This window comes from Felis catus, chromosome C2 (assembly GCF_018350175.1).
Source record: "Felis catus isolate Fca126 chromosome C2, F.catus_Fca126_mat1.0, whole genome shotgun sequence".
In the NCBI taxonomy this organism is placed as follows: Eukaryota; Metazoa; Chordata; class Mammalia; order Carnivora; family Felidae; genus Felis; species Felis catus.
In genome coordinates this window covers 22,121,429-22,265,607 of record NC_058376.1, presented here as the reverse complement: position 1 = coordinate 22,265,607, position 144,179 = coordinate 22,121,429, and the positions used below count along the sequence as shown (strand labels likewise).

General features: G+C 34.6%; 1 long non-coding RNA gene across 2 annotated transcripts; it reads right to left on the bottom strand.

The window, feature by feature from the left end:
• Positions 1-45,932: 45,932 nt before the first annotated feature.
• On the bottom strand, positions 45,933-110,113 carry LOC109491691. 2 transcript variants are annotated; one of them, XR_006584912.1, is made up of 4 exons: positions 109,815-110,113; positions 106,184-106,365; positions 46,445-46,499; positions 45,933-46,332 (listed from the first exon to the last, which is right to left on the bottom strand). It is a non-coding gene; the product is annotated as an uncharacterized LOC109491691 (long non-coding RNA). The 2 variants fall into 2 exon arrangements; XR_002745556.2 differs by lacking the exon at positions 45,933-46,332 and having other exon boundaries at positions 46,375-46,499; positions 109,815-110,106.
• Between the last annotated feature and the right edge of the window lie 34,066 nt (positions 110,114-144,179).

The window sequence follows — 144,179 nt, the reverse complement described above, 5'->3', positions numbered from 1 at the left end:
GTGTGTTATAAAAAAAATGTTACTTTTATTGTCCTGAAATGTATTTTTGGCAAACTTTATTTAATCTGTTTTCTGTTCTTTTCACTTACACAGGACAGAAAATATAATGCTTAGAACATAATTAAAATAAAATAAAACAAAAATCTCTTGACCATTATTTTTTTTACAGGAGAAATGCTACTATCAGGTCTATTAGTTATATTTTTTCTGTGCATTTATATCTGAATATACACAAACTAATATAACCTACTTAAGAAAAACATTTTCATCTATTTTAGTCACTGCTGGATTCCTAATTCCTGGAGTCATGTTTGGCAGCAAATACGTCCAACAAATGAATGGATATGTAGAAACAAGTGGGGAGAGGGCCCATTGGTGATTGGACATAGAAATCTGTTCAAGTATAGAGCATGCAACCAAGAGGGCGAGGTGCTAAGAGCACGTTCATAATCCAATAAACCAGTGCACTTCATGTTTTAAAGAAACGGACTTGAAAATGTAAGGGGCAAGCGATAGCATTATCAGGAGGGTTCAGCTTCTCAACAAAAAGAAATCCAGCTGGAAATAGAAGGATTTTTTTTTTATAGATATTGTACCAAAGGGAAAGAAGGAAGCAGGTAAGGGAAATTAAGGAATGTGAACCAGGATAAAAAGTGGAAGCACACCATCAACCAAACACTATCAGTTAAGGACATTGAACTTCAACCTAGGGAAAGACAAATATTTTATATAATCAAAATACAAATAAAAATAATTAAAAAATTAAGGAGTAAGGACCATTGGAGCGCCCAGGTGGCTCAATCAGTTAAGTGTCCGACTCTTCATCTCTGTTCAGGTCATCTCCTGGTTTGTGAGATTGAGCTTCATACTATACACTGACAGTGTGGAGCCTGCTTGGGATTCTTTCTCTCTCTGCCCTTCCCTTGTGCACGCTCTCTCTCTCTCTCTCTCTCTGTGTCTCTCTCAAAATACATAAGTAAACTTAAAAGAAAACAAGCATGGAGGTGAGCTTGGGTGGCTCAGCTGGTTAAGCGTCCGACTTGAGCTCGGGTCATGATCTCGCAGTTGATGAGTTTGAGCCCCGCATCAGGCTCTGTGCTGACAGCTCAGAGTCTGGAACTTGCCCCTCCCCTGTTTATGCTCTGTCTCTCTCTGGCAAAAATAAACATTATTTTTTTTTAAAGAAGCAAGGACTATAATTGAATGCAAAACTGCTAGCAATGTACATAGTTTTCAAACTGATAATAGAGCCTATGCAGAAGAATTGAGTCGAGTAACTTTTGACACAGTACTGACTTGATTGCCTTAGTAGGATGTAATTGAGGCAAAATAAACTGATAAGAATATGTTATTGGAAGCCATCAATGCTTAGAAAAACAACACAGGAAAATTAAAGAAATGGAAAAAGGAGGTTTAATAATTATTATCTCCAAACTCTGATTTTCCCAACATAATACTGAGACGTTGGGATTCTATGTAACTGGATTCCATTCATACATCTAGTTAGTGACTGAACTGAGGTCTCCTTTCATGTTGTACAACCTTTTTGGCTACTTCACAATCATGAGTCAAAATAAAACTGAAAAGCTAAGAGAAATTTTAAAGTCTTATGGGAAAAAAAGTCCCAAAACTTTCTTTTCAGAATTCAGTCATGTCTTTGAGCATCTCTGGGGCCATGGTGTTACATAATTCTTAATAAATTCTATCCTACCCACACTGATTGAGGTTTCCTTCATTTTAAGATGCAGGGATAGAATATTCCCTCTCCAATACAACACAGTGAAATCCATTCCTAAGAAAAAGGCAGAAAGAATTGACAATAGAAGGGAAACATTACTTTACGACACAAAACATACTGGTCTGAAACAAGTATTTTGATGAGATGCTTTGGATAGCAAGTCACATTATTCTCTTTTAAGAATGTCTATTCATGTTTCCATGGAGGAACATTTCCTTCAGGATCGTTAATTCGGCATTGTGATAAGACAAGCTGTGAGATTCAACACATTTAAAATTAAACGATAGAAACCAGAATGATTGTGAAGAGAGTTTGAAAGTGAGGAACAAGGGAGTCAAATACAAGATGCTGGAAACTTTATTGACCATTTTGTTATGCATGTTGTCTTTCCTGGCTACAGGAACTATAGAAACTCATTTTTGCTCTGATTTAACCAATTTGACAATAAATTATATATTAATAAAATAAGATAAGATAAATAAAATAATATTAATATAACCTTATTATTTTAGTTGATTTTAAATGTAAACATGTTGTCAATATTAAGTGGTTTTAAAGCACGTACGATTATTAAGGTAGGTGGATATGTCTTCAAAAGTATATTATGAATGGGGCATTTGTATCCCAATAACATAATTTACATGTGAATAACAGAAAAAAACTTGCAACCCAAATATACTTCTGGTAACTTTACACAGTTTCATATTAAACTGACAGAATTTTAACATTTTCCGAGGGACATAGGAAGACAGAAGGGAAATCTGTCTTTGTAAATAAATGATGTTTATTAATTCCAATTAGAAAGAGAAGCAAATATATTTGCATGATGGAGCAAACAATGCTAATGTGAGTGTTAGAGAACTGTGATAATGTTCTTTAAATGAGACTGTCCTTGATATCAGTTTAGTTGAACTTGAAGCTCATCCCTGCCCCTCTGTTCTCAGTATAATTACACACAGGTTCAATCAGTACTTAATAAATGCCTGATAGTTAATTTCAGTTTATGGTTACTGCATGTTCTGCTGGAAGACTGACTACAGTCCAGGCTTTTGGACTAGATTACCAAAGCACAGAAATGCACTTAAAAACACTGCTGGCTTCCAAAAGAAAATGGTGAAGTCAAGTGCCACAGTCATGGCACATTATAAATTTCCATGTCATTTAGATGACGAAAAGAGAGCCAACATTCTTCTCTTTCTTACCCATGTTCCACAGCATACAAAAGCCATGAATCAGGGTAAGGAAAGAAAATTGAGCTGGGTGCCAGAAATAAGAGATTCCACTACATCTTTTGCATATTACCATTCTCGCTTTGCTTCGTTTATATCATACTTTTTTTATTTTCCTCTGAACTCTTGGCAGATAATACTCTTATGTTGGTGCTTCCTTCCATATGTTATATCTTAGTGTTGGAAATTCTTTTGCGTCTTCTACCCCTTTGCTTTCTTCCTTTAGTGATTAATATATTCTCATGTCTTTAAATACTGAATATTCACATAATTATATATGCACAGTTTACAACTATCTCAAATTTGGCATCCTCACGCTACACTCTTACTCCAGCCCCCACATTGATCCTGCCTAGGTCTCCAAAATTGGTACTACACTCTTCCAGTTAGAGCATCAAGTAGCATTTTTACATATCTTCTTGATTTCACCCCTGGGCCCCTCATATGTGTTTTCCACATGTGATTCACAGATATTCTTAAAAAACTTACTAATTGGGCTACATCATCCTGTGAAAGCTTTCTACTGACTTCAAATAAAATTCAACATCTTTACTGTGATCTAGAAGCTGTGTTTGAGCAGAGCCTTTCATATCTCGCCAAACACATGGTGTTCCTGTCTCCCCTGTTTCCTCTACACATAAGCCCATTTGCTTCCTTTTATTTTCTAAAACACACTGAGCATTTTCTTCATCCAAACTTTTTACCTGTGCCCTTTCCTCCACCATGAACACTTGCCACATGGCTCTACTATGCTGCCATGGTTATCCTTCACTGTTAAATATTGCCTGTCAGAAAAATTTTTTTTTTTTTTTTAATTTATTGATTGATTGGCTTTGTCAGAAATGTCCTTTTAAATCATGCCTATTCAGGGGCACCTGGGTGGCTCAGTAGGTTAGGTGTTCGACTTCGGTTCAGGTCATGATCTCACAGCTCGTGAGTTTGAGCTCTGTGTCTGACTCTGTGCTGACAGCTCAGAGCCTGGAGCCTGCTTTGGATTCTGTGCCCCCCTTTCTTTAAGCTTAAAAAAATTAAATCATGCTTATTCAAGAACCATCATTACTGCCTGCCTCTGTACTCTATTCATGTTTTTATGAAACTTATTGCAATGCATTGTCTACCTTCCTGACCATAAATTCCATGAGGGTTTGGACTAGAGCTGGTGACTTCCTAGTACTTACAGTTCCAGTGCTTACTTCAGTTTCTCACCAGGTGGAAGAACTCAGAAAAAAAAAATTAATCTTGGTTTCACATTACCTGTCCCACCATCTTTAATAGTATTCGCTTTCAAAAAATATCTGTTCTATTAGATATATTCTTGTGGGACTGCTAATCAGATGATTTTTTAAGTTTATTTTAAGAGAGAGTGAGAAAAAAAAAATATGTGTGAGTTGGGGGAAGGGTAGAGAGAGAAGGAGAGAGAGAATCCCAAGCAGGATCCATGCTGTCAACATGAAGCCCGACACAGGGCCTGATCCCATGAACCGTGAGATCATGACCTGAGCCAACATCAAGAGTTGGAGGCTTAACAGACTGGGCCAGCCAGGTGCCCAAATTTTATTCCTGTAACCAAAAACTAAACACATAGCAGAAGCTACAATAATCAAATATTCCCTTTCTGGAATTTATATCATTAGCAAAATGACAAGTAGAAATAAATGCAGTCCTTTTCATTGATAACATCTTTACAAAATTGTTTAGTACTTCCTTCTTCTTAGGTACTACAGTTACTCTGCTTTCTCTGCATGTTCTAGTGTTTTTTGTTTTTTGTTTTTTTTTTTATTCAGTGATCATTGTAGTGTCCTACATACTTTCCATTTTAGGTTTTATTAGCCATGGTCAGTTGAGATTAAACGCAACTGAAGTGGCTTTCTCAGAAAGAAGCATTGATTTTTTCATTTCATTTATTTTTTCGTGTTTATTCACTTTTGAAAGGGAGTGCTTGAATGGGGCAGGGGCAGAAAGAGAGGGGGACAGAGAATCCAAAGCGGGCTCTGTGCTGACAGCAGCAAACCCAATGCGGCACTTAACTCAGGAAACATGAGATCTGACCTGAGCTGAAGGTGACACTCAACTGACTGAGCCACCCAGGCACCCCTAATTTTCTCACTTTAAATCAGGTTCTGAGATCATGAAGACCCCGATTAGGTTACTTTAGTGGCTCAGTGTCACCATCAAAGACAAAGGTATTTTCTGTATTTCTTTTCTGCCACCCTCATTCTGTTTTCCTCAAGGTTACAAGATGTCTGCAGAAGCAACAATTAGAGCTGTCCCTTGAACAACATGATGGGTAGGGGCCCAGACCCTGCATGATTGAAAATCCATATAACTTTTAATTCCCTGAAAACTTAGCTACTAATAGCCTACTGTAGACCAGACCTTACCAATAATATAAATAGTTGACTAACATATTTTGTATATTATATATACTATACACTATATTCTTATAAGAAAATAAGCTAGATAAAAATATATTATGGAAATAATTTAAAAAAGGAAAACGCATTTATAGTACTATATGTATATTGATTGGAAAAAATCTACACACAGGAGAGGAGGGCCAGGCCCATACAGTGGTGACTGCAGTGGCGGGCTTGGTCCTGGTGGGGGCGGTGTTCCATAGCCAGGTGGCCTTGGCTTAGCAGAAACAGTTGCTGAGCAGGCCCACCAGCAGCAACAGCAGCCTGGAGGAATACTATAGCTGCCCAATTTGCCTAAATGTGTACCACCAGCTCTTGGCCATGACCTGCAGACACACATGAGCACAGTGGGGCACCTTGCCTCAAGGAAGGATCCCCATACAATCCCTGTTCATGACTAGACCACTCCCTCTGCAGGAAGGGTGGCCTGCAGCCCTGCCCAGTCCCCAGGGCTGCTAATACCCTCAGTGAGCCTCCCTGGGTACTCAGAGGCAGCAGGTGTGACCTCCGTGCCAGTCAACTTCCATTTGGTCCCATGGAGACTGGGGTGGGCTGTTGCAAATAAATGCGTGTGGCTTTTCAAAAAATAATAATTAAAAAAAAAAAAAACTGCATAGAAGTACACCCATGCAGTTCAAACCCATGTTGCTCAAGGGTCATTGGCATATCTTCACACACAAAATTCTAAAACCAGGAAAAGACCAGACCTTTTTAAGAGCAGGGAAAATTTTCCCCAAATTTCATAGTGGCAGACTTTCCCTCACATTTCATTGGCCAGCGTTGGATAGATAACACATTCTTTTCTAAGACAGTCATTTCGAGACAAATTATATGGTTTGACTGACTTATAATAATCAAACTTTGATGGTGCTGTAAGCTTCTTCATTAAGCTTATAGAAAAATGTAAAGAGATGAAAAGAATACTTTTTAAAAGGATATCTCTCCATAGATTTCAAAACACATCTCCTTTCAAGTGCTTTCTATCAAAACAAAAGTAAACTGTACCTCTCAGCTTCCTGGGTTGGGAGCATTGCTTTGTGTTACATGATATTAAAACCCCGGTGGTATAATTTCAGGCTCTTTTTTATTTTCTATTACTTGAATGCATGGTATTTGATGAATTATTGAATTCTTTGGTGGTCTCAGTGTTTTGATTTGGAAAACAAGGGGATGGCAGTAGCAATGGTGTAGGTATCCTTTCTGAGCAGCATTGTCTAAGTCTGGAGTTCAGTCTTCACACTGGACTACAAGGCCCATTCATGACTTCTGTATTCATCTTCTTAATCCTTCCACCTTGGCTTGCAACATGAGAGCAAACTAATATTTAAAATTCTTGTGTTTGTTCAGAGCCATAGGTTATATGGTAACTTATTTCACCTTGCTTTTTTTTTTTAATAAAGTAACTGTATACAGAGAAAGAAGAGAAATTTCTTGAGCAACATACACGTGCTACTAATACTGTTTACAAATTAGGAAATATAAAAACAACTTACATGCTGCATCTGAGAAAAGTCCTTTATTCTTGGAGGCAGAAGATGCTCCTCTTGTTTACTCTTTACCATAAATTGTTTCTCCAATCTTGGAAAATGAATCAGCAGAAACACTTATTGCTTATTTACAAGGATACACTTCAATTAATTGACTCTCAGGAAGTCTTCCCTAATCATTCAAACAGAATTCATTCTCTGTCTTAGGTCTGATTTGAAGTCTCGAAATTGAAGACTGAAGTTTATCCCTCTTTTGATTAATAAGATCGTGTTAAGTATTTTTTTTACTATGTTCCACAACCCCTTGGGTTAAGACATAAGTAGATATTAAGTAGTATTCTTTAAATTACTTTGGTACTTTCCAGATTTAATCATTTTTGCTCTGTTTTGTTTTGAGGTAAAAACCCTTTGAAGCTGTGTCTAGATGTACTGTGAGGTTCAATTTTCAATCAATATAATTGCCATTGATGTTTTGATTTGTTGTTAAAATGCATAAAAACAAAGTAACCATACTGTCACAGATTTTCAATCAGCCAAAGAAAGAAATCGAAAATATAACAAGAAAAGGCATCAGCTAATTAAGCAGCCAACTATCCTGGGCATAAAGAGAAGATGGTACAGTACAGATTCCAAGGAAAACTTTCAGGATACTTGTCGTTGTTAGAGGTAGAGACTTACGCAAGCAGATTATGGAAATGCAATTAGAGATTCAATGAAAAATGGATGAGTTGAGAGTTGAATTTATGAAAGTCACTAATCCATTCACATTATCAGCATTATTTGGCTTATATCCCATAACAGCTTTATGAGTTAATATCAAAGGAATAAGAAGATTTGTCCAGTTAATACATTATGAAACAGAAATTTGCACCTAGCTCTACCTGATTCTAATGCCTAAGCAACCTGTAATTGATCCAATAACTTATTGCATGGTAGCATTGAGAAGGAAACGGAGCAGACCTCTAGAAATAGGAAGACATTTCCAAAATATTGGTGTAGTTTGGCACAGTGAACTCTTTTTGGCTTCCAAGTCATCATGTAATTTCAAATTGTCACAGTTATTAGGGAAATAATCATATTGTCAAAACTATACTGGAGAAATAAAGATTAAGAAGATTGTTCCTTCAGATCAGAGAACAGGTAAAGTGTAATATCTTAAAAGCCAATTAAAAAGTGGGTTTACACAAATTTCACTCAGAGTTGAGACAACTAAGATTGGACACAGCGCTCACAAAAAAACAGAACAAAACAAAAATAAAACAAAAAAAACCAAAAAACTATTTGTTGAATGATTATAAGATCATGGATCATTTCCAATATAGCTCTTTGAGAAAATGGTAGTTGAGATAGAAATTTAACTTAAAATTTCATGAAATAACTGGAGAGAAAGACCAGAGAGGCAACATAATATAGTTTGAATTACAGCATGTATAAAAATTAAATTTTTGAATTAATAATTTTGATCTGCCAAACAAAAAAGATGAATTGCAAATTGAGTGACTCAAGATGCGTGAAAGAAGAAAGAGGATTAAAGAAGACGTAAGAATAGAGTGTAGGTAGGAAGAGATACTTGACGAGCAGGGATGAACTGACTTCCTGTAAATGTGGAAGAAAATGAAAAATAACTCATGAGAATTCAGAACATTTTAAAAGGAAGAAGATTAGAAAAAAATATACATCTGTCACATGAAATCAGTCCTCATAGTCGACAGTACAGTCAGCAAACAAAATGAAAGCATCAGGGGCTGAGCATGTGTTCTGAGTAGACTAAAGAAGGTCTGAAGGAGTTATGATGAAGCAGTCAGGAGTGAATCAATTCAAGGTGAGAAAAGCATGACTAAGCAGTTTTAGCAAGCTGCTTGATATTTAAACTAGTCAAGTTCCCCAAAAAGTAATACTAAAATTTCTCTTGATGTCATTATAAACTGTTGAAATTTAACTCAACAATGGAGTGAAAGAGCGTGCTCAGTATGCTTCAGCATTGGACAGGCAACCCTCCAAAGAACTTAATGCAGGGATAGTTCCAGACGACAAACAAAGCCTTTGTTCCTTATCTCCTATGGATTAAAAAATGTGTAATTCAGTGCTACTGTCCAAGGCAATCCACAGTTTACCTTGATAAACCTGGCCTGCCTTCGTTCACATTACACTTTTCCAGGTGCCCTAAGCTCCAGTCAGCGTAAACTACATAAGGTCATTTAATTTGCCTCAAGGGGGCTTATATTTGCTCCTGCTACCCACCTCATCCAGAAGCCTTTTCATTTACAACGTAATCCATTTAGCAGCACAATAATTTACAAAGAACCAACTCAGACAACTCTCTTTTATTGATGCTTTATTGATTTCTTATCCAGATATAAACTTTCATTTGAATAAACATACCACTTTTTCATTTATAATGGTCATTCTAAACCCTCAAGTTTAGTGACCTGTGACACTATCTTTTCCTCTCCACCTCTAACCTCTCCCATGCTGCTCAACACCTAAAGTGTCTTGATTATTTCTGAATCTTCAGTAAATACTTTCTGAATTGTTATTACATGAATCAATATTCCTCACTAATTGCACTAATATTAATTCCCTCCTCATTTGTTTTCTGTGTCCCTAAATATTTCATTCTATTTACTCACCTGGCATCCTAATAAATATATTGAACATGAAAGAAAAATATCTATAGTTTCTAATGTCTTTTTCCAAATGCTGAAATTGAATTTGTTGAAACGCTCTTACTAGCTTTTTAATGGTTTCGCAAAAGCTTTCAGTTTAGATTACCAAGTTTCGATCAAGAATAGCAAAAGCTTAACTTATTAATACGTTCTTGAGACAAATATATGCTTTCTATAAATAAGGTCCTGTTAGATGACTATCTTATATTTAAGAAATATTTGGAGGAGCCAAGATGGCAGAAGAGATGGAAGCTTTTTGTGTGTCTCGTGTCCATGAAATACAGCCAGACCAACAATAAACCATCCTACACACCTAGAACACTGATTGGAGGGTTAACACAACAATCTGCACAATCTGAACCACAGAATTCAGCAGATACACAGCACAGAGAGCTGAACTTGGGGAGTGAGAAGCTGTGAAAGGTAGGGAACCACTTTTGCGAGCAGAGAGAGGACAGAGACTGGGGAGGGGGTAGAATACAGGAAAAGCACCCCCCCCAAAAGCAGCTGGAGAGAAAGTGGAAAATTGGAAACAGCTGCAGGGACTAAACTAAAAAGGGAGAAAGGAGAAAGGACCGGGTTTAAATACCATTCCATTAAACAAGGGGAGTGCAGTCTGCAACTCCACAGCTCCATACCTGGTGGTGCTCTGGTGGGAAGGGCAAATCCCCAGGAGCAGAGTGGGGTCCAGGAAGTCCTCAGGCCACAGGGGAAAAGCGGTTCCACTGCTGGAAGGACATTTGGTAGAGACTGTTGAAGCCACCTGGTCCCAGCAGACCCCGGAAGGCAGCCACATTCGCTGGTGCTGGGGCAAGGTCGTTGAGGGTGAAGCCTGGTGCCAGATGTGTGCTGCGATTTTCCATGGTCCCTGAAACGCTGATGCTACACTGTCTGGTGATCTTCTTTTGGGGCGGGCTGGCACCTGGCTGCAGTCTCAGGGCACCAGCAGCAACAGGGTCCAGTGGGCGTTCCTGGGTGCAGCCAACATTCGGCCATTGCTCATTAGGCCACTGCCCAGTGAGACCCTCCCACAGAGGGGCAGAACGGCTCAAAGCTGCAGTCCTCCCGAAATAAGGGGCAGGGGAAACCAGCAGCATCTGAGACAAAACTTGGGAGAGAGGTACTGCCTGGGGTCTGATCACGGAGAGTGAAAAAGCGGGGAGTGGACGAGAGCTGAAGACAGAGGACAGGTGCGCAGTTGCTGATTCAGGATAACAGACTGGGTAGCTGGGTGGTGCCATTTTCACTGCTCCCGCACATGCGCATAGACACCTACCAGTGTCCCAGCAATCCACCCCAGTAGGCTAGCAGCACCATCTAGTGGACAGCAGAGCTGTTACACTGAGCCCTGCCCAACTGGGTCAACTTTGCTCTTCAAGAACACAAGTCTCACTTCTGGCTTAATTTATGGACTATAAAGAGCTACATAGACTGACTTCTAGGGAAAAACGAACGAATTTCAGTCCTACTTCAATCTGTTAGCAGGGTCATCTATTCAATTTTCTTCTTTCTTTTTTCTTTTCCTTTTTCTCTTTTGCAATTCTTTTCTTGAAAACAGAAAGAGAAAAAATTCATTTTTATTTTCAATTTTATTAAAAATATATTTCTTTAATTTTTATTACTACACTTTTTACTTTTGTGTACTTTTTTTTCAGTGTCTACTTTACTTACAACATTTTATTTTGGTCTACTTTGGTTTACTCACCTTTTCAAATTTTCAAACAATTTCTTTTTCTTCTTCCTTTTTCTTTTCTTCACTTTTTCATTTCTTTTCTTTTTCTTGAATGCAGAAAGAGAAAAACTTCATTTTTACTTTCAATTTCAGTTAAAAATATTTTTATTTAATTTTTTATTACATTTTTGCTTTTATGTAATTTTTTTTCAAATTCTATTTTGATTCCATCATTTTAGTTTAGTCTACTACAGTGTATTCACTTTTCAAATTTTCAAATGATTTCTTTTCTTTCTTTTTTTTCTTTTTTAAATCTTTTTTCCTTTTTAGTTTTTTTCTTTTTTCTTAAATACAGAAAACAAAAAAATCATTTATTTTTAACTTTTATTAAAAAATATTTTTCTTTAATTTTTTTCTGCTATATTCTTTACTTTTGTGTATATATTCTCAAATTCTATTTTACCTCCATCATCTCATTTTAGTCTACTTCAGTGTACTCATTTTTCAAATTCTCAAATGATTTCTTTTTTTTTCCTCCCCCCTTCTTTCTCTAATCTGTGAAACCACTTTCAACACCCAGACCAAAAACACCTAGGATCTAGCATTATCTATTCTATTTTTGTGTGTATGTATTTTTAATTTTTAATTTTAATATTTTTTAATTTTTTTAATTTCAATTTTTCTACCTCATTAATTCCTTTTTTCCCTTCAAAATGACAAAACAAAGCAATTCACCCCAAAAGAAAGAGCACAAAGAAACGACAGCCAGGGATTTAACCAACACAGATACAAGCAAGATGTCGGAACCAGAATTTAGAATCACGATAATAAGAATACTAGCTAGAGTCAAAAATAGATTAGAATCCCTTTCTTCAGAGATAAAAGAAGTAAAAATAGCCAGAATGAAATTAAAAATGTTAGAACTGAGCTGCAGTCATGGATGGATGCAGTGGCGGCAAGGATGGACAAGGCAGAACAGAGAATCAGCGATATAGAGGACAAACTTATACAGAATAACAAAGCAGAAAAAAAGAGGGAGATTAAGGCAAGAGAGCATTATTTAAGAATTAGAGAAATCAGTGACTCATTAAAAAGGAACAACATCAGAATCATAGGGGTCCCAGAAGAGGAAGAGAGAGAAATAGGGGTAGAAGGGTTATGTGAGCAAATCATAGTGGAAAACTTTCCTAACCTGGGGAAAGACACAGACATCAAAATCCAGGAAGCACAGAGGACTCCCATTAGATTCAACAAAAACTGACCATCAACAAGGCATATCATAGTATATTCACAAAATACTCAGGCAAGGAGAGAATCATGAAAGCCTCAAGGGAAAAAAAGTCCCTAACCTACAAGGGAAGAGATATCAGGTTTGCAGCAGATCTATCAACAGAAAATTGGCAGGGCAGAAAGGAGTGGCAGGATATATTCAGTGTGCTGAATCAGAAAAATATGCAGCCAAGAATTCTTTATCCAGCAAGGCTGTCATTCAAAATAGAAGGAGAGATAAAAAGTTTCCTAGACAAACAAAAATTAAAGGAGTTTGTGACCACTAAACCAGCTCTGCAAGAAATTTTAAGGGGGAATTTCTGAGGGGAGAAAAGATGAGAATATATAAATAAAAATAAATAAATACCAAAAGCAACAACAGATTAGAAAGGACCAGAGAACATCACCAGAAACTCCAACTCTACAAGCATCATAAGGGCAATAAATTCATATCTTTCAGTACTCACTCTAAATGTCAATGGACTCAATGCTCTAATCAAAAGACATAGGGTAACAGAATGGATAAGAAAACAAGATCCATCTATATGCTGTTTACAAGAGACCCACGTTAGACCTAAAGACACCTACAGAATGAAAATAAGGGGATGGAGAACCATCTATCATGGTAATGGTCAACAAAAGAAAGCTGGAGGAGCCATAGTAATATCAGATAATTTAGACTTTAAAATAAAGACTGTCTCAAGAGATGAAGAAGGGCCTTGTAAATAATTAAGGGGTCCATCCACCAAGAAGACCTAACAATTGTAAAGATTTATGTGCCAAATGTGAGAGCACCCAAATATGTAAGTCAATTAATCACAAACATAAAGAAACTCATCAATAGTAATACCATAATAGTAGGAGACTTCAACACCCCCACTAACAACAATGGACAGATCATCTAATCAAAAATTCAACAAGGAAACAATGGCTTTGAATGACACACTGGACCAGATGGACTTAACAGATATATTCAGAACATTTCATCCTAAAGCAGTAGAATATGCATTCTTCTCCAGGGCACATGGAACATTCTCCAAAATAGACCATATACTGGGACACAAATCAGCTCTAAGTAAGTACAAAAAGATCGAGATCATACCGTGCATATTTTCAGACCACAACACTATGAAACTTAAAATCAACCACAAGAAAAAAATTGAAAAATAACAAATACTTGGAGACTGAAGAACATCCTACTAAAGAATGAATGTGCTAACCAAGAAGTTAAAGAGGAAATTAAAAAGGATATGGAAGTCAATGAAAATGATAACACCACAACCCAAATCCTCTGGGACACAGCAAAGGTGGTCATAAGAGGAAAGTATATAGCAATCCAAGCTTTCCTAAAGAAGGAAGAAAGATCTCAGATACACAACCTAACCTTATGTCTTAAGGAGCTGGAAAAGAACAGCAAATAAAACCCCAAGCCAGCAGAAGACAGGAAATAATAAAGATCAGAGCAGAAATTAATGCTATCAAAACCAAAAAAAAAAAAAAAACAACCAAACAAACAGTAGAACAGATTAATGAAACCAGAAGCTGGTTTTCTGAAAGAATTAACAAAATTGATAAATCACTAGCCAGTTGGATCAAAAAGAAAAAGGAAAGGACCCAAATAAATAAAATCAAGAATGAAAGAGGAGAGATCACAACCAACAAGTAGAAATAAAAACAATAATGAGAGAATATTATGAGAAATTATATGCCAATAAAATGGGTAATCTGGAAGAAATGGAAAAATTCCTAGAAACATATACACTACCAAAACTGAAACAGGAAGAAATAGAAAATTTGAACACACCCATAACCAGTAAGGAAATCCAATTAGAAATCAAAAATCTGCCAAAACCCAAGAGTCCATGGCCGGAAGCTTTCCAGGGGAATTCTACCAAACATTTAAGGAAGAGTTAACACATATTCTCTTGAAACTGTTCCAAAAAATAGAAATGGAAGGAATACTTCCAAACTCTTTCTATGAAGCCAGCATTGCCTTGATTCCAAAGCCAGGCAGAGACCCCACTAAAAAGGAGAACTATAGACCAATTTCCCTGATGAACATGGATGCAAAAATCCTTAAGAAGATATTAGTCAACCAGATCCAACAATACATTAAAAAAATTATTCACCATGACCAAGGGGGATTTATACCTGGGATGCAGGGCTGGTTCAATATCCACAAAACAATTAATGTGATTCATCACATCAATAAAAGAAAGGACAAGAACCATATGGTCCTCTCAATAGATGCAGAGAAAACATTTGACAAAATATAGCATCTTTCTTGATAAAAACCCTGAAGAAAGTAGGGATAGAAGGAGCATACCTCAAGATCATAAAAGCTATATATGAACGACCCAACGCTAATATAATCCTCAATGAGGAAAAACTGAAAACTTTACCCCTAAGGTCAGGAACAAGACAGGGATGTCCACTCTCACCACTGTTATTGAACATAGTATTGGAAGTCTTAGACTCTGCAATCAGACAACATGAAGAAATAAAAGGCATCCAAATTGGCCACGGCAAGGTCAAACTTTCACTCTTTGCAGATGACATGATACTCTATGTGGAAAACCCAAAAGATTCCACCAAAAAACTGCTAGAATTGATTCATGAATTCATCAAAGTTGCAGGTATAAAATCAATGCACAGAAATTGGTTGCATTACTATACACCAACAATGAAACGACAGAAAGAGAAATCAAGAAATGGATCCCATTTACAGTTGCACCAAAAACCATAAAGTACTTAGGAATAAATCTAATCAAAGAGGTGAAAAATCTATACACTGAAAACTATGGAAAGCTTATGAAAGAAATTGAAAAAGACACAAAAAAAAATGGAAAAAGATTCCATGCTCCTGGAAAGGAAGAACAAATATTGTTAAAATGTCGATACTACCCAAAGCAATCTACATATTCAATGCAATCCCTATCAAAGTAACACCAGCATTCTTCACAGAGCTAGAGAAAATAATCCTAAAATTTGTGTGAAACCACAAAAGGCCCTGAATAGCCACAGCAATCTTGAAAAAGAAAACCAAAGCAGGAGGCATCACAATCCCAGACTTCAAGCTATACCACAAAGCTGTAATCATCAAGACAGTATGGTACTGGCACAAGAACAGACACTAAGATCAATGGAACAGAATAGAGAACCCAGAAAGGGACCCACAAACGTATGGCCAACTAATCGTTAACAAAGCAGGAAAGAATATCCAATGGAATAAAGACAGTCTCTTCAGCATGTGGTGCTGGGAAAACTGGACAGCGATATGCAGAAGAATGAACCTGGACCTCTTTCTTACACCACACACAGGAATATAGTCAAAATGGATGAAAGACCTGAATGTAAGACAGGAAGCCATCAAAATCCTTGAGGAGAAAGCAGGCAAAAACCTCTTTGATCTTGCCCGCAGCAACTTCTTACTCAACACATCTCTGGAGGCAAGGGAAACAAAAGCAAAAATGAACTACTGGGACCTCATCAAAATAAAATCTTCTGCACAGCAAAGAAACAATCAGCAAAACTAAAAGGCAACCGACAGAATGGAAGAAGATATTTTCAAATGACATATCAGATAAAGGCTTGGTATCCAAAATCTATAAAGAACTTATCAAACTCAACACCCAAAAAAACAAATAATCCAGTGAAGAAATGGGCAAAGACAGGAATAGACACTTCTCCAAGGAAGACATCCAGACGGCCAACAGACACATGAAAAAATGCTCAACATCGCTCATCATCAGGGAAATACAAATCAAAACCACAATGAGATAGCACCTTACACCTGTCAGAATGGCTAACACTAACAACTCGGGCAACAACAGATGTTGGCGAGGATGCAGAGAAAGAGGATCTCTTTTGCATTGTTGGTGGGAATGTAAGCTGGGCAGCCACTCTGGAAAACAGAATGGAGTTTCCTCAAAAAACTAAAAATAGAAGTACCCTACGACCCAGCAATTGCACTATTAGGCATTTATTCATGGGATACAGGTGTGATGTTTTGAACGGACACAGGCACCCCCATGTTTATAGCAGCACTATCAACAATAGCCAAAGTATGGAAAGAGCCCAAATGTCCATCAATGGGTGAATAGATATATAAGATGTGATACATATATATATCCAATGGAGTATTACTCAGCAATCAAAAAGAATGAAATCTTGCCATTTGCAACTATGTGGATGGAACTGGAGGGTATTATGCTAAGCAAAATTGTCAGAGAAAAACAAAAATCATACGACTTCGCTCATATGAGGACTTTAAGAGACAAAACAGGTGAACATAAGGGAAGAGAAACAAAAATCATATAAAAACAGGGAGAGAGACAAAACAGAAGAGACTGATAAATATGAAGAACAAACTGAAGGTTGCTGGAGGGGTTGTGGCAAGGGGGATAGGCTAAGTGAGTAAGGGGCATTAAGGAATCTACTCCTGTAATAATTGTTTCACTATATGCCAACTAATTGGGATGTAAATTTTAAAAAATAAAGTTGAAAAAAAGAAATATTTAAGTAAATGCATGAAAAGAGTTTATAAATGGAAATCTTGGAAATTTTATTTTGTTAACTTCATTGCCAGTTTTTTAGATTAAAGATGTTCTACTTTATGTGGAAATACTATAATCTAAAAATTAATTATATCTTGCAGCAAGATTTTCAATGAACGATCTATAGCTCCCATGGTGCCAATTGGATTTTTTAATGAGTACATGAGTCCAGGAGAAAAAATACTTTACAAATTCTCAAAACAAAATGTATAATTATATTTTCATGTCTGTTTTTATAAGAATCAAGAGGAACAAATTACAGCTTTTTTTTTGTATTTTTAAAAAGGTTTTGTATTAAGTCTAGGTAGTTAACATGCAATGTAATATTAGTTTCAGGTGTACAATATAATGATTCAACACTTCCATGCATCACCCAGTGCTCATCACAAGTGCACTCCTTACTTCTCATCACCTATTTAACTCATCCTCCCTCTGGTACCTGCAGTTTGTTCTCTAACGTTAAGAGTCTGTTTCTTGGTTTGCCTCTGTCTTTGTTTTCCTTAGCTCATTTTTTTTGTTTCTTAAATTCCATGTGTGAGTGAAATCATATGTTTTCTCTTCCTCTGACTTATTTCATTTAGCATAATACTCTCTAGCTCCAATCATGTCATTGCAAATGTCAAGATTTCATTCCTTTTTATGGTTGAGTAGTATTCAATTCTCCCTCCCTCTCTCTTTCTCTCTCTCTCCACACACACACACACACACACACACACACACACACACACACACCTCACATCTTTATTTATTCATCGAGCAATGAACACTGATTGTTTGCATAATTTGGCTCTTGTAGTTAATTCTGCTATAAACATCGGGGTGCATGTAGCCCTCTGAATTAGTAGCTTTGTATTCTTTTTGTAAATCTTAGTAGTGTAATTGCTTGATTATAGGTAGTTCTAATTTTAACTTTTTAGGGAACCTTCATACTGTTTTCCTGAGTGGCTGCACCAGTTTGCATTCCCACCAACACAAGAGAGTTCCCCTTTCTCCACATCCTCTCCAACACTTGTTGTTTCTATTGTTGAAGATTTTAGCCATTCTGACAGGTGTGAGGTGATATCTCTTTGTAATTTTGATTCGTATTTCCCTGATGATGAGTAATGTTGAGCATCTTTTCACGGGTCTGTTGGAAGTAATTTTTCACTATTCGCAGATAGCATGATACTATATATACAAAACCCAAAATACTCCACCAAAAAACTGCTAGATCTGAGAAATAAATTCAGTAAAATCATAGGATACAAAATCAATGTACACAAACGTGTTGCATTTCTATAGACCAGTAATGAAGCAGCAGAGAGAATTTAAGGAATCGATCTCATTTACAATGCACTTAAAAACATACATAAGATATCTAGAAATAAGCCTAACCAAAGGGGTAAAAGACTGCTACTCTGAAAACTATAAAATTCTGATGAAATAAACTGAAGATGACATTACAAAATGGAAAAACATGCCGCGTTTATGGATTAGAACAAATATTGTTAAAATGTCTGTACTACCCAAAGCAATCTACATTTTAACTATCAAAATACCAAAAGCATTTTTCACAGAGCTAGAACAAACAATCCTAAAATTTTTGGATGGAACCACAAAAGACCCCAAGTAGCCAAAAAAATCTTGAAAAAAAAAAAAAGCAAAGCTGGAGGCATCACAATTCTGGACTTCAAGTTATATTTCAAAGCTATAGTGATCAAAGCAATATGGTACTGGCATCAAATAGACACATAGCTCAATAGAACAGAATAAAAAAACACGAAGTTAACCCACAACTATATGGTCAATAAATCTTTGACAAAGCAGGAAAGAATGTCCAGTGGGAAACGTAATGTCTCTTCAACAAAATCTGCTACAGCAACATACAAAAGAATGAAACTGGTCCACCATTTTTTTTAAGGCCAAAAAGTATAAAACTCGCAGACATGTTTTCTGGTTTGGAAAATGTAATAAATATTATATAAATATTACATATACATGTTATATATTCATGGTTAGGATTGTGTTATTATATTATATATCTTTCACTTCTATTTGGATAAGAGATACTACTAATTATATGTGCTTATGACAATATTTTTGATGTTTTATATTTGTCCTATTTTTTTTAACACTGACTTGTTTGTACAGAAAGCACAATAAAAGAACAGAACATCTATGAGATAAACTGCATTCCATAATTACCTTATATCTTTTGTCCTAAAGAGTCTAAAATATTTGGAAGAGTATGCTATATTTTATGGAACAGTTAAATTTTTGATTACTGGAAGTCTCTAGCATCTCCATGGGGTTCTATGGGATTTCAGATTCACACTTCACCATTTTCTATCCTATAAGGTTACCTTATTAAAAATGTTCAGATCTTCAGTTTGGCCTCATTCTTCTTTAGTTATTGATATGAAGATGTGAAATTTTCTGGACCAACCTGTATGGCAGGAAGGATTTAACATTTTCCGTTTAGTCTTCTGGTCAAAGAAGAAACAATAGACAAAAAAAATCAAAATTACGAATTAAATGTATACATCATATATGTTGAGGCTCCATTAGAAAGTGGAAGATAAATCATAGTTTTATATAAATGTGGTATAGGTGAAATATAATGGGTTGAAGCTGAAGGTTTGAGTTTGGGTTTCATTTTGTCTCTTTTTCCCTTTAAAATGTACTGTCATCATTCACCTCTAGACTTTTAAAAATCAGTTTTTTTTCATGCTGTAATTATATGCCCCAGCACTTATTTCTTTTATAACTGTCAGTTTATATCACTTAATCAATTTTATTCATTTTAACCAAATACGAGTTTTTAATGAGGAAAAAAATAGTAAAATAGTGCTTTGTAAATATCAAAATAATATACGATGGTATTTGTCATTATACCACATGTGGAATTAACAGGGGATGTGCTTCATTTTATTTAATTGAATTATTAAATGTTTGAGAATACCTGGAAGTCTTGTATTTATAAGAATGTCTGGGAAGGCTGCTAATTCAAAGTTCCACTGAATGACATTACCTAGAAAGGTACCCAATTCTTTCTAACTTGTGCTCCTTTGGGAACTCCTTTCCCTGTACATAATTATTGTAGGATTTTACTGTCTGCTCACCAAATGAACAAGCTGATGCTCAGACAACTTTGATCACTCATTTCAGAACAATGATAGAATAATACTTTTTCATATCAGTATTTATTGAATCATTCATTCATTCATTCACTCATTCATTCATTTCTTTGTTTGATAAATGCTCACCCTGGACTAGGCACTGAAACAAACCCTAGGAAATATATAGCAATGAACAAAGCTCCTAAAGGTCCACAGGGTGCTTTTAACACACCAACATTCCTTCCATTGTGATAAAGGAGGAGTTGTGAATTAAGACTCAGAAGAAAGGAGTCAGGTCTAGTTCCTTTCATGATGTAACTTTGAATAGCCTTTCTGCCATCATTACTGTGACTTGTAAGTCATTTAACTTTTAAGGAAAACTTAAAACTTAAGTTGGGATCCTTGGCACATATCAGAATCATTTTGGAATGTGTAGTCACTCCCTAGTATGGGTAAATGTTACAAGACATTATCTATATTAATATTCCATAGCGAGATTATCTATCAGTCTTGTGACTATCAATCAGAAAGTCAGGTGTACAATAATTGCTCATTGCTTTATTTGTTTTACTAATGTAGAATTTAATCCCATTTCCAGGAGCCTATGGGGGGAAAAAAAGCTAACCATTTGAGTATCACCACCACATCACAGTTATCTTAAAATTTCCTAAATTCCCTGTGAATTGCCAAAGCTTCAGAGTGTTTGGAAATGTCTACCACTCCTGCAGGTGAATATAGGGGTGGGATGAGGGAATTTGGGTGGATTGTCAATGGGATTTATTACACTGGAGTAAGTTTGGTCTGAATTAAAAAAATTAAAAACTACAGGCTGTGTGACCCTTATAATTTGGTCAATATTAATATACATTTTATATGGTAAAATGGCTACACATAAGAATAATATTGTGACATTTATTCTTCAATGAAAAATATATAAAAGTTTCTATTGAAAACAAAGAAATAATCTACCTCACAGTAAAGGATTAAGAAGACCTTACAATCCTCAATATCAAAATGAGGAATTTCAGAACATTATAATACTGGATACCATCACTGGCTCTTGCTTCCGTGTAAAAATGTTCATGCTGATTTGTTATATGTTTAGCACACCAATTAACTGACATTTAGTATTTATAGGGGAATATTTTACAAATCAAAAGTAAAAAGAAGTTAAATTTATTTAAGAACATGCCTTAAATATAGTGAAGGATAATTAATATATATATATTTTTATTTTTTTAATGTTTATTATTTATTTTTGAGAGAGAGACAGAGAGACAGAGTGAGCGGGGAGGGTTAGAGAGAGAGGGAGACACGGAACCCAAAGTAGGCTCTGGGCTCTGAGCTGTCAGCACAGAGCACAACACAAGGCTGGAAGTCAGAAAGTGTGAGATCAAAACCTGAGCCAAAGTCGGATGTTTAACAGACTGAGCCACCCAGGTGCCCCAAGGATATTTAATATTTTAAGTATGATTAAAATCATAGAGCAAGAAGATGTGAAGTTTTTTATAATTGAAATTTTATTGCTTCTTATTTGTTTGGAAACTATTTTGGTCATATCATGGTTTCCTCTCCATTTTGAACTTTTAAAATCTCTAAATATATGTAAATAATGTATCCATTTATAGTTGTAAAGGTATTTCTAGGTATCAGCAATTAAAAAACTATATTTGTATATATATATATATATATATATATATATATATATATATATATTAAACGATTATGTAAAATTAAACTTTTTTTCTTTTTTTATGTCCTTGCAGTTTCTAAAATTTTTTAATTTGAGTAGAGTTGACACAAAATGTTATATTAGTTTCAGGTGAAAACACAGTAATTCAACTTCTCTGTACCTTATGTTATGCTCACCGCAAGTGTAGGTACCATCTGTCACCAAACAACACTGTCACAGTATTATTGACTCTGTTCACTGTGCTGAACCTTTTATTCCCATGACTTAGTCATCGTGTAACTGGAAGGTCACTCCCCTTCATTGATTTTGACTATTCCCCGACCCCCCTCCTTTCTGACAACCATCAGTTTGTTCTCTGTATTTACAGATCTGATTCTTACTGTTTCTTTGTTTTTTATTGTTGTTAGATTCCACATATAAGTGAAATCATATGGTATTTGTCTTTCTCAGTCTGACTTATTTCACTTAGCATGATACCTCAAGGTCCATCCATGCTTTAAGAATACAAGTACATGGTGTAAAAGATACTCATATAAATTTACTGATTGATTTTCATCCAATTGGTAATCTGAGAGAACACACATGGCTTCAGTAGGCAATTTCAATTTAGTAATTTCTGGCATACTTCAAAAGCTAATAAATGATTCATAACCTATTTTGGTAGGAAAAAGCTTTTTAAATCTAATTTTTACTTATAAAACAGTTATAGATAATGATAAAATAGATGACTTTTCCGACCTCCCAGCCAAGACTAAACACACAGTAGTGAAGGTTGATTTTTATCTGAAAACTAATTAGAAGAAATCTCATCAAAATCATCCTTACTTTTTTTTATTTTTTAACTCTCTGAGCTGGTAATTACCCTTTAATCAAGTTGACAATACTAGATGCTATAATAAATATCAAAGTGACACATTTTTCTTTATTTTTAATGTTACTTTTTTCCTTTTAATTTTTTAATTAGACAAGCCTTATCTTTAAAAGTGATGAATTTACTCTATATTTGAGGGGCTAATAAAGACTATAGAGGGGCGCCTGGGTGGCTCAGTCCGTTGAGCGTCTGACTTCAGCTCAGGTCACGATCTCGCGGTCCGTGAGTTTGAGCCCCACATCGGGCTCTGGGCTGATGGCTCAGAGCCTGGAGCCTGCTTCCGATTCTGTGTCTCCCTCTCTCTCTGCCCCTCCCCCGCTCATGCTCTGTCTCTCTCTGTCTCAAAAATAAATAAATGTTAAAAAATAAAAATAAAAAAAAAGACTATAGAGAAAAATGTTATCTTGATTTATAAACGTTGTTAGTAGATTACATGAATAGAAAATATTTATATTGAAGTAGAATTAAATTTAAAAGTGATATATATATGCATGTCAAATAATAAAAGTAAAAATTAAATAAATATTAATTTAATAGCATATGTACAACCTCTTTTTATTCATTCTCTTTCACTGAGCATCTATTATGTCTCATGCATCTTTTTAAAAAATATTTTTCTTATAATAGTAAATGAGACAAGGTCATAACTCTTTTAGATGTACATTCTAGTGGGTTTAGAAAAATACTAAGGAAATGAATAAACCTTAAGAGAATTAAAACAATGTGAAGTGTTTGATAATTCAGTATTAAACAAGATCTCATGGGCATCTTAAGGATGAAAAGAAAATGTTAAGGTCATAGGGCCATGCATTCCAGGGACCAAACCAGAAACTAGATTGGGACTTTGTAAGATGCTGTCACAGAGGAGGTGGGGCAGAGCATTTAGTTTTAATTCCAGTTTACATTTTATTCCAGGTATAATGGGAAGCCATCTGAGAGTTTTGGATAATGAAATGGCATAATCAGAAATATCATTCTGATTGCTGTTCAAAGAATGGATTTTAGAAAAACAAAATTAAAATTTGGAAGGAAAAAAGTAAGATTATTTTAACAGTTTGGTTGATTGATAATACAGGCTTAGTTTGCAATCTTAGTAGTGAAGATAGAAAGAAGTGGATGGATTTACCATGTGTTTTGTTTTGTTAGCGACATCATTTAAGACATTGATAGACTAGCTTTAGGAATATTGGTAAAAAATAATAATAAATCAACGATAATAACAATTAAAAAACAAATATAGGAAAAATGGTCTCTCTTTTTGCCTTTGCAAAAAAAATATTTTTAATGTTTTGCTTTATTTTGTTTTGAATGCATGTTTGAAATGTCCCTTAGATTGCCTAAAGGTGATAACAATTAGGAGCATAACAAGAATAGGTTATAGCAGAATCTATTATTTTAAGATGACTGGTAGGTCAATGGTTTTCAGAGAGAACGTTTTTACAACCTGTAAGCTTTCTAAGTATTTTGATTAAGAATCTTATAAATGTTTATTGATGGAATAGGATGTATTAGCATTCTCCTGAGGAACAGGAGCAATAGAATATATATATATATATATATATATATATATATATATAGAGAGAGAGAGAGAGAGAGAGAGAGAGAGAGAGAGACTGACAGTAAAGTCAGTGGTGTAATTCAGATCACATCCTACAACCTGAGAACCAGGGGAGTTCACAGTGCAGTCTGGGTGTGAAGGCCTGACAACCACGAGTGCCAAGGGCAGAAGACCAATGTTGCACCTCAAGCAATCAGGCAGAACGAAAAGAATTCTTCCTTCCTCTGCCTTTTTGTTTATTCAGGCCTTCAACCTGGATTGCGTGATTTTCTCCCATATTCAAAAGATAAACTGCTGTATGAATCCACTGATACAATATTAATTTCACCCAGAAACACCCTCACAGACAGACCCAGAAATAATGTTCAGTCAAATATCTGGGCATCCCATGATCCACTCAAGTTGACATACAAAATTTCACAACATGTAACCTACATTCAGGAAAGTTCATATATTATTAGGCACTGTTTTCCAGTATACAAATTCATAAACAGAACATTACCAGGGCCCCAAATGCTCTTCTCCTGTTCTCTTTCACCATTTATCTACTTCCTACTTCTCAGCTAAGGCAAAACATTACCTTGACTTCTAACAGCATAGAATAATTTTGCCTGTTTTCGAACTTTCTACAACAGGAGTCATACTTTGTGTATACTTTTGTGCCCTGTTATTTACTCAACATAATGTTTAAGATATGTATCTACATTGTGATGCAACTGACCTACTTGGAGTTTGAAGTTAAAGTTAAAATGGTTTGTAATGTCATAATTCTAATTTAATTTCTAAAAGGGTTTTAAATCAATCAAAGAAAATATGACTATCGAGTTGAAGAAATCATTATTTTTAAGCAGTTTATGAAGTCCGTACAAATTTCTCTCTTTTAACATGTGTACATTTATCCCAAAGAAACCTTAACCCTAATAACTAATATGAATATTATTCAGTAGATATACTTAACACAAAAAATTCAAAGAAATACATTTATAAATGCATACAAGATAATCGTAACATATTGTTTGCGGCAGTTTCTTTATATTAAACTTACCCTAGACTATAACTCAAAGATCAAACCAATCTAGGAAGTCTTTTGCGAAGACTGAGTTACTTTCAGCATCAGTTATCACTTATGGGAAACTCTACATCTATCTTTATATTAGCATACAAGGAATCATTTGAAAGTCCACTTGTTTTTCTCTTTTATCCTTAGGCAAAATTTTGGATGGAACTAACATATCATCCTAATATTCATAAATATAAAAAGTGATTTATTACTACATATAAAGTTAATTATTATCGTTATCAAATTCAGTTTTAAGCTACTTATGTGTCTAGTTCTTAACATACCCTATTTTATTTAGTTAGCTCAGAGTTCTTCTGAAATCATGTGTCCCATTCTGATTATATGCAATAAACTGTAACTCCATTACTCTCAAGGTAATAAATTCAGTCATAACCTGTTCCTGCTACATGACTAATTGGCTTATCTGTGAAGCATCTCAAAATAAACGTGGGAAGAACACAGCTTTTTACTTATGGTAATATGGGTCTAAGGAATATAGAACACTGGAAATGATAATTAGATGGTTATATATGGATGAATGATTATGTAGATTATATATTAAAATATAGAATGTTTTAAATATTTAAAAAATATAATTAGTTGTTTGAATAAAAATAAGAACAATAACAATATATGTATATGCATAAGTAAAATATGAGACAATAGTAGCACAGGGCATAAAGAAGAAAAATTGAAGTATTTATGTTATATGTGAAGTGGCATAATACCAATTAAAGGTACTTAATTCAAGGTAAAGACTGTGACAGATTAAAATGTATACACTGTAAATGCTTAACAATCACTGACATAACAATCTAAAGAGTTATGGCTAATAAGGCAGGAGAGGAGACAAAAATGAATTATAAAAACACACTGTATTGATTCAAAAAGGAGGAAAAAAATAACATAAAAACTAGGGGGAAAGGGAATAAAGACCAGATAGGACTAATATAAAAAGAGTAAGATGATAGACTGAAACCTAATCATATCAATAATTGAATTAATTATAAATAGTCTAAATAACCTATCTAAAAGACAGATTATCCTAGTGAAAAAATGGCAAGACCAAATCACATGGTGTTACCAGAAAAATACTGAAGTATAAATAAATAGGTTAAAAATGAAATAAGAAGTAAAAATACACATTGTAACACAAGTTACATACAATTAAACATAAAATAATTATATAAGAATTGCTATTTTTTGAAATTCACCTTTAATCAGATATCCTATTTTTATTTATTTATTGTTTCATAACTCTGGGGACACAAATTTTTGGCATCAATAGTTTTCCATAAGGATAAAGAAAGAAAAACAATTAGAATTATAACTGTATAATTTGAAAGTGTTCATAAGGTATTTATTGATATGCTATACTTTATACTACTGAAATATCTGATCTTTGGTTACATAAGACCTTCAGGAAAAAGAAAAAAAGTAAGTCAATAAAGTATCTTTATACTTAACTTTTAAGTTCTTGATAGCCAAAATAGTGTCCAAATTAAGACAATCATGTTAATACGCTTAAGTTCCTTTTTAATTTTCACTCTGTCATTGTGATGAAGCAATGGGTTAGTAAAAGAGCAAAGTAGGACTAGGAAACCCATTTAAAAAAAAAAAACTCTTTAAATACAGTTCTTGCTACCAAATTGTTAGCAGGCTAGTGAGGGGCTCAGTCAAGTTTATAAGATTTACAATAGAGTGTGACTTTTGCTTGGCAGTAAGATCAAGACACGCTCAAGTTGCTATAAGAAAACAGAACAAGGGCAAGGATACCAGACTGGGAAAGACAATGATGAACTTCCAGACTGAGTGACATGTGAGGTAATCTTAAAGGATGAAAATGATTTAGAAAAACTTAAACCAGGAAAAGTATATATCAGAGAGCAGGAAAGTCGTTTGCCAAAAATTGGATGTGAGAAAGAACACAGTTTGTGTATCTGGAGAGTTGGAACTGTTTCGGTACAGGTGGAAAAGAATCTGATAAAGAAGTTTCAGAATTCACTAACCAGGTCATGAAGCCCTTTGACTGCCATGTGACTTTTTATGTCTCCTCTTTATTTATTTATCTTTCCTACTCTGCATTTTATTTAACGTTGTCAAACACCGCTCTTTACTTTATAGGTGTTAATGGAGAAGATAAAGTCTGTGATTCTGAGTATTTTGCTCCGGCATTGCCTCCTGCTCACAGGGAAATCCTGGCAAAGCCGCTTAACCTATCTGTGGTTCTGAAACTTCATCTGCTAAATGAACTTAATTAAGTATGTCAATCTGTCATTAATACAGAAAAATCATCCATTGTGGTGTGAGAAATAACTCTAGAGAAACCAACATGCTGCATAGGAACCATTGCTAGTTTGCTTATTAAATAATTACATATATTTGACAAACCAGGAATGTTATCAATTGGAATTAATGAGATAAAGAGCATGGAGAAAGTTTTCAAATCTCTTAAAATAGTTTCTAATATAGTATTTGTGTTTCCCAAACAACCACAACCAAATTTTTGTGAAAGTAAAAGAGCATTTTAGGGTGGCTGATATGTTATTTTAAATTGTCTGTTGTCAAGGTAACCTGTTCTTTGGGATTTGTGGTAGAAAAGATTTCCAAATCACAGCTAGAACTCTCCATGGGTGTTAGTCAGACAACCACCTGCCACATTATAGATTTGTTTCTTGATTCTGTTCTCCAAGGAAATAGTTACTGTTAAAATACTATATACAGGATATCTCCAAGTTATGAGAGAGCTTTATAATGCCTTCATTTTATATATGGGAATGCAAATGAATTTAGAATGATATGATAAGGGCATGGATTTAATTACAAACTAAATACCTTTGAACTGAAATTTGTCTTTGCTACAAAATAGATATAGTACAAAACAAAGAAAGGCTGGAAATTAGTTATGATAGTTAATAGTTACATACTATACATAACCAGATTGGAATGATTATAAATTCAACTAATCCAGTAGTGAACTGCCAGGGCCTATATACGTGGAACTTTGAGTTGCCAATAATTGGAGGTAAACTCTATATTTTTTGAGGTGTTAGAAGGAATTGCTTTCTCTATCAGAATTTCACACAATTTATAATTAAATAACCATCTTGTTGGCAAAATTTTAAAACATGCTTGTAAATTATTGGCAAAGCACTAAGAGGTGTGTTCTTTTTAAAAGGTGAATTCCGCTTCTGGACCTCCCAAATCTCAGATGGCTTGCAAATGTCTCTACCAAGAGAGTATGACAGAAATGATGCAGTGTGATTCCTGAGGTCATATCATACAGCTTCCATCTGGTTCTCTTTGGTAACTAACTTGTGGAAACTTGAACTGTCATATAATAAGTCTGATCTCTGGGCTGTGAGGAAGCACAGTCCCATGGGCTTTTTCAAATTCACTCTTCGTATAATGATGTAGAATATATAACCATTTGTAAGGGTTTGTATATTATCAGTGAAGATTTTTCCCACAAGAATAATTAAAACACCAGGAGAATTATCAATTTTTTAGTGCAAGAATATGTATTTTAAAGTTATAGGTGGTTTTTCTCCCTCCTACATGGTGGCCTGGGGAATAGTAGGTAAGAAAACTTGAGATTGAGTTTATGTGTAAAATTTAGTGATAGATTTGGGAAATGTTGTGTGCCAAATTCGCAGTGTATCTGGAAAGTGAGAGACAGCATCCTCAGAAAAAGAAGTGGTAAGTCGTTGAGAAATAATATGAAATATCAGAGGCAACCTTAGCCTTTGTATTGTTCCATCCATAGCTGACATTGACTGTTGGCAGACTGTACCATATATCAACAGCACAATATCAATCAGGTTAGCACCACAGAGGTGGATTCTCAGAAATTACCTGGAAAAGGGGAAAGGAGTGAAATGCCTGCTATTGTTAGAAGTGGTGTCTGAACATTAAAATATGGTGGTTATAAATGTCAGTTTCTTAGCTTAAACTCCTAGAACTAATAAGTGAGTTTAGAAAATGAATAGGTGAGTTTGACAAATAAATCATGGAAGTGTAAGATGTTAACAATGATAGGGCGCCTGGGTGGCGCAGTCGGTTAAGCGTCCGACTTCAGCCAGGTCACGATCTCGCGGTCCGTGAGTTCGAGCCCCGCGTCGCGCTCTGGACTGATGGCTCGGAGCCTGGAGCCTGTTTCCGATTCTGTGTCTCCCTCTCTCTCTGCCCCTCCCCCGTTCATGCTCTGTCTCTCTCTGTCCCAAAAATAAATAAACGTTGAAAAAAAAAATTAAAAAAAAAAGATGTTAACAATGATAGAAACTAAGTGAGGGGTACATGAGATTTCTCTGTACTATCTTTGTAACTTTGCTGTAAATCAACATTATTCTGAAGTAGAAGAGTTTATTAAAAATGTAGTGAAAATATGGTGATGTAAACTGAATTTTCTTTCTTTTCCATTCCTCTAGTAAAGAGAGAAATTAGGCAATAACAGAGAATTTGGACATGATACCACAGTGTCATTTTTTTTTTTTTCAACGTTTATTTATTTTTGGGACAGAGAGAGACAGAGCATGAACGGGGGAGGGGCAGAGAGAGAGGGAGACACAGAATCAGAAACAGGCTCCAGGCTCTGAGCCTGTCAGCCCAGAGCCTGACGGGGGCTTGAACTCCCGGACCGCGAGATCGTGACCTGGCTGAAGTCGGATGCTTAACCGACTGCGCCACCCAGGCGCCCCCACAGTGTCATTTTTTGAGAAGCTTCATGATTATATCCAAATCAGGAAGAGTTCAGTCACGCTTAGTATCTAAGGGCAAGACTATTTATTTGCAAACTGTGTTATTTAATGAAATATACATGCATTAGGTATATAAGAAAGGTTTTCTTCCATAGATGCAGCAAAATCATGTGACACATTTCAATATCCATATATGATTAAAACTCTGAGCAAGTTAAGAATTAAAGCAATTTTCCCAAACTATTAAGAACAACTATAAAAACTTACTGCTAACATCATAATTTATGGTTTGTAACATTTTCAAGGTGACTTCTGAAAATGATCTTCATTTATTTTTTTTTAATTTTTTTAACATTTATTTATTTTTGAGACAGAGAGAGACAGAGCATGAGCAGGGGAGGAGCAGCATGAGAGGGAGACACAGAATCCAAAACAGGCTCCAGGCTCTGAGCTGTCAGCCCAGAGCCCGATGCGGGGCTTGAACTCACGGACCACGATATCATGACCTGAGCCAAAGTCGGACACCCAACTGACTGAGCCACGCAGGTGCCCCTGAAACTTATCTTTAAAAAAAAAAAGTTCAGCAATCTTAAATGCATTGATTTGTTTTTGATTGCATCATTCTTAGGTAAGATGCTTCTCTTATAAAAGTAATCTATTCCAAGTAATTATTTTTTTTTAAATTTTGCATTAAAAAATCACTGCAGAATTGGGAGCTTTATGCAAGCAATTCTTACTGATTTCCTTTTTTAAAGAATTTGAGGTTCTGGTTTTTCAAGTTCTTCAATAACAAGAATTATTTAAAACAATCATCAGAATATGTATTAAGCAGTTTTGATTGAAGATTGTAGTTGATGAATGTAACTTTATTAGTTGCATTTGGGATGGTGACAATTTCTTCATAATCCCATGTTCATTGTATATATTGTCATATTCAACATTGTTTTTTAAATAACTTTCAGTGTTTTCAGGATGTTTGGATGTTCATGATTTTAAAATTTATTTTCATACTTTTCTCTATTGTATTTCAGGTATCTGATTTTCAATCTCTAATTCATTTTTCAACTTTAAAAGGTAAATTTGGGGCACCTGTGTGGCTTATTTGGTTGAGTATCTGACTCCTGATTTCAGCTCAGGTCGTGATTCCAGAATTGTGGGATCAAGCCCTGTGTTGGGCTCCATGTTGAGCATAGAGTCTGCTTGAGATTCTCTCTCTCTCTCTCTCTCTCTCTCTCTCTCCTTCTGCCCCTCTCTCCTGTCCATGCTCTCTTTCTCCCTAAAATAAATAAATTTTTAAAAAGGTAAATTTAATATAATGTATATTTTATATAGACAGATTATATATAAATTTATATATATACATATATATGTATATATATATATATATATATATATATATGAATTACAGTAAAGTTTTCAAAGTGGCTTTGTAGTCTTATAAGGAATATCACTGTGGTGCAAGTGAAACTATCCCCAGTCCAGAGTTACAAATGAGACCTTTCTTTGTTCAAAAGCAATTGTCAGTAGGAAGTTAACGGAGTATAACAGTTTTTGTGTGGTCAATGGAGATATTTACCACAATATTAATGATGTCACAAACTCTTAAAAAAATAGTCAAAGTACTGATTAGGATGCTTACTTCCCCCTTCACTATGCACCTGTGTTGTTGGATAGTAATTAAGTTTAGATTTAAAGCAAACCAACAGTGTCACAAAATCACAATGTATTAATAACTGGTAAAGGAAAATTATAGGAAGGATGATTACATTGGGAAAGTACTAAACTAGGATTTGGCTATCATAACTGATGAGACTTTGGGCTTCCTTTGGGAGTATATGTGTTTTGGTTAAACAAGGGTCAGTTTTAACAGATTTGCAAGGCAGGAGTATGTACATCAACCAATATTTCCTTTGATACTAGGTCTCCAAAAGAATAGACTAAAGTAAATATTTCCCTAGCATTTGAACTCTTTGTATTTTTGAGGAATCCTCATTAACAGAAAAAGAATGAGCAAGTCAGTCCTCCACAGATTCTGGGAACTAGATCAAGCACAGAAGACATAATGTCAGCCAATCAGAACTCCTGCATAGGTCTTTGAATCTACAGGTGTGATTACAAACACAGTAAGACTGTTTTCTGTTCTAGACTTGCTCTAGGCTTTTGCCTATTTTTCAAGTTTTCTTGTTAACCTTTCCATATATTCAAAGACCTATCATCTAGCCTTCTAACATTTTCTCGTCTAATTAATTTATCCAGAATAATTGTCTATTTTTGCAACAAGAAACTCAAAATCAGGGGTGCCTGGGTTCTCAATCAGTTAAGCATTGGATTTGGGCTCAAGTCATGATCTCATGGTTCATGAGTTCGAGTCCCACATCGGGCTCTGTGAGTACAGCTCAGTCTGGAGCCTACTTCAGATTCTGTGTCTCCCTCTCTCTCTCTACTCTCCTCCACTCATGCTGTGTCTCCCTTCAAAAAATAAAGAAACATTAAAAATATTTTTAAAACAAAACTCAAAATCAAAACAAACACTGAAAATGAAAAAGGATGAGTCTCACATAGGAGGAAATGTTCTCCTTCTCTCTTAACTGATGAAAATCAGCATGTGGAGCTACAAGTTTCCACAATTCTAAACCATTTTCAAAAAGTAAAATTATTGGGGCGCCTGGGTGGCGCAGTCGGTTAAGCGTCCGACTTCAACCAGGTCACGATCTCGCGGTCCATGAGTTCGAGCCCCGCGTCAGGCTCTGGGCTGATGGCTCAGAGCCTGGAGCCTGTTTCAGATTCTGTGTCTCCCTCTCTCTCTGCCCCTCCCCCATTCATGCTCTGTCTCTCTCTGTCCCAAAAATAAATAAACGTTGAAAAAAAAATTAAAAAAAAAAAGTAAAATTATTTATTAAGAAATATGTTTTCAGTTGGAGAAAATGATCACAAATTTACCAACCAAATATATATTTTCAAACATATTCTTCATGAACCAATGAAATAAATAAAATGCAATTAGAAAATATAATAGATCCAACAGACTATTTTGTTCATTTGTTTGTTTTTGCTTGATAGAAAAGAAACATTGTGGCAGGAAGTTTCCTCTGAAGGTTGCAGAATATGCTGGTTTAAGCAACATTTTTACAAATATTTTCTCAGTGTTAGACACCTACCATGAACATTTGAACAAATTATTCTCTGCCAATTTTTATCCTCCTTGTAAAAATAGAAAAAACCCATTAGGGACACTTGAAAAGAGACCTTGGCTCTGAGATCAGACTAAATTCACAATGACAAAATAATATGAGAATAGGCAGTCACATGGCAAAGAATTGACTTCTGTATCAATGAGTTGAAGAGGAAATCCAATTTTATGCTAATTTGTATCTTGGCTACCTTTATTGAATAGCGAAGCAAAATAACAGGCTTGTTAATTATAATTTGGAAGATGTTTTATAAAAATGTTGATTTCTTTTGGTTTAAATAACACCAATGAATATATAGCTTCAGTGCTGATTCTAATAAATTTTCTTTGACATGGGTTTTAGTAAGTTTATCAATAATTAATTTATTATCATTGAGAGACTCATTAACATCTTCAGAAAATCACATGGTAGAAATCTTTGGCATTTAACCTTAAAAATCAGTCAGTTTGAGTTTTAGTTCTATATCTGTATTGATAAAATAATGGAGTTAGTGTGAATTATCTTGTAAAATTCTTTCCAGATTAAAATAAAAAGAAATCCCTTAAGATTGAATTCTCCTTTAATGTCCTTTTTTAAAAATAAAAAAATATATATATTTATTTTATTTATATTTATTTACTTAGAGAGAGAGTATGAGTGGGGTAGAGAAGCAGAGTGTCAGAGAGAGAGAAAATCTTAAGCAGGCTCCATGCTCAGTGCAGAGCCCAACATGGGACTCAGTCCCACAACCTTGGGATCATGAACTGAGCAGAAATCAAGAGTCAGCCTTTCAACAGACTGAACCACCCAGGTGCCCCTCCTTTGATCTCCTTTGATCAAAAACATTTTCAGGAGGGACGCCTGGGTGGCTCAGTTGGTTAAGTGTCTTACTCTTGATTTCGGACCAGGTCAAGGTCATGATCTTGTGGTTCATGAGATGGAGCCCCTTGAGGGACTCTTGCTGTCAGCATAGAGCCTGCTTGAGATTCTCCTACCTCTGCCTCTGCCCATCCCCCACTCACACTCTTTTTCTCTCAAAAATAAACAAACATTGAAAAAAATTTCAGGAGAATATCCAATTGAAAATATTGTTATCATAGTTGTAGTGCACTAACATATTTTCTTCCTTTTGAAAATATATTAATGCACTACAAGTATCATAACAATAGTTATGGGTATCTTTTTGGGTATCCTGCATTTTTGTATTAGACATCACACAATGTACATTTTATGTATTATTACGATAACTAAAACAAAAATGATGAACAGTCAACATTAAGGAAATAAAGCTGTGCAAAGAAATGTTTTTTTTTTTGGGGGGGGGGGGGTCAAAGTATCCAGCCACCCAAAGCAAGCACATGGACATACATCAGTGAATTTCAGCATTTTCTCCATTTTAACTGAGCCAAACAAATGTTCTTATCAGGGTAGCAGAATGATTAGAGCTTCTGTTCTTCTGTGTGGTTAAAATAAATAATGATATATTCATTTTTCACTTAGAGTGAGATCTTATTAAAAGTAAGTTTTGACTCTGAGTCTCTTTATGTTATGAAAAATGTAAGTGAACAGTAGTCCTCACTCAAGACAAAACACAACTGGGTTTAACAGCAGACTGGATGAAGTAGTACAAATAAATAAATATTGCTACCATGTGATACAGTAATTCCACTACTGGATATCGATTCAAAGAATAAAAACACTAATTCAGAAAGATATATACACCCCTATGATCACTGCAACATTATTTAGAGTAACCAAGATATGGAGACAATTGCAGTGTCTGTCAAAGAATGAATGGATAAAGAAGATGTGATATGTACCTACAATGGAATATTACTCACCTATAAAAAAGAATGAAATCTTGCCATTTATGACAACATGAATACACCTAGAGGATATTATGCTAAGTGAAATAAGTCTTAAAGAGAAAGATAAATATTTCATGATTATGTGTGGAATCTAAAAACAAAACAGGCAAAACAAAACTCAGACTTATAGATACAGAGGAGAGACTGATGTTTGCTGGAGGGGAGGGTGTTTAGGGGCACTAAATGGGTGAAGGGGATTAAGAAGTACAAACTTCCAGTTATAAAATAAATAAGTCATGAGAATGTAACATACAGAGTGGGGAATATGGTCAATAATATTGCATTAACTTTACCAAGTGACAGATGGTAATTAGATTTATTGTGGTGACCATTTTGCAATGTACACAAATGCCAAATCACTATGTTGTGCACCTGAAAATAATATAGTATTGTGTATCAATTATACCTCAACTCAAAAAAGACAAATTACAACTTACTATTTAAGGAGATTATTCAACAGATATACTTATTCTGGGTTTTGTTGTTGTTTTAGAGAGAGAGAGAGTGCAAGTGGGGGAAAGGTGCAGAGGGAGAGAGAGAAAGAATCATAATCAGGGTCCATACACAGTGTGAAGCCTGATGCAGGGTTCCACACGGGGCTTGACATGGAACTTGACATGGGGCTCTATCCCACGACTCTGGGATCATGACCTGAGCTGAAATCAAGAGTGGGATACTTAACCACCTGAGCCACCCAGGTGCCCCAGAAATATATTTTTTGCACAAAATGGTAATTTTATTAAAGCATAGAGACAGGACTTGTGAGCAGAAAGAGCTTCCCCCAGATACAGTTATTCTTAATGGCTATAAGATTCACTACATCTCATTGAAAGCTGATTTACTCATATTCATGTGCCTACTTTAAAAAGGTGCAGTCAATAAATTAGCATTCCATATATGGCATTATTCCCAGAGAAGAAAAGAATAGAAGGAATGTAAATAAAATAATTGAGGAAAATGAGATATGATCTTCATGGCCTACATTATTTGCCACAGTGATCATTGCTGAATTTATAATTTTATACTCATTTTTATATTCATTGAGGAATAAAATAATTTGAAATAAAAATGGGGTCTGTGACTTCATGTAACTAATGCCTGATTAGTTGAGTGTAATCTCATCTCCACAATCATCTTCACTTTGAGTATTTTCCTTTACCAAATTTCACATAAGATAAAGGAACTTGGCAGGCATTAAAAAGGCATTTACAAGCTTTTTGTTTTAATTCTTTCAACATGATTACTTTTCATGGCTGCATATTTTTATGCCCACCCTTCCCTGTGTTCATTAATGAAAATGAGGGAAATAGACTGTTCTTAACAATAAAGGGCAGCTATGGAGAGTTTTCTTAATGTAGAGCAGTGGAGGAAGATACTGAATACAATACACATTGCTGTGAGTTGCCACCAGCCCATACCCCACGTGTTTGATTATAAGTTCTAAATGGTGACCCTGTGAGCAGATCATGGGGATCATGGTTGGATGTGAAGACCATAATCTGGAGTTTGGTCACAAAACACTCTCTTGTTGTGTCCTTTATTCCATGAATAACTGGTATAAATTACAGAATATACATAAGAAGAGTAATAGCCCAGCAATCCTCATAGAATAGATTCAAAAGCCAGTTCTACTCTTTCCTTGTTTTGTGACGTGGCCTCTGAAACTCTATAAAGAACTGTAAATTTTCACAATTCCAATACAACTCAGACAGTGTAAATATTAAGGATGAGAAAAATTCTAAATGAATTACTAAATATAATTACTATTATTATTCATGAAATGTGATTACTATAGTAACATACACTGTAAAACATGAGCTAAGAAACAAGCAAAAATAATAAAAGAAAAACAAGCTGATAAGCAGCAGAACCAAAACTGAAAACAAATAGAAACACCTAAAATCTTGTCAGAATAAACTTTCAAAAACATATTTTGTTAAAGTTCTGTAAGAGTACTATAAGCAGCTTGATTTAGTTTTATATCTCTCCCTAAAAGAATAGAACTGCCAAATTATACATAATACTTCACTCCCCAGCTAAGGCATAAGCTTTTGTCCTTATTAATTCAGTCACTAAAATTTGAACATCACCACAAAATGTAAGTAATTACAATGATCTAAACTTTTACTAAAGAAAATTTTAAGGATGGATGTAACAACACTGTATATGGCTATAAAACCTTTACAACAAGATATGATTATTTCTATATTTAAATTATTTCAACATTTTAAGATTACAATAAAATAAGTTAACATTAATTTAGTATGTAGAGTTTTGACAATGTGAGAGGCTAGTTTTCATGATCTAAAAAATACCTTGCGTAAAGTGTGTGTGTGTGTGTGTGTGTGTGTGTGTGTGTAAAATATGAAGACTAAGCGAGAAGAATAAAAGGGGAGGATCTTCCCTGTGGGCAAGTGCAAATATTAGTCAATTTTAAACCAGGAGCAAACAAAAAGGATCTTTCTTCTGGATTAAGTAGAAGGAAAGGGTCCAAGATGGTCCTAGATCTAGAATTTTCCCCTTGCTCCGGTAAAGGGAAACATAAATCTTCTGTGGAAGAAACGTCATTGATTTGTGCTCTGAGATTTTTCACAGACTAAGATATATAAAACATGAACTAGGAAACAAACAAACAGAAAATAAATAACAGAAAATAAATAAACAGCAAAGCAAACCAAACAAAAAGCCAGTAAGCAGCAGAACCAAGACTGAAACCCAGGTAGAAGGCCTCCAGAATATGCTCTTAACCAGCAACCATCCAAAGGTCTTAGCTCAGGCTGCCATAACAAAATACCATACAATGTCCGGCTTAAACAGAAACTTACTTCTCAGAGTTCTGCAAGCTAAGAAGTCCAAGTTCAGGATTCCAGAATGATAAGCTTCTGGTGAAAGTCCTCTTCCTGGCTTTGAGATTATTTGCCTTCTTGCTGTATAGTCAGATGGCGGTTGGAAAGAGAAAGAGAGAGACTCTCTCCCATGTCTCTTACAAGGGCACTAATCTCTTTCATTAGGGCTCCATCCTCATGATCTGATTTTTATATTTATACAATTATATAAGTTTTTATTTTTATATATTATTCCCAAGTCATGAAGAGTTTACTTTAAATATATTTTCTTAATTTTCCTCTTAAAAACACAAATTTATTTTTTAAAAATCATGTGTTTCAATAGCTTAATCTATTTTCACATTCTTTCTCTCTCTGCTTCTAATATATTTAAAAAAATATATACTATTTCTTCCAAGTATCTTTTTAATGATATTGAATTGATTGTGAGATTGGATATTTTAATAATGAATATTCTTGTTTACATACTGCAGTTTTGATATCTATGTCTTTGTGTGTAATAGAGTAACGAAAATGTTATAGATGGTTGATTTTTTAGTTTAATTACTCTTTAAATTTTTAATTTGTCTAAGATGTTGTAGAATTAGTATTTTAATCCAGAGTCAAACTCCAGAGACCATCTGCTCAACTATTATGTCACATTGCTTGTGGATATCATTTAATTGTGCTTAACTGAACTTCCCTGGGTTTCATTATATCTAAAATGTGATGATCTAAGGAAAAAGTTTCACTATCTCTGTCTTGTTATGAAATATCAGGCTAAACAAAAATATCAGTTTCTCTTTACTTAAAATATTTTATTTAATACAAATGCCAGTAGTTCCATCTTTCCCATAATTGTATAAAACATTTTAAGAATTTGATGTAGTTCAGTGTCATTCAGAAATATATATTTTTTTTGAAATTCACTAAAGTAGCTTGCCACAGAGAAAAATGAGACTTTATTGCTTCTTTAATGAGTAGACCTAATTTATAATTGGCCTAACCCTATAGGAATTCTAAACAAAAACAAGAAAATGGGGCTCTCAGTAGGAGCTCATTTAAGTTCTCTGTACACAAAAAGAACAGTCAATTGTTTTCCAGTTTCTGAAAATTAAGCTGTTACTTTGCTAACAAAGCCCAGACTTGCCCAGCTTGACAGTTCAGCAAACATTATGAAGATTTCTTATCTCTGCAGGTTAAAACTTGAGAACCTGAAATCATAGTTACTGCTCATCCTGACAGCCCCACCCTTCTCAGTTGTCAAGGGAGAAAAGGCGGATCCAGAGTGGGGATGAGGATAAGGGGAGGTGTCAAAGATACGTTCTTAAAACAATTTTGAAAAGTATCAGCAGACAAAGAGGATATGATGGCCCAGGGGAAACAAACACTTGGAAAGATGCAGACATTTCTCCAATTTTGTTACCTCTTGAAACAAGTATCTTGCTAAGCCAGTCTTGGTGTCATGGTTTCTAATGTTCTGGTGGACATCTATCGAAGGTTCATGCATCTAATACAAGCTGTTCTGTACAGGAGCCAGGAATTTCATAGGGTAGGACTGAAGCAGTTTTAAGAACCTCTCCTTGCCCTCTGTTTTGTTCCTGTCTTGAGTTTAATAGATGTGGTGCTTTTTCTGATTTTTCGCTCTGAGGTATAACAGCAGCTTGTTGAATTGGCAAGAAAACCAAAAAGTTCATCTTTGTATCAATGTCTAAATCTTTAGCTGCATGAAAACATGAAATAATTTCTTAAAAATAACAGCATCATATGACAAGATGTACATTCAATTTGAGAAAAGCAATAAAGTTGCAGCTGCAGTTTTTAAATTTTTTTTTTCAACGTTTATTTATTTTTGGGACAGAGAGAGACAGAGCATGAACGGGGGAGGGGCAGAGAGAGAGACACAGAATCGGAAACAGGCTCCAGGCTCTGAGCCACCAGCCCAGAGCCCGACGCGGGGCTCGAACTCCCAGACCGTGAGATCGTGACCTGGCTGAAGTCGGACGCTCAACCGACTGTGCCACCCAGGCGCCCCACAGCTGCAGTTTTTAAAGGAAAACATTTTAAGCCATTGTTGTTTGTATTTACACAAATGGAGATGAGCTGAGGAATCAGGTAATTTTTCTCTACTCTTCCCACCTCTTCTGTTGAATTCTGAAAAGCACGTGGATGAGATGGAATTTTATTATGATTATTATTATTATTATTATTAATTTTTTTCCTGCTTACTAATGAAATAGATTCATACTAGTTTATGCAGCAAATATATTTTAAAAATGCAATTGTTACTTTAAAAATTATTACTGAGAAGCATTGCATGACTTAAAAACCAGTAATATAGGCAATCATGACTGAGATTTTCCTGGTATTTGTTAAAGAAGACATAATTTAAACATTTAAGCAGAGACACCAACCAAAACACAACGCAACATTTAAAAATCATAGTGTAGAAAATAATAGGAATGATATCTTTCCTAATAAGAGTTGTTCTTTCTTACAATGACAAGGAAAGTATATGGAATAAAAAAGATTATGGGATTTGAAGCAACTTAGGGTTTGGTTGAAATTAAAACTGATTATTAAATCCCTATAACATAGAAAACACAAATGGTAGATGATATAGAAACTGTTTAAAAACATTGAACAGTATAGGAAGGAAATACCAAAACATGTTTAATATTTATGTAGTTCTTGGGACTTAAGTTCTGTGAACTAACTTCCTTGCATAAAAATGGGTAATGTTAGTGACATATTTATGCCCATTAAATTATCATTTATAAAGCACATATAACATTCCCTGGCACATGGTGGGCACCATATATAGGTTCATTTTAGTAGTAGAGTAAAACCTTGGTTTGGGAACATAATTCATTCCAGAAACATGCTTGTAATCAAAACAGTCATATCTAAGTGAATTTCAAGAACCAATGGCTCAGTTGTGATCATGTGACATTCAACATCTTGCAAAACATCACTCGTTTATCAAGTTAAAATTTGTTAGAAATGTTTGCTTGTCTTGTGGAACACTCACAGAACAAGTTACTCTCAATCTGAGGTTTTACTGTATTTTTAATTTTTAAATGCATGTTAAATAGTCAACCTAAAAAAAATCACTGTAATTATATTAGAAAAAGTTTGTGTTTATATGCAAAAAAGTGAGGGCAGTTTCTAAACATAAGAAGATTAAATAGCATGCACCTGAAGTTGGAAAACATTTTCATACTATTTTTCCTTACATATAATCAAGTTCTTACACAGTATCAACATTTTTTGCAGCATAGACCAAACCGGAAAGAAAAGAGTATAGTCACCCAATCATCCCCCAAAGTTGGAATTATAGCAAGGTTCCCAGGAATTTAGATGAACTCAGCATAGAATAAAAGGAAATGGAGAAACACTGACAGACTTGGTCCAGATTCACAACTCTGTGCCTATGGTTCCAATATGCAAATGGCCCTCAAAATAATTTGATGACAGTGAAATTATTTCAAGTTGTTACTGATTTAACTACATATGAATTTTCACAGATTTTATGGAAGAATTATGAATGTGTTTGATTATGGTCCATTGCCTGAGAGCTTAATGGACATTTCAGAAAATATATGGACTACTTTACTTCTCTAAAATCCAACAAAATTATCATTTCATATTCACATTTGGCACAAAAGTTATAAAATGAGGGATATAAACCAATGCTTATTTCTGAGTGATTGTTTTAAATGAGAAATATTTGGGTTACTATTTATAGCAATACTTTCTCCCACCTCTAAAAGAAAATGGGAGCTTGTGAACAGTTATAAGAATTGAATGAAAATTCCATTTCTTTTCCGCTGAATGATGCTTTAAATTTTGTTTTTAAATTTTATTTTGGTAAGAATACCTAACAACGGATCTGCCTCTTATCAAGTTTAAGTGTACCATACCCAATTGTTAACACAATTGTTAATCAATAAATGTACAGTTTTGTCCAGCAGCTCTCTAGAATTTATTCACCTTGGTTAATTAAAGCTTCATGCCTATTGTTTAGTAATTGTCCCATGCTTCTTTCCCAAAACTTCTAGCAACCACCATTCTACCCTAAGATTCTAAGAATTTGACTATTTTAAGTACCTCATTTAAGTGACGTCGTGCAGTATTTATCTTTGTCTGACTGTGTTATTTCATTTAGCATCATGTACTCAAGATTCATCTGTGTTGCATACGACAGGATTTCCTTCATTTGTAGTGTTGAATATTATTCCATTGTATGTATATACACCACATTTTCTTTACCCGTTCATGTGTCAATTGACATTTAGGTTGTTTCCACATCTTGACTTTTGTGAATAATGGTGAACATGGAAGTGCTAATATCTCTTTGAGATCCTGATTTCAATTATTTTGAATAAAAACCTAAAAGGAGGATGCTGGATCACACGGTGGTTCTATTACTCATGTTTTGAGGATCCTTTATATTGTTTTCCATAGTAGTTGCACAATTTTGCATTTCCTCCAATAGCATACAAGTGTTCCGAGCTTGCCAATATTTGCCTTTTGTTTTTCTGGTAATAGCCATTCTGACAGATGAGAGGTGATATCACATTGTGGTTTTGACTTGCGTTTCCTTGATGATTAGTGACATAGAGATTGCATGAATATGATACCAAAGTAAGGGCAACAAAAGGGAAAATAGACAAGTGGGACTACTTCAAACTAAAAAGATTCTGCTCTATAAAAGAAACGATCAACAGAGTGAACAGGCAACTTACAGAATGGAAGCAAGTATTTGCAAACCATATATCTGATAAGAGGTTAGTTGAAAACCAATAACCTGATTTTTTAAAATGAGCCGAGCACTTGAATTGACATTTCTCCAAAGAGGACATACAAATAGCCAACAGAAAATGTTTTTAAAAATGAGTAAATGCTTTTGAAACTCCTTTATTTTGATACAAAAGTGTTCTTCATGCTCTTCAGTTAAATCAGTATTTATATTCTTAAAATATAAATTGTAAGGAGTGTCTGAGTGGCTCAGTTTGGTGAGTGTCCAACTCTTGGTTTTGGCTCAAGTCATGATCTCAGGGTTTGTAGGTTCAAACCCCGCATCTGGCTCTATGGTGACAATGTGGACCCTGCTTGGGATTTTCTCTCTCTTTCTCTCTCTGCCTCTCCCCAGCTCACTCTCTGTCCTTCTCTCTCAAAAATAAAAATAAACTTAAAAAAAAGCATTAAAATATATACATTTTAAATTTTTCTTGTAAAATTTATTCTTAAAACTTTGTATGTAAATATACTTCCCCCTCTTAAGTGTTTCCCACTGACTTAAAAGTTAATGTGAAATTAAATATGAGCAAGAAAACCATCTTATTCAAAAAGGAAATTGCATTTTCTGAAAAGTGGAGCAACCGAATAGAATGATTCAGATCCCTCACTATCATAGCAACATCCTTTCAGCACCCAATTTTTTATGCTTAGAATTTTATATGAGAAAATAAATAAACTTCCATTTTCTTTTGGCCACATAGATTTTTCCCTGTCACAGAAGCCAAATCATTTTCTCAATTAATATAAATGTTCACAATATGACATTTATCTTCTAAACCATCAATTGATAGACATTATTGATTTAAAGTAGCTTTTAGACAAAGATAGCATGCTCTTATAAACTGTGCAATGGTTCCTACTTCAAGATTTTTCTTAAATATGGAAACTCATATTATATAACCAAGATGACACTCTTGTTAATATTTTCTATACCCTGAATTTATTTTGAATTCTTGAGTCATCAGAGTGAGAAATGTAACGTTTTTTTTCCTTCAAGCAAGGTTTGTTTTTACCCATTATGTATACTGAACTCACAGTCACAAGTTGATAACTGTGGCTTCATTTACTTTTGAACTACTTATTGGTATAAATTTACCATCTTTGCTGTAGTTCATCCTTTATGCCTTGAGTTCGGCTCATTTTGATGTTACTAATGACATCTATGCTTCATTTTTGCTTCCATTTCAAGTATCTTTTCATAATACTTTCCTTAATTTTTTTCACCTTGGTGAGTTGCCTTATATAAAGAAACACAAATTCATGTGTTAGAAGTATTGGCTTTAAACTTTTGATATGTGTGGGTTCGACCTTTTTGGCAGACTGGTAATATTTAACTGACTCCTTTCATCTCTTTATGATCACTCAAAACTTCCTACCGCTTTCTAGTGTGAAATGAATTTGTTATAACATTTTTTTTCTTTTTTTAATAGTGTTTTATAGATCTGTTTCTCTGGTTAGAACCCTCCCACTGTTTACATCCAGTTTAAAAAAAAAGACATTAAATTACCATATATTTTGAAATGTCAAACTATATCCCTGACACACTCTAGCCTCACAGTTTCCAGCCCTGTTAAAGGCAAGAAATACAGTAGATTTTTTTTTCCTTTTCTCTTCCCAAACTGTTTTCAGGAATGAGTAAATATAATCTGATATTTTTAATCTAGATAAGAAATTGAAAGTTATTATTTTTACATTATATAATTTTGACCTTCAAGTATATATTTTAATCTATAAGCTTATATTTTAATTTTTATGAGTTATTTTGAATTAACTTTATATTTTAGTCTTTTCAGAATTTATTAATAGCCTCCCAGTAGGCTGGCAAGCCCAGGAGATTCAGCAGAGTCATTTTCAGTATTCCTATGACATATTTAGCTGTGAACATTTTACCCACAGACAGGGCCCTTACAGGGCCCTTTGGTTATCAGGTGCTCAGACTCTTCAGAGATAATATGTCAGAGTCAATATCCCCCACCAGGGAAGCCACCAACAAGTGGCTCTACAGTGATTTTTGCAGAAGTGATAGGTGCATGGAAAGAGAATGTAGATGCCAGGAGAATACGGGGTTTGACATGTTAGTTATCAGATTTGGGACCAACTGAAGCAGCAGAGATTCTAGTTGGCCACACTAATGTTCTTTGTGTTACTTTTCACAGAATTTGCCTATAATTGTGTTATTGATAAACAAGCTAATCTATGTGTTGTGTAGAAGGGAGTGTAAGGATGCCCTGACCCTACCTAGCCCCTTAACTGAGGTGTCGCACTTATTTCCTGTCTGCTTTGCTTGTTGGCTGCTAAAGGCTGCCAGTTGTGTCCATCAGAGTGTGGTCCTCACATAAGGAGAGGTGTCTCATCCAGGAAGTTATGCTGCCCCTCCTCCCAGGACACCCACCCATCCAATGTCTGTCTTACTGATGCAGGGGTATAAACACACAGTGATAAGCCCTCAAGGTGGGTCCAACTTTATGATGCAATTCATGTTCTAGATGACCCCAAGAAGCCAAACTAAAGCTTTTGATAGCTGAAATCTCATTCTTGCTCAGTTGTCTGGCCTACTCTGTCCAGCTTCTCTACCCCTTTCTGAGGACACTACCTCAAGAATTATGTTTACAGGAATTCCCATCTCTGGCTTTCCTTATAGGAGCCTAATTTAAGTCATTATTATTTAGATTCTATCTGAGATTTTCTGAGGATATCTGAGATTAGATGTCTGAGATTATCTGAGGTGATATGAAAGACAACTTTATCACAGAATTATAGAATTGGGGACTCTTTTTTTTACTGTAAAATTTAGAAAATTTGCCTTAGTGGTAATGACATTTTATTCCTACAACAAAGAAGTCTTAGGGTAATCTGACTCATATTATTCTGGTTATTTCTCCGTGCTTTTCTTTGATTTAAATTTGCTAGTGTTGTCAAATATAGAAATTTCTTTGGTTTATGTTTTTGATTGTTTAATTTTTGTTTGCTTTTTAAAAAATATGTACCTGTATATTTATGTACATTTACAAGGTTTTTCCTGCTCCATTTCATAAAATTTTTGTTTTAAGAAATAGAAAGAAATACACACTTTCTGTGTTACCTAGCTGGAATTTAAATAAAACCTTGAGAAAAAAGGAAATGCATATTTTCTAAATAATCTTATAAACCAAAATTATTTATTAATATTATAGTAGGTAGCAATTATCCTTCCATTATTTCACTGCATATTTCATTTTTGTTTACATATACAAATTCAATTTTATATAACCTCCATATTATTTGAAATTAAGTGTTTATTGCCTTTTAATTTTCATGACAAAAAGTCTGTTCCACTAATCTTACTTTAGATCTCACGCACTGTATTTTCATATCAAGCAGTTATCTTGGTGAGATTTTTGGATCCTAGTTCATAAAGACAGTTAAAAACAATATACCTTTCTTCACTTCTCAACTCTGGGTCAACTTGAGAAAAAAGGTACAGAGACATTCATATGGAATTAAAATATTAGCTTTGGTTGAGGAAAAACTAACCTTGTAGGGTGTATTTAGATCTGTGGCCAAAGCATTTGCAAACTGTCCCTACTCATCATTGCCCCCAGTACCATTCTAGATGACAAGATATCTCACCAGGAGAAGTGGCTGTCTTCAGGGTTGGTGCATTTAGCTAGCTTTACTGATAAGGAGGGAAGAGCGACAAAAGAACATGAATGATACATCAATGCTTGCTGCTTTTAATAAATATTCTCCACCCAATCAAGAAATGTGAATCAATAGATGTTATTCACCTCCATGACTGACAGGCACAGCTAGAAGGTAGAAATGTTCCTCTAGATGAAGTTCCTGCACATAGAAAGAAGAGTCCTTGTAAATGGAAGTTCACCTTGCAAGAATCTTTGCTGAGAAATTGTTCTAAACATCAGTAGAATCTTCTATGTATTATTTCCTGAAAACCTGCACTCCCTTATTTTTTCCAACGTCTTTCTTTCATAGAAAATCCATATTTGAATATTTTCATACATTTACCTCTGAAGGAAGTTAATTTTTCAAAACATAATTTCTTTCTTTCATTGTTTACTTATTTAATTTTTTGAGGCGGGGGGGAAGTTCAGAGAGAGAGAGAGAGAGAGAGAGAGAGAGAGGATCTTAAGCAGGTTCTATGCCCAGCACGAAGCCTGATTCTGGGCTTGAACTCATGACCAAGAGATCATGACCTGAGCCGATATCAAGAGTTGGACGCTTAACCAACTGAGCCATCCAGGTACTCCAAAATATCACTTATAAATACATATTCTCTTTTTCTAATCCCTGATTACTTCCCTGGTACATCAACTTGAGGACACAAGTGAAAAAAACAATTAATCCCCAATATGTAGCACCTCCAAGACTATTCCTTTCCTTCAAATGCTCCCTCCTCTTCTAACCCTGTTTTGTGGATCAAGACTACATGTTTCTGGTTTCATTCCTCGAAATGAAATGCCTCCTAGCACATATTTTCAGGGATATGTGGTATATGAGCTAACGTTCATATAGAAAGAAAACATGCTAATAAAATTAGGAAGGCCTCAAAAGGTATAACCATCTCCTCCCCATTTTTCTGAAAACTCTTGTTCTCTAGCTTTCGTAGCTGGTATTGTTTTAATAAACATGGAAGCTACTACAAGCAGTTTCGTGAAAACTTCAAACCCTGATATAAAGTAACTTAAAGATACTTTATATGCTTAAGTTCTTACAAGAACTTATAAGTATCTTACAAGATATTTATACACCTTGTTAGGTTGATTTTCTTCTTTTTGTTTTTAATTAGTACTATTTTTTTTTTTTACCTAGAGAAGAAAATGAGCCTTAGAAGCTGTTTACTGACTTTCCTGTAACTACAGTCAGTAAGTGGCAAAGCTAGGGCTCTAACTGGGCAATCTGAATCCAGAGATCTGATTTTAGAAAACTATGCTTTAAAAAAAAATTAACGTTTATTTATTTTTGAGACAGAGAGAGACAGAGCATGAACGAGGGAGGGTCAGAGAGAGGGAGACACAGAGTCTGAAACAGGCTCCAGGCTCTGAGCTGTCAGCACAGAGCCCGACACGGGGCTCGAACTCACGGACATCGAGATCATGATCTGAGCCGAAGTCGGCTGCTTAACCGACTGAGCCACCCAACCGCCCTTAGAAAACTATGCTTTAATAGGTCATGTTGTCTTCTCCCTTCCTCTCTCAGGCTCTCTCAGTTTCTTTCTCTCTCTTCCATATTTCCATCATCTCTCTTCCCACTGCTTACTTTATTTACATATCTATTTTCTGTTGATCTGATCAAGCCCGTGCTCAACTAATAAATTTGATGGAGCAATTCAAACATGATGATGTCACACATTTATTGAATGGTTATTATAACAAGAACACTGATGGGAAGTTAAAAAGGCATTACACAAAATCAAGATGAATTGTCGATGTTTAGAAAAAAAAATATTTCCTTGCAAAAGTGATTATAAGAAACTTTTACATACACTCTCCCCCCCTCCCACACACAAACACTTAAGAGCAAACTGTCACTCACAAACAATTTTTGATGTATAAATATATAAAGTTAACCTCTGTAACAAATGGTTCTATCCAAGGGAAAGTTCTACCAGTGCACCTGAAATATGATTTACTATGTGTAGTGCTTAACTATTATGTAGGAGAATTATCACTCATATGAAAGAAATATATTACTAATTAGAGTAAATAAAATAAATGTCACCCGACAAAAGTTGCATCAAGGAGTTGGTCTGCATTATTTAAATACGTCTGGTTAAAATATACTTTGTTTTGTTTCTACTATAGAATCTTCAAATAAATCTGCTAGTGGTCAATTGACTCTGGAAATTGAACGTTTGTTATCTTAAGGATATTAAAAATATTCTTTAGCAGTACCTTAATTTTATTGTGAAGCTCTGTTAGCTTCTGAGAACTTGAGATTACCAAAGAGAGAGAAGAATTTGATAAATGGGATTTTGAAATTATAAATATGTACAATTATATATATTTATATTTATGGAATATATATGCTATGTATGTCTGTAAATAAATAGATGGTGCTGACTATAGCATTATGAACAATTTTCAGCTATATTTCATAAAGTTTAGCTTAGTTTAGCTATTGTATTTCAGAAAAAAAAATCTAAAACGTGGAAAGAAATCTCTAACAGAGTTATACAGAATATCAAGAAAATCTCAATTGCTAAAGTAGGTCACAGCAATTAAATTGCCTTTGTACAAGTCTACTCATAATTCTATTATTCCTATAAGATACATTTTTTACAAAGTTCCTTTGAAAATATTGCTCTTTTGTTTTTATAAGCTTTTTTAAGCTTTTAAAGACACATTCATGCACACTTCTTATTGCCTGTCAACCATTTTCTTTCATTATAAAAGTCATTTTGTTAGGGCCTTGATTTAATTAATAGACTGTATTCATTAGGGCAACTGACCACAGAAGACTCCCTGCTGCTTTATTCAATAGAAGTAGCTCCTGGAGTTTTGTGTTTAATTTGCTCCATTTTCCCTGGTTCATAAACCATGAAAACTTTGATTTTGTTCTGTATTTTTTTTTCCTTTCTGCTCTCTGATTCAATCAGTTTCCAAGGAATGAGACATTTGGGTGACTCACATCTGCTCTATCAATATTCTTTCTTGCCATTTTTTTTTTTTTTGCAATACAGGAATTTTCTAGGCTAAGTATTTATGGTTGCCTATTGTGCAAATGTGTTGTACTAAATGGCCTTAAATCTTCATGCTTCTGATCAAAACTGATGAGAAAAGAATATTGGCAGAGGTCTTTATTTTTTTTTTATATGTATACTTGTAGGGCTAATTTGACTTACTTGCTGAGTATAATAATTCTAGCTTCCAGAAAACTTTAATAAGGAAACTTCTAAAGAACTTTGATAGAGTTGTTTCTTCTACTATGCAACCTGTTTTCTGTACCATGTTGGTTCCAAGGTTAAGCATGGTACTCTCTTCTGGACAATTTTGCAGACTGCAGGCTCCAGAGAGTGTGGCAGTGGGGTGGGGTGCAGGAGTTGAAGAGCCTTGCTTTCTTACTAGGAGTTGTTAGATCACTCACTCAAGCACTACAGAAACAGTTCTGTATCTGCAGCCTACAATGGGATTTGATCCATGAGCTTTGATGAGAACAAACAAACAAAATGCAGCCTTTCTTTTTACTGATATCTGATTGAAATTTCACACATCTTAAATATATATACATCATGAAAAGCAGTATGAAAGTATCTGTAACTTGTCACCAATTAAAATGGTATATAGATTCATGTCGTATAGCAAGTGCTTCAGATATCTTGAAATATTTTTTCAATCATCAGTACCTCTGTTTTTATTATTATAATATTTATAGAATATATATTTATATTTGTACGTATTATATTAATTATTTGATAAATTATATTATGTTATACTTTTATATGGTTATATTTATTATTATATTAAATTTTCCATTATTCCTCCTGTCACAACTATTCATCATTTTATGCTTCAATACGACATATAAATAACTGCCTTTTTAATAGTTTTGATATTTTTGATTAACATATTTCAGCATGATTTGATTCTTTGTAATCCTAAGTATTTGTGAATTTACAAAAATTATGGTGAATGCACAGGCAACAAAAGCAAAAATAGACAAATGGATTTATATTAAAGTTACAAGCTTTTGTTCATCAAAGGATGTAATCAACAAAATGAAAAGGCCATCTATAGAATGGGAGAAAATATTTGCAAAGCATATATTTGATAAAAGGGTTAATATCTAGAATGTATAAAGAGCTCCTACAGTTCAACAATAAAAAATTAAGTAATCAAAAGTCTTGAACAGACATTTCTTCAAAGATGATATACAAATGGACAAGTATATGAAAAGATGCTCAAAATCACAGAAAATATAAATAAAAACCAAAATGAGATAACATCTCCCCCCCCCCCCCCATTAGCATGGCTACTATTAAGAAAACAGAATACAACGAGCGTTGGCTGGGATATAGAGAAGATGCAACCCTTGTTCATTGTTGATAGGATTGTAAAATAGTATAACTTCCATAGAAAAAAAACACAGTATGGCAGTTTCTAAAATAAGTAAAAATAGAACTACCATATGATCTAGCAATCCCACTTCTAGCAATATTTTGAAACGAACTGAAATCAGAATAACAGAGATATTTGCGCACTCATGTTCACTAGCAGCACTATTCACAATAGCCAAGAAGTGGAAGCAACACAAATGCTCATCAATGGAGAAATGAGTAAATAAATGTGGCATATACATACACTGATACACTGCAGTTGTATAAAGGAAGGAGATCCTGTCATATGCTACAACGTGGATGAAACTTACATTATGCTAAGCGAAATAAGCTAGTCACAAAAGGACAAATACTGTATAATTCCACTTTTTATGAGGTATCTAAGGTAGTAAAATTCATAGATATAAAAATTGGAATGATGGTTACCAGGAGATGGGAAAGGAGAGTTGTTATTTAATGGATATTGAGTTTCATTTCTACAATATGAAATGGTTCTGGACATCGGTTTCACAACAAAACGAACATACTTAACTGGACTGTACCCTTAAAAATGGTTAAGATGGTAAACATTATGATATGTGTTTCTTACCACAAAAAAGGAAAATACCAAAAGAGAAAATTATAGGCTTCATTCAACTTGACAAGATTTTGTTTGATGTAAAATGGTTACATAAAACCTCTATACTAGAACAATATTGGATATGTCTGATTTGTCCCTTCATACTGATTCTCTCTTAGTGCAATACACTTATTAATCTTCTCAGATGAGTCATCATGCAACCCCTAAGTTTAAAATATCTCTGAAAACTTTAGGAATTTGAAAGGACAATAATATAAGAAAGAGTAACTCTTGCCAACAAGTAATTTAGATTTAATTGAGTCTACCAGATATACATCTGAAAAGATTTAAAAACATTCAAAAAGAAATCCCTCTTTCTTCTCACTAATAGAGTACCTATCACTCCTATAATTTTCCTCATATTTTTCAGATTTAAATAAGAATTTTTAAATTCTAGTTAGTTAATTAGCAGTTCAAGCAGAATAAGATCTCATCTTTTAGACAATTCATGCCAGGTATGAGGATAAATGACATGATTATTTGATTAGAGCTGAGCTTTGTAGCTGAGCATTTGAATAAACCAAGACTTACTATATTCCTGTACTCTATAACACCTTTTATCTCCTAATCCTTTCCTGCTTCTGAAAAGGCACAAATTGAAAGGGAGTTTATAAGTTTCATCTCAGATGCAAGAAATAACTTGCAATACAGGGGAGATTGATGGTAATTATCTTCAGCTCCCTATAGTACTATTATTAATAATAATGGTGATTCAAATTGGAAGCTCTTTGAATATGAGTAAGTGGTTGTAAAAACTGAAATTTCAACCTGATGAATTCACATGCAATCACTTATATTTATAGAACATCCCAAAAGGATGGAACTAGCAATTGCACTGAATGTATTCGATTGGATCTGGCCTTTCAATTTATGTTTTGGAGCTACTTTTATATAGCAGTGCATTAAAAGAATGGTTAACAGAATTTAATGCTAGATTCATTTTTGAAAAAAAAATAATGTTCACACATAAATTGTTTTAACCCTTGCTACTAATTATTGTAGTCATTGATGAAAGTAATACCTTTATGACTTTGACCATGTTCCTGCTGAAAGGAGAAATTTAGGCAGGTTTTGATTTCAATCTTAGATTTTCTGGGTGATGGTCTCAGAAAGAAAAAGTAAGAGGCAGGTATACAGGAAGTGGGAAAGCCAACTTAAATGTCTGTTATTGAGGACAGTATCTGTATAATTGGAATTAGTTTCTATTGGGAGTTCATAACTGGTATAAAGCCCACCGTCTTGAATTGCCAACTGAAAGAAAGAAGTTTGAAGCATTCATTACTGTCTTCTGCCCCACTGGTTGAGGTTTTTAAAATATTAACTCTTCCACATTATGAGGTTGTCTGTGTACATTCATGATGAAAGGGTATCTACACTGATTTAAAAAAAAAACTGTAGCAAAAAGTAAAAAAAAAAAAAAAAAAAACCAAAAATGAGTGCAATACACTTGAAGTGGTATTCTGTTAGCCTGAGGAAAGTCTGAAGTAGGAGATATGTGCAGTAAGTCGAAGTCCTGTAGGCACCAGACATTTCTGTTACAGTCCACCCCTTTTACCACTCAAATCAACTCAGATCCTCCACTAAGTCCATTCCAGTAGTGAGTCTGTAAGAAAGTGACAACCTGAAAATTTTCCAGGAGAGTCAATACAGGAAGATTGTTGAAAAGATCCTTGTTGCTGTAACTGATCCTAAGGCCATAACTAATACTCATCAATGCTGTCCCTCAGGAAACTAGATTTCCCATATTGGCTATTCTAAGTGGTATGAATTAGAGTTTTGCATTACCTTTGGCAGATCATAGTTGCTAAAATTGTTTATTAATAGTTTTTACAGAACCTTGAGATGCTGAGAAGAAAAGTGTGGAACATACTTTTCCCTTCTCAAACGTTTAGCTATGACCGTAGCTTTCCTCTCTGGGATCCAGAACCTATAATCTAGCAGAGTTCATGACTACAAAAGCAGAAAGGTTAAATTCAACTAATGGGATACTGGAGTGTGGTGAGAAGAATCAATTCTGTTTTCACCCATTTATTCTGCTACTGGGTACATACATCATGATCGTTAGTTAAATGAATGTACTACATCTTGAATTACAGAATCTCAAATGTATTGTCCCTGAGCCCTAAGAGAAAGTAACTCTGCCTATAAATTAACATTCCATTATTTTACTAATCTGGTTGCCTCCTAATGATGTGGTGTGTGCTTTTATCAGTGGACACAGCAGTCATGTGTCAAATGTTGCTATTCTTTCAAACAAATGGATGGTACGCTGGGTCTGAACCAATGTTGTACAGGATCTCATACTGTTAAATTAGGCATTCTGTAAAGACATGTATGGTTGCCATGACTTAAATTCCAATAAGGATAAATTGTTGCCATTACATGTTGTAAGATAGCGTGGGTTGAATAATGTCCCCCCAAAACTCATATATACCTGAAACTACCTAGAATGTGATCTTATTTGGAAATAGATCTTTGAAGATGTAATTAGTTAAGGATCAGAATGAGATTATACTGGATTCTGATACGCCCTAAATCCAATAACTTCTGTCCTCCTAAGAGGAGAAGACACAGAGACAGAGAGAAGGCCATGTAAAACAGAAGCAGATATCGGAATTATGTAGCCACAATTCAAGGAATGCTTGGGACCACCAGAAGCTGTAGAAGGCAATAAAAAATTCTCCTCTAGAGAGTTCAGAAAGAGTGAGGCCCTGCTGATATCTTGAGGTTTTTTAAAATACTTATTTATTTTTGAGAGAGACAGACAGACAGATAAAGCATGAGCATGGGAGGGGGAGAGAGAGGGAGACACAGAATATGAAGCAGGCTCCAGGCTCTGAGCTGTCAGCATGGAGCCTGAAGTGGGGTTTGAACACACAAACTGTGAGATCATGACCTGAGCCAAAGTTGGATGAATGACCAACTGAGCCACCCAGGTGCCCCTGATATCTTGATTTTGAACTTCTGGCTTTCAGAACTATGAGAAAATAATTTTTGTTTGCTTGTTTTAAGATATCCATTTTGTGGTGATTAGGAATTAGCAGCCCTAGGACGCTAATACTTAAATATTCTGCTGTGACCCACTTGTTACTGTCTGAACAGTATCCTCAAGGGATGATATCATACACGTCCACTGTGTAGCATTTTCTGCCTGGAGTCAGATGAGGCATTTAAAAATAGTAGAAGCTAGACATTGGCTCATTTTGCTTTCTTTTGTTTAATGTAAAATCTTTTCCCATTCTTTTACTTTCAGTTGACTAGGCATGGCATTGCTTGATTGTATGATACCCATATGTTGAACATTTTGAGAAATTGCCAAATTATTTTCCAAAGTGTCTGTGCCATTTTATATTCCCATCAACAATATATTGGGGCACAAATTCCACTCTATCCTCGCCAATGCTTTCTGTTCCTTGTCATTTTATTAGAGTTGTTCTTTGGGGGGAAAGTGCTATCTTGTTTTCATGAGCACTTTCATAATATGTGATGAAGTTGGGCATCTTTTCATGTGCTTACTGGTCATTTATAACTGATGGTGTAGATGGGTTTCTAAAGGTCATTCTTGTATCTTCATAGTTTACTGATCAGCCAATGATTGTTCAGAAGCTAGCCCGAACGTTTTTACCTGGTAAGACTTTCATCCTTTGCTAATGATCTATATTTGGTCAGATCAAATGTTTGGGTTGCAGAACAGTTTCAAATTTCAGCTTGTTTTCAACACTGTCCTGGTTTTTCCATTTTACTGGACTGTCTCACATTCTATGTGTGCACACAGTCACATGGGCACTCAGCAATGAGTCCAATGTGTTAATGACTGTGTCCTCTGCAGGCTCTCCTATGCCTACACAAAGCTGTTTCAGTCAGCCAAAGATGTATGGTAATTTAGCAAATCCTCCTCTGCCATAATTCCTGGATCCCCCTAATGAATAACTGGCTACTTGGCCACTGCTTACCCCAGCAAGTGTCAAACTTCAGGCTCCCCAAGCCTCTCATTGTTCCCATTATTTACCACTGAGGTTACTGTATTACTAATAAATTCTCTGGATGTGGTGTTTTGCACTCTGTTCTAAAAAAATTTCTTCTTTCCTTTCAGGAGGATGTTGAGTTTTATGGTTTGTCTGCTTTGGTTAAACCATAGAGCTAGCCAGGTAGGAAATCAGAGCAACCTCAGGCAGTAACATGACAGATTCCCATGGTTCTTATTCAGAGTTCAGAAGTTTTTCAGAAATAACGATTTCTCAACTAGTTGAACACTTTTGGTTGATTTTCATGACCCTGGAAATGATTGCTTTCTGGTTTTATTATTGCCTTTTTATTATTTACAGGAATTGCCAAATTCTTCATTTGGCCACACTGCAATGTGTCTTTAAAATTGAAAACATTGTATAATAGAAATTTTCATTTACTATGCTTAAATTGTTTGTAAGCTTCCTAATAATTTTGCTTTTTAATATTCCTTTATTCTTCCTTTTGGATTGATTTCTAAAATGACATTGTATAAGAAGGGTTTATTGGAATGAGATGGTGAATAGGGATGGCTATTTATTCTGGAATTCTGATGGTTAAAGTTTCAAAATAAGACACATCAATGCCATAACCACATATGTGCATGGATGATGATATTGTTAATAGTGCCACCTTTTCCAACACTGTTTTAAACACTTAATAAGATTTGTTGCTTATTCTTTGTTTAAATTTTTATTTAGTATTTTAAGAGAGAGAGAGAGAGAGAGAGAGAAAGAGGGGGGGGGGAGAGAGAGAACAAGTGGGGGAGGGGCAGAGATAGAATCCCAAGCAGGCTCCTCAATGTTAGTACAGAACCTAATGTGTGGCTTGAATTCATGCACTGTGAGATCATGACCTAAGCTGAAGTCAGACACTTAACTGACTATGCCACCCAGGTGCCCCAGATTTTCTGTTTATTCTAGTGACAGTGATTACACGCTCACATTGACGTGTTTGAAGAAAGAAGTCATTAATTCCTAACTTTTCCCCAGGTGTATCACTTCTTCAGAGTGAAGACTTCTACCCATACTATAGAGACTTGGATGGCTAACTTCAAGAGCTAAGAAACCAAAGGTGAAACAATTTTCTCCAACCAAGCTCAAGGTTATTTGCTAATGACATGTGTTAGGGAAAGAAATGAGCCCAGCAAGGGGGGGAAATGCCAATCTGTTTTCAAAAGCATAGAGTATGAGTTATTTTAGCGATGCTTATTGTGCAAAAATGCTTAGTAATATGAATCCTTAGTAGCGCATTCTTTCAAATGTATTGTGCTATTAAATGTAACAGATTAGAATCATAATTTCTACATATGATTAAAAACCAGCTGTTGTATTTATTCTCCTACACAAAATTCCTCTCATAAATACACAACATTTATTTTAAAATCTGCCATACTTATTCAGGAAATATTCATTGCATCATTAATTTTCACACTATGACCTACAAGTTATCAGATTGGTTACTTCTCACCATTGCCATAGTTAATGCTATGTTCAAAAAAGTCTCATGGCAAAAATACCTTACAAATCTAATACTCAGACAGTGACCTAAGATCATAAGCAAATTGGCACTGAAATGTAAATATCTACATAATCTCTGTTATTACTTCCCAGTGACATTCAGTAACAATAAATAAATAACGTGAGAAGATATGCTACTGATACATTTACAACACAAGATTTATTTTTAAAATGAAAGCTGAGGGTAAATAACTACTAGACACAAGTATCCCTCCTAAATAATCTTCAGAAATTAAACACTGATCAAGAAGAGCTTTCATATACAGTAGCCACAAAAGGAAAGCATAATTCATTAAAATAAAATGACAACATGTATATTGAAGAGAATATTAAATGTTTGAAACAATAGAATTTTTACAGATGGTTCAGCTTAAGTCCAAAATAAATGTGACCAAAATGTGTTAGATGTAAAATATGCTTAGAAAACAGTAATAAGAGCACAGAGACGGAGATGATGTCAAAAGTAGGCAAATAGTCTGATCATACACATATACATAAACCAGGCTGTGTTTGAAAGTTATTTGGAAAGCATAATAGTCTGATCTGATATCTAGTGTTTTGGAGGCTCAGTCTGTCAACTCTGTGGACATTGCTGGGAAAGGAGAAGGTGTAAGCACAAACAAACTATCGAGGGCATGGTGATTTTGAGATATTTCTTGATAGGCAAATTGAGATGTTGAATATTGTTTAAGATTGTTTTTTAATTTTATTTTGGAGAGCAAGAGAGAGTAGGAGTGGGGGAGATGGGCAGAGGGAGAGAAGAGAATCTTAAACAGGCTCCACACTTAGTGCAGAGCCCAACACAGGGATCCATCCCACCACCCTAGGGGCATGTCCTGAGTTGGACACTCAACCAATTGAACCAACCTTGAGCTCAATTGTTTTAGATTTTTGAGCTCCTTGTTTTAGATATTTGAATCTTGAGTTCATGGAGTAGTAAATAAAAACATTTCAGACAGCATCATCTTTAAATATAATTTAAAGGCAAGGGAAGAGTTAAAGTAATATTGAGAGTGAATGCAGTTAGAGAAGAACAAAGAGCAGAGAATTGAGGCTTGTGGCACTGCAATACTCACAGATTGGCTCAAGGACAGAAAACCAGTAAAATAGACCCTGCACTAGACATTCAAAGGACAAGTTATTGACCTCCACTCAAGGAAAGCATGTTTATAAGGACAGATATGTCTTTCCATTACCATACCAGGGGAAAACCTTAATATGTATTAGCTGTTGTATATATAGAATCCTATTGCCTTTCAGATGAGAAAGAAAATGCTTTTGGAAAGAGATAATTTCAGAGTGTTCTTGAAGTTGCTGCTCTGTGTTTTCTTTCAAATAATGGGTTTTTTTGTGATGATGGAGTTTATTTTGTTTTATTTTATTTTAAATATAATTTATTTTCACGTTAGCCAACATACATAGTATAGAGTGTGCTCTTAGAGGCTTCAGGAGTAGATTCCCATGATTCATCACATACAACACCCAGTGTTCATCTCAACACATGCCCTCCTCCATGCCCATCACCCATTTTCCCCTCCCCACTGTTCCCCCCATCAACCCTCAATTTATTCTTGTATTTAAGAGTCTCTTATGGTTTGACTCCCTGTCAATTTGTACTTTTTTTTTCCTTCCCTTCCTCCGTGGTCTTATGTTAAGTTTCTCAAATTTCATGTATGTGTGAGAACATATGATATCTTTCTTTGACTGACTCATTTCACTTAGCATAATACCCTCCAGTTCCATCCATGTTGTTGCAAATGACAAGATTTGATTCTTTTTCATTGTCAAGTAGTATTCCAGTGTGTGTGTGTGTGTGTGTGTGTGTGTGTGTGTGTGTGTGTGTAAAGAGCCCAAATGTCCCTCAACCGATGAATGGATAAAGAAGATGTATATATGAGTGCCAACCTAGGAAGACAATGTGAGGCAAGTACACATTTAAACACAAAATTTAAATTTAAACACAAAAAAAATTAAAAAAAATAGTTTCCAGTTTTTCACTTGTTTCATGTTATATGGAAGTTGTTGCTAAGAAACATATATACTGAAAAATATAGCTTTTTAACTTTGCAAATATTTCTATATATATCCTCTTTATCCATTCATCAGTTCAGAGACATTTGGGTTTTTTCCATAACTTGGCTACTGGTGATAGTGCTGTTATAAACATTGGTGGTACATGTGCCCCTATGAATCAGCACTCCTGTATCCTTTGGATAAATTCCTAGTAGTACTATTGCTGGGTTGTAGGGTAATTCTATTTTCAATTTTTTGGCGAACCTCCACACTGTTTTCCAGAGTAGCTGCACCAGTTTGCATTCCCACCAACAGTGCTGGAGGGTTCCCCTTTCTTCACATCCTCACCAACACTTGTTTCCTGAGTTGTTAATTTTTGCCATTCTGACCAGTGTGAAGTGGTATCTCAATGTGGTTTTGATTTGTATTTCCCTGATGATGAGCGTTATTGAGCATCTTTTCATCTGTCTATTGGCCATCTGGATGTCTTCTTTGGAAAAATGTCTGTTCATGTCTTCTGCCCATTTCTTCACTGGCATTATTTGTTTTTTGAGTTTTGAGTTTGGTAAGTTCTTTATAGATTTTGAATGCTAACCCTTTATCTGATATGTCATTTGCAAATATCTTCTTCCATTCCATTTGTTGCCTTTTAATTTTGTTGATTGTTTCCTTTGCTATGCAGAAGATTTTTATCTTGATGAGGACCCAATTGTTCATTTTTGCTTTTATTTCCCTTGCCTTCAGAGACATGTGTTGTAATGTATGTAAGTAAAGCAAAGTAAGAAGTTGCTATAGCTGAGGTCAAAGAGGTTGTTGCCTGTCTTCTCCTCTAGGGTTTTGATGGTTTCTTGTCTCACATTTATGTCTTTCATCCATTTTGAGTTTATTCTTGTGTATGCTGTAAGAAACTGGCCCGGTTTCATTCTTCTGCATGTTGTTGTCCAGTTATCCCATAACCATTTGCTAAAGAGACCATCTTTTTTCCATTGGATACTCTTTCTTATTTGTCAAAGATTAGTTGGCCCTACATTTGTGGGTCCAATTCTGGGTTCTCTACTCTGTTCCATTGGTCTCTGTGTCTGTTTTTGTGCCAATATCATATTGTCTTGTTGATATCAGCTTTGTAGTACAGGCTAAAGCTTGGGATTGTGATGCCACCAGGTTTGGTTTTCTTTTTCAACATTACTTTGGCTATTGAGGGTCTTTAGTGGTTCCAAAAAATTTGTTCTAGCTCTGAGAAGAATGCTGGTGCTATTTTGATTGGGATTGCACTGAATGTGTAGATTGCTTTAGGTAGTATCAACATTTTAAGAATATTTGTTCTTCCAAACCTTGAGCACGGACTGTGTTTCAATTTCTTTGTGTTGTCTTCAATTTCTTTCATAAGATTTCTATAGTTTTCAGCATACAGATCTTTTACCTCTTTGGTTAGGTTTATACTTAGGTATTTTATGGTTCTTGGTGAAATTGTAAATGTGATTGATTCCTTGATATCTCTTTTTGTTGATTTCTTATTGGTGTATAGAAATGCAATCAATTTCTGTACATTGATTTTATATGCTGTGACTTTGTTGAATTCCTGTATCACTTCTATCAGCTTTTTGGTGGAGTCTTTTGGGTTTTCCATGTAGAGTATCATGCCATCTGTGAAAAGTGAAAGTTTGACTTCTTATTTGCAAATTTGGGTGCCTTTTGTTGTCTGATTGCTGAGGCTAAGACTTCCAATGCTATGTTAACAAAACAGTAGTGAGAGTGGACATCCCTGTTGTAGGGAAGGAAGCAAACATCCAAGTCCAGGAGGCACAGAGAAGTCCCTTCATAATCAACAAGAACAGGTCAACATTATGGCATATCACAGTAAAACTAGCAAAATGCAAAGATAAAGAGAGAATTCTGAAAGCAGCTAGGGACAAACAGGCCTTAACCTACAAGGGTAGACACATAAGGGTAGTAGCAGACCTGTTCACTGAGACTTGGCAGGACAGAACGGAGTGGCAGGATATATTCAACTTGCTGAAGAGGAAAAAATATGCAGCCAAGAATCCTTTAACCAGAAAGGCAGTCATTCAGAATAGAAGGAGAGATAAAGCCTTTCCAAGACAAACAAAAACTAAAGGAATTCATGACCACTAAGCCAGCCCTGCAGGAGATCCTAAGGGGGAATCTGTGAGAAGAAAGCAACAAAGACTATAAAGGACCAGAGACATCACCACAAACACGAAACCTAAAGATAACACAATGCACTAAATCCATATCTTTCAATAATCACTCTGAATGTAAATGGACTAAATGCCCCAATCAAAAGACATAGGGTATTAGAATGGATAAAAAACTAAGATCCATCTATATGAGTCCAAAAGAGACTCATTTTAGAACCGAGGACACCTGCAGATTGAAAGGAGATGGAGAACCATCTATTATGCTACTGGAAGTCAAAAGAAAGTTGGAACAGCCATACTTATACAAGACAAACTATACTTTAAACTAAAGACTGTAACAATAGATGAAGGACATTATATTATAATTAAGGGGTCTATCCATCAAGAAGAACTAACAACTGTACATGTTTATGTCCCCAACTTAAGAGAACCCAAATATATAAATCAATTAATCATAAATATAAGCAAACTTATTGATAATAATACTGTAATTGTAGGTGACTTTAGTATTCCACTTATAGAAATGGACAGATCATCTAGGCAGAAAATCAGTAAAGAAACAATGGCCTTGAATGATACACTGGACCAGATGGACTTTGATGGATATATTCAGATCTCTTCATCCAAAAGCAGCAGAATACAAATTCTTCATAAGGGCACATGGAACATTCTCCAAGATAGATCACATACTGGGTTACAAAACAGCCCTCAACAAATATAAAAGGATTGTGATCATACCATACATATTTTCAGATGACAATGCTATGAAACTTGACATCAACCACAAGAGAAAAAATTAGAAAGCCTCCAAATGCATGGAGGTTAAAGAACATTCTACTAAAGAATGAATGGTTCAACCAAGAAATTAAAGATGAAATTAAGTATATATATATATATATATATATATATATATATATATATATGGAAGCAAATGAAAATGAAAACATGACAGACCAAACCCTGTGGGATGCAACAAAGGCAGTCTTAAGAGGAAAACACATTACAATCCAGGCCTATCTCAAGAAGCAAGAAAAATCCCAAATACAGAACCTAACCTCACACCTAAAGGAACTAGAAGCAGAGCAGCAAAGAAACCCCAAAGCCAACAGAGGAAGAGAAATAATAAAGACTACAGCAGAAATAAACAACACAGAATAAAAAAAAGTAGAACAGATCAATGAATCTAAGAGCTGGTTTTTTGAAAGAATGAACAAAATTGATAAATCCCTGACCAGACTTCTCAAAAAGAAGAGAGAGAGAACTCAAATAGATAAAATTTTGAATGAAAGAAGGGAGATCACAACCAACACCACAGTAATACAAACAATTTTCAGAGAATACTGTGAAAAATTATATGCCAACAAACTGGACAATCTGCAAGAAATGGAAAAATTCCTAGGCACCCACACATTACCAAAACTCAAACAGGAAGAAATAGAAAATTTGAACAGACCCATAACCAGTGAAGGAATTCAACGAGTTATCAAAAATTTCCCAACAGATAAGAGTCCTAGGCCAGATGGCCTCCCATGGGAATTCTACCAGACATGTAGAGCAGAGTTAAATACCTATTTTTCCTCAAGCTGTTCCAAAAAATAAAAAAGGAAGGAAAGCCTCTGGACTCATTCTGTGAAGCCAGCGTTACCTTGATTCCCACACCAGACAATGACCCGACTACAAAGGAGAATTACAGGCAATATCCCTGATGAACATGGATGCAAAAATTCTCAATAAGATACTAGCAAATTGAATTCAACAGTGTATTAAAAGAATTATTCACCATGATCAAGTGGAATTCATTCCTGGGCTGCAGGGCTGGTTCAATATCAGCAAATCAATCAATATGATACATCACATTAATAGAATAAAAGATAAGAACCATATGATCCTGTCAATAGAGGAAGAAAAAGTATTTGACAAAATACAGTCTCCTTTCTTAATAAAAACCTTCAAGAAAGTTGGGATAGAAGAAACATCTTAACATCATAATAGCCATATATGAAAAGCCCACAGCTAATACCATCTTCAATGGGGAAAAACTGAGAGCTTTCCTCTTGAGATCAAATAATATTTTTATCAAGTCTCAAATGAATGGACAATGGGTCAACACACTAGCCTCCTCTTCTCCTTACTTCATTTAGTACTATAGAAGCTAGAGTCATATTAAATGGTCCTCTGCCATTGTTTCCAGGACTATGCTGATTCCTAGCTCTTCACCTATTAACCTTTTTTCTACAACATCTGTCTGGCTGCTTATTACTTCCTTTTCTGTCAGGTAATTTGCTTTTCTGAACCTACTGTTTAAAAGTGAACCCAATAATGAACAGAGATTAATGAAGGTCTCATTAAAGAGGAACCATCTGAGCTGAGGTATAAAGGTTGAATAGAATTTTAACATGTAAATATGTTATTATATAAATTATTTCATCCTGTCTCATGACAACAAATTGAATTTGCATATTATTTTTTAACACTGGCAGAAGAAGATTAGAAAATCATTTAAGTCAGATGGCCATATCCTAGTTTAGATACTCACGTGATAATGGACCCTCTTTTCTGGATCTAGTAAATCAGACTTAAAAATGTCAGAATACATTTCACTTCTAATTAAGTGTATCAATCATCCCTGCTCAACACATCAACAAAATGCTAATGAACTTCTCATCTCTTTGCTTGCAAAAGTTTCTTGTACACAACTCTCTTTTGTTAATTTATTTTTTAAAATTAATCTCACCCCTTTTCTCCTGCCTATACTTGTTTGTGCCATAACCCATGGTGATACTGCTCTTATTTCAACAAATATTGTATACATGTACTTCTCTTTCAGATACTCTATCCTGATGTTTCTATTGAGGGGCCTTCACGTCAACTTTCTTGGACTTTCAACGATAGTAGTTGTGGTATTGACTGTGCCCTTACCTTCCAGGGCCACTCCCAGATCACTGGTCCATGATTCTCTTCACTTACAAACATCTGAACCCCAGACCGTGTATCTCTCACCTTTTTCAATTATCCTGAATATCTATTATACACTTGGACAGCGCTGTCAAAATGTATATGTGAAGTTGTGGAATCTTTTCCTTTACACGGGCCTTGACAATCATCTTTGGATGTTAACAACTATACTGAGAACTCATTTGAGTCTCTTCAACATCCTGGAGACTATAACATTTTAACTTCCTTTTATATTGGCATGACCTTCATTATTGCAAGGCAGAGAATTTAATTTGCATTCCTCTTTTCCTTTCATAGTATTGCTACTTGTCCTCTCTCTTATTGCAACTCCTACCGATATGCTAGACTTACATTTGTCTTTAAAAGGGTTTACTAATTGATCAGTGTGTTCTTTTCCTAAATTGCATTGCCATTAAAGCATAAATGTCAAGTAAAAGTCTATAAAAAAGAAAAAAAAATGCTCTCTGGAAGACAGAAGTTCTCATAACAAAGCAAACCTATAATTTTCCAGAGCAGGGATCCCAGCCCCAAAGAAACACCTGAGGCTTGTTTTAGATTTGTTTTCTCTATAGTAAGAATACTTCAAAAAAGTTAATGAAAGAGATCTTCCAAAAATGAATCCATTGAAAGAATATAATACAGTTGGAAGATATTTTATTCTCTTTACATAATACACCAAATGTATAAGAATGTTACAGGGATGATATGAGTGTTTCTAACACAATACATGAATATCTAACTGTGCAAAGTAAAATGCCAAGGACACACTCAGTTGTGTGCTTGTGACAGATAATTTTCATGTAGCTATAATTTATTCCCAACTATATATATTCACTCATATTTATGTTTAGACTACTGTTAACCAATGAAACGTTCTATGATATTAAATTTATTCTAGGTCTGCATTGCTCTTAGGGCAGGCCCATTTGACGACTGAGCACATGAAATGTGGCTAGTCCAACTGAATTTTTAATTTTGCTTAATTTAAATTAATTTAAACATAAATTTACATAGCTACTCATTAGATAGCAAAGCTCTAGAGATATGGCCTTGCAATGTTTGGGCATAAATAACTTAGAGTTTGAAGAGTACACTCATTATTACCAAAATATTATTTTCTCTGCCAAACATTTAATATTTTCACACACACACACATACACACACACACACATATATGTATATACATTTTATATTTTCACACATATATGTGTATGTATATATATACATTTTATATTTTCACACATATATGTGTATGTATGTGTGTATATGTATATATATCCACACATATATATACACATATACACACACACACATACACACACACACACACACACACACACACACACACATATACAGTAAAACCCTGGAATATGCGTTACCTGGTCTGCAAGTATTCTGCAAAATGAGCAATCATTTATAATATATCTTAACTTGATAAGAAAGCAATGTCTTGCAGTATAAGTAGTACATGATGCCAAATGTCACAAGATCACAACTGATCCAATTACTCTTGAAATTAGCTTTGATATACACAAGTGCTTTGGATTACAAAATGTTTCCAGAATGAGTTATGCTCACAAAACAAGGTTTTGCCTATTGGTATATATGTGTTTATATGTAGTCTTTTCTAACAAGTTCAGATCCCCTCTATTAACGACAAGTAAAAATCAGCAACAATAGCAAAACTTAAATTTTACCTTGTCTCAGCTCTTAGCAGCACCCTTATTTTCTGACCTGACTTTATTCACTTTGACTACTGGCCAAATCCTTACCATGTTGCAATGTGGATGCTGCATTCATTTACCTCTTGTTTCAAAAACACTTTCCAAATTACTTTTTAAGATTCTGTTTGTAAAATTTTTGGCAACCTAGATGAATAAGACATTGTGTCTGCCTTTAGAAAGGAAGGAGTGATCTAAAGAGAAGAAGATGAATTTCCTTGGGGCCCCATCTATTATATTGCAAGCATCTGATTTTATCACTATTCTGTAAACTGTTGAAAGTCTTAGTGTTGAATGATGTGTCAGTTTCTGAGTATTTAATGTTTTGTTTTATTAAAGATCTTCAAGTTTCTTTTCAAGCTATAGACATCTAATATCACAGTTATTGGGGTGCCTGGGTGGCTTTTGGCTCAGGTCATGATCTCACAGTTTGTGAGATTGAGTTCTTCATCAGGTTCTGCATAAGCATGGACCCTGATGAAAATTCTCTCTTTCTTTCTGCCCCCTCCCCCACTCATGCTCTCTCTTTCTTTCTAAGGTAAATTAATATATATATATATATAAACATATATATATATATTTATAGTTATTATCACTACCAATGGCAAATTGTTAATATTTATTATAGATAACAAAAAGAGTGTAGTACTCAGTATATTACTTCAAATTGCTAACCTCATGAAGTCTTAATTATACGAGATAAGTTAAGGAATTTTTGTTTACTTCTCAACATGTTACTATTTTCATAATAGGTGTCCTAAAATTTGAAATTAATTTTGCATGAATAACACTATATTAGTTAAAGTAGGGCATTCCAGGCTAAGTAAACCACATGATTATAGGGAAAGTATATACAGAGAATAGTTGGGCTAGTGTAGGAGTTTATGCACATGAAAAGGAAGATGGAAAATGTAGGCTGGAAAGATATTTTTGCAAATCCAAGAACAAATAATAATTGTAAAGTTTTGTAAGTTTTCTAATATTAAAATTAATAGTTCAGTTATTCTGTGCGGTTTGGTGGAAGAAGCAGATTGGAAATCAGAAGACCTGGATCTGAGCTCTATATTTGTTTTGATTAGTTATGTTACTTCCATTTCTTCTTCAGCCAAAAAATAGAATACAATAATGCCCGGCATACCTTTATTGTAATCTGGTTGCCTGGGGCTGTTTGCTATGGTTTGAGGTACCACCTACCTCTCCTCTCATTTATTGTTCTCACTGATAATATCGATCTCAGCATCTCTAACAGGAGAGGCAGTAAATCTCCATTTAGACAGCACTGCTTCCTATAACTCCTAAAATATTGCCAATATACTTTTTGGAGAGAGGAAGTGGGCCTGAGACTGAAGAACGTTATCCCTCACAAGTCTATTTACCTCAACAGCTGAATCATGGGGTCCATACAACCTGCATGTAGAAAGCAAAGCTGTCCCTTTGTGCTTGTCCTGTGAGGTCAGGAAATGGAAAAAGGAAGAGGAAGAGAAGAGGCAGGTTTGATCTTTGCCTTTAATTCAGGATTTTCTCCCATTCTGTAGTGAATACGGCTTGGGTGTTAAGGTTCTTCACTCAGACATCCCTTATGTCATTGGAGAAGCTGGTAAAATGAACTGTTCAAGGAAGAAAGTATCTTCCTGTATATGGAAAGAGGGTTGGTGGCTGATCCACTAGAGTATTAAGCAGAAATATGGGAGAAAGAGGGATGACAACACCTAATTTCGATCAAATGACACAAAATTATAAAAAGTTGAAATCACTGTAAAATATTAATAGTTTGTGTTCTTATTTCTTGACAATAATATAAAGTGTATATAGAAAAAATGTATTAAAGGAAGTATTAGAGAATATCCTGAAAAATAGGCAAAGTTACACTGCAGGGACACGAGTGTAAAAATACAAATTGAGAACATTATCTTGAGACAGAACAGTTCAAGTACTCACTTTTCCCCTAAATACATGGATGATAATTTATAAGACCATCAGTGCCCTGGATCTTCTTTTTATTATTTGTAAAATGAAATAATTCCACTTGATGCTAGCTGAATATCAATTTATTTCAATTTTTTTTAATTTAAAAATGTTAACCTTGCAACTATTTCAATAGCTAAAAATATCTCCAAATTCCCAATGATCAAGATCAATATTTCATTAAGTAGCAGACATCACACTTCACTTTCCTCTTTTCCTCTTGTTACATAATGAAGGCATTTTTGTTAAGCACTATGGACAGTTTGAAGAGAAAATAAGTTATTAGGATGAAGACTGCAGAAGTGAGAAAGATAAAAATGTAGAAGCAACTCATGCCACTTATATTTGTGGCAGTGAAAAAAAAGGATATCATCATAATTTTTGTTTTCATATCACCATTTGACAGCATTACTTTTTGCAACCCACGAACATTCTAGGAACGGCTAAATTAATATCCGGCTATAGTTAATTTTGGAAACCTTCAATGCATTAATTATCTTATCTGGTATAAGAATCTTCTATTATTTCAACACAGCCTGAATGCAAATGTTGAATCTGAGGAACTGAGAATTGTACAAAACTGATAATGGAAAGGTTATAAATTCAAGATATCTAACAAAATCACAACAAAGGTATCCTATATATTTTTGCAAGTTGTTTGCTAATTTGTAATATACTTCATTGGTTATAAATGATACAAAACCATCACAAATATGCTTGCCAGATTTGAGTTCCTGGCCATTTCCCTGTAAGTATTCTGAAACAGTTGTCCTATTTATTAAATATCATACAGTCTATCCAACTTATTCTAACAGCAGCTACTGGGCGCATACAATGTGACAAGGCATTTGATAGGTACTAAGGACAAGGAAAAGTTTAGGAACACAGAAAACCAGACTTCATTAATGGCAAAGACGAAAATAGAAAAAAAAAAGAAAAACTTAACAATGTAGTAAATCCAGATTATAATTTTCATCACTACTCATCCAAAAAATATCTAAATCTGTTTAAAGTTTTCATTGTATAAAATGTTTTATTAATTAAAAATGAAGAATCAGTTAACTCTAGAAAACAGAGGATTATATTCAGAAAAAAATGGGTCATCTTACTAAACATACTCTTGTCACCTGTTTGATTCTTACAGAAATACTGTGGGTCCCAATACTGGAAGTCAGTGAACTAAAAAATTCTTACAGACTCTCAAAATATTATGGTTACACATCTTCATGGAAAAATTTCCTCTTCTTTTCTCTCTTCTTTTTTAAGGCATTGCTGATCTTTATTCCCCATTATCTTTTGAATGTGCTATTGACATTATTCTGTTTAATTAATCATAATTCAAAACCCATAACTTATTTAGACCCATTATATTAACAAAATACCTGTTTTCTGAATTTAATGAGTTAGGTCTGAGACTTTGTTCTAATCTTTTAACTGATCGCTTGAAGCAAATGACAGCTATACCATTCTGTGGCAGTATAGAGGCACATCCTAATTCCCCTAGTGAATATATTAACTATATAGTGATATTGAAATATTATTCATTTCCCTTTTGTGACCTCACATTTCATGTGGCAGAACAGAGGGCAGAAATAAATTATGAGATCAGAATCCTCATTAAGCTAAAGGGACAGTTAAGATTATTTCTATTCCCCATCATACCAATTTGCCAATGTAATCTGACAATCAAAACAACCACAATCTTACTTCCCCACCCCTGCTTTTTTTTTTTTTTTTGTATACAGCATTTCTGTTCATAAATAGAATGTCTCCTGAGGGAACAGCTTTATGCAATTAAAGGTGTTTCATCACTTCTTGATGCAAACATTGTGAGTAAGGAATTGAACAAAGCTAAGTTTGAGTGATTGGGTGAGAGTTTATGTGTCAGTTGTTGTAACTGAGAAAGTCTGTAATACTTTATGATAGATGTGCATGTAATGTCTGCCATTCTTTGGATCAAGAACCTTTGGTCATTGAAGGGGTCTGCTCCTTGATGGATTTTCTGGTAGGTCTACAATCAAAACAAGCTTTTACACAGTCACTTTTGCAGCTTCTCAGGTTTTCCTTAAGGGCAAATAGATTTTTCATTTCCTATTCACATTCCTAGCACAACTATCATACTTCAACATTTATATTTCATAAAATACTATTTCAAAGTCTTTCTTACACTAGATTCTTTAACCCACCAGAATCCATCACTCTAATAATTTCAATAAATGGCAACACTAACATTTTAATTAACGCTCAGTATTTCCAGTTACGCTTTCTATTTGTTTCTGGTTTTCTCATTTTATATTAATTGATCATAAAAACCTTCAGTGACCCTCAATAGCTTTCTGAGTAAAGTTAAAATTTCTAATTTAGTGAATATGGTGAATAACGATGTGATATTTTCCTAACTCTCTACTTTTCCTTCTCCATCTATCACTTGTACCAAGAAAATCAATCAACCTGAGTTTACCTAAATGAGAATGGTAATGAGAATAGCTTATCTTCTGTCATAACTTTTTCTTCTGCCATCCATCTTAGTCTAGCATATATTCCTCATTCTTCAAAGGTACCTCATTTTTTGGGCACCTGGGTGGCTCAGTCCGTTAGGCATCCGACTTCAGCTTAGGTCATGATCTCATGGTTCATGAGTTCAAGCCCCTCACCTGGCTCTGTGCTGACAGCTCAGAGCCTAGAGCCTTGTTGGGATTCTGTGTCATCCTCTCTGTCTGCCCCTCCCCTGCTCAAGCTCTGTCTCTCTCAAAAATAAACATTAAAAAAAATTAAAGGTACCTCATTTTTTATCTTTCTATACCCACAAGTCTGATTTACAGACAATTTCTCCCTTCCTCCATAGGACCCTTAACACATACATCTATACCAGGTGTTATCACAACACTCTTGCTATTGTTGCAATAAATAAAATGAATCACTCAACAGTACTTACTCAGAAAATGCCTGAAATACAACCCACCCCAGATGGAAAATGGTTTGCAGTTCAAACCACTTATTAAATCATGTAGGTAGATACATAGATATATGTATTACAAATACATATGTATATATAGATTGATACACATATAAAGATATACAGATTAAATAAAGTTAATGTATTAATTTTTATTACTGCTGTAAAATATTATCACAAAGTTAGTGGGTAGTAGTTTAAAAAAAAAAACACAATTTATTATCATACAGCCCTGGAGGTCACAAGTCCTAAAATCAATATAGAACTGCCTTCCTTCTAGAGACTCTAAGAGAGAATCTGTTTCCTCACCTTTTCTAGCTTCTAATGGCTGCCTGTATTCCTTGGCTCATGGCTCCATCTTCTATTTTCAAAGATATCAGATTAGCATCTTCACATCTCTGACTCCAACCACTTGCTTCCCTCTCATAAAGACATATGTGATTACGTTGAGCCCACCTGGGTAACCCAAGAAGTCTCTTCATCTCAATATCTTTAACTTAATTACATCTGCAATGTTCATTTGCCATGTAAAGTAATATATTCACTGGTTCTGGGAGTTAAGATATGGTCATCTTTGCGGGGGTGAGGGGCATTATTTAGTCAGCCAAAGTTAAATAACCATTGAAATAAATGAACAGAATACTAGATGATGAATAGATGTAAATACAGTAACATATGGATTCTCTACAATCTCTGAGTTTAACAGGGGAGGTAAAATATACATATGAATATTTATAACAAAACAACAATACTATCATATGAGAATAATAAGGATAAAATGCTACAGGAGTCCTGAGAATGGATAGAGTATTTACAAGGAGGCAAAAATTATGACTTCATAATCTTGTGCTACAGCTGAAGAATTGGCGGACTTTGGACTTGAAGAGATAGAGCAATTGCTAAATTAGAGAAAAGAATAAATTAATGCATTAACTATTTCCACTATTGTTAAGATCATCAAAGCATTATACTCCTGGCCATTTGGGAAATATACTTATTTTGATCTAAACAATTTATTCTGAGTAAATTTCTGAGTGGTTAGTTTGTAAATAATGCTTCAGGGGTGCCTAGGTGGCTCAGTCCGTTAAGCGGCCGACTTCGGCTTAGGTCATGATCTCGCTGTCCGTGAGTTCGAGCCCGCATTGGGCTCTGTGCTGACAGCTCAGAGCCTGGAGCCTGTTTCAGTTTCTGTGTCTCCCTCTGTCTGACCCTCCCCCGTTCATGTTCTGTCTCTCTGTGTCTCAAAAATAAATAAACGTTAAAAACATTAAAAAAAAAAGAATGTTTTACATGAACTGTGGCACTATTCAACCTTTGATACTATTCATGTTTAAATCATATAGCTCAGCTATTGAATCAGCTACATGAAATAATAGTTTCTGTGGTTTATATTTGTAATTATTAATAATATCACCTATAATTTAACTTTTAATTGTATTATCCTCAAATGAAGGACTATTCCTTACGCTTATCTAAAATGTTGATTATGGAAATGTTGAATGAGTTGATTGTTTTCATTATTAGCTAACAGTAATGTTCTAGCATCAATGCCTAAGTCTTCTGCTACTTGATTTAGCCATTTTTATAGGGCAAATTTATCACCAAAAAATCATATATATAATATATAACATAAAATATTAAGTACAAAAATATAACACCATTCCAAAATACTGTACACTCAAGAAACAGGCTACAGCGGATTTCTTTTGCTACATTAGAAGCCATCTCCATTTACATTGTCTCACTGTCAAAGGGAAATCATAAACATAAGGGAAGAATTTAATAAGTATGAATTCAGTATATGCTTATCAGCGTTTAATATTTAAATTTATATGCAATGTTATGTTAAAGTTTAAGTTTTTAAACATGTTTAATTTTAAACATAAAATTTAAGGTTTTTAACATTTCAGAAACAACTATATTACTAAGTCAACTGAATAAGTAGCATAATTGACCATGCAAGCTGTTGACTGATAGAATTTATGCTACATCAGAAATTAATTCTTTGGAAGAAAAAATGGCCAATTTTTCCCCAAAATATTTAAATAATAATAAGGACCCAATGAAATTAGATCCCAATCTTGTTTTTTCCAGAACTATGATATATGTGGCATTATTGCTTTCAGTTTCCTATTTGTGGAATATGGAGTTTGGATTAATTTACTTTTATAAGACTTTATTTCCAATGTCTCTATTTCAAAGTTTAATAATTATTTACATAATATTTAAAATTGAAGCAATTTGAAATCATACTATATATAAATATGATTTAATATATAATATGCATCATCTGATCTATCATAAGCTTATATTTTATAATATATCATTTTAAAAATAAAATGATTTTCTCTACTACCACATAATATCAGAAGAGTTGGAAGATATTTCACTAAACTGAAGAGTAATATTTTGAAAAATAATTGTTATTTCATACCAAATTCACATTTTGTGGAATTGCCGTAGAGTGAGCAATTATTCTCTAACCATATGGTCAATGAAGCTTCTTTCAGAATGAACACAGTATGAATGAATATAAACAATTTAACACTAAATTAGGGGTTGACTAAATATGGCTAGTGTGGGCCAAATCATGTCTGCCACCTATTTTTGCAAATAAAGTTTTATTTGAACACAATCATGCCCATTTGTTTACCTGTTACTAAGATGCTTCTCATACTACAGTGACACAGTTGAGTACTGCAACAGAGACTTTATTGCCTGGAAAGTCTCCTAGAGAAAAAAAAATGCCAACCCCCCTTTGAGAATAGCAAATATGAACCAAACATTTAAAACAACATCATTGAATAACAAAAGACAAAATTCTAGAGTGTATATGAGTAACAAATGGAAGCTGAAAATTGAATAAGAATGTGCAAGGCATTTTTTTTTTTGGAAAAAAGAATTCTCTGAATTGAGTAAACTGAGTATGTTTCAATTGTAGAATTACATAAATAAATGTCATTTGTTTAATTTTTTTTAATGTTTTATTTATTTTTGAGAGAGAGAGACAGAGTATGAGCAGGGGAGGGGAAGAGAGAGAGGGAGACACAGAATCCAAAGCAGGCTCCAGGCTCTGAGCTGTCAGCACAGAGCCCAACACGGGGCTTGAACTCATGAACTGCAAGATCATGACCTGAGCCAGTCAGGCGCTTAAACTGACTGGGCCACCCAGGTTCCTCTAAACATCATTTGTAAGCGCAGTTGTGCAACATTTATTTCATAAACAATCTAGGTCAATGAACTCTTTATTGTCCTTGAGCTGGATCAAGGGTAAAGAATTGCAGCAGCATCTCCAAGGGCTTGATGTTTAAACATACAAGAGTGGTTGGTTATTGGCAATGGACATATCAAAATGAAACAAAGGAGTTTTAAACCTGAGAGTCTGACATAGATCTCTGAAATCAGTAAATTGTTTAGCATGGCAAAAACCCAATGACTTTGTAAATGTACATGTCAAGAGAGGTCCATGGCAACAGTCACGGATTTTGGAGGACTTCTCATCGCTTTACAGTAGCACACTTTAGAGTAGCTTCAGATCAACCAGTAAGGCCATTCCTTGCTAACAGTGTGTCTGGCTTTAATGGATCTCGTTGGTTTCTGGCAGGGGTTTCTTGACAGAATGTAACCTGAGAATTGCACAGGGCCCTATCCCAGAGGATCTAGCATTCACAACACTAACATCCTTTCCTAAGGGGAAGAAATCTGAAGCTAATGCCATCCAGTGAAACTTACTGTGAATCCGTTCTTTGATCCATTTGTGCAATTTTAATTAATTTTGCTTCTATATGAGAACCCTAGTAACAAATGATATCTTAGATAGTTATATAAGTCCACGCTGGTTTGAGCTTCTAAATTTTGTAATTGTGACTAATATGTCACTTCTATATGAAAAGTCTAAGCTATAATCAAGGAAGCATAGACCCATTAGGGAAAGGGAAACAGGTTCATTTTCTTGCATAACCCAATAGATATTGTGGCCCTGTGAATCATGGTTATTATTTATTAAAAATGTGGTGAGTCTACAAGAGACAGCACTGCTTATGTGATGACTTTAGGAATACTCTAGTGTCTTGACCACGTTGCAATATATGAGGAAAAAGAAAATCATAAGGAAAAGAAAAGGTTAAGAGGTGGAGAGGAAAACTTACTTGCTTTCGGTGAAATTGACATATCATTTTTATGCAAATGTGGCTTCTTCTCCTATTCTGTGAGCTCTTTCTCTCACAAAAAGATTTTTAGACTAATTGTTGTATCTGCCACTTGCTAAATCTGTTTTCTAAATTACAAATTCAGCCTTCACTGCGGGCGTACTGGCAGCCACTTCTTTCACAAAAGATCTTTGTACTAATTGTTTTATCTGCTGCTTGCTAAATCTGTTTGCTAAATTATACCTTTCATTGAAATAACACCAAAACCTACTCAGGAAGCAATTAGCAGGTATTGACATTTTTTTAAAAGCAGAGCTTATATGTTTTAGATTGTGTGGGAGGGTCTGAAAGATAGATGTACAAATAATGTATCAGTCAAGGGACGACAGGGCTTTTAGGAGGACATGATGTTATATCACAAATGCCTTTTCTAAGAGATTTGTTAAAAGTAGGTCTTTTTTTATGCTCAGTGTGCCTAAAACCATGTAAGAATGACATGCTACTTGGCTACGTACTGTTATTAAAAGTAAATCTTATAGATATCTATTATGAATATAAAATAGTGAAGCTCCTTCCCAGATTTTAAGTTTTATATATTTTTTTCTCCAGATCGCAATTAATATTTGCTGAGTATTAGAGTTTTGCCTCAGGAAGAAAAATAGTAAGCATCATTCTTATAGTTAAAAAGCCATAACAGAATGAATCATATAAAAATAAGCTTTTATTATTATTATACCATATTGCCATGTTGAATTCTAGCCTTCATGAACTAGAATTTTAAATTAAGAACAGATATCTATAAGATTTACTCTTAATAACATCCACTTGTCATTCTTTAAAATTAATATTTATGAAATCATTCATTCTTGATATGTTTAAAATTCTCAGATAAACAATCTGCATCAGCATACCACAAAAAGTTAAGGAGATTGGTCAGTAGATGCTGAAGTAGATTCTTATAAGGTGTGAACATGAGAGATTCATTTCTTCCGTAGAGAACAGTTGAGGTTCTTTATGGAATATATGATTTATTTCATTTTGCTGATACTTCTCTAGTTTTTCACATAATGAAATATATACATAATTAATAATGTGGATTTTGTCAGTCTAACGGCGTTTTACTCATAGTCAAATAAATTTTAAATTTAGAATAAAAACAACCTTCTATCTTCTAGATTTGTCCTTCCAATGGAGATTTGTTTAGAATTGATGTTACATATTTCAGAACCCATATGGGCAATGATCTTTTTTTTTAATTTTTTTTTGATGTTTATTTATTTTTGAGAGAGAGAGAGCATGATCAGGGGAGGGGCAGAGAGAGAGAGAGACACAGAATCTGAAGCAGGCTCTGGGCTCTGAGCTGTCAGCACGAACTCATGAACTGCGAGATCATGACCTGAGCTGAAGTCAGATGCTTAACAAACTGAGCCACCCAGGCACCCCAAGAAGCTGTTGTTTTTTAATTTCACATACTCTCAGAACTCTCTACACAGATGATTCTGAATTCTAGTATTTCATGTATTTATTTCCTCATGTCTCTGAAACCCAGCCCCATATTAGTATTTGCTTGTAGATACACTCACATGCTAACTTGAAACTTAATATCCTCAAAATAGAAACTACCATCATTCTTTCAAGCACAGCCCTTGTAGACATATTTATATCACCAACAGCATTTCACATAAAGGCTATGTTTCTGTCTGATTAGTCTAGCAGCTGGATGATTACTAGGTCTGGGTCTGTTGACTACTTTAGCTCTTGATCATGGTATCTCTCACTTTATTATATAACACAACTTTTTAGATTTTATGATGAAAATTATGCATAAATGAAGAAAAGAGAATGTGGTAAATACTATTTACCCTTAGAAATGGAAATGTCTTTTCTTTTTTCCTATCATGATTGTGAGGTGTTTAGCAATTTTATCAGGAGTCCATTGCGGTTGGGTTTTGTTGTTTGGTATATTTATCACCTTTGTATTAAGACTTTGGATTCTTTCCGTCTTGGGCGGTGAGTACCATGTACTGAGTGTGGGGCTTGGAGACGCCAGTCTTCCTACTACATTCTCACATTTTAGTGATCCATGAACATGCATATGCCACAGAAAATCTATGTATGTACTTTTGACCCTCATCTAATGAGTGGTACATCACTGCTCATGTTTCTCAGTGTAAGCATCAGAGGAATGTAGGGGTGATTCTCTCTTCACCTTCTTTAGCCTCAGTGCCCTGTCCTTCAGGAGTGGGGCTTTGTTAGTGCTTCTTTGACAACCAAAGTCTGCCTTGTGTCGAGAAGATTTTAGGTAGGAACAAGCTCACTCCTTACCATAGGAATTCAGATCTGTCTGGAATTGGTGGAGAATTTTCAGCTAGTTTCCTAGATTTCCACCAGAGATTAATTTTTGTTTCTATTCTTCCCTTAGAAAAGTGTACCATTGCCTGGGACAAGGGCCAGCGTGGTGGTCTCCTGACTTTTTCCCATGACATTGCTTGCTTTGGGCAGCAGGGTTAGTTCCTTACTCCCTCCCCCAGGGGTAGATAGATGGCTTTTGTTTCTACCTTGAGTCAGTGGATCTAGGCTGTATAGTTCTTGGACAGAAAAGTTTCCTGTCCTTAATCAAGTCATTTATAATGTTGATTTTTTTTAATGGCAGAAGGGTCTAGAAATGGTCAGGGCTTCGTGCCTTTGTCCAATTGAGGGTGATCTTCCAACTTTCTGCTCTGCCCATAATCTATCTCATGATAGAACTATAAAAGATCTCAAAAGTGAGTGTGAACTCCCCTTGTATTTGGAGATTCAAATAACTTCAAACTGTCACACTATATGCAGCATTTGGCACTTAAGAATTTGTTAACTTTCAGGGTTTTTGTTCATTTGTTTGTTTGTTTTTTCACATTTTCAGGACAGCTCCCACTTTCTACCATGCTCTCCTCTCTCTCCTTGGGGAGGCTTCTCATTCTGGTTCACTTGACACTCCTGCAACCTGACCTCTCTGATGGACTTGAGAAAAGTTAGGATTGTACTGATTTTCCTGTTTTCTTTTTTTGTAGTGTGAACAATGTGTCTTGTGGCTTTTTACTTTCTAAGCAGAAACAGAATTTGGGTTCAAGTAATCTCTTCAGGAAGTAATTCCTGGAAACAATGTTGGGGTAATGGAAAATGAACAGTAAATGGGAAAAAAATGAAACGCAGGTAGCATCAGTGAGCAGATATCACAGCATAATTGGAGACCTCCAGAAGACTGTGGAGCACCTGCCCCAGAGCTTTCCCACCTGATGGGGAAGGAAGCTGGAAAACTTATCCACCAAACATTATTCCCCATCGTTTGAGGACTGACTCCATGGCATTCCATTTGGAAGTATCCTCTGTTTTAAAAATTTGCTGTCTTATTTTCCTGAAGATAGATAGATAGATGATAGATAGATAGATAGATAGATAATAGATAATAGATGACAGATAGATAGATAATAGATATATAATAGATAGATGATAGATAGATAGATAGATAGATAGATAGATAGATAGATAGACAGAGATAAATGTATGGTATAAGCATGAAAGAGCTGTACAAAGCAGTGGTTATACTTGATTCCCCTCTAAATGATCCTGAAGTATAAGAGCTCATTACAAAGCAATTCTATCATTTTTCTTCTTGTGTCAATGTCAAAAAGTATGCTGGTTACCACATTTGAACAATTTTCAAATATTTCTGGGTTTTCTACCCAAAACAAATTAGTTTCTAAAGTTATTCTGACAAGCGAGTTATTTGTTGCAGAGTACAGATTTACCTATTATTTGTCGTTCTGAGACTGATGATTTAAAAACTTTGTTCCATTGCTTTTCTTCAAAATTGTAATGCTTTTTCATAACTGTAATTAATCCACATATGTTTTATGTATGTTTTCTACTAGGGCAGAAAATTTTGAGAAAAGTATTTAATTTTAATAGGTATATATTACATTTATTTTGGTACATATTATGTACTAGAGGGTTATAGTTTATTTTACTTCCTTTATTTTTGCGTGTATTTTCTTTAACTCTGTGAATATGGATGGAGCCTAGTGCTAATTTGCACATATCTGTTAGTACAGTGTCTGCGTTATCAGCCTTCAGGATAAAATATAAACCTGTCTGAGCTCACTAGAATTTACAGTTTAATTTAATCAACTCTATTGGGACGAATGACTATGACTGGAAATGTGACCATTGGCAAATCCATAGTAGGAAAAGAAGGCTGTGTTTGCTGCTTATATCTTAATTTCACCTTTACGAGAATCTAGGACTATGTCACACTCAAAATTCCAGGTATGATCCTTGTTACATCAACATAACATATTATAGGATTCCCAGGAGACTAGATAACTTAAATGATTAAATTAATGATTTCAATCAGGAGTTATCACAGAGGTCAGTAGTAGATAGAGTTTCAAAATAAGAGATCAAATGCTAGTAAGAGATTAGATAAAATGATCCCAGAAAAGGAACTGTTAAATTTGTCAATATAGAACTCAAACAAATGCAGTTTCTATGCATTGCATTGGGGTCAGGGGGCTGTAATAAAAAGCACTACAAGAGAGAATCTAAGGCAAACGATGTAGTGGAAAAAGCATTTTTTTTTTTTTTTTGGTGAAGACAGGAATGGAGTGGTGGGTAGTGTGGGGTGCTTAAGTATGCTTACCATTTTGTTTTAGAACTCCTAGAGCATGTTCATATGCTAATGGGAATTTTCCACTGAAAACAAGCCATTGGTGATGCAAGTTTGTGAGGGATATGAAATGCTGAAGTAAAGTTCTTACAACGGGCATAGGGTATTTGGAGCAATTGGATGAATGGGTTGTCCTTACAGAGGGGCAAGAAGACCATGATAGCTGAGAAACTTCATCATTTGCAGAAACAGAAAATTACAAATGCATAGGTTCAGGATCTGATGTGTCATGAGGAACAAAAGTTCCAGTTTGACAGCTTCTGTTTTCTCACTGAAGTAATGGGAGTATGGGAGTAATGACTGTGTACACACATTAGCAAATTCAAAATATTATTTTAGAATTATATATTGTGTGCTTGTTCTATACATGACCAGAACTTAAAAATATGAAAATATTTAACTAAGAAATATTAATTTTCACCCTCACTTACAGAAGATACTTAAACACAGGGTCATTGGTTACATCATGAATAATCTAGACTCTTTTCATAAACTCTAAAGCAGCAAACACAGGCATATATTTATAAGAAGTGAAGCAGGTAAGAAAGCTTAGGCAACAATATTTTCAATTGAAATATGTAATTTGATGATATTTGAGTAATTATCAGAGACTGACATTGGGAAATATTCTGCTAATCAGAGAATTTTGATTAATCTAATCATTCCTTCACTATGTCTATGCAAAAAAAATAACTCCATCAGTGTTCTAATTTGAAACAACAGGTTTCTTTCATTAATGAATAGAAGGAAGTTACCAGTGATAATGGGCAGCATTATGGCTAATATTAAAATCTGAAAAGCAATGTAACAGGAATAATGAAGTTGATTACTTGAAAGAACGAAAGTTCAGGGGAACCTGGGTGGCTCAGTCAGTTAAGCATCTGACCAGCTCAGGTCATGATATCACACTTTGTGGGTTTGAGCCCCACATGGAGCTCTGTGCTGACAGCTCAGAACCTGGAGCCAGCTTTAGATTCTGGGTCTTCCTCTCTCTCTGCACCTCCCCAGCATGTGCCCTATCTCTCTCATAAGTAAATAAAAAACATCTTTTTTTTTTTTAAATACAAAAGCTCATTGACAATGTTTACTCAGGCAGAATTGTAGTTATCACTAGGGAGGACCATGCTGATAATGGAGAAAGACATTTTCAAGTTGCATATGCTGTTCTGATTCTGAGTCTTTTGAGTACTCATTATTTTCATACCTTTTATAAATAAATCACATTAGTAAATAAATAAGTTATTTTGAAGTAATTTTAGATTATCACTAAATGTACATTATTTAACACATTGTCAACTTTGTCTCCCTCTCCACCCACAGCTAGAATTTATCTTGTTTCCATGTTATTGTTGTTAAATATAAAGATGCTCAGAATAAGTTAATTCCAAAAGAGAATTACAGCTATATGGCTCTCTTTTTAATCTATATATTTTAATGATATATATTTATATGTGTGAACTCTGGAAAGCACAATCATTTATACACAATGAGAAGTTCAAGTAGGATCTTGAAAGTATAGGCAAATCCAAGATGCACCAAATCCAAGGTGCACCAAATCCAATGTTATCTGCCATTTAAGAGTTCCTGGTGCTCCATTTCTTGGCCACTAGCTGAATATTGATGGGGGCAGATATAAACTAAAGTCAAATGGAGATGCAGAAAGCATCACTTTGAGTTAGGGGTGATGCACAGGAACTAGGAAGCAGGAAAGGAATTTTTTTCTTCCAGAATCTCTAGATTGGCAAAATCCTTACCACTCACATGATTTGTCCCATTCCATTTAACACAACAAATGGTACGTCTTTCTCCACCTTATCCATGAGTGCTTGGTTTCCTGGCAATGGTTTCCAATAGAAATACCCCATCAGGTCCATTCTGTACAGTCCACTTTGTCCAGACTGTAGCATCAGCATATTGCTTACTGCTTGCAGGACCTCTATCTGTCCATCTAGAGAACACGTGTTTCATGGTTTTGGCCTTCCCATCAAACATATAGGCAGTTACAAAGCCAAAAAAATAATATTCATATCTTCTCATTTCTGGATCTAGCTTCCACTTCACCTAAACATGGATATATAAAGTTCTATGTTGTTAAGTATCCAAAGGAAAGTAATGGCATTCAACTCCAAGGAATGCTTTTATTGACTTTGCCATCACATTAAAAATCAACTGGTTCCTGTCTACATATTTCACTGTACTCAAGATGGATGGATAGGGTTTCTCTGTTAAGGCACTTACGAGCCTTAACAAAGAAATCCAGTTCCTTCTTTCTCAAGAAACCACCTGTCTTCTACAGCATGTTGATTCCTACCACAAAGCTGTGGCTGCATGAGAAGTACTATAAACATTTTTAAATAGGAGTCACCTGTGTTTGAAAAATGGGGCCAGGAAAGCTTCTATTTTGGTTAATTTCATTTTGTCTTTATTTCTGGAAGTGTTTTTGCTCTTTCATTATTATTCTACATGGCAGCAGAAGTTTTTCAGCAGGATGACAAAAAAGCAGCTAAGTCAACAGAGTATTTCTTCATTTCTGGGCCTAATTAATCCTTTGAAACAGAACATATTTGCTTAGCGGAGTTTTGAGAACTATAGCAACTGGTTCTAGGGAATACTCTTTAGGCATCATAAACTAGACCCACCAGATTAATCAAAACAACTAACTTTGTCTATTGACCCCAAATACTTGAAACAGAGCCTTTATCCTTGAGTTTGATTGCCACAGTTTTTCATAATCTAACTAATATTTGCTTTTATCATGACCTGATATCCACTCCAAACTTGTTTGCAAGTGACACAGAGGCATCTATGCTGGTAATGTTTATGTATGTAATATTTATATAAATATTATATATACCCATATTAAATACATAAAATGTATATTCATTTGTTCTTACACAATCCAAAACAGCTTTAGTGTGCCTATAAAATTTTGTTACTTTTTTTCTTCTTAATTCAAGTGACATATTCATTTGAGATACTATTTGAATACTACATGGTTACTGAGTAAAATAGATTGTTACAAATAGAAAATGTTACATCAATCATATTTGAAAATGGATCAGTTAAAAGAAGAATAACCATATATCTCAGCCATATATTTCCTGGCATGAAAAGAATTATTACAATTTTTATTCTCAGAAATGTTCCAGTTTAAATGATAAATGAGATGGACTAGCTCAGTTTATGTCATGTAGTTTTCCAAAATGTGCCACGAGGCACAAGCGAATGAACTGAATTGACCAGAATTCTAGGATTTTGTTTTTCAGTGTTATATTGGTCATCTTTAAAGAGATGTCTACGAGAACAGTTGAGCCTGAAGTGAAAAAAAAACATAAAAGCCATGTCCCTAAGTCTTTAATCAATGATAGGTAGTATCAGTGAGATTTGTATATGTCAAGTGGATGACATAGACTTAAAAGTTCTCTATTAACTTGATACAGGAATGACAGTTATGACATGACAATAGTACACAGGTAAAACAACAAAGCCATGTAATAATCCTCAGGTGTATGAGATAGGGAATAAGAGAAAACTACTTGGGAGAGTTTCAGGGAACTGGACTTCTTTGGAAGAAAGTTAAGTTTCAGTAAAGGTGAAATGATGAAGCATCATTTTAAAATCACAGCTAATGATATTACTGTATTTCCTGGATATGGAGTAGTGGTTCCAAAAGCCACCATGAAGAACTTGGTTTTGGAGAAAAGATGAGAGAGAAACTAGAAGTAGGGGAAGATTATAATAATATAGACAATTTGGGCAATGCTAATGCAGTGAAGAATATATCTGTGTCTGTGTTTCCTTTCTTTCTTTCTTTCTTTCTTTCTTTCTTTCTTTCTTTCTTTCTACATTGTATGTTAGTAAATTACAAGTAGTACCTACAAGTAGTACTCAGATTAAATTAGTTTAGCAAAAATCAGCTTGCAATTAAAAAGCTAGTAACAGATTTATAGACAATAAACACATAGGATAATTTAATTTGCTTGGTGTGTATAAGAGATTATAGGAATTAAATTTATGATTGTTTTTATAGTTTTGATCACTATTACAATTTATACACATGTAAGAGAAAAACAGTTGGTAATTGGTCCAAGAAAGAACTCAGTAGGCAGTAAACAAGATTGTCTAAGGTAATAAAGCCTACCAAATTTAAAATGAAATGATAACAAAGGGCATAGAGATGGTCCTGAAAAGTTCCCCTGAGGGGAGAATGAGTGTGAATCTAGTGAAATCTAGAAAGATTCTAATGATGATGGTGATGATGATGATGATGATGATGATGATGATTACTATTATTGTTATTGTTATTTGAATGAGTTTTTAAAGCCTCAGAGTGTGTCTGAGACTGACACAGAGTTGTTTCTCCTGAGTCTCTGATCATGTCTGTGAACTTAATAAACCATATAGTATCATAAATTTCTATTTTCGCCTGTTTCTGCTAGTTGATACTATTCCATTCAGGACATTGTATAATGGAGTAGAAAGAAAATCATCCTTCTGGTGGTTTCTGTTGGATGAGCTGAGTTAAATGTTCAAGGCAGTCAACCTTTAAATTGCTGTCCCTTTCCATATCCCTGCTGTAAAAGAAATGCTATTTCTTCTCATATCTAGTTGGAGATCTATACATAAAACTAAGCATTAACTCATTTCCATCCTGAAGTATCACTTCAGGGACTGGGAGACTATAGAGTTATTTTTGATGATACATATGTGTTACATTGACATTATTCCAGCCATGACAGCCTATAGCTGTGAACTCTGTCCGTATGTTTTACTTCTCTTAAGAATTGATGACATTATTCACAGGAGAAATCAAAAGGATCAAAGTCATGATGATACATTTGGTCCCAAAAGTCTCTTGGAGGAAGTGGGGCAGTCGTCAAAATACTTCTTTCAGGTGACCAAAATCTACCGACATGGAATGCTCTTATAACCCAGATGCACTGTCAGTAATTGCTTTGAGAGAAGCATAGAAAAGTGAGATAGCAAAAAAAAAAAAAAAAAGATATTGGTATTAGAAGTGTTTTGAAACATATGCTGGAAGCACTGTTACCTTTAGTTTAGAAGAACAGATAAAGTAAAGTATCTAACTGATTAAACCCTTTGTATAGTAAGAACAATTTTTCCTTTACAAATAGATGTAGTCCTTGCTGAGTCTACTCATGTGTATCTTATTGAATAAGTCAAAATAAGACCAGGTTAGGTTGAATAACAGCAAAAGATAGGGTATGAAGAAAAATCCACTTTATATAGATACATATTAGCTTTAACTAAATATCTTCCTTTAAATAGAAATAAGATAATTTTAACAAATATCATTGACCATCTTATATTTAAAATGAGTGTCATGTAAAATATTCAGCTTTGGCAAATGCTTAATGGGTTGTGTGAAGTGCTAAAAGAAAAACAGTATATCAGGAGTAAACTGTGTTTTCTAACTCAACTTTCTAACATCTCAAACAGCATGATGTGGAAGACAGCGGGCCATATCATTATACTATGAACTAAGGAAAATCACTAAATGGGGGCTAGAAGGTAGAAAATGTTACCAGTAAATCTGAAAATTCTAAGTAGTAATAAAAAATTTATCGCTATTTAACAAACCAATTAAAGTAAATTTTAAAGCCAAAATTAAGCACACTTTAAATGTTTAAAGGTAAGCAAACTGACAAAACTCTCTGTATAGAAGGAAGTGCTCTTGCAATCTCACTCTTTCTCTGTGTATATATATATATGTATTATAATATATATCATATATATGATAGCATATATATGATATATATAATATATAATATTATACATATTATAATACATATACATAATAATACATATTATAATACATATACATAATAATATAAATAATAATATATATTATATATATAAATCTCAACTTTTAAAACAATGTTAGCATGCAAAACACATGAGTTCTAACATGTTAACGTATCCATAATTCATTTAAAAAATGATACACCAAAGGAGTAACTTATTAGAATAGTGGGCATGTGGAAATGCTACCACTCTGTATTTGCAAGTTTGCACTAGAAACATATTGTATTTATTTTTTGAAGAAGATTTAATTTGAATAACTCATTTTTAATTTATATCAAGGTAATATATATAACCATTACATAACAGATTGCAATTCCACTGCTCAACCATGCTTATAAATCCAGCCTGCATTCAATTTAGAAGAAATAATAGCCAAATTTTGATTGCTAACAGTTCCAGGCTTCCATATATCATAAACAGTAAGAAAATATTTTTCTTCACAGTCATTATTTGACTAAACAAATTGTATCCAGAAAATTTCTTTAGCTCTTACTTTCTTTGAGTGAATTTTCTGTATTTATTTCACTGATTACTATTGCTTCTGTCAAAGGGTAAGATTTTTTGAAATGCAAACCACTTAGCATTAGTTTTGAGAACAAGAAATCGAAATCTGACCCCCTTCACTGTAACTGCATGTATTTTTTCTACAAGAGCAGTTGGTGGCAAAATTATAATACTTATCATAATTTCTCCAAATTTTACATAAAAACTTGAAGCTGCCCTAATTAGTTAAAATAATATATTATTTTCATATAGCTTTAGAATCTTGTCATGACAGTATTTTTTATTTATAAATACATTAGTTCCCAAGCAACAGAGTACATTTGAGTAATGGCTGTTAAAGCTTAAGCTACTTATAGTTTTATTCTCTGATTAGGAAGAAGAGTGATCTGGTGACCAATAAGTGGTAAATGAGGAAAACTTCAAAAATAATTAATGAGTAATAAACATAATAATAATAAAAGTCTATTACCAAACTCCAATGAAAATGTGTAGATACATAGACCAAATGTGTATGCCTGTACACGTGTGTGTGTGTGTGTGTGTGTGTGTGTGTGTGTGTGTTTGCATGTGTGTAATATTGTATTGAAAATAGTGAAACATAGTGATAAAATTTGGCCACATACCTAGAAGCTGGAAGTGCTTCTATATATTGATTGAAATGACAGGGGATTACTACTGATGTTTTGCAAAATATTAGTTTTAAAATAAAGACAGTATATTTAAAATTTAAGATGATGGACTGATCTAATGGATTCACCTCCCTGCTGTTTTAGAATATTAGTAATATGATGATTACAAAGAAAGAGGAAAACAGTCAAAATGAATAAGGAAGGGTAGCTCAGTTGCCCAGGGATTGGTGAATTTTTGGAAAACAGAACTATGAGACCCCAGGATCTATAAATTAAAGCTAAAAAAAATAAATTTAATAAACTTTTAAAAGGTGGGGGGAGGCTGGGTGGCTCAGTCAATTAAGCATCCAACTTCAGCTCGGGTCATAATCTCCAGGTTTGTGAGTTCAGGCCCTGCGTGGGGCTCTGTGCTGACAGCTCAGAGCTTGGAGGAGCCTGCTTGGGATTCTTTGTCTCCCTCTCTTTCTGAACCCCCCCTGCTCCTGCTGTCTCTCTCTCTCTCTCTCAAAAATAAATAAACATGAAAAAATTAAGAAATTAAAGTTGAGGATGCTTCATTTCATAACATGTAAAGGAAAATAATATGCATTGTGACTTGGGAAAACAAAAGTCACAGAAATCATGATAATAGATCCAAGGAATGTTAATGATATTTATGTTAGTCCTATATTTAAATTGAAAAATAATTTTATAACAGTTATTGGCGTATTTTGGTTGGAAAGTCAGTTCCCTAACTGTGTTCTCCTTATTTTGACACATTTATTTGCTTGTGACCCAATTTACACCCGTAACTGAATTATCATGAAAATGCCCTGGGCACAACACAAGCTGAAAGTGAGCTATCTAAGGGAAAAGATTTAGCAGAGGAATGGAAGTGACAGCCAATATTTCTATTAATCAACCTATCCTTTTAGATATAAATTAAGAAATACCTAAATTTTCTAAGATATTTTAAGGAAGTAATTGACAAAATAGGGAAAGGACAAAAAGGACTAAATAGGAAAAAAATTAAAAAAAAATAGGCCTTAAATATTGAGATAAAATTCAAAAGTAAGAAAGTAACTTAAAAGTAAACATATAAGCTACCAACAAAAGAACAAATAAAATGTGATTAACAATACACCTCTTTTCAAAAGTGGATTCTAGAAGTTACTACAAAATACAAGTTTTGAGGGAAATGTTTTTATAATTTTAAGACTGGAGTAAATAAAGAAAAAATATATATATTATACACATTTCCTGGGAAAGTTAATTACTTATGTACATACTCTAGCAAACCAAAGAAGAAATCTGAGATGGAAGAAGACATGAGATGAATTTAGAAAGAATAGATGTGAAGCACGAGAGAAAAATAAATAAATCCAGCCCAACACGACAAAAGGTCAACACTGTCCTCATCTGTGTTAGAGGGTTTAACAAATAATGAGATTAAGAAGCTGTATAGAGAACACGTAAAGTCAAATGTTTCTCTTGTAATAATTACAAAGGAGAGAAGAATTAAGTTAGCTCAGTGTGTAAGAATAGGAGATAAAGACTACAAAAGAAACTCTTGGTGTTAACCTGATTTTGGACTTGTGAAGATGATTTCTGATAAGGAGATTTAAAACATTCTCGATTAATTTCTGCTGTTATGTTTATTATCTTCTTAGTTTTATTTTATTAGTTTGACTCAGTCATTTCCTATTTTTTAAGGTAGTTGCTCAATTTACTAATATTGAATCTTTCCAAATACTTACATTAATGGTAAGTTCTTTCTATTTACTCCCCTGCTTCATCCCGTAGATCTGTTCTATGTATATTGTTTCCAGTTCTAAGTTGCCTGTGATTTTCATCTTAATTTGATCTTTGTCCTGTTATTTATTTATGAGTATATTTTATTTTATTTTATTTAAAAAAATTTTTAACGTTTATTTATTTTTGAGACAGAGAGAGACAGAGCATGAATGGGGGAGGGTCAGAGAGAGGGAGACACAGAATCTGAAACAGGCTCCAGACTCCGAGCTGTCAGCACAGAGCCCAACACGGGGCTCGAACTCACGGACCGCGAGATCATGACCCCAGCCGAAGTAGGCCGCTTAACCGACTGAGCCACCCAGGCGCCCCAATTTATGAGTATATTTTAATACTTTACACTGGATGATTATGAATTATAATCAGGTTTTCATTGATGTCAAAGAATGTGGCTGATGACACAGCTCTTTGATTTATATCGAGTCTCCTTTTGTGGCTTCCTGTGTGGGCAACAATCAAAGTAGACCACATATGACCATAATAAAATGCACATACTCTTGTTATGAAGAATTTGGTTTATATTTACATTTATTAATATTTTAAAAATTATCTATATGCTGATTACTTTGTACTTACTTAATTTATCGCCTTCAGGGAGAATTAAGCTAATCTATCAAATCATAGACTTGAATATATCAATCTGTCTTTAAAAATTTGCCAATTTGGGGGCCTTAGGTGGCTCAGTTAAGCTGAGGTCATGATCTCATGTTTCATGGATTCAAGCCCCACATTGGGATCTGTGCTGAGGGCTCAGAGCCTGGAGCCTGCTTCAGATTCTCTCTCTCTCTTTCTCTCTTTCTCTGCCCCTCCCCCACTCATGCTCTGTCTTTGTCTCATAAATAAATAAATTTAATTTTTTTTTAATTGCCAGGGCACTTTGATGGCTCAGTGAGTTAAGCAACCTACAACAGCTCAGATCACAATCTCATAGTTTATAGGTTCAAGCCCCGATCAGGCTCTACGCTGATAGCTCAGAGCCTGGAGCCTGCTTTGGATTCTGTGTGTGTCTCTCTCTGCCCCTCCTTGGCTTGTGCTGTCTCTCTCTCAAAAATAAATAAATAAACTTAAAAAAAAAAAACATTGTCCAGGATCCTGGATGGTCAAGCTTAAGCGTCAACTTCAGCTCAGGTCATGATCTCACCGTTAGTGATTTCAAGCCCTCATCAGGATGTCTGCTTTCAGCACAGAGTGAGCTTCGAATCCTCTGTTCCCCTCTCTCTTTTTCCCTCCTCCTCTTATGCTCTCTCCCTTTCTTTCTCTGTCTCTATCAGAATAAATATACAAACTTAAAAAAATAAAATAAGATGGCGAAATTAAAATATATTATGAACTTGATATAAATAAAACAACATATCAAAATGTGTGAGATTAAAGAAATATAATATGCCTATAGATTTCTATCAAACAAGTCTAAAATCTAAAAAAATAATTTAAGTTTCCCTCTTAAAAATTTACAAATAAGAAGAGAAAATTAAATACAAAGCAAGAAGAAAAATAAAGATGAAAGTAGAAATCCCTGGGCACCTGGGTGGCTCAGTTGGTTAAGCATCTGACTCTTGGTTTCAGCTCAGGTCATGATCTCATGGCTTTATGGGTTTGTGGCTGGCAGTGCAGAACCTGTTTGAGATTCTCTCTCCCTCGCTCTCTGCCCATACCTCACTTGTACTGACTCTGTCTCTCTCAAAATAAATAAACTTAAAAAAAAAGTAGAAATCTGTAAAATGGAACACATGGTAAATATAAAAAAATCAATGAAATCAACTTCTGTTTACTTAAATAGAATAATAATAAAACAATATCTAATTTACCAATACAAAACAAGAATCAATGAATTACAAAAGTCATTAACAAAAGAAGTCCATGAGTATGTATTAAATGTAGAGATATTAAAATGTTAATAATGAAATTCTTTTTATACCAATGATTAGACAATTTTATGAAAGACAAATTCAATAAAAATTAACCAAAATGTCTAAAGTTACAAAGTGTATATGGTCATTTATCTAATGAACATATTAAATCAATAAAAAATATTTTTTTCACAGACTACTCCAGATTCAGAAAATTTCTCTGGTAGATTTCACTGAACATTTAAGGAAGAAAAAATACCAATACATCCTAAGATCTATCAGAAAATAAGAGGAAGAAATATGTACTGATCCATTTTCCACTATTTTTTATTTTGAAGTAGTTTATCATGCAAATATTTGCAAGTGTAGTGCATACATTTCCCATAGATTCTTCATCTAGCTCTCCATAATCACAGTACATTGCCCAAAACAAAACTGACATTAGCATACAATTTAGCTCAGAAAACCATGCTTGGATTCCTATATTTCATCAGGTTTGAACAAAGTTTTATGAAGTTTTATATGCATAATTCCATTTATATGCATAATTCCATAAATACTGTCAGCACACAAACACTGTCACAATACAGAACTGTTCCACCACCACTAAGAAATCCCTTTGTATTGTACCTTAATAGTTATATTCTTATTCCAAGCCTAACTCCTGGAAACTATTGAATTCTGTTCCATGTTTATGATTCTATTACTTGGAGATTACTCTAGAGGTAAAATTATTTATTATCTAACATTTGCAATTGCCTTTTTTCCCCCTAAGCATAATGCCCTTAAGATTCACCTAAGTGTTTGCATATATCAATTTGACTTTCAACTGTTAAATACCCCTAAAAAATATAAGAGAAAAGCAAAATTTCTTCATTTAATATATATTTATCCACAACTTGCTCTTTCCTCTTCCTTGATGTTTCAAGTTCATTCCATAATCAGCTTGTCTTTGTCAATTCTTTTAGAGACAAATATGCTGCTGTCAAACTCTTCATTCTCTTTCCATATAAGAATGTAGTAATTTCACCTTCACTAGTGAAGAATAATTTTACTGGGGATAAAAGTCTAGGTTGTCAGTTATTTTCTTTCAATACTTGAAAAATATTGTGCCACTTCCTTCTGATATCCATATCAGAATGCACTGTCACTTGAATTGTTTTTCCTCATAGGGGCACCTGGCTGGCTCATTTGGTGAGGCATGTGACTCTTGATCTCAAGGTTGTGGGTTCAAGTCCCACATAGGGTGTAGACATTACTTAAAAATAAAATCTTAAAAGTTGTTCCTCATAAATACTACATTTTTTCTCTATGATTACCTATAAGATTTTTTAATTTATCTTTAGTTTTCAGAATTTGATTATGATATCCCTGACCACATATTTCTTTATATTTACATTACTGGGTATTGTTAATGTTGCTGAATCTGTAAGTTTATGTCATTCACTAAATTTTGGAGGTGTTCAGCCATTGTTTCTTCAAATGTTTTTGGCTGCCCATGATCTGCCTCTTCTCCTTCTGGATCTCTAACATTTTTTTACTGTTGCACATGTCTTGAGACTCAGTTATCTTTTTTTTCAAGTTTATTTATTTTGAGACAGAGAGAGAGAGTGTGTAGGAGGGACAGAGAGAGAGGGAGAAAGAGAGAATCCCAACCAGACTCCACCATGGAAGCACAGACCCTGATGCAGGGTTCAAACTCAGAAATGGAGAGATCATGACCTGAGCTAAAACCAAGAGTTGGCTGCTTAACCAACTAAGCCACCCAGGCACCCCGTCAGTCATCTTTTAAGTTATTTTTCCTCTCTTGTCCACACTGGATAATTTCTATTAATCTAAATTCAAGTTAACTTGTTCTACTTTTAAATAAAATAGAGAGTTTTGGGGGGGATTTATCTTTATTTAAAAAAATTTTTAATTCCAATATACTTAACATACAGTGTCATATTAGTTTAATATCCACAATATAGTGATTCAACAATTCTATATATTACTCAGTGTTCATCACAATAAGTGTACTCTTCAACCTCATTCTCTTATTGAGCCATCTAGTGAGATTTATATTTGAGCTATTGTGTTCAGTTCTAAAATTCCAATTTGATTTTTCTTTATATGTTTCATGTCTTTGTTGAGATATTCTATTTTTATCATTTGTTTCAAGAACATCCACAATTGCTTCCTGGACAATTATTTTCACTGGTTTCTTTATAATCCCAATCCAATAATTCTAACATCTGTGTCACTTGCTATTGATGTCTATTGATTGTCTTTTCTCACTCAAGTTGAGATTTCTTTGGTTCTTAGTGTGGTGAGCAATTTTGACTATGTCCCAGACATTTTATATGTCATGTTATAAGAATCTTGTTTCCATTTAAATCTTCTAGTTTAACAAGTAGTTATTGCATTTAGGTTTAGAATGTATATCCTGGCATAATTTTGTTGGTGGTGGTGTTAAGTAAAATTTGAAATTACACCAAATAGTACTAAAAATACAGGATAAAATAATTTAAAATATGTAATTCTGGCACACTGAATACTATAAACTATTACTAAAAAAATACAGAATACTTAAATGGAAATATATGACATATTTAAAGATTGGAAGTCTCTGTATTGTTAGGATGTCAATTCTACCAAAAACTGATCATAGAATTTTGGACTAGAAATCAAAATCCTGCAGTTTGTGTGTGTGTGTGTGTGTGTGTGTGTGTGTGTGTGCGTGTGTGTGCGTGTGAAATTAACAACCTGATTATAAAACTTTTAAGGAAATAGAAAAGACCTATAATTACCAAACCAATTTTGAAAAGAATATCAAAAGTATTAATCTCAGATTATCTGATCTCAGGACTTACAATAAAGTTGCCAAGACAATGTAGCATAGTGAAAAAAAAAATACTTAAAGATTAGCCAAACTGACTAGAGTCCAGAAATTGACCTGCACTTTCATGAGCAATTTTTCTGTTTGACAAAGCTCCCAGGAAATACATGGGAAAAGTGCAGTCCTTCTAATAAATGATTAATATTTGCATGATGCCTTTCTATTCCCCTACTTTTAATATATCCACATCTTTATAATTACAGTGAGTTTTTGTAGAAAGTGTATAGTCAGGTCTTGCTTCATACTCAACCATATCATCTTTTTTTTCTTTGCAGTGTAATGGATTAGACATTTATATTTAATTCAATAATTGATATATTTAGTTAAAACCTACCATCTTTGTAGTTGTTTTCTATTTATGCTATCTCTCTTTTGTTCTTTTTCCATTTTATCTTTCTACTTTGGGTTTATTCAGCATTCTTTATAATTCTCTATGGCTTCAATTGCTGACTTATAATTCACACCTCTTTAAAAGAATAGTGGTTGGGGGCACCTGGGTGGCTCAGTCCCTTAAGCCTCTGACTTTAGCGCAGGTCATGATCTCATGGTCTGTGAGTTTGAGCCCCGCGTCCAGCTCTGTGCTGTCAGTTCAGAGCCTGGAGGCTCCTTCGGATTCTGTGTTTCCCTCTTTCTCTGCCCCTCCCCTACTCACGCTCTGTCTTTGTCTATCAAAAAATGAATAAACATTAAAAAACTTAAAAATAATGTGGTTGTCTTAGGGCTTACAATATCATTAATATGAGAAGTCCTTCCTTATGAATTTGGCAAACACAATGTTCTCTATTTAATAACTCATCACAATGTCTTTTACTATAATTATAGATACAAAAAAATGAGCTCCTGCATACATATTTAAATCTACTCATACCTTTATGTTTTTATGACTTTAAATTTGTTTTTTGATGTTTATAATTCCATCCAAAGAGCTCTAAGTATTGTAATCCTTGAGTCATTTCAACGTCAGACTAGTTAACCACTTGTTTATAAATTCCTCTTGAACTATTTATTCCCAAATGGATATCTTTGTTGAATGTTTACAAATAAATTTTAAACCTGTCAAATAATTGAACTATACTGTTTTATATTTAAATATTACATATAGATAACCATTTTGAAAAACAAAAAAATATTTTGGAAATTTGTCCAAGATGGGATGGAAAACCTTAGAATCTAAATCCTTCTAAAAAGATTTACTTTATGTTCAAAATATTGATGAAATGAATAATAATTTCATATTGCTATATAACAGCCATTAGATATCAAACATGTTAGATATTCATTAATTCATTCATCAACCATTTATTGAAAATTCTTCTCGGCATGCTAGGAACTAGTTAAATATCAATATAAAAAGAAAAAGATGTGGCTCCTGGCCATATAAAGCTTTAGTCAATAGGAACAAATATTTAAACACAAGAAAATATGTAAATAATCATGCTTATAAATCATCGGGGATTGACTTTAAGATGGTATTTCCCAAACTTGGCTAAAGAATAGGTCAGAATTCCTAGCTCATAGTTCAGTATTCCGTTAACTGAATCATGAAGGTATAATGATCTTGTTTAATTCTGAGGTTTTTACATATCAAATGTAACAAAAAGAAACACTAGCAGCCTTTTGCAGGTGGATATTATCATCATTATCATTGTCACCATCATCATCATCATAGCTGTCATCTTGGCATTTTGAAATCCTTTGTGGTAAAGTGACAGCAGTTCAGTGTCAAGTGATTCAAAAGTCTAACCTTCTATTGGAAAAGATAACGTTGTATCTTATTGAAAATGCTGTCAAAAGAAAACTAAATAAGTAGTCACGATTTTTTTTTAGTTATTTCCATCATTGTCTGGAAGCCATTCATCTCATCTAAAAATAAGTTTCATGCATTCCCTCTTTAGAGAAACTAAGAATATATGTTTTGTTTTGTTTTGTTTTGTTTTTCAAAATCCACGAGCCAGCATTCTCTGACAAAGAAAAACAAGGCAATACTTACTGCTGCATTTTTTTAAGTATGGAAACATAAAACATCTAGAGACAACTTGGAAGTTTGTAGGAAATTTTCATTTTTAAGAAAAAAAAATCATCTTGTCTTCTTAAGAAGAGAAAATTGAAGCTCCTATGTCAATCCAAACAATAAAAAATAAAAGGCAGAGAAAGAGCCCAGATGTGAGAAGGAATGCAAATCACCACACTAAGAAGCTGAGAAAATTACTCAGCAGGATCCAAAAATAATTAGGAACTGAGTGAGCATATTGGTAAAATATTAAAAGTACTTTGAAAACTCTTAAGTGACAATACATTTAGAAGAGTTTTTTCTTCCTGGACAGTTTGATGAGACTTTTCTGAAAATAGATTACCGGTGGGGGTTGACAAGATGTTGCAATATTTATTTTTCTTTTTAAATAGAGTAGAACCAAAAAGAAAGGTTTTGGTGAAGTCTTAATACAGAGAAATGTTTGCATGTGTTTGGGTACTATCTACACTAGAATTCAGGGACAGAAAACACAGGAATGTCAGTGAAAATATGCTTGGTTTACCTAGATTTCAAAAAAACAAAAAGAAAAAAAAAACAAGACAAAATAAACAAAAACATAAAACATGAGTTCTTTTGGGCAGACTTATAGAAACTTGTGGCCGCTTCCCTTTTGGTTTAATTTACTTTTTTGTTTTCTTTTCTTTTTTTCCTTTTAATGAGAGGCTTGAACTCACAACCCTGAGATCAAGACTTGAGCCAATATCAGAAGCCATCTGCTTAACCAACTGAGACACCCAAGAGCCTTGCTCCTTCTATTTTAATAGATTTTTGCCTGTTTAAATGTTCCATAATCTGATGCATTATAAAAATAATATTTCTTGTGTAGGATATTAACAACTGCTAAAATGCCAACTATTTTAAATCCTTCTAATTATAGCAGCAGACTAACTTTTCAAAATTGTCACAAGGTTAAAGTTTGGAGTGATAATGGAACTTGAATTAATTTTAAAAGCATGTGTTAATATGTACTTTTTAGTAATGAAGATATCAATCTAGAAGGTAATTACTTTCCTCAGTTTTGAGGAAAGACAGGAAACTAAAATATCAGGGAGTAATCAAAGAAAAGAATAAAGACCAATTGGATAGGGCACAACTATGTGTCTTAGAGAAAAGTGCAAGCAGTGATAACTAACATAAATCATACCTATGTAAAAGGTTTACAAACAGATAAGGAAGAACTGAAGACAGGCCATGAACGTCTTCAACAGACCAAATAGATGGAAAAAAAAAAAAAGCAACAATGGGTATTTAGAAACCTTAATGCTCTTTTGAGAATGCTGAAGTTAAAAAGTTGAAATATAGTAGAGCCCATGTTTCTGTGTCCTTCCCTTTTAATTCTACCCCAATTCCTCTAATTATTTTTAAATTACTGAATTATACAGTTACCTAAAATATATACCATGTCCATTTTTCCTCCATTTCTCCTCAGGATGCCTTTTTTGGTATTGCCAGGAAACCATTATAGGTGACTCAGTACTACTCTCCCGAATAGTGTTGTTTCTTATATCCCACTGACACCTCCCCGAAAACATTTTGCCACTGACACTTTATACCAAAACTGCACCACTAAAGTGTGGAGAATCTTTTTCTACCACTGAAAGTATATATGGGTGTTTGGCGTCACTTTCTCTAGTTAAATAAGCTGAGTAATGGCTTGAAATTGTAAATATCTCTGGGTGATCACTTTTTAAAATTTCTGTTGTAAGTGTTTACTATTGAAGACTTGGACAGCAATTCATGTTGGATGGTTACTAGACCAATGTCTCAAACTCCGTTCTGGCCACAAAATTCCTCTCATCTGGTATGTGGACATTTTCGCATGTGCGTGGCCCCTTCCTGACAAGGAATCTCTTACATCCGTACACCCCTATGTTCAGTAATTAGCTTACAGGAGCAAGACTAGTGTTTTGTTTTGAACTCTCATTGCATCAGGTTAATTGTCCTTTATGCTACTAGCAACCATTTATTTTCAAAACCTAGACTAAATAGAATAAAAATATATCTTTCTTTTTGGTTGCTACACCTGAAAAATGAATTATAATGCCTGAATTATAATTAATAGGCAGTATAATTCAACTTGATGCAATGACCAAAAATATCTAAGCAGAAAATATCAATTTTTGATGCGCTATGACATCTTAAATCTATAAAACATAAGATAGCCTTGCAGCGCAAATCAGTATGAATATTTTGAGGTTGTTCATATATTAAAAACTAAACTATTTGTGTGTGTGTGTGTTTTATACCACTTCTTATCTGAAAGATTATTCAGAGCAGTCACAATATCAATTTTATAATTGTAAATTCCAAAGAGCTTATCACAAGATAGTATAAATAAAAAGTTTTTAAAACCTAAATTGCTACCAATATAGTTTAATCAATCCTCACCAATGAGCTGATATTAATTCAATGCAGAATTCAGCAAAATAAGGCCAGTGAACCAAATCCAGAAAATCACTGGCTATGGATTTATCTTTCCAATATACAAAAGACTAGACAGAATAGAATAATGGATTCCAGTTAGCCACCATCTGGCTTCAAAAACTGTCAATATATGACTAATCTGGTTTTATCTATTCATTTCCATTTCAAAGCATTATTATATTACCTGTAAATTCTTCAATGAGTAACTTTAAAAGGTAGAATTATTATCAACATAAAACATATGTAACAAAATTCAAAATAAGCCCTAATATCTAATTATTTTCCATGTTCAAATTTTTCTAATTATCTCATAAATACATTTTTATGTTTGGTTTTTGAATCAGGATCCAAAGTAACCCATATACTATATTTGGTTGCTGTCTTTAAAAATTTATTTCAATGTTTATTTATTTTTGAGAGAGAGAGAGAGAGAGAGAGAGAGAGAGAGAGACAGAATGTGAGCCAGGGAGGGACAGAGAGAGAGAAGGAGATACAGAATCTGAAGCAGGGACTCGAACTTACAAAGTATGAGATCATGACCTGAGCTGAAGTCAGATGTTCAACAGACTGAGCCCCCCAGGAGCCCTTGGTTGCTGTCTTTTAAATATCTTCTAATTCACTGAAATTTTTATCTCTTTATTTCTTATGTCACTTTTTGTGGAACAGATTAATCTTTATCCTGTTGACCATCTCACATTTTTTATTTAGAAATTTGCATCACCATAGTGATCCCCAAAACACCATATTTAGACTTAGGGACTAGATTTTAGTCAGGTCCAATTCATTGGGAGAAATAAATGTGTAGGCTATCTTGTAAAATCTCTATTGCATCATTCCGAAGACACATACTGTGTGCTCATCCTAATTTTAGTGCCATTAATGTGGATGGATCAGTGTGAGCTTAAGGGTCACAAATTTTTGCACAAATCATTCAGCAACTAGTTTTATAGTGGTTAATGATAGTTTCCTAGATTATCTCATTAACAGTTACAAAAAGGTAACTCTCTAATTCTGTCATTCTTTCTGAATTTATTACTTGGAATTTTTCAGTAAAGAACCTCCTATCATCAGCTCTTTGGTTACTCAGAAAGTCAAACTGTAGATGATAGGTAGAATAAATACTTGCTTGTTTCTTTCACTGTGTTTGTCAATATTCACTGAATATTAAATATTCACTGAATTCCAAAGAATTCACTGAACTCCTAGGAATCTCCAGAGATGACAAATTAGTTTTTTAAAGTATATTTATGCTCTCTTGGGTTTCCTTATATGCAGGTTTGATGTTTTACAGGCAATAATTCTTGCCTCCAAATTCCAGCAAGGAGATTACTTAAATGACTATGACATGCCTATACCTTGGTACACATGTCCTGTATAATCTCTTCCTCTTGAATGTAGGTAAGGCCAGTAAATATGGTAGGATATCAAGCACTTTATAGTAAATGGGATCTTTCATAAGTAATTAAGTCCATAATTGGTTGACTGAATTCATAAAAAATGGAAGCCTTCCCTAGTGGACAACCTGTAAAAGAGATAGCATGAAGCAGCAGTCACCAGCTGGCTGGGCTGGAAAGAAGCAAACAACCATACTGGTGTTTGTTTATGAGGAGGACACATGGCAAGGAGATGAAGAAAAATTTTAAGACCTGAAAGCAGTGCTCCAACAGGCAACCAGCACTAAAACAGAAACACGAACGTCCATCCTATAACAAGAAACACATGAATTCTGCCAACAACCAGTGAACTTGGAAGAAATCCTCAAGCCTCAGATGAGAGATAAGATCCAATCGGCACCTAAATATCTGCCTAGTAAGGACTCTGAGTAAGGAACACAGCTAAACCTTATACGGATCCCATAGAAACTAAGTTGTTTTTTTTTAAAGTGTCATTTAGTGTCACTGAATTTGTGATCGTTTGCTATTTGACAAAATTTCACACCCTTTCATGATAAAACCATTGAACAGACTAGGAATACAAAGAAACTACCTCAGCATGGTAAGTCACATATGACAAACACAGGGCAAACATATTCAGTGGAGAAAGACTGCTTTTCCCCAAGAACAGGAATAGGCAGGGTGCCTGGGTGGCTCAGTCATTTGAGCATCAGATTCTTGACTTCAGCTCAGGTCATGATCCCATGGTCGTGGGATCCAGCCCTGCATTAAGCTTTGTGCTGAGAGAGCAGAGCCTGCTTGGGATTCTTTTACTCCCTCCCTCTGAACCTTGAGTGTACTCTTTTTCTCTTTTTCTCTATCAAAATAAATAAATGAACTTTTCTTTTTTAAGAGAAGGATGTTTGCTCTCAGCACTTTTATACAACATAGTGCTGGAAGTGCTAGCCAGAGCAATTAACCAAGATACAGATATAAAAGAGTCTAGACTGGACAGGAAGAAGAAAATTTATACATGTTTTCAGGTGATATGATACTATATGTAGAAAATCTTCAAGCTTCTAAAAGAAAATTGCTAAAACTTAATAAACAAATTTAGCTAAGTAGCAGGTAACAAAGTGAACATGCAAAAATCAGCTGTATTTGTATATACCAACAGTAAACAGTTTAAGAAGGAAATTACAAAAACAGTTTACAATAGAATCTAAAAGAATAAAATACTTAAGAATTAACTTAAGGAAGAAAGGCTTGTTCAGTGAAAAATACAAAACATTGCTGAAAGAAATTAAAGAGGACATAAATTACCATGTCATTCCATATCACATCCCATGTTCATGGACGGGAAGATTTAATATTGTTAAGATATCAATACTACTCAAAGTAATCTACAGATTCAATAAAATCCCTATTAAAATCTCAATAATGTTTTTTGGCAAAAATAGAAATACTCATCCTAAAATCATGTAGAATCTCAAGGACAACAAACAAAGAAATTTTAAAAAAGAATAAACTTAGAGGACTCAAACTTCCTAATTGCAAAACTTACTACAAAGTTGCAATGGCCAAAATAGTTTGGTAATGGCATAAAGAGAGATATATCAGGCAATGGAATAGAAAAGAAAGCTCAGAGTTAAACCCTTGCATTTATGACGAAACTATTTTTGTCAGTGGTGCTAAGATTATTCAATGGAGAATGGACAGTTTTTTCAACAACTGGTGCTTGGAAAACTGAATATCAACATACGAAAGAATAAAGGTGAGTCTTCTCTAACACTATATGCAAAAATTAACTCAAAATGGATCTATGGCCTAAATGCCAGAACTAAAACTATACAGCTCTTAGAAGAAAACATAGAGAAAAACTTTACAACATTGACTTTGCAATGTTTTCTTGTATGTAATACCAAAAATACAAGCATCAAAGAAAAAGTAGACGAATTAGACTCATGAAGTTTTTAAACATTCATCAGAAGATACCCTCAACAAAGTAAAAGGGAAATCCACAGAAGAGTAGAAAATATTTGCAAATTTTAAATCTGGTAAGTGGTTATTATCCAGATTATATAAAGAACTTCTAAAACTCATAAGAACAATAAAGCTCAGTTCAAAAATGGGTAAAAGACTAAAATAAGCATGGGGCGCCTGGGTGGCTCAGTCAATTAGGCATCTGACTTCAGCTCAGATCACGAACTCATAGTTTGTGAGTTCGAGCCCCATGTTGGGCTCTGTGCTGACAGCTCAGAGCCTGGAGCCTGCTTCAGATTCTGTGTCTCCTTCTCCCTCTGCCCCTCCCCTGCTCATGCTCTTTCTCTCTCAAAAATAAATAAAAACACTTAAAAACTTAAAAAAAAAAGACTAAAATAAGCATTTCTCCAAAGGTGATATACAAGTGGCAAATAAGTACATGAAAAGATGCTCAAAGTCATTAACCATGAAGGAAATGCAAATCAAAACTACAATGAGATATTGTCTCACATTCATCAGAATATGTTACTATTAAAAAATAAGTAAATGACAAGTGTCAGGAAGGTTGTGGAGAATTTGGAACTGTTGTGTACTGTCGGTGGTGTTGCAAACTGGTGCAGCTACTGTGAAAAGCAGTACAGTGGTTTCTCAAAAATTAAAAATAAAATTACCATATGATCTAACAATTACACTTCTCAGTGTATACTCCCCAAAATTAAAAGAACAATGTCAAAGAGATATTTGTATGCCCATTTTCTCTTTTATTTTTTTTTAATTTTTTTTCAATGTTTATTTATTTTTGAGACAGAGAGAGACAGAGCCTGAATGGGGGAGGGTCAGAGAGAGGGAGACACAGAATCTGAAACAGGCTCCAGGCTCTGAGCTGTCAGCACAGAGCCCAACGGGGGGCTCGAACTCACGGACCGCGAGATCATGACCTGAGCTGAAGTCAGACGCTTAACCGACTGAGCCACCCAGGCACCCCTGTACGCCCATTTTCATCGCAGCATTGTTTACAATAGCTAACATGTAGAATCAAATCAAGAATCCATCATCAGATGAATGGAGAAGCAAAAGTGGTCGATATGTTTGATAGAATATTATTTAGGCTTTTTTTTTTAATTTTACTGATTCCTTCATTTATTTTTTTATTTATTTTATTTTATTATTACTTTTTAAAATTTACGTACAAGTTACTTAGCATATAGTGCAACAATGATTTCAGGGGTAGATTCCTTAATACCCCTTACCCATTTAGCCCATCCCCCCTCCCACAACCCCTCCAGTAACCCTCTATTTTTTCTTCATATTTAAGAGTCTCTTATGTTTTGTCTCCCTCCCTGTTTTTATATTATTTTTGCTTCCCTTCCCTTACGTTCATCTGTTTTGTATCTTGAAGTCCTCATATGAGTGAAGTCATATGATATTTGTCTTTCTCTGACTAATTTTGCTTAGCATAATACCCTCTAGCTCCATCTATGTAGTTGCAAATGGCAAGATTTCATTCTTTTTGATTGTCAGTAATACTCCATTGTATGTAGAATATTATTTAGACTTAAAAAAAGAAGGAAAGTTTGACATATCCTACAAAATGGGTAGACCTTGAGGACATTATGCTAAGTGAAGTAAACTAGTCACAAAAAGACAAATACTATATAATTGAACTTATATGAGTTAATTAGCATAATAAAAATCATAAAAACCTGAGATAGTTTGGTGGTTGCCAGAGGCTGGCGGGGTACAGTAAAGTAGGAATAGCTTCATGTCTATAGAGATGCAGTTTTGCAAAAAAAGAGTGGCAATGATTGTATGACATGAATGTACTTTATACCATTGAATAGTACACTTAAAAATACTTCAGGTAGTAAATATGTCATATACATTCATCACAACAAATTTTAAAAAATAAAATGAAGGCATTATATTTATTATCCACCCATTTTTTCCATTATCAGTTTATTACCAAATCATTATAATTTGTTTTTCAAAGGAGCACATTTTTAAAAACATGTCAAAAAACACTGGTGAACAATAATTCAAAAATTTGGCAAAGACAGCCACAAAACATTTCTATTTTTTCAGCAAGGGTAGGTAAAAGAGAGTAGTATTTATAAAATTAATGGGAACTGAGTTTTGAATATTTTTATAGTAAAATTTTCTAATTCTGAATTTAAAATGTGCCCATGTCCACATTTGTCAGCATCTAAGTTTATTGTCAGAGATAATTATTTAATAATATGTAATATTTTATTTGCTTTTTGCAAATTTAGGCTAATTTATCCATTTAAGTAGTTCTTTCTAATGAATGGCTGCTTAAATATGAAAAATAAAAGGAATTCATGTCAAAACTCCATTTTCTACGAAAGAATAATATACCATATGTATTTATTTTTCTATCCTTACATATTAATACATTTGCATATATATATATATGTATATATATATATCGTTCAACAAAATAATGAAAAGGATATTTTAATGAAAAACATCCATAGACATATACCTCTCTATCCTTAAAAAAACACTACTTTCTAGATAAAGAAAAGTATAGCCTTGGGGTGCCTGGGTGGCTCAGTCATTTAAATATCTGACTTTTGATTTCGGCTCAGGTCAGAATCTCACAGTTTGTGGGGTTCAGCCCCAAACTGGGCTCTGCACTAACAGCACCGGACCTGCTTGGTATTCTCTCTGCCTTTCTCTCTCTCTCTTTTTCTCTCTCAAAATAAATAAATAAATTTAAAAAAAGGTATGGCCTTTGTTTTCCATTTCTATTTTCCAATATCCAACTTTCACTTCATTATTGTTTTCTCTATGGCTGCTTTTAAATCAAGATTTGTGGAAAACAATACCATAAGGAAGTCAAAGAGAGATGTATTCCTTTCCTGTTCCTAGCATTTGAAATTTTCAAAGAATTAAATGTAGTCAACAAATTCTTCCTGTTACAACCTGTAAAATAATTTTAATAATTCATTTTAACTAATTTAAAATAATTAAAGGGAAAAATGATTTCCTAGTATTCACTGAAGACTGTCATTTTTGCTTTCTTTTGGCTTTAAAATTATAAATCTAAGTGGCAAGAATAGTTTTTAAAAGTGCTATCATCTGAATGTGTTTTAGAGATCATGATATACACTATTTTATGAACCACAAACATATCTATTTGTAAGCAAATACATGCAAGAATTATGTATGACACATTTAACTATCTTCATGGACAATAACCCATAGCAAATCCATCACTACATTCAATGACTACAGGAAAAGAATAAAGGTCTTGTGTGGTTAACTAACTGCTAAATTAGTGATAGTCTCTGTCAAAAATGATGTATATTGTGGAGCTAACAAAATGTAAATAGCAAACAATTATTCCCAATCTTCCCAGTAAAATGTGCTGTCTGAATTTTTAAAATTAAACCTCAAGAGATCATTTCTATATTATTACTGCAATTAGAAAATAATGTTTATTTATTTTTGAGAGAGAGAGAGAGACAGAGAGCGAGTGGGGGAGGGGCAGAGAGAGAAGGAAAAACAGAGTCCGAAGCAGCTCCAGGCTCTACAAGCCAGACATGGGGCTTGAACCCATGAATCTTGAGATCATGATCTGAGCCAAAGACAGACACTTAACTGACTGAGCTACCAGGTGCCTCTATTATTATTCTGTAAACATCATACTTGTGATTTGTTTTTAGAAAGCCTTGTTCATGATTCTCAATTGCTTTTGTGTTTTATTGGCCTCATATGGTTTTTAAAATGTTTTCCCTAGTGAGCTTTGTGATGAAGAAACTTTGGATAACCATATAAATGTGGATTGAGATAAGAGATGTGACTTAACATTTTAACTTCTTATTTGTCATTAAATAGCCAAATTAATAGGGATAGCATGATGAATGATATGAACTACTGAAGCTATACAGCCTATTCCAATATCTTGTATTAGATAGTATATTACTTTTATGTTACCAAATGTGATGGTTGTTTCTCAATCACATCTCACTTGACCTATTGACAGCATTCCAAAAACCTGATAATTTCCTTCTCTTTCAGTTTCTCCATTTAGCTGCCAAGATCTCACAATCTTGCTTAATCCTTAACCTTCACTATCTACTCCCTCTCTTGCCTTTACCTCTTCTGTTGGTTCCCCCCAATCCCTATGAAATATTAAAGTGCCTCATCAGTAACTCCGCATGCAATGACTACCTAATTAATCTCATTTTGTCTGATAGTGTTTTTTTTTAATGTTTATTTATTTTTGACAGAGAGAGAGAGAGAGACAGAGAGACAGAGCATGAGTGGGGGAGGGGCAGAGAGAGAGGGAGACACAGAATCCAAAGCAGGCTCCAGGCTCTGAGCTGTCAGCACACAGCCCGACACAGGGTTCGAACTCACAGACCACAAGAACATGACCTGAGCCGAAGTCGACGCTCAACCGACTGAGCCACCCAGGCGCCCTTGTCTTATAGTTTTATATAAACTACATATATATGTATATATATTTATATGTATATGTGTATATGTGTATATGTATATATATATTATATATATGTGTATATATATATATATTATATATATATATCTGTGTATGTATATGTGTATTTAATATATATGTATTAAAAAGACAATTATCTCAGAATATTTTCACTTTATTTAACAGTTTGGGCTTCCTGAGTAAAGAGTGCTAGCAAATTTGACTTAAAGGTGATTGGATAGCAAACCCTCCATGTGTGATAAGTAGAAAGGCTTCCAAAGATGTCCATTCCCTAACCCTCATATTTCACAATTATGTTATATTACATGGCAAAGAGGATTTAAAGATGAAATTGAGGTTGCTGATCAGATTACCTCTAAATACACAGATTATCCTGTCTTATTGTGCTCAGCATAATCTTGAACATCCTAAATGCATAAAAGGGACACAGGAAACTCAAGGTCAGAGTAATGCAATAAAAGAAAGCCACTCCCTACTCTGAAGACAAAATAGATCCATGAGCCAATGGTCAGACACGAATAGCTAGAAAAAGCAAAGAAATAGAATCTTCCCTATATTCTGCAAAAAATGAATGTAATTCTGCTAACCTTTGCTTTAGCATAGTAAAATCTGCATTAGGTTTTGACCTACAGAACTGTAAGATATTTGTGTTACTTTAAGCAACTGAACATGTAGTAATATGTTGGAGAAGCCAGAGAAATCTAATACACCTTGGAAGCTAGAGATGTTGTATGGTTTCAGAGAAATTTAGAGAATTAACTCCTCTGGATCTAGTGTATTACATTCTAAGTTGGTGAAGCTAGAGACACTTCCCTCCCCTCCTAGGGAAGATCAGTTTACAGGTAAAGTGTTGAATCTCTTGCTCTTTCTCTCTTGAAGGAGAAGGGGAAGTTATGCCAGACGAGACTTACATAGAGTCTGAGGGTTACAATTTTGGAGTTCCTCTCTTGTTGTGCATATTTGCTGCATGTGAAGGGTGGCATCATGACTTCGTTACATCCACTTTTTGGAGGTTAGGGAACAAAGGAACCCACACTGAGATGCTCTATGAGTACCAAATGGGCTGTTCTCTGATCCAGAGGCCTCATGTTTCCTGTAAGAAGGAAGGGATCAGGTTGGGGAGAGGAAGAACTCATTATCTTTATCTTGAAGAACTCAGTGTAAATATTTCTGTCACATCACAAAGAAAGAAGAATGCTGGTGACCCAAACTTGCACAGTAATCCATTGCTGCTCTGAGGCTCACAGGGGTTTCATCTGTTTTTAAATAATGATCCTGTGGCTTGGGGCTTTCTTCTTTTTGTTCATAAGTTGGTGGTTCTATCTCTAGCACCATTTTAACATTTCAGGGAAGATTAAAAGAGAAGTATGAAAATCAATAGTTTCAGGTAGGTGAGTCGGCTTTTTGTTCATTAGGAATACAATTTTTCCAAAATCGTCATCTGGAACACACCTTCTTACAGAGCATGGGCTAAAATTATATTACACAGTTATTTTCATTTGAAGGGACCATGAATCAGGTCTTCTTAGCATTATTTTTGTTTCGTCTAGAAAATGTATACTTCATATTAAATTTGGAATATTTTGGAAAGAAAATGGACAGAGAACAAGGAGTACCTGTCACTTACAGTAATGTATTAGTCTAGTTCTGTTTTTTTCTACCTTTATTCACTCTCATTAATGTAAAAAATTTCTAGTTTTTCTAAGTTATTTTATTATTAACTCATTGGGACATCCTTTCATGGTATAGACTTATAATTGTTGGTTATGGATGTAAAAGTTTGAGCCACTGCTTCAAACTCAACGTATTAAAAGTTAACAACATTTCCATTCTTTCTCCCATTCTCCTGCCACTTTATGTGGCAGCTTCATTTTTAATTTCCAGGTGAACTTAGTAACACAATTGTATACTCAAATCTTGAGACAGGATTCCTTGGGTGGAAACTTGAATGCCATCTCTTTTTAATCTCTACCAGGCGGTCAGAAAGCAAATTTATCAGCCTTAGAGATGGAATATCTATTGATTGTTTATTTTCATTCCATTCTGTTAATGGTCTAGGATCTTTTATAGGATGAAGATAGCCAATATTTTTCTCATTCCTTACTCTGGCCCTACATCCTTTTCTATCTAGTTCTTTATTGATATTGCTTCCAGAGTTAGTTTTTCTAGATGAGATCATGTCTATCCTCTGTATGCGAATTACTGCAGAAGCTCCTATTGCTGGCCTTTATAATAATGTCATATCCACTTAGCATAAAAAACTAAGGCTTGTCACATTTTTGCTCCAGTTTATGTTTTCAGTCTGATCTGTTGCTGTCCTTCTCCCTACCACCACCATATTGTATACCAACTACTTAACACTCTAGCTATATAGTACTTGGTGGTCTTCTCAGCACATAGTCTTAGGTTCTGGGCCTCCGTTTCCTACCAATGTACTTCTCTTTACCTGGTCTTTCCTTTGTAAAGGTCAGCTTTCCCTTAGGCTTCCTATGAAATCTGAGTCAGATGTAATTGTCGTCTCTTTAGCACCTTTGCAAGCATTTTGTAATGAATCTAATCACTTATTTCTATAGGTGTCTGTCTCTCTCACATTCTAGTAATTCTTTAATCAAAGTAAATCATATTAAAATCTTTCTCTTTGTTTCAAAAGTACCTAAGTATATGGCCTGGCAAAGAATAGAGCTGCATTAAATATGTACTTATATAAAGTGATAATAGAATTACAGATGGAAAGTTATCAGAGTTCAGACAGAATTTGGCACTTTTTTCTTCCTTCTATGATATTAGGCATATTTTAAAAGACAAAACCATATTTCAATTAATCCAACAAGTTAACTTAGACAAAGAATTTTGAAACTATGATATAAGCTAAAGAGGAAAGAAAAATTCCAACTGAAAAAAGGCTAAGATGAGTAAAAGGTGATCATGTGAAGTAAGACTGTACTTTCATGCTTACATGCACACACAATTCCATTAGATTACTTAATTTAGATATAGTAGCTATTTCAAGATTTTTTTACAGAGACTAATATGATCAGTAATGTTTTTAAGACAGTCTAAATCTTGAAAGAGGAAAAAATATGTAAGTATATAAGATTTTGAATTAATAAGAAAAACATCTTAATTTTTATTTATTTTATAGTAAAAATCATTACTTTGGCTAAAAAATGTGGAAAAATGGTTAAGAAAACGGCATCATTTTCATTTAATAAACTGTATATTTCTTAGTTAAAGTATTTACCACAGAGTACTTTTCCTATATTATATTCCTTATTTTATCTGGAATATTTTGTATTTTAAATGTCATCTGAGAAAATGTACAGGTTAAGAAGAATGTTAGACAGAACAAGCAAGGTCATGCCTGTGACCTCACCCTTTCATTTTATTTTCTGTGCCATGGTGATTAATAGCTATAAAAATGAATAGTATTATTACTTTTGATAATGAAATCAAGGCAGTTTGATAAGAATATGGAAATGCATGACATTTTGTGACAGACATTTGATCTAGGAGCCTTTATTCTTTCCTGTTTCAATGAGTGTATTGCATTATTTGCATATTTAGTGTAAAGATAATAGGTTTTCTCTATGGCAAAACTCTTTTGGTAATTTATCCATAATTGAATTGGGTTCTTAGTTGGTATCTTGTGTGTATGTGAGTTTATGCAGTTTAGCATCCTTGTATTATATTGCATGGGTTACTGCTTTAAAAAATTATGCACCAAGGAGATAAATGTCAAGCTCAAGAAGTTCAGATTCATAATTAAACCACCTGCCTTTCTCCTCTTACATGGCACATAACAAATAGCCCTTTCATTTTTAGCTAACACAGAGTTATCCTATTCAATTTGACTAGCATTTTCTTAGATCTGATATTACTTATGTGATTAATTTTCTTTTGTCTTGAAAACAACACTTAACAGAAATGTATCGCATGTTATGCTTATGTTGAGAAGGTGGGATAGTTTTCAGGTATATGATATTTCTCACATTGTTGGGGGCTGTTGTATAGTAACAGTGATTAGCCCTTTCACTTCAATGCTACATTGTCTTTTAGGAATGGGAAATTATTATAAGCTGACACATACCAAAAACATAGATAAGCTATTCAGAAGCTACTCCATGTGTTTCATATAAATATTAGACACCTCTCCCATTTCAATGTCAGTGTAAGTAAACGAATACTGCTACCCTCATATATTTTAGTTACCTTAGATTCTGTGATATTAAAAATATAGCATTTTAGACAAAGCACAATTAGTTATTTTGATAAAAGTAGTATGGCCTCATCAAACCTAGTTGGGAGTAATCTGTTTCTATAGTCATACAGTGCATTAAAATAAATCTAGGAAGTTATCAGTTTTAACCAAGGTCTGAAATTGGGAAATGAATGCATCGTCTGTGTTTTGGCTCCTCTGCATCCTTCTTTGACAAGCTTCCTCTCCATTTTTCTCCATTTGATTAAGGTGAGGGTGTCACAGCTATGGTCCTGCCTTTCATCCCATAAAGACATATATGAGGCCCAAACTGTGTGCATACCTACCCATGAGGCCTATCTGTGTACAATCCCTCCTTGGATACAATGATTGTACCAGGGGGGTGCTAAGATTCTATTTGTGATGGGGAGTTCTACAGATGTCATATGCCTAATGACAAAGGGTCATTTCACAACGTGGAACAAACTGGTGAAAAAGAGGTTAGTGTAAAAAAAAAGAAAGAAAGAAAAGCCGAGATGATGGAGAAAAAGGTATGAGGCTGTGTGTTTGTGAGAATATGTATACACTATGTGTGCACATGTGCGTGTAAATGTGTATTAAAGTTTGGCTTAAAGAAAAACACCTGGTGATCCTATTTTTTTGAATTCTGTTTTGAATAAAGCCCCCTAGAATTCCCTTCATGAGCCAAGTTTTTGTTTTGTTTTGTTTTGTTTTGTTTTCAGAAGTTTGTTTGAGTTAATATACATTACTCACAACCTTCACTAATTCAATGATGTGTCTTAAAGAATATCTGAAAATCAAGTGTTTAGAACAATAGTGTTTTTATATAAAGTGAAACTATACTGCATGTAAAATACTGTACTCATTTAGTTTGCCTCTTAAATGTCATTGGAATAAAGAACAGTTTTGCTTCAGAATGTATATTTATATGCTCTTTCCTTCTTTTTTTTCATTTAAATTAAAACTAATTAACAGGCAGTGTAGTATCGGTTTTAGGAGTAGAACTCAGTGATTCATACTTACATATGACACCAGGGCTCATGCCAGCAGGTGACCTCCTTAAGGCCCATCACCCATTTAGCCCATCCTTCCACCGACATCCCCTCCAGCAACCCTCGGTTTGTTCTCCGTGTTTAAGAGTCTCTTGTGGTTTGCCTATCTCTCTGTTTTTATCTTATTTTTCCTTGCCTTTCCCTACATTACCTGTTGTGTTTCTCAAATTCCACATATGAGTGAAATCATATATTTGTATTTCTCTGACTGACTTATTTCACTTAACATAATACACTCTAGTTCTATCCACGTCATTGAAAATGGCAAGATTTCTTTCTTTTGATCCCCGAGTAATATTCCATTGTATATATATTCCACTCTTCTTTATCTATTCAACAGTTGATGGACATTTGGGCTCTTTCCATAATTTGGCTACTGTTGATAACACTGCCATAAACATTGGGGCGCATGTGCTCCTTGAAATCAGCATTTTTGTACCCTTTGGATAAATGCCTAGTAGCACAATTGCTGAGGTGTAGGGTAGTTCTATTTTTAATTTTTTGAGGAACCTCCATTCTATTCTCCAGAGTCACTGTACCAGTTTGCATTCCCACAAACACTGCAAGAGGGTTCCCCTTTTTCCACATCCTTGCCAACATGTTGTTTCCTAAGCCATTTAGCCATTCTGATAGGTATGAGATGACATCTCATCATGGTATTGATTTGTATTTCGCTGATGATGAGTGATGTTGAGCATCATGTGTCTGTTAGCCATCTGAACGTCTTCTTTGTAAAAGTGTCTATTCATGTCTTTTGCACATTTCTTCACTGGATTGTTTTCTGGGTGTTGAGTTTGACAAGTTCTTTATACATTCTGGACACTAACCCTTTATACGATATGTCATTTTCAAGTATCTTCTCCCATTTCTTTGACTGCCTTTTAGTTTTGTTGATTGTTTCTTTCACTGTGCAAAAGATTTTATCTTGATAAGTTCCCCATAGTTAATCTGTGTTTTTGTGTCCTCTGCCTCCAGAGACATGTCTAATAAGAAGTTGTGGTGGTCAAGGTCAAAGAGGTTTCTGCCTGTTTCCTCCCCTAGGATTTGGATGGCTTCTTGTCTCAGATTTAGGTCTTTCATCCATTTTGAATTTATTTTTATGTATGGTGTAAGAGAGTGGTCCAGTTTCATTCTTCTGCATGTAGCTGTCCAGTTTTCCAGCACCATTTTCTGAAGAGACTGTCTTTTTTCCATTGTATATTCTTTCCTGCTTTGTTCTTTCCTTCTACTAAGTCATTTTGCAATTGCACTCTTTGCTCTAAATAAACATATTATTATATATGTTTATACACTGTAGGTTTTATAAAGATATATACACACATATATAATATAAAGATTATATCTAGATCTTTATCTACATATTTAACACATCTATTAGATTCAATCTACTTAACACATCTATATATCTCCACATATACAATATATCTATATATAGATCCAATACAAACATATGCACACAAAGATGCTCTCTTTGACCAAACTCCACTCAGGTTCCTCTGAACTCTTTTATTAATCCTTGACTTTTGGGCTTCCGTGTTAGTCTCTGCATTGTCCAAATTTAGCATAAGTCTTGCCAAGTCAGTTTATTCAGAATCCTGCATCCTCCATACCTGATCACCCTCTCTCTCTGATTAAGTCTCTCATCCTCCACCATTATCCAGGTGATGTCTGGTCACCCTAGCCTGCCTTCGACAGGAACCCTGTTAAGTCAGGGTTAAAGTTAAATCACTCCTTCTGCTGTTTCACCCTTGTAATCTTCCATTCACCAGCCCTGCTTCTGCTCCTCAGCTACAAAATTCTCACTTTTTCTTATATTTGGAGAACCCAACTGCTCTCTCTTACTTGCTACAAAACCCCAGTGCAATGTTCCCTAAACCTATTAAGATAGACCACTTAAATAAAGTCTATTTTACCTGTATGTAACAAGTGTCAAAATATTTTATTTTCTTTAATAATATATATATATATATATATATATATATATATATATATATATAATCATAATATATATTATCATATATGTAATAAAGGAGCATGTTATTAAGAATGTATTATGTCTTTATGTACGAGAAACCAAAAAATCAAGGATGAGGCCCAGATAAACTCATAAAAGAGAGAGAGGCAGATAGATCTATAAACTTTCAAGTATTATACTCTGTTATCCATTACCCTGGAGGGAAAGAAGTATCCGAGTATTCTTACCAAAAATATAACACTTGATATCAATGTGAAAATATGAATTCAGGATTCATATGGTTTAAATAGAGACAACAGAATTGTGGAGAGAATTCCAAGTATAAAAGGCAACATTTGCAAATATATGAATGTACAGCAGAAAAGAGGTTTCAGGAAGATATAATTTAACAAGGGGTCAAAAGGATGAGGTTTACAGAATTAAGGGTCCCAATTATGATGTATTTTTCAGGTTATATTGAAGATGTTTGAAGTAATTGGGCTGAAATACCTTTTAGCAAATATGATAAATTTTGTGATGTAGAGACAGCATACTGGTGATGATATTAAGAATATTAAGCTTGGATAATATTAGAGGCCACGAAATTAGTTTTAAAATTTGTTTTGATAATAAAGATGAGAAAATAGCTTTCTGAGATATTTTACAAGATAAATAGACAGAACATGGCACCCACTTAAAAAAATGATCAACCAGTATGAAATCTACATTTTCAGCATGTATTCAGTTGGCCATGGCATTCATTAGAACAGGAAATGCAGAGGAGAAAGAAGGCTGGTGAGGCAGGAGGCAAAAATAATTGGGTTTAGGTATTATAATCTGGATATTTGAAAGTCAGCAGGACACACATGGTAGCTGGAGAAATAGGAATAGAGGTCATGAAGAGAAAGTGTATAATAAACAGACTGACCTTCTAAGGAATTGCAATCAAAGCCATCAAAAGAATCTATCTGCAACCTTGAAGAAGAATCAGAATATAGCAGTGTACTGGAATCTAAGGTAGTTACAGAAAGAAGGCGATCACAATGTTGGGGTTAAGAACATGCTATTCTAAAATATGGCCCCTTGGTATACTAACTACTGTAAGCTGAAAGATTTTGAGAAAACAGCAGAAGCAGAAAGTCACTTTGACCTTCTTTCCTGAAGGTCACATGAGAGGTGCCCTCTATATCCTGAGGAAAGAAGCATCCATATCTCTGAAACAGAGGAAGAGCCAGAAGAATCCTAATAGGCCTTGCTAAGTTTCTCCCAGTTTACATACTTACCTCATACTCTCTGACCTAACATATTCCTCTCATGATGGTCCCCATTTCATCAAACCTAAGCATAAAAATACTCAGGTTTCTTTGGGTCCTCATTTCATCATGAAGTATCCACTATTGCTAAAACTGATCAAATACCTTTGTATGCTTTTCTCCTGTTAATCTGTCTTTGTCTGTTTAATTTTCAAACCCAGTCAGGGGTGCAGAAAGGGTTGAGGAAAACTTTTTCCTCCCCTACAACCAACATTGTTAAATATCATAGAATAAGCAGGCAAATGTTTTGTTGATAAATACCGTACACCAAGGAGGTAACAACTCATCTTAGTATATTTTGAGAAGTTGTGAAAAAGAAGTCATTTTGCAGCAGGGTGAGGGGGGAAATGGGAATGGTTCTAGCCAGCAAATTTTCAAGTTGAAGGTGTATCAAAAAAGTTTCCAATGGGCCTATTATTCACCTGTTACACAAGCTAAGGAGAGAAGCAACAAAGCCTTACTGTGCACCCCTGGAGTAGTGAGGACAATGATACAAAGAAAGGTTCAATGGACTAAAGTCCTAGATAAGAATGAGGAAATAGTTTGTACCTAAAGATGCTCTAAAAGTATTTTGAGGGTGCCTGGGTGGCTCAGTCAGTTGAGTGGATGACTCTTGATTTCAGTTCAGGTCATGATCCCAGGATCATGAGATGGAGCCCTGAGTGGAGCTCCGTGCTGACTATGGAACCTTCTTAAGATTCTCTCTCTCTCTCTCTCTCTCTCTCTCTCTCTCTCTCTCTCTCTCTAACTCTTTCTCTCTCTCTTCCTCTTCCCCTATTCTCCCCCCCCTTAAGGTTTCTATTTCTCTAAAATAAAAAATAGTAATAATAATAATAATAATAATATGCTACTCAATCTTTAAAAAAGAAAATAAAAATATTTTGATGAACACACATTTGAGCACTTTAAGGAATAAGCAATTTCTTTTTTTTTATTTTTTAATTTTTTTTCAACGTTTATTTATTTTTTGGACAAGGAATAAGCAATTTCTATCAAAGAGTTGTGACAACCTTTGTTGTGACAGTGTTTACATAAACAATATCTAAAACACAACACTTAAATATAGAAAAGCTCTTACACAAAAACCAGCTTGACTTATTTCCACAAAAATAAATCTATTTAGGTAGAGATTATCTCATTACTGGATTTCACACTGATTTGAGAAAAATGTTCATTATGAATACAATTGAGGAAACCTTACTTTTCCATCTTAAAAGTAACGTCATCATGAACAGAGATAAACCAAAGTTCCAAGAAGACCTAGGTGACTGGTGAATGTCATCTGAGTTTATAGTAGGAGCAGAAGGAAGGTAGATCAATGGTTTCTATTTTTTTTTTTTCTGTAAAGTTCAAGTAGATAAATGAGAAGTTTTGCAAAATGCCACTTGACAGCGAAGATGAAATAAAACTTATATATGTATTTCCCAGGACAGTAAGAGGAATGAGACAATTTCTCCTTAAATTTTTAAACTAAATTTATTAAATATAAAGACATAGATACAGTAGTCAAAAATCAGTCAGAAGTACCATTAAGTATCTTCTTGTCACAAACTTCTTGCTGTTGTTCCCCACCTCTACTAAGCAGGAAAAGGGGATTATTTTCTCCCTGATGTGAAAACGTTAAATATTTTTTACCTTAAAAGAAGTTACTGTGTCACTAGAGTCACCAATGCATTTGTGACTCTTACAGGTGATGTCTTATATGTGTTTCACCTTACACTCATTTATGCCTTCATAGGGAAATTAATTTTTGAGTAATATAGATCAGATGCATTAAACAGCCTCATTTATATATATGTATATACACACAACACACACACATACACATATACATATTTGTATATGTTTATATGCATATATGCATATATATGTATACATGTATATGTATGTATGCATGCATATATATGTATGTATGGCAAGACTATCCTCACTGAAGATCTACTTAGTAATAATACAATAGATATAATAAGTAGGGTCATGATACATGTAATACAAATATATGACACTAATATTCCTTATTAATCTTTTTTTTTTCATTTTAGTAACTAATTTTTTCCCGATTCTGTTAACATATGTTACATGTTGTTATATTAAAGAGTGGTTCGGTATCCTTGGATAGTGCTAAGGGATTATGATATGGTAAATATGGGAGTCTTTTGAAAACAAAACCAAAACAAAAAACAAGCTTTGGAAATATATTGTTTACTGACAAATATATTTTTCAAAAAACTCAATTGAGTTTAAATATACTTTCTTTATTCAACTTAATTCAGTACATTTTAAAACCAGGTGTTTGTTTGGACTCCCATATAATTGCCTGCTTGTTTTTTCCACCTGAAAGATTTTTCTTCAAGTGTTTTGCCAAGATCCAATGAATTTTCTGCTTATAGGCAGCTCTTGATTATCTGCTGGGATTACTATATCAGAGATTACCTGGAACAAATTTTGCTTTTCACAACTTATTGACATTGCTATCTTCTCCACTTGCAATTGAATCATTTCCTGACATTCTGGCTGTGTCTCCAGCTAGTAAAGTGTGTTTTAAAAGTAAACTCTTTTATGACTGCATGTAAACATTTTAAATAACACTTAGTCGTCATCTTTTAATAAGTTTTTTAATGTAAAAAATACATCAGATGATATACTCTTCTATCCAAGAAGGAAGATAACACAAATCAGAAAGGTTGGTTGCCATATTCAACTCCAAGTAATTATAAATCAGAATGATGACATTTACTGAGAGATATAAGATCAAAAAAGAGAAGATGTGCAGAGTCCTTCATGTTGGTATGTGTGAAGGATGTCAAGAGATACTTTGATTATTTGCTCAAAGATGCTCAAAGCATCTTTTCTACCACCTATCTAATTTTTAATAAGAAATAGACTATTCCATTCCATAATTATATATAAAATTCTAAAACAAATGAATGACATCAAGAAATGTTCATTTCCAATATCAGGAAAAGTTCTAAGCCCATAAGCTAGCACTCTTGAGAAGAAAATAAACATATTCCCTCTCAGTTTTTTTTTATTTTTTTTTAACATTTATTCATTTTTGAGAGTGAGAGAGACAGAAGATGAGCGGGGGAGGGGCAGAGAGAGAGGAAGACATAGAATCCGAAGCAGGCTCCAGGCTCTGAGCTGTCAGCCCATACCAACGCGGGGCTTGAACTCACAGACAGTGAGATCATGACCTGAGCCAAAGTCAGACGCTCAACCGACTGAGCCACCCAGGAGCCCCCCTCTCAGTTTTTTACTAGTCTACTTTCCCAGGCCTCCCTAGGCTCCACAACCCTCATAGCCAGAGCTGTTATCTTATGACTAATTCTATCTTCGTCACTGTGGGTGTGACAACCTTGTAATGCCCCTTATGCCCTCTTGTTTCCTTTCCCAGAATCTCTAGAGTTGCTCATTTTCTCATGAACAAATTCTATAATTCTGTCTCACGGAAGCCTACAAAATTGCATAATGATTAGGCTTTTATTTCTTGCCCCTCCACGTGCTGCTTTGTTCAGAAATATCTTACTTCTCCACAAATGTTCACACCAGTATTCATAACGTAGTAACATCAAGAAGATGGCAAACAGTGCTATCTATATATGCCAGTGAGTTACCACTGAAGCGGGACTACATGGAAACATATGTGAATACAGGGAAGGTGGCTTTTTCTCATCAACTCAGACTAAGGGCCAGAAAAACACAGTTCAGGCTCAGGTAGGTAGATGCCCTGCCCAAGTTAATAATATATATCATTGTTAATACTATGTTCAATAATAATATATATGACAGACATGTGCATATAGGTATATTACGTAATTATATAATAGATACACATGTACATACATATATACATATATACATTATATGCATGTATATAAACATACATACACACAGTTCTAATACCATGTGTTAAGAGTATAACTGGCAGTACACATTATATTTTAAATAATGTTGAGAAATCATCAAGTTTTGGCAGATTTTTTTAATGTTTATTTATTTTGAGAGAGAGATGAGAGCAGGGAAGGGGCAGAGAGGGAGAGAGAGAGAGAGAGAGAGAGAGAGAGAGAGAGAGAGAATCCCAAGCAGTCTCTGTGCTGTCAACACAGAACCCGATGCAGGGCTTGATCTCACAAACCATGAGATCATGACCTGAGCCTAAATCAAGAGTCCTACGCTTAACTGACTGAGCCACCCAGGTGCCATCTCCCTCTCCTTTTAAAAAAATAATAGTTCTTTTGCAAGGAGTTGAATAAAGGGAAAAGGTTTAGGCAAGTAGAAAGAAGTTTCTTTTTTTATTTAATATATGAAATTTATTGTCAAATTGGTTTCCATACAACACCCAGTGCTCATTCCAAAAGGTGCCCTCCTCAATACCCATCACCCACCCTCCCTTCCCTCCCACCCCCCATCAACCCTCAGTTTGTTCTCAGTTTTTAAGAGTCTCTTATGCTTTGGCTCTCTCCTACTCTAACCTCTTTTTTCTTTTTTCTCCTTCCCCTCCCCCATGGGTTTCTGTTAAGTTTCTCAGGATCCACATAAGAGTGAAAACATATGGTATCTGTCTTTCTCTGTATGTCTTATTTCACTTAGCATCACACTCTCCAGTTCCATCCACGTTGCTACAAAGAGCCATATTTCATTGAAAGAAGTTTCTTAAAGAGTACAAATGGATTGTTGTTGGCTCAGGTAGAGGTAGAGGCATAGATGATTTCCTGCACTCTAGTAAATCAGGCTCTGGCTTTCAAGTTTTCTCCCTCTCTGTCTTTTAAATGTCCTTGCCTCCTTTACTCTCTAAAAACATATTCTTCATTCCCACTAAGGCACCAAATTCCTCTACTCGTCTTTGCCCATCAGTCTGCCTCATGGCAGTAGATATTTCCTATAAAGATTAGAAACAAAAAGTTTTACCAATATGTTCAATGTTCCACATTCGGTGACCCACCACTGTCCATCCCTGAAACAACTTCTTCACTCTGCCAGGCATACTCGATTAGTATCAATTATTCCTCTGGGGTCATAACTCCACTCTCTGGGCTTACGCTTTCACCCACACAGTCATCTGGCTTTCACCACAAGGAGAGGCTCATGTTTGCCACTGAATATGTTTATCAGCATGTTTTTTGCCTATAGAATTTTGGAAATCTGTCTGCTTCTTTCCTTCTGCCATCTCTCTGTTCCTTTCAGTCTAAGCTGGCAATTCTGATGATACAGAGTTTTTGAAAAGATTCCCTCTGTTACACAAAAGGGTCCCCCACAGGTCTTTCCTACATAATCAACCTCTACTTCAGGCTTCTCTGAAGATATCTGAGGAGATCTGTGAGTCACATCTCATTTCTTCTAAGAGCCTTCAGTTTAAATGAAAATCATGACCTTTTATTGCTTTTGAAGCAATAACAAAAGGTCGTTTAGCCACACCCCTAGCTTTCTCTTCAGACACATTTTCCTAAAAGTAATTCTAATTTTAGTATCTTTTGCAATCTGGATAGGCTGAAAGTTTCCCAAAATATCAAAACCTGGTTCTCTTTTGCTTAATATTTCATCCCTCGATTTATCTTTTTCCTCTCTCATTTTACTATAAGCAGCAAGGACAAAATTGGGTGTCTTCAACACTTGCTCGAATTTTTTCTCTGCTAAATAGCCATGTTCATAATTTACAAATTCTGCTTTCCATTTAACTGTAGGTTGCAATTCAGTCCCTACCACAAATAGGGTATTGAGAGTTGGATAGAGTACACATTTCGCTTCAGAGCTGGAAAGAAGACTAGAACAATTTCAAGTTCTCAGTCATTACTTAGGAATCAAGTATTTGGCACAATTCTTTTGAAGTGAATCCCTTCAAATTAGAATAACTATGCATTACTCAGTGCTCACCATAGTAAGTGTAGTAATCATCTGTCACCAAAGAATGTTATTACAATCTTATTAACTATATTCCCTATGTTGTCCTTTTCATCTCTGTAATTTACTTCTGTCATAAATGGAAGTTAGTACCTCTTAATCCCCTTTATCTATTTCATCCGTCCACACCACCCATTTGCCCTCTGGCAATGCCCCGGTTTGTTCTGTGTATTTAAGCGTCTGTTTCTTTTGTTTTTTGTTTTTTTTTGTTTTTGTTTTTATTTATTTTTTTTTGGTCTGTCTCTTTTTCACTTTGTTTGCTCATTTGTTGTCTTTCTTAAGTTCCACATATGAATGGCACCATAGGGTATTTGACTTTCTTGGTCTGACTTATTTCACCTAGCTTAATACTTTCTAGGTCCATCCATGTTGCAAATGTTATTGCAAATGGCAAGATCCCATCCTTTTATGTGGTTGAGTAATATTCCATTGTGTATATAAACCACATCTTTATCTAGTCATCTTCCAATGGACTCTTGGGCTGCTTCCCTATCTTTCCTATTGTCAATAATGCTGTAATAAACACAAGAGTGCCTATATCTTTTCTAATTAATGTTTTTGTTTTTAATTTGAGTAAACACTAATATCATATGATATTTCTTTTTTTAATATTTTGGGGAAACTCCATACTGTTTTCCACAGGGGCTCAGCCAGTTTGCATTCCCACCAACAGTGCATGAAGGTTCCTTTTTCTCCATGTCTATTCCAACACTTGTTTTCATAATGTTTAGGGAATGACGTAGAGAGTGCCAGAAACATATTTTTGTATTATAGTTAGGGGACAGCTTTCTTCCTATGAATGTTTGGGGAAGGACATTGCATTGAAGAGGAAGAAAAAAATGAGAAAGCCAGAATAACATTAGTATGATTGCATCACACCAGCTGGTGTAGTTGAGGAAATAGGACAGTTATAGAAACTGGAGCACAGAGGAAAGTGGTAGAAGATGAATCTACAGAATCAGGTAGTGAATGAGTCCTGAGCGCACTGTAATTACGGCAAGGTTTTAAAGTGCAGTAAATGGGTAAAGATGCAGGTATAGTGAGAGAGAATTACAAAACCAGATTTGTATTTTAAAGACCTGTTTGGGGGCGCCTGGATGGCTCACTCCATTTAGCATCTGCCTCTGGAGTTCAGCTCAGCTCATGATCTTGCAGTTCATGGGATCGAGCCCCATGTCGGGCTTCGTGCTGACACCACGCAGCCTGCTTGGGATCCTCTCTCTCCCTCTCTCTCTGCCCCTCCTTGTGTGTGTGTGTGCACACACACACTCTCTCAAAATAAATAAATAAACTTCAAAAAAGAAAAAAAAAAGGAAACCTGTTTGAAACTGCTGCAGTGGAATGCACTAGATTGAATTCGTTTATTGACAGATGAGAAAATACACACATTTTCCCACAAAGCACTTTACCTGCAAGAAACAATCTATAATTAAAAAAAAACAGGAAAGAAAGAATGTTTTCTCTAGAATTGATGATTTTGCTTTATTGGAAAAAAAAACACAGACTGAGAAGCCATCGGGCATAATGTTCTGAATAAGTAAAATGGATGAAGACTTTAAGAAGATGAACATCCTTCTAATGTGAAAAACCAAATATTTGCTAAGTTGACTAAATACTGGCCCTAACTCTTTGCCCTTTCCTGTATCTACATCTTATAGTAGGTAACCGTACCTGCACTCTGCACTGGGCAGGGTCTTCTGCACTACCTCTGGACTCCAAGTTTAGTGAAGTATCCCATTTTGAACTATTAACAAACATGATACAACAGACATGAAAGAGCCCTGGAGTATTTCTGTTCCTGTTCTTTCCCTCTGCTATCAACATCAGCAGGATGTGTCCAGGCTTGTTCTTAATGAAGTATGAAAAATAAATGGCCCAGACTCACAAGGCTCCATGTATCTAAGCTAAAATCATCATAGATCAATAGAAATACTACCAACACCCGGAGAGCAAAGCCTCCCCACCAACATAAACCATTTAGATTCCTGAGCTAAGCAAACTATTCATTCCCTACATCCCTGGAATTTCAGGATTGTTTGTTATACAACATTTGGCAATATATAATTGATATAGATGATAAGGAAACACCAATGTGTTTAGGTTAAGAAGTTCTCTGATATGACATTAATCCATTCTGAGACTTGGAATCTTAGATTAGGAAGTCTTTGTTATTAAAAAATATCACAACTCGCATGGGCTTTTGAATTCAAATACAAAAGAGAATAATTTCTTTTCTTCCTTTGAAGTCTAGAGGAAGTCGGCCTCACAAAATGGAGAGCTCTAGGAAATACAAAGCAGTTAGGAAATAGCATGAGAGAGATGTTCCAAGCTTGTTAAACTCCCCATATCCCGCTACAGCCTACTCTTCTCCCCTTTCCATTACACCCACTGCCACTCTGGCTAGTATAGAACGGGGCTGGGGTGGGGGGGATTCTGAAGTTCTTGTGTGTCCCATAAAGGAGCATGGAAAAGAACTCAAATAGCACATGGTGCTGATTCAGTGAGTCACCTCAAGTTCTATGTGCAAGTTCACATGAGGTTGTGAACAGGGTGTAATTTAAAGCAGGTACTGTGCCAACCGAAGATACATTGGATACATCAGCAATAGATATTGTAAGGATAGAGACTGAAGTCTAAAAACATGGCAAAGAGGAAATATTCATGAACCAGGATAACCTAGAATAAAGGTTTCTGGAAGACCAAGTATTTAATCAAAAGAGAGATGGAATAAATTTATAGTTACTGAGTTAATCAGAAGTAATTGTTATTCTAAATAGGCCAGACTAGGGGCGCCTGGCTGGCTCAGTCAGAAGAGCATGCAACCCTTGATCTCATAGTCGTGAGTTTGAGCCCCATGTTGGGCGTAGGGATTACTTACAGATATACATACATGCATACATAAAACAAACAAACAAATAAATAAAGTTTAAAAGGACATGATTACTAACAATAGTGTTTGTTTTGCTGGGTACTGAGTATGAGAAATCATAAGAAGGTTGAGTGGTGTACATGAAAAACAAAAAAAACAAAAGTATATTTCTACACATCTGAATTAATGCTGTAAAACTGAAACCAATGCCAAGAATATATTGTATATTGTATCTTTTTAATGATATCTATTACCATGGTTATGATAAGCATATTTTACACTCATTTATCTATGTAGAGGTGTAAATTTGAAAGAAATTTAAGAAAAGCAACATAAATTTAGAGAATAATAGAACATTCCCTAATAGGACATATACTGTGATTCAGCACCTCTTTACTCCCTTTTTTTATTTATTTTTTTAATTTTTTTCAACGTTTTTATTTATTTTTGGGACAGAGAGAGACAGAGCATGAACGGGGGAGGGGCAGAGAGAGAGGGAGACACCGAATCGGAAACAGGCTCCAGGCTCCGAGCCATCAGCCCAGAGCCTGACGCGGGGCTCGAACTCACGGACCGCGAGATCGTGACCTGGCTGAAGTCGGACGTTTAACCGACTGCGCCACCCAGGCGCCCCTTTACTCCCTTTTTTTAAATGAACAAACAAAAATCATCTAGTTAATTCAGTGAAACACTGAGCCTCTGTTTCCTTCTTGTTACCTGGATATGACAGCCTGAAATACCAAAAATGGCAGTTTTATGAGAAGCAATATAATGTAAAAATTTTACAAATATTTAAAATGCATAAAAGTGCATAAAAATTAGGTTTTGGTTTTTCAAAGTATAAAGCACCTTCCCTATTGATACTCATACCTGGAACACAGTAGAAATGTTATTTTCTCACTTTTTAAATAAGAGAAGAACAGTCTAAAACAGGCCTTTAGCTGTCCCAGAGAAGCCTTCTATCAATCATGTTTCTGCGATATCTAATTTTCATTTATCTAACTGGGAACGGATATTGCCAGTAAAGAAAACATTACAAAGCATTCGACAATAAGGGTTGCTGACCACTTATTCCTTCCACTAAGGGAGACATGGCGACTAAGTTGAACTGAATGAGTCAAATAGCCAGATTCATTAAACACAGAGCATGACAAAATAGATGAAATTGAAGCAAAGATGTATCTGTGACAACTTTGAACATACTGATACATGACATTATAGTATAGTTAGTATTATCTTTTTTTTTTTTCTTCCTCTATGGGTTCTAGGTTCTTGGCTGAGACCTCCATAGTAAAAGACAGATTAACAGGAGAAAAACATATGTTTAATAATATGTTTACCTCCTGCATACATGGGAAATACCAGGAAAAGTGAGTAATTCCCCCAAATGACCTAAGCCACCACTTTAAATACTATCTACAGTGGGGTAGATGACAAAGACAAAAGATCGTAGAGTTAGAGGGTGAGACCAGTTACGTAAGGTTACCAGGAAAGGCACAGTAAACGAGACACAGGTAAACTTAAATCTATTCTGCAGATTTAAGTCAATGCTTTCTCCAGAAATAAGCATTTCTAGAGATTTAGTGTCACTGGTTCTTCTTTGTACAGAGAAGGAGACACTCTCACAAGTGGAGATTTCCCTTATAAATATCTCTTACAAAAGGACAACTCGTATGCAGTTTTCAGAGCATTTCTCCCTGTCTGCTGTTTCTTAAAAATGTTCCACATAAAAATAATCCCTTTGCCAAAGAGACATATTTAGGAGCGGCAAATTCTGCTCCCCTTCAGTTGTATGAGCTTTTGTAAGTTGAAATAGTATTGGTCGGTATAGCAATCCTCTCATATATTCATCATTTTTACACCCATTTTAAGAGAAATGATCCCTATTGACTCCTTTGTGTAATAAAATATCATGTGGCATTCATAGCTGTAAAAGACACATTAATAATTAACATAATTCAAATTCCTACTTGGGGGACAGTGGATCTATTGCTGTTGAAGATACTGCTCTGGCCCAACTATCCACTTAATTGCATTCAACTGGGAAGACATAAGTGCTAAAGTGCAACAGGGTCCACTTAGTAGGTGAAACCTTGACCCTGAGACTGTTAGAGGAAGCACATCCTGGTTCCCTTTTCCATCATTCTATTCATGGTAGGTGGACAACTTTCACTTAAAGTCCATAAAATTGTTGCAGCCATCATCAGTTCACAGATTACTCTTTTTTCTGACAGCTAAGATACTTTCAGTTTTCAGCAAGTTGGTGGAGACTCTTCATGGAATATAAATTGGGGTTGTCAGTGGGGGCAGGGGGGAAGTATGTTTTTCCATCAGTCAGACCCAATGGAAAATGAAGTCTACTGTGAAATTGTGCCTCTGTCATTCAAGGTCAAGGAATAGTTAAGTAACATCACTCAAAGAGTGAATCTAGTCTACGGTTCCCTGTTCCTTCCAGAATCTAGAAGATTGCTTCTACCTTTTCACACCCTTCACCCAGAGGAGTAGGAATAAAATGACTTTGGAAAAAGGAGAGTTTATTACTTAAGAGAAGAAAATAAATTTCATGACAAGTGTTTCTGTTCCTACCTTGGCCTCCAGTTTTCAGTTCTTCTCACTCCTCAATTTTACTCTAATCCACTGTGCTTTGTGTTCTGGGACCCTGACTTTTATATTCTACTAAGTTCCAGAAGGGGTTAAAAAAAATTTCCCTGAAATATGTCACTGTGGGACACAGCCTATTTTGAGCTGATGGAAGAAATTTTGCCCCTCCCTTAACTACCTAGAAGAATGTAAATTGGATCTCTTTCCCAGAATAAGAGTAACCAGAGATAAATTTTATCTGAGATGACCCATCTGTATGGCAGGGTAAACATCTGATTACCAAGTATCTTGTGAATTGCCCTCCTCCCCTTTCAAGCCCCAGGCCCCTATCCCATTCCTTAACTTGGAATATATATCTCATTTTACTTTTCTGTCTTTGAACCTCTCATGTATGTGGGGTTCCCATAAGTAAAAGTTAAATTTGATTTTCTTATTAATCTGTCTCATGTCACTTTAACTCTTACACCAGCCAGAAGAAATTTAGAAGGGTCAGAGAAAGTTTTTTGTCTCCAGCACTATCTTTATCTTTATAATTTTAAAAGAACTACAACTAAAAATATTTCATAGAAAATATAAGTATACCTTCAATTTCTCATTCGATAATATAATCTGCTATTAAAAGGCTATGAATTTTTTCGTAGTCTATAATAAAACAATGGATATAGCCTCTACTGACAATAGATGGCACTAAGACCTTTTTTCTCTGCAATCTTGGGTACAATGCTGACATGAAATCTCAGTGAATGATTTTATGCTTTAATAAACATCTGTCTTCTCATTCATATTTTTTGCAAACAAATTTTTTGTTTGTTTCATTTGACTTTAGAAAATATGTCATTGTTTCTCTGGGAATAAAAAAAAATATTCTTTGCAATGCACATGTTTACTAGAAAGTACTGTCTTCCCATCATGAGTTATTGAAGTTTCCATACGTGTAGTCATTATTCAATCTCTAAGTCCTCGTACATATCCATTTTACTTCATCTATTTCTTGAAATCGCTTGGGTTAAACAAAACATGGAAAGAAATGTCATATCTAATGCCATCCCTGAGTTACATTACAATAATATGCACGGAAGAAAGCAGTTTGCTTACCAAGCCGTGAAAACTGCTTCTCTGCTAGAAATACATACGTTCTCCTTGATTGAGTTTTAAAGAACATAGATGTATGCATCTGAAAGTACATAGAAAGGGAAAAGAGGGAAAGACAGAAAATAGAATGCAAGTGGGTGCACTGATGAGCAACCTGCTGGCTGCCTTTGTCTGATGCAACCGTTTCCCATGAGTTTGAACGTAAATGAAAAGTTCATCTTGTAGAGCAACTTTTCCTATTACTCCAATTTCGTATCTTGTCTTCTTTTCAGCTTAGTGTAAGGCTATTCAAATCAAGCCCCACTTTTTCTGGTTTTCTAACGTAATTATAGTAGCTTTTTCTTGACAATCAACATCAATGTTACATTCCATGAAATTGCCTTGTATTTTAAAGACTGTATGTGCCACCCATATTTACTTTCTTTTTCTTACTTAGCCTAAAACAGCTGCTATGTAGAGTCCTTATAGACCATCTATATCCCTCCTGCCATGACTGGATAGGATTAGAGTTCGAATTTCAACATAGCAATTGTAACAGCATCTCTGTACAGTTAAATATGAGTCGTTGGAGCACCTGGGTGGCTCAATTAAGCGTCCAACTCTTGCATTCGGCTCAGGTCAGGATCTTATGGTTCCTTGGATCAAGCCCCATGGCAGGCTCCATGCTGACAGAGCAGAGCCTGCTTGAGATTCTCTCTCCCCCTCTCTCTCTGCTCCTGCTCACACACGCATGCACACTCTCTCAAAATAAATAAAATAAAAATAAATATGAGTCCCGTCTTTGAAAATATTGCACAAGCCTGACAACAAAATAGAAAATGGACTCTATACTATACAGTGCCATTTCTTAGACATACACACACATGTGCATTGCACCACACTTAGTCATAATAGAATTATATTTGTTTAGTTCAAAATCTGTCCCAAGCGTGACCACCAAAATCATTGGTGGTTATTGACACTGGTGAATAAAATAAGGCAAGTTAATACTTACAGCTGATGACTGTAATTTTGAACATTTTGTGATTTTCCCCCCTTGGCAATCTAATGTCTCCCTCACAGTTCACCAAGGCTGTAAAGTGGAAGTGGAAGGGAAGGGCAGGGCAATCAAAATATGGAATACTGAAAAGGTTGAAGTAGTAAAGTATCTTTCCCAGGATATGTAAGACATTAAGATTTTGATATTTTGTATTAGTACAGAGATTACATTGGGAAAGGAAAATGGCACAACAAAAAGTCATTATTTTTAAATGACTATTTCATAAAGATTCTGTAGTAGAAAATTGATCTCTTTCTTTTATTCTCAAATCTTAACATTTTTGTCATAATTTTAAGCTACATTTATTTAAGCTCACCTAAAACTTAAAGCTACATAAAGGTTTGGAAGTTTCTATGTTGGAATTCTGTGTACTTATTGGCATTATAGATCCCAAACTTTAAAATAATGCCTAACGATATGTACTGTAATATACATAGAGTTGATAGTCAATAAAATGTTATTTATATTGAAATAAGGCTTTCGAGGGCTTGAGGGTTACATCCTGCACACTGAAATTCTAACTAGTTATATTATTAGAAGTTCAGAAAATCTGAATAACTGAGTAACTTTCCTTTCTGCATATTTGTGTTAAGTTTTCTGTCACTGCTCTTCCCTTTAGTTGTTTTCTCTTACTTTAAGATTCAGGTCATTATAACAGACGGTAGTCAATTCTCTCAGGGTTCTCATCCTGTATGTAGAGTTTTGATGAATGTATCAGTCTGAACACAGGGATTTGCCTAATTTATTATTTCCCAAGATGACACAATACATTTTTAGGACAACTTATGGCAAGTTGCAAATCAGGTGCGCATTCATTCTATCAGAAGCAATATTTAAATATCCACTCTCTCCTAGAGTATTGTTCCAGACTAGCAATTCTTAGTGTGGCCCCTGCTACATTTCAGGGATCCAGGAGGTGAAATAATTTTCATAATTATACTAAGATGGTATCTGCCTTTTTCACTGTTAATCTCTCAGGAGAGGGTGGTGAAGTCTTCTAGGAGCTTTAGGATATGAGATATCACAAAAGATTGACCATGGAAACATCAGTGAAATCCAACTCTCATATTGTCAAGCATTAAAAAGATGGGCAAAAATATACAATGAAGCCACTTTTTCTTACTAAACATGTTTTGCTTTAGAAATGTATTTTTAAAATAAGTTACTTTTTGTTAATATGTTTATTATAGTTACTTAAGGGGCACCTGAGTGGTTCAATTGGTTAAGCGCCCGACTTCTGCTCAGGTCATGATCTTGCGGTTCATGAGTTTGAGACCCACATCAGACTCTGTGCTGACAGCTCAGAGCCTGGAGTCTGCTTTGGATTCTGTGTCTCCCTCTCTCTCTGCCCCTCCCCTGCTTGTGCTCTGTCTCTCTGTCCCCAAAATAAATAAATATCAAAATTTTTTTTTAAAAATTAATTACTAATGAAGAGAGACTAAGTAGCTTTGCATAGTTTTAAATTTTAATTCCTATAAAGGTAAATTTGACAGGTATTACATAAAAATAGATGTTTGGGGTCCTTATAATATTGAAAGATCCGAAGGGACCCTGACACAACAAGGTTTCTAAGTTGTTGTTCTAGATTCTAGAATCTAGAGTGCTAATGAGGCTTTTCCATCATATTTCTGACAATTCATATCACAGTAGTATAGCCCACATTAAGATGGGTTGTGACTATCTTCCTGTTGTTGCTTGTTCTAACTTTTTGCAAAAACTTTGCTTCTAGTCCTCAAGCAGCATATGCTATTAGGATGCTGAGAACACCTGGAAGGAATGTCTAATAAATAGTGATGTTTCGTTGCTCCAGTTCTCTCATTCCCAATGATTCTTTAGGGATGCAAAAGAAAGACCTCAGATTATAGTTTTTAAAGTTTTCCTTATCCTCTTTTTAGCTGCGGCTTGGGTAAAAACCTAGCTCCAGGTAGAAAGCTCTACATCTTGAAGGGAAGAAGGCCCTACTCCGGAATACACCACTTGAGCATGTGAAGAATTTCTAGAAGTCTTGTCTGAAGACAGTCAAGACCCAACAAACTCAGAAGAGCTGTCTACCTTCCCCTTAACTGCTTGAAAGGAGTTAGGAGGCCCATACCTGGAGAGAGATAATACCAGAGAAACTTTATCACAAAGACTTGTTTGCGTGGCTTGGCAAACATTTGTTTACCAAACATTTGCTCTTCTCATCTTCCTGTGAACTGCCTTCCTCCTCTTTGACATCCCTGACCTACTGTACCCCCTTCTTTGCTCAGGATGACATATAAGCCTCGATTGCTTGACTGCCTTGGTTCTCAAGTTTTTGGGACTCCCATATGTATGAATTTTCTTTTCTCCTTTTAATCCATCTTACATCTAATTATTAGACCAATCAGAGAATTTAGAAGGGAAGAGAAGTTTTCCCCCCCCTTACAGTATGATTATACAGTACTTAACCATCTAGCTTGCCCAGCTGTGTAATTAAGCATGATTCAATATACATTCTAAGACCCTTAAAACTAATTATGTATTCTCACTTCTTTTGCACGTTTTTGTTTAGTATCTGCTGCCTTACATGACAATTCATATCCACACTGCACTAAACAAATTATATCATTGCAGGTCTCCCATTTTTTTCTCTTTGTGTTTACTGGATCAAAAACTGAATTGGACACATGTTTATTACACAGAGTTTTTCTCATCTAGCATCGAGTATAATTCCACAGGCTTTGGATACAGACTACTTGGTTAAAACCTTGGCTCTGCCATGAGTTAATTTATATGACCTAGAGCAAATTAATAACACCTCCAGATTTCTATTTGTTCATCAGTAATACTGTGAAAAATAAAAGTATCTGTTTTATGAGGTTATTGTTAGAACTATATGGGTTGAAACATGGAAAGTTCATAAACATGCAGGAACACAGAAAACTTTGAATTACTGTTTGTTATGATTTTCTTATTTTATTGATTTCTCTATTTATTCTTATTGATGGACTTCATTTCTTCCCCTGCTTAGTTTCATTGAATTTTGACATAATCTTTCAGTCTAATGTGATGTGGGAAGCAAAGGCAAAAGAAAAAAATTAACTTTCCTCACTATTTACGGCTCATTGACAAGTCCTTAAAACAGGCAAAGAGACCCTCCTTTGGGAACTCAGTTGCCTGGATGTTGAGACTTTGCTCAGGGCAAAAGGCAATCTTAGCCTGATCCCCCAGTGTCTACTTTAAACATATAAAAATTCCTCTGGAAACTTCCTTTATCTCTAACCTCCTAAATATATGTTAGCAATCATCCCCCACGCATATAGCCCACTGAAGGTCTAGTGACTGAGGGTTTACTAACTAGTAATAAATGACTTTTTCTTAACAATAGCTAGCCCCCTCAAGGTCCTGGAAACATTGTTTCCAAAATACCTTGGAGGCTTGTGCTGTCCCTAACCCCTCCCAACTTGAAAATATATAATCAGCCATTCCGCATGATGCCACTGCAGCACTTTCTGCCCACGAATCCTGTCCCCGTGCCTTTATAGAACTACCTTTTTGCACCCAGCGCTTCTCATGGATTCTTTCTTGGCTATCCGCTCTGAACCCTAACATTTCCACATCATAATGAATCCATTAGTTTTCTTTCTGCAAACATGCAAACAAGTTACCTGAGAGACAGAAGTCGGCTAAATTCACACTGTATTGAATTGCCTTTTGTAAATTAAAATTATAACTTGAATTTGTCTTTTCTTACTTTCAGATACATTTTTAATTTTGTTTTAATGGCTATTCATTTTTGAGAGAGAGAGACAGAGCATGAGCAGAGAAGGGGCAGAGAGAGAGGAAGACACAGAATCTGAAGCAGGCTCCAAGCTCTGAGCTGTCAGCACAGAGCCTGACGCGGGGCTCGAACGCACAAACCCTGAGATCATGACCTGAGCTGAAGTCGGACACTTATCCGACTGAGCCATCCAAGTACCTATAAAATTTCAGATATTAAGTGTGCCCTAGAAGCTGACATGCAAACGATATTTTGGGCACTTAATTTTTTCCAGTTTTATTCCGATATAATTGACATATAATATTATATTGGTTTTAGATATACAACATGACTATTTGGCATAGGTGTATGTTGCAAAATGATTACCATTATAAGCTTAGTTAACACCCACAACCTCACATAATTATTTAAAAATTTTTTTTTTCGTTCTTATAGGTTTCCTCTCTTTTTCTCTTTCTCTCTCACACACACACAGTTATGATCATTTTTTAACTTGAAAGCTCATATTAAGAATGAAAATGCTTTTGAGGAAGAAAAAAAAGATATGTGGTCAACAAAATATAATGAAACCTATACCATAGTTCTAGGTATGAAATACTTCTCTAGGAAAAATCATAATTCCAATTTTGTTGTAAACCAGAGCTATCCATTCTAATATGAAATTATATTAAAACACAAATTAATTTAAAACCTGAAGTAATCCAAATCCAGAAAAATTATAACAGCTTTGAAGAGAAAGCAGATTAGAATATTTTCTTTATTGATAATAATGGCATTAATCTCTCAAAAACTCCAAACTTGTTTGTTTAAACTGAGCTCAGTTGGATAAGAAAGTAATTTTAGCAGCAACAAACTTTGTCTAAGAGGTGGTCTGTTTTTGAGCCTAAGCCCTCATAGAGTCAAATACAATGTGCATCAATTTTTAAATATATATGCAGAAAAATAATGCACTCTATTTTATAGGTAGTTAGGTGGTTAAGGCATGTGATTATACATGATGATAATTTTTTTTTACTTATGCAATTCCCTTTTTAAATATCATACCCTCAGAGAGAACTTATTAACTATGTTTTCTCTTATCCTGACCTATTTTTTCCATAGCAATTTCAAATCCTGGAAAAACTGTATTTCTCAATTTGTTTATAATTTATTATCTATCTTCACTAGAATGTAACCTCAGTGAAACCGAGGATATTTCCCTGTGTTCTGATGTATATATTTCCAGCTTCCAGAAGCATTCCTAGTTCATACTGCAATGAATATATTAAGACATAATATTTATAAAACCTCTTCAGAATATTTAATTTCATTTAAAAAATACACTTTAGGATATAATTCAATTATTATATTAAATGAACTTTGCAAGAGTCTACAAATAAATGAAAGCAACAACTATACACACGCACACACACACACACACACACACATTAAAATTTAGTGTCATTAGTTATTAATTTGATTGATGTGACCAGAAATCTATTTCAGAGATCCTCTACATTTAAATGTCTTTTCTCACTAAACACAAGGTGATTTTTAAAATTATAGCTCTACCATATACATTTTTTAATGTTTATTTATTTTTGAGAGACAGAGAGATACAGAGCACGAGCTGGGGAGGGACAGAGAGAGACACACAGAATCTAAAGCAGGCTCCAGGCTCTGAGTTGTCAGAACATAACGGGGTTCAAACCCATGAACTGTGAGATCATGATTTGAGCTAAAGTCGGCCGCCTAACTGACTTAGCACCTAGGCATCCCATAGATCTACTGTATTTTTAAATATTTGGGGAAAATCAAGAAAGTTATCTCATTTATCCTAACAAAATGAGTATGTTCCAATTAACTAAATATGAGTGCTAGTGATTAAGGATCTGTTATTTTTTCCATCTTGAAAACTGAAATAGAAGTTTGAAAGGGATTCTATCATTTGAAGATTTAGTTGGCCTCCTTATAATAAGGAAGTCATTGATAAGCATGTTATTTTTAGTTATCTAACCTCACTACAACTGTAAAACTCTAAAATACAGACACAGTGACTACACATCTACAGGATGAAATTAATTTTATTTTTATTTGTCATAGAATCAGGTTAAAAAATGTGAATAAGCTTTTATAATTTTGGATAGTATGTTCATACCATCCAGTGTAATTTATAAGCTAAACAAAATATGGTAAGTAAACTTTAGAGAATAAGGGGGTAGGGGCATTGTTTATATGAGCTGTCACTCTCCGAAACAGTTAAAGTGTGGCATGGTACAAATCCTAAATTGCAGTTATTTAGGACAAATGTCATAAACATGAAGATACTTGGATAAGGGAAATCAAGCAATAGTTGCAAATACAAGATCAATGACAAGACTGCCAGTTGTTCTGCTGTATTGACTTATTACTTATTCTGAAGTAATAGAAATTTTAGGGGCATCTGGATGGCTCAGTTAAGCAACTGACTCTTGATCTCAGCTCAGGTCTTGACTCACAGTCGTGAGTTCAAGTACCCAGTGGGCTCTGTCCTGGGTGTGAAGCCTACTTAAAATAATAATAATAATAATAATAATAATAATAATAATAATAGAAATTTTACCTAGTGCCAGCTAAAATGTAGCTAGCATGTCCTACATGTCCCAGATTTCCTCGCAGTTTAAGGTTTCCATTTTACTAGGTGCCAGTCAATGGGACTTGGAAGAAATATGGTGTGCAACTTAAAAATCATGCCCTTAAAGAGAAATCCATGCCCTCCTTTTTCCCTTTATTACTTTTTGTTGTCCTGAAAAACATCATTGTGGCAGTAGCTATAAAATCCATCACAAAACACAAGTTGAAAACCATAGATCAATGAAGCAGAACACAAGGAAGTAAGAGTGTTAGTCACCTGATGTTTTCATCAAGTATGTTGTTCTACTAAACCTCAATAGTCAAGATCTGGATTAAAAGACAGAAAAATAAAATTGTGTATTTTTTATGTTCACTATCCTTCATAGATTCTTTGTTATAGTATCTTGAAGTATAATCTAATACAAGTTCAATCTAGAAGTTATAAGGAGAGATAATGCTAACACTGAACAATTTTCTTCTTAAATGGGTGATTCAGTAAAGTGTATGTTGCTGCAAGATATTATCATATATACGCTCCATATGTGTCCATCTAAAACATATGCTGAGACTTTGGTACAGAAAGTTTTTTAAGGAATGCTTTAACAACAATGCAATAAATATTCTGGGAACAAAATAGCTCTGCACAGAATGAGGATGTGAATTGGATACAGTTGCTTAGATGCTCTCTCAGGGAGCTGAGAATGTGAATTGGATGTAGTCGCTTAGATGGTCTCTCAGGGAGCTCTGGCACTGGTTTGAATTAAGGTGAGGGAGTCAGATACTCATGCCATGACATCAACCACTTAATGGATATAGTTTGTCAATTTCCACCGAGGGACCCACCTGTAAGATGTCATGAGCCAACTCTGCAGAAGCCAGGGATAGAAGTCCTGCTCTGAAGGGAGTTTGGGGGTGGCACAGTGCCCAAAATGTCCACCACTTGCACCACTAAGACCCACTCCTTTCAATTAGTATATACATTCCATCTGGGAATAGTTCTTTCAAGACTGTCATTCCTTTGTCTTGATATTACAACTGATATTCATCACTTTTGGTTCCCCTTGCCCTTAGCAAACACTGCTCATGGTCTTGGAGATTTATTTAGTGAAGTGACCCAGGCTTTCCTCTGCGAGGGTTTTGAGCCCTTGTTCCATGTACCCTTTTCTGGCTCCTGCATTTCAACAATTATCATAAAAACTGAGTAAAGGTGTACCAAGACAGACAAACCTGTCACTTAATTTAGTAAAAAACATATTCTTCTCATTACCAGTTTTGTAATAGTAACTCTACTCCTTTACAATGAATGCTGATTGATTAACCAGGATCAATTATCCCTGCCAGCAAGATGACTCCTTTCCTTGCCTGTTATTCTAGTGGAACAAAGAGTGTGAAGAAGCTGGTTGTACATAAAGCTTAATGTTTAATGGGACTCTCCTTCTGTTCCCTGATGGAAGTGTTCTGGCTTTATGAACAGAACCTCTGGACCTGTCAAGCTGCAAATTGCAAGAATGGAGAGCACAGATTTCCCAAGTGGGCAACTAAGAGTGATAGTTAATGGGGCCACTCTTCCTTTCACTCCTCTATCTCCAGACTCCTATAGTTTACCTGATGGGTATTCAGAGCCACATCAGGAGAAGTCTAAGATGAGTGCTGAGTTTCTGGTTGAATCACTGGAGAGTTGGTGCTATCAGGGATGGTGCTATCATCCCTTGAGAGAGGAACAGCAAGACAAAGCAAGTCAGGGGAATGGGAAATGGTAAGTGCTAGGTTTAACATGCTCTAAGACCTACAATCAGTCAGATTTATAATTGACAATATCTGTCCCCAAATTTCAAGAGATATGTCCATGCATATGTTATGTCTATATTTTTGTTTAAATTTGTACGTATGAGCTCGTCCATATACTCAAGCATGCTAAAACTAATCTCTGGCATTTCTTTTCACCCCAAGAATAGTATTATCAATTTTATATGCTATTTCCATATATTTTTTTAGTTTTTTTTTCTGCATTATAATTACTTCAGACATCTTTTCTTCAGTCTGTCTTATTTTTTATATTTCCAATGTATTCTATTTTATATTAATTTATTTTAGACACTTTTTCTGGCTTTTTTTTATTTTTTTTTTAAATTTTTTCAACCTTTATTTATTTTTGGGACAGAGAGAGACAGAGCATGAACGGGGGAGGGGCAGAGAGAGAGGGGGACACAGAATCGGAAACAGGCTCCAGGCTCTGAGCCATCAGCCCAGAGCCCGACGCGGGGCTCGAACTCACGGACCGCGAGATCGTGACCTGGCTGAAGTCGGACGCTTAACCGACTGCGCCACCCAGGCGCCCCTTTCTGGCTGTTTTTAAATAATCATCTATCATTCAAAATGTTATATCTATCTTACATTCTAGAAATCATTTTGAAAAGATATTGATACCCAACTTTCCTCTACTTCTTTTTAGATACTTTACTTCAGTGAATTTTGCGACTACTTCAATTTCCTTAACCTGTTTCTTGCACCTGTGTTCCGTGCATCTGTTGTTTTTATCACTCTATTTCCCATCCTATTACCCAACCCTGCATCCAATTAAAAAAAAAGTCTTAACTGCAAATGTTATCCATTTTCTAGAAACATAATTATCTCCTTTCTCATTTTAATTTTAAAATATTTTAAAATATTAATAATTTAACATTTAAATTTTTATGATCTTTCTGTTAAAAAAGTATTTTTTATAATTTTGAAGTATTTAAATTTTAAAAATAGACTTATTATAGTTTTTAAATAATATTTTAAATTTTATTCAAACAAAATTTTTTTTTATATATTTCTTGGATTCATCTAACTCTGGTTGGTATAAATACTAATTATTACATGTTAGACAACATGCTTTGTACCACAAATGTAAAATTGATTTAGTTTCCAGCAGTCTGGAATATTGTTACAGAAGCATTTAAGCTATTTTTCATCCAAGGTGTCTGTCCATTCACTTAGTTTTATGGACAGAAACTATTATTTTAACTTGTTTGAATTCTCTGTGGATACCTTGGGTATACCCTCCTAATGTCTTTCTAAGGTGTGTGCACCAAGAAAAATAATTTCATAATTTTCTCCTTTCTAGGTTATGTGGTCAGATAAAGTAGTTATTTCATCCAGAGTCATGAGCCAAAGTTTGTGTAAAACATGCTATATTCCGTTTCTAAAATAAATCACACACATGGTAAGCATTGTTTTTTGCAAAGAGTGGAGAAAGGATCTGGGGACAATTCAATATTTCTTCACACAAGTATATTTTCACTGCTTACTATACATCAGACACAATTCTGGTTCCTGAAACTAGAGGACATAATAGGACCAAAAAGTTTCTCAAGATTTTAGAAGGAGAAAGAACAAAAATATATAATATTGTGGATATTATGCAATAAATGACATAAAGAGAAGGAAATCAGGGTGTGGAAAACCAAGAATGGCAGAATACCGTGGTTTCGTCAGTGATCTGAGAAGGCCTATGGGTAGTGGGGGGTTTGAGCACAGAAAGTGAGAGGCAAGCCATTGGCCATGTGATGAAAAACTGCAAAAGAAAACCATATGCAGGGGCTCTGAGGAAGAAGAAGGCCTAGTGTGGCTCTTAAGGAACAGATAGTTAAACAGTGTGACTGAATTAGAAAAAAGATTAGGAGAGCAGTAATTGAAATAAGGTTAGAGATGTAGAAGCCTGGGCAATGTGAACCACTGGAGAAACTGGGTTTTTGCTCAGAATCCAGCAGACACTGGGTATGAGGAGAGGAGAAACGTGCTATGACATTCATTTTCAAAATATTATGTGGTGATCACATATATAAGAGACTACAGAAGATTAAGAGTCGAAGCAGGAGACCCATTAGGAGACATTGTTATAACTGAATAAACTATAATGGCGCTCACGCTAAGGAGGTAAGGGTGGAAAGTAGGGGAAGAACTCAAACTTTTGATTTGTTTTAAGGTAGACCTGATAGGATTTATGGATGGATTCAATGTCGAATGAGAGAGAAAGAGCAAGTACAAGAATGACTTCAAAGTTTTGTCCCAGGAAACTAGAGTGGTAGAGTTACTATTAAGTGAGACACAACAATTATGCGGGAAATAGGCTTGGGGAGAGAATATCAAAAGTCCAGTTCTGAGAATGGGAAACATGAGGAGCCTGGGAGACTTTTTGTTGTTGTTTTTCTTTTGAACATTTATTCATTTTTGAGAGACAGAGAGATCAGCGTGAGTGGGGGAGGGACAGAGAGAGGGAGACAGAATCCGAAATAGGCAACAGGCCCCAGGCTCTGAGCTGTCAGCACAGAGCCTGATGCAGGGCTCAAAGCCATGAACCGTGCAAGGTCATGACTAAGCCAGTCAGCAGCTCAACTGACTCAGCCACACATCTGCCGGATCCTGGGAGACTTTTAAATGGAAATTTTAATTCAGCTTCTGGATTGAAGGGTCCAGGGCTAAAGGCAGTAGTTATGGCTAGTAATCAATATTTTTTTTCTTGGTTCATAGATAGCAGATCTACATCTTTACACACAAATATACAGACATCTAGGCAATATGATAAATAACACGATAGCTATTTCTTAATCTAACTTTGCTTCATCTTCCTACAATTTTAATTTATACATATATTCAGAACTAGAAAACTTTAGCAATCATAATAATTAGTTGGTTAATGAAGAAATTAAGAAAAACAGATGACAGCCCACTTCATTAAAATTGTATGATGTGGGTGTGGGGGGGAGGTAATTTCATAAGTAAAAACTATTTGTAATAATAATGATTTAAAAAAAAACTGTAGAAACAAAACTCTTCTGAAAATTTAGTTTATACTCCAACAGACTTTTTCTTTCTCCAGATAACTGCCTAAATTTCTGTCACCTCTTTTAAAAATTTGTTTTATCTATAACAAGTGTTGGGAAAAGGGTAAAGGAACCCTCATGCACTCTAGTGGGAATGTAAATTGGTGAAGTCACTGTGAAAAACAGTGTGGAAGTTCCTCAGAAATTAAAAAAATAGACAAATTAGTAATTTTACTACTAGGTATTTACCCAAAGAAAACAAAAACACTAATTCAAAAAAAAAATATATATATATATGCACTTCTATGTTTATTACAGCATTATTTACAATAGCCAAGATATGGAAACAACCTAAATGTCTATCAATAGATAAATGAATAAAGATGTGGTGTGTGTGTGTGAATATTACCTGGCGATAAAAAAATTATGAGACCTTGCCATGTGCAACAACATGGATGGACCTAGAGAATATTATGCTAAGACAGATATCCCACAAAGAAAGACAAATACCATATGATTTCACTTACATGTAGAATCTAAAACAGTCTCTTAAATACAGAGGACAGACTGGTGGTTGCCAGAGGAAAGGTGGGTGAGGGGATGGGTGGAAGAAAGGAGATTTGGAGGTATAATCTTCGAATTATAAAATAACTAAGTCACAGAGATGAAAAGTGTAGCATAGAGAATATAGTAAACAATATTGTAATAACCTTGTAATAACCTTTGTAATGACAAATGGTGACTACACTTACCATGGTCAGCACTGAGTAATGTGCACAATTGTTACGTCAATGTTCTACACCTGAAAGTATTATAACATTGTATATTAATTATACTTCAATTAAAAAAGTTAAATCTATTTGTTATTGCCACTAACATTTTCTGGATTTCTTTTCATTTTCTCTACATTCTTTCAATAGATGATAAATAAACTTGAGCATATGTAATGGAGTGAGTCCACAGAAATTAGTCATTGTATATCAACCACCTACTACAATTCAGGTATGATGTTGACTTTTAGAAAAGTTACCTCCCTTATTCATTTCTATATTTAATCTCAAATTTAGTTTAAACTTAGTAACTCCTTGTTATTTTATGAAAAATCAACAATTTTTTTGGTGTTTAAACTATTTTTTTTTACTTTTTAAATTAAATTTTTGTTTCAAATTTATTTAAATTCTAGTTAGTTAACACATAGTGTAATATTGGTTTCAGCAGAATTTAGTGATTCATCACTGACATATAACACCCAGTGCTTATCATAACAAATGCCCTCCTTAGTACCCATCACCCATCTAGCCCTTCTCCCACCCACCTCACATCCAGCAATCCTCAGTTTGTTCTTTATTAAGAATCTGTTTCTTCTTTTGCCTCTTTCTCTCTCTTTTTTTCTTCCTTCCCCTATGTTCATCTGTTTTGTTTCTTAAATTCCACGTATGAACAAAGTCACAGGTCTTTCTCTGGCTGACTTATTTCACTTACACTCTCATTCAATCTACATCATTGCTAATGGCAAGATTTCATTCTTTTTGATGGCTAAGTAATATTCCATTATATATGTATATATATATACATACATACATATATACATACATACTACCTCTTCTTTACCCATTCATCCATTAATGGATATTTGGGCTCTTTATATAATTTGGCTATTGTTAATAATGCTATCATAACCATTAGGGTGCATGTGCCCCTTCAAATCTGTATTTTTTGTCCTTTGGATAAGTACTTAGTAGTGCAACTGATGAACTGGAGGATAGTCCTATTTTTAACTTTTTAAGGAACCTCCATACTGTTTTCCAGAGTGGCTGCACCAGTTTTCATTCCAACCAATAGTGTGCGATAGTTCCCCTTTCTTCACATCCTCATCAACATCTGTTGTTTCCTGTGTTGGTTAATTATAGCCATTTGACAGGTGTGAGATGATATCTCATCATAGTTTTGATTTGTATTTCCCAGATGATGAGTGAAATTGAGCATCTTTTCATGTGTCTATTAGCCATCTATAGTCTTCTTTAGAAAAATGTTTATTCATGCCTTCTGCCCATTTATTTATTTTTTTGTTTTGTTTTGTTTTGTTTTAAGTGGGCTCCTTGTGGGCTTGAACTCATGACCCTGACATCAAGACCTGTGCTGAGATCAAGAGTCGGATGCTTAACCGACTGAGCCACCCAGGCACCCCATCTTCTGCCCAATTTTTAACTGGATTATTTATTTCATGGGTGTGGGTGTTGAGTTTGGTATTTTTTTTTATGTTTTGGATATTAACCCTTTGTCAGATTTGCCATTTGTAAATATATTCTACCATTTCTTTGATTGCCTTTTAGTTTTGTTGATTGTTACTTTCACTCTGCAGAGGTTTTTATCTTGATAAGTTTCCATACCACATTTTTGCTTGTATTTCCCTTGCCTCTGGAGACATGTCTAGTTAAGAAGTTGCTATGGCTGATGTCAAAGAGATTGCTGCCTGTGTTCTCTAGGATTTTGATAGTTTCCTCTCTTACATTTAGGTCTATCATACATTTTGAATTTATTTTTGTGTATGCTCTAAGAAAGCGGTTCAGTTTCATTCTGATAAAACATCAGCAATTTTAATTAGTGATTATATATTCCTAAATACTTATAAATTTAGACAATCCTAAGATATGTTTCTCATATTCTAGAAATATACACACATATATCTGTATGTATCATATGTACAAGCATCTATGCTCATAAATATGTTCACAGGCTTGGCTAAAGGGGTAACAAATGAAGAATTATTTCAGGAATATTGTGGATTTTGAATGTAGAACCACCAGAAACAAACTTTTCATAATGTTCAATCCTATGGACATTGACATATTATTGAAATCAGAAAAAGTCGTGAGAAATTGCAATTTATTCTTATATATATCTAGACAAACAGTATGATTTATTTTCTTAAACTATATGTAATCTTTTGTTATAACATTCATCTATATAAATACCAATTTAGCAAATAAAACGTAACACTTTAACTAAGGACATACTCATGTAAACTTCAAAACAAGGGAAAGTCCTTCTTAGCCTCACTAGGTTAAAACTAGTTGACTTCTTTTACTATTCTCCATTAAGTTCTCTGACATAATTCTGTTAATTGCTATAATATATGTTTCTTCCCACACTACTGTGAGCACAGGGTAATAGACTGAATGACAAGAGTGATATTTTATTCACTGTGTTATTTCCTACTCTTACCACTGGACAAGGAGCGTTTGGCTCTTGATAAATTCTTAAATGAAAGAAAGAAGCAAGTACTTAATATATTTATTTACAGTTTTATTTTTTTCAATCATTTAAAAAATATCTCTGCTAATATACATAGTTTTTCAGTTCCTTTGTTCTTAGTAATATTTACTTTAAAACCTGGCTTTTTCAGAGCACCTGTATGGCTCAATCAGTTAAGCATCAGACTCTTGATAGGCCCAGGTGATGATCTCGCGATTCGTGAGACCCAGCCCAGCCCAGCATCTGACTGTGCTGAAAGTGCAGAGCCTGCTTGGGATTCTTTCTGTCTCCCTCTCTCTACTCCTCCCCCACTGACAGTCTTTCTCAAAATAAATAAATAAACTAAAAATAAAATAAAATAAAATCTAGCTTTCTCTGGGTAGCATAAATATATTCTTTATCATTATTTTGGAGCAAAAATAGTTGAAAATAAATACATATTTTCTTCAGGTTGAGATGTATCTAAATTTTTTCTCTCCCTTTTTGCTATTTTTTTAAATTTTTTATCTTTTATTTTTTCTAGCTTTGAAAAATAACTGACAAATAAAAATGGTATGTATTTAAGGTGTACTACATGATGATTTATGTATACATTATAAAATGATTACCATAATCAAGCTAATTAACACATCCATCATCTTAAATAGCTGCCTTTTTTGTGTGTGGTCAGAATACTTAAGATCTACTCTTTTAACAAATTTCAAGTATATGATATTATTGACTATAGTCATCATGCTGTACATTAGATTCCCAGAATTTACCTTATAACTGAAAGCTTGTACGCTTTGACCAACATCTCCCTATTTCCCATTAATGACAGCATGAATAAACCTGGAGCTATACCTAATATTTTTCTTCCTTCCTTCCTTCCTTCCTTCCTTCCTTCCTTCCTTCCTTCCTTCCTTCCTTTTTCTTTCTTTCTTTCTTTCTTTCTTTCTTTCTTTCTTTCTTTCTTTCTTTCTTTCTTCTTTCTTTCTTTCTTTCTTTCTTTCTTTCTTTTTCTTTCTTTCTTTTTCTTTCTTTTTCATTTATTTTATTTTAATTCCAGTATAGCTAACATATAGTTATATTCATTTCATGTGTATAATATAGTGACTAAACAACTCCATACATTGCTCAGTGCTCATTCTGGTAAGTGTTCTCTTAATTTCCTTCACCTGTTCACCCATTGCCCCACTTACTTCCACTCCACTAACCATCTGTTTGTTCTCTATAAGAGTCTGTTTTTGGTTTGTCTCTCTTTTTTTCTCCTTTGTTCATTTGTTTCTTAAATTCCACATATGTGTGAAATTGTATGGTTTAGTATTTCTCTGACTGGCTTATTTTACTTGGCTTTATCCTTTCCAGATCCATCCATGTTGTTGCAAATGGCAAGATTTCATTCCTTTTTATGGATGAAAAATATTTGGGATATTAGGAAATTTGCATTTCCCTGATGATGAGTGATGTTGAGTATCTTTTTATGTGTCTGTTGGTCATATGTACATCTCGGAGAAATATCTGCTCATATCTTCTACCCATTTTAATTGGATTACCTTTTGGTTTTGAGTCGTATAAGTTCTTTATATATTTTGGATGCTAACCCATTATCATATATGTACTTTGCAAATACCTTCTTTAACTTTAAAAGAACAATCATTTTTCTATTTCCTAAGCTACTCAGTCCACAGAAAAAAGTAGAAGAAATTTCAATTTGTTTTATGAAACTAATAAAAGAGTTTACTATTAGCAATAGACAAAAACAAACTCTGAGAGGAAAAATCAGTTCAGAATTTTATATATTATTCCGATATTAATGATCAGAATCCGGAAGTGTAAAAAAAATCAAATACAGTTCAGCATATGCATAGAAGTGTTATTTAATGGCGAAAAGAGTAAATATAATTTGCTTTGTCACCATTTAGGTGACCGAAAAATATGATTCAATTTATAGTTAATAAAGAATTATTCAGGTGCTTGCCTGGCTCAGTTGGTTAAGCGTCCAATTCTTGATTTTGGATCAGGTCATCATTTCCTGGTTTGTGAGATGTGTGTGGGGCTCTGTGCCTACAGTGCAGACCTTGCTTGGGATTCTCTCTCTCCTCTCTCTCTCTGCCCTTCCCTCACTCTTGCATGCTGTCTCTCTCTCTCTCAAATTAAATAAACTCTTAAAGAAATTTTAACATGGGGCGCCTGGGTGGCTCAGTCGGTTGAGCATACGACTTCAGCTCAGGTCATGATTTCACGGTTTGTGGGTTCAAGCGCCATGTGGGGCTCTGTGCTTATAGCTCAGAGCCTGGAGCCTGTTTTGGACTCTATGTCTCCCTCTCTCTCTGCCCTCGCTGGACTTCTGCTCTGTCTGTCTCTCTCTCCAAGATAGATAAAAACATTTAACAAAATAAAAAAATAAAAAAATAAAAAAGTTTTAATATTTAACACAACTCAGGCACTTTTCTCTTACCAAATAATGCAGAATAACATAAATGTGAAATATATC